Here is a 130,345-nt window from a genome sequence, read left to right on the forward strand (position 1 = left end):
GGTCGGACCTACAAAAGGAGATGGAGAGATGGGGCGGAATGGAACTTTCCTGGCTGGGGAGGGTCGCATCTCTTAAAATGACGATACTACCAAAAATTCTATATTTTTTTAGGACCATCCCTTTGTCCATCCCATTATCATTTTTTAATAAAGTTCATTCGACAATGATGAAGTTCATCTGGGGGAGTAAGCCTGCTCGAGTGAAGCTCACTTCCTTGCAGCACCACAAATCGAATGGCGGTATCGGTGTTCCCGATATCCGCAAATATTATTTCGCCACTAACGCTGCAGTGGCTGTGGGCTTTAATAAACAGGTTGATAAACCCAGATGGATGGAAATAGAAGAATCAAAAATTTTACCGGTTAGATTGTCAGAATTACCCTGGTTAAATTCTAAGAAAAGACCTGGAATTACAAAGTTATTTTTATCTACCAAGACTACACTTAAGGCCTGGGATATTGTTTTTAAAAATGATCATTCTCCCAGCCTATATAGAGCAATGCCTATTGAGTTATTGAAAGATTATATTCCATCCTTAAAAATAGAACTGTTGAAGGAATGCTCTATAACTAATCTTGACAATTTTTTTCACGGCAATGCTATTCTTTCTTTGGAAAAATGTAAACTTAAGTATGGATTAACGAATGTATGTGAGTTGGATTGTAAGGTAATCATTGACAAATTGAAAGAACTATATAAGGTACCTGAAACGGATAAAAACTATAAAACGCTTGAGATGTCTCCATTAGAGAAAGCTTTTTTATGCAGCCCCACTAGTAAAGGCATGATATCCTTATGCTACTCGTTTTATAACGCCAAGCCCCTAGTTAAATTAAAACACATGTTGTCATGGGAGACGGAGTTGGGTGCCCAGTACGATCTAGAAGAATGGTTCGGTTTTTTTAAAGCTTTAAAAGGTATTTCGTATTGCACCGACCACTTTGAAAATCATTATAAAATGTTATATCGTTGGTACCTGGCCCCGTCTAGATTGCACAACATGAACAATATGTATTCTGACCGGTGTTGGAGGGATTGTGGGGGTGTGGGCAATATGGCCCATATTTGGTGGTTCTGTCCTAAATTAACTAAATATTGGAAATTGATTCACGACCTAATTATTAAAGTGGACAGGACCATTAGCATTTTAACCTCGGAACTAGCCTTATTTAAAAAACTCCCGGAGTCCATTAATAGATCAGACAAAATAATCATAGGTCACATTTTGATTGCTGCTACATCCTGTTTACCTAGACATTGGAAGTCCCAAGATGTGCCATCTCTCAGGGAAGTTTTTAATTTGATTCTAGAAAACAAGGCACACGAATTATCACATAGAGCTAATATGCGTGGTTTCCCAATATTAAAATATAACTGGGATAAGTGGGAAGAAAAAATCAAAACAGCATATGGTCTTTGACATATTTGTTATTAAAGTGCATTGATGTAAAAACATATTATTTTTTTTATTTATTTTTTTTGCCATATACACTGTTATGCCTATTTTAATACTGGATGGTTATTCTCTTCCATTTCCAAGTTCCCCTTCCCTTCCTACCCCCAATACAATGTTTATATTCTTGTTGTTATACAAATATGTAAAACTTTAATACAAATTATTTGAAAAGATTGTACTGTTTTCTTTCCTGTAGCCCAGCTGTATTATACATTAAATGTTCACTGCAGAACTTACTGAACTTTTAAAAATTTAAAGCGGCAAATACTTTTCATGGCTTTTAAAGGAACACTCCAAGCACCATTACTCCTACAGCAACATTTTCATCATATAAAATAAGTATATTTGGCAGACTGGACAGTAGGTGGGGCTGTAACAAGTCTATATATAATTCTACAAGAAAGTACTCTACATGGAGGGGAGTGGGACACATGGAGAGGAGTGGAACACATGGAGGGGCTAGAGGGGAAGGAAGGAGTGGGAGACCTGGAGAGATGAGGGGGGAGGGAGTGGGACACATGGAGGGTCTGGGGGGAAGGAAGGAGTGGGACACTTGGAGAGAGGGGGGAAGAGGGAGTGGGACACCTGGAGAGATGGGGGTGAGGGAGTGGGACACATGGAGGGTCTGGGGGGGAAGGAAGGAGTGGGACACTTGGAGAGAGGGGGAAGAGGGAGTGGGACACCTGGAGAGATGGGGGGGAGAGGGAGTGGGACACATGGAGGATCTGGGGGGAAGGAAGGAGTGGGACACTTGGAGAGGGGGGGAGAGGGAGTGGGACACCTGGAGAGATGGGGGGAGAGGGAGTGGGACACATGGAGGGGCTAGAGGGGAGTGGGACACATGGGGTGGCTGGGGGAAGGAAGGAGTGGGACACTTGGAGAGATGGGGGAGAGAGAGTGGGACACATGGAGGGGCTGGAGGGAAGTGGGACACATGGAGGGGAGTGGGAAACATGGAGGGGAGTGGGAAACATGGAGGGGCTGGGGGAAGGAAGGACTGGGACACTTGCATGGGGGGAGAGGGAGTGGGACACATGGAGGGGCTGGAGGGGAGTGGGACACATGGAGGGGAGTGGGACACATGGAGGGGCTGGGGGACACTTGGAGAGGGGGGGAGGGAGTGGGACACATGGAGGGGCTGGAAGGGAGTGGGACACATATAGGGGCTGAGGGGAAGGAAGGAGTGGGACACTTGGAGAGAGTGGGGGAAGAGGGAGTGGGACACATGGAGAGGGTAGGGGAGGGCAAAGGTTGTCTACCCCTGCTCCTGTATATACACCCACTATTAAGAGTTGGATAACAAGATATACTGCAATGAAGGCGGACATTTTTTGTACTCCTGCAGTTCAGGCCTTTCTCATAATAAATGCTTGTAAGGTAAAACAACAGAAGGATAGGTACAAGCAGAGAATTATCACTTAACTGATGATCCTTTTATACCTAGGTATCCAACCAAGGGGTTAATAACCTTTGACCTCCAGAAATCACTACCTTGTTATAGATAACCCTTTATTGCTCAATCGCGTTGTTTCTTTGTGTTGGTGACAGTATCTCTGTCCTTGCATTTCCCATGCGCATATCTCCAAATCTGTCTGTCTAAACATTGCCAGGAGTATTGATTCAAAGCTGGGTGCTAAAACAACCCTAGTGGTGTTAGTATAGTGGATTAAACTGTCTGAATGCCGTGTAAGTATCGCACCGGGTATTATCAGACAGCACACATATTTAACCCCATCACTAACAGACTCATGCCAACAAGAATCCTACTGGCTAGAAACCAAACCTAGTTTTCATTAAAAACACATTTTGTTGAAACAGAATGTGCCCAGGAGAATTGAATGTATTCATTCATTTACACACTGTATGGCGTGCTGTTCTATGCTCATTCCCAACCGAAACCCTTGCTTCGCTCATAGCCTTTCAGGTGCCATCTTAAAGGACCGCCAAAGACAGTAAAGGTCTGGGTGCAGAGGTACTTTAATATTAACCATGTAATGTGAATATTTAGATACGTCAATACTTAAATTGCAGGGTTAAATACGTTTCTAGTGGCTGTCTACCGTGGAATTGCAGGAGGCAGATCGAGCGGCTGCATGGACTCAATCTCAACGCTGGGGGAAAAAAGTGAAACTTTAGAGAATGTTCCGATTGGAAGGCCTGCAAAACAATAAATATTAATTCATTGACCCACTTTGAAAGTACAAAAACTGGTGAAAAATTATTTAACAAAATTAAATGTTCTGTAGATTGCCACACGGATTTCGTGGTATATTTACTGTGATGTCCGTGCGGTAAACAATACGTTGGTAGAACAAAAAATAATTGTAAAAGTTAGGATATTGGTGCACATCAACAATATCAGGAAGGGAATTTTAACCCACCCGGTTCCGGCCCACTGCAGCTTACGCCCCTCCTTCAGCTGGAAAGAATTTACATGTATAGGTATAGTAATTATAACTAGAGCCTTTTAAAGTATTCTTTTAGCGAAATTGATCCGTTATTCCGATATGACGTTGGAACGCGGAAATTAAAGACAACCCGGAAGTATGTAGTGACACGCAACAAAATGGCGCTGAAACGCAAGCCGACACCGAATACTCAAGAGAAACTTGAAGCAGCTGAGAACCCAGGAAAGAGCGTGATTCACGAAGATTATCCAATCTTAACAAGAGAAAGAGCCAGCGCCCACTGAACCACCAATGACCGTAAGGGTAGCCTCAGGGCCGGACTGGGAAAAAAATTAGGCCCGGGCATTTTTCAATCAGAGCGGCCCCCTAAGAAGGGGGCGGGGCCAGAGAGGGTGTGTTTTGTCATCACTAATGACAAGCACGCCCCCTCGCAAAGTGAGCATGTTGGTTCAATGCGCAGAGCCCCACTGAAGAGCTCTAGCATTAGAAAAAGGCCCTGAATTTGTTCTGCACAGCGCAAGCAAATTTAATAACATGCTTGCGCTGTGTTTGCTTTGAAATTGTCTCTGGTGTCTCCACAAGTGGGATACCAGAGGACAAAAGGGCCAGGAAAGTGCATGGTGCATATGTTTGGAGCCTGCTTGTGGGATTGCGTGTGTGTAGAGTGTGGTGTGGTATTGTGTAAATAGGTCAATTTCATTTGTGTTTGTGGTGTAATGTGTGGCTAGGGGCTGTAGAGTGTGTGTATAGGGGGCATAGTATTATAGGGGATGTAGCGAGTGTGTGCATACGGGCTGTAGTGTGTGTGTGTGTGTGTGTGTGTATAGGTGACGTAGTGTGTGTAGGGGTTGTAGAGAGGGTGTGTTTAGAGAATGTTGTATGTGTTTGCTGATAAGGAATGTAGTGTGTGTGTCAGGGGTGGACTGAGCACTCGGGCAAATCGGTCATGGACCGAGGGCCCGAGGCTCTAGGGGGCCCGCCCGCCTGCCTGCCATGCACTAAAATAATAGCTGGGCTGGGGAGTTAAACAATCTCCCCAGCCTGCAGTTAGTCAGTCAGGGGCCCCGCCCGGCACTCCGCGGGCCCCTGTTACCAAATACATATCCCCCATGTTCGGGCAGGCACAGTAAGAGACAGCTAAAGGGCCCTCCTAAAGACCCACTATGCTGTCTATCACTGTGCCTGACTGGTGAGCAGAGCAGGAGAACTGTCTGTAGTGCTGATCAGGCAGTTCCGTGCGGCTCCTCATAGAGGAAATGACATCATGTGTCAAAAGGTCAGGGAGCCGTGCGGAGCTGCCTGATCTGTGTTAGAGGCAGCACTTCAGGGAGAGACAGCATGCTCCAGTGCTGCTGGGAGAAGGATTAACCCCTCTGGCCAAAGGTAAGGCTCCTCTTCATCCAGCAGCTCCTCTTCCTTCTACCCCCTACAGCCCCTCTACCCTCTGCTGCCCCTTTGCCCCCTACTCCCTGCTGCCCCTCTACCCCTAGTAGACCCTCTGCTGCTTCTCACCCCATACTGCTCCTCTACCCTCTGCTGTCTCCCACCCCTCTGCCTCCCTACTGCCCCTCTACCCCCAGTAGACCCTATGCTGTCCCCCTGCTGCTCCTCACCCCATACTGCCCCTCTACCCCCTGCTGTCTCCCACCCCTCTGCCTCCCTACTGCCCCTCTACCCCCAGTAGACCCTATGCTGTCCCCCTGCTACTCCTCTACCCCCAGCAGCCCACTACAACCCCTATACCTACCACAGCCCCTACCCCTACAGCCCCTATACCCTCTACTGCCCCTTTGCCCCATACTCCCTGCTGTCCCTCTAGCTCCTGCTGCCCCCCCCTATCCCCTGCTGCCCCTCTACCCTCTGCTACTCATCTACCCCAGCAGCCCCTTTGCCCCCTGCTGCCCCTCCACTTCATGCTGGCCCTGCTGCCCCTCTACCTTATACTGGCACCCCTACTCCCTGCTACCCCTCTACCCCCTGCTGCCCCTTTGCCTACTACTCCCTGCTGGCCCCCTTACCTCCTGCTGGCCCCTTTGCTCCCTCCTGGCTGCCCCCTACTCCCTGCTGCCCCTTACCCCCTGCTGGCACCCCCCTGCTGGCACCCCCTACCCCCTGCTGTCCCATCTACCTCCTTCTGCCCCTCTTCCCACTTACTCCCTGCTGCCCCTCTACTCCCCCGCTGCCCCTCAACCCCCTGCTGCTCCTCTACCCCCAGCAGCTCTTCTACCTACTACAGCCCCTACCCCTTACAGCCCTTCTACCCTCTGCTGCCCCAGCAGACACCCTGTCGACCCTCTAGCCCCAGAAGACCCCCCACTGTCCCTCTACCCCCTGCTGCCCCTCTAGCCCCAGCACACCCCCTACTCCCTGCTACCCCTTCTGCCCCTTTGCTCCCTATTCCCTGCTGGCCCCCTTACCTGGTGCTGCCCACCCTACCTCCTGCTTGTCCCCCTACCTCCTGCTGGCCCCTCTACGCACTTACTCTCTGCTGGCCCCCTACTCCCTGCTGCCCCCCATACTCCCTGGTACTCCTCTACCCCCAGCAGCCTTTCTACCTACTACAACCCTATACCCACCACAGCCCCTATCCCTTACAGCCCCTCTACCACCCCAGCAGACCCCCTGCTGACCCTCTAGCCCCAGCAGACCCCCGCTGTCCCCCTACCCCCTGCTGCCCCTCTAGCCCCAGCAAACCCCCTGAGACCCCCTACCTCCTGCTGGCCCCTTTGCCCCCTACTCCCTTCTGGCCCCTCTGCCCCTTTGCCCCCTACCTCCTGCTGGCCCCCCTACCCCCTTCTGCCCCTCTACCCACCTACTCCCTGCTGGCCCCCTACTCCCTGCTGCCCCCCTACACCCTGCTTCTCCTCTACCCCCAGCAGCCCTTACCCCTGCGGCCCTTCTACCTACTACAACCCCTATACCCACCACGCCCCTCTACTCTCTGCTGCACCAGCAGACCCCCTGCTGACCCTCTAGCCCCAGCAGACCCCCTGCTGCCCCCCTACCCCCTGCTGCCCCTCTAGCCCCAGCAAACCCCCTGCTGCTCTCCTACACCATGCTGCCCCTCTACTGCCCTGCTGCCCCCCTACTCCCTTTTTCCCCCTACTCCCTACTCCCTGCAAACTCTACAGACCCTGTACCCCATGCAGTCCCTATACCCACTACAGCCCCTTTACCGCATGCACAAACCGCATGCCTATATATTCCTTACAGCCCTTATCCATTATTATATTATTTATATAGCGCCATCAGATTCCGTAGCGCTGTACAATACCCCACTACACCTCCTATAGTCCCTATACCCACTACATTCTCTATATACCATGCACCCACTACAGCCCCTATATCCCATAAAACCACTAGAACCCCTGCAGCCTCTACACCCACTACAGCTGATATACCAACTACAGACCCTAAACACCTGCATCCACTACAACCCTATATCAATGAAAGCTCCCATGCCCACTACTGCCCTTTTTCCCTGCACCCACTACTGCCTTTATTGCTGTCTGCACTTACTACAGCTCCTATCCCCCTGAAACAACCACAGTCCCTATGCCTCCCCTGCAACTACCACAGTCCCTATCACTCCCCTGCACCCACTGTAGCTTATATTACCCCTTGTCTCCACTGTAGCTTCTATTACCTCTATTACCCCCTGCCCCTCTATAGTCACTATTTCGCCTTACCCCCACTATAGCCCCTATTATTCGCTGCCCCCACTATAGCCTCTATACCCAATACAGCCTCTGCCCCCACTACAGCCCCTATAACCACTACAGTTTCTATGCCCCAGCACCCACTTCAGCCTTTATTCCCCTGCCCCCACGGCAGCCCCATGTCCCCTACACCGACTACAACACCCCACAGTTTTTATCTACTTAAAGGGAAACTATAGTGCCAGGAAACATGTTTTATTTTTCCCTAGCACTATAGCTTCCTAATGTGCCCCCCTCCTTTACAGGGTTAAGGGACCTGGGACACTGTACCTACACCACTTCAATGAGCGGGAAAGGTCTGGGTGCCTATAGTGTCCCTTCATAGATACTCTGTATTTCGTGTTAGGATATGAGGATTCAAAGGCCTTCATATATCCACTTACAGTAAATATACACAGAAACATACATTCACTTCACATGCACATACAATCAAATATATTTTGAATCCTAATATCCCAACACGACTTACAGTAAGTATACACAGAAACATACATTCACTTTACATGCACATACAATCAAATATATTTTGAATCCTAATATCCCAACACGACTTACAGAGGGTATACACAGAAACATACATTCACTTTACATGCACATACAATCAAATATATTTTGAATCCTAATATCCCAACACGACTTACAGTAAGTATACACAGAAACATACATTCACTTTACATGCACATACAATCAAATATATTGTGAATCCTAATACCTCACACAAAGACATACATATATTCACTTACAGTGAATATACACAGAAACATACATTCACTTTACATGCAAATACAAGGTACATCTACAACAGTGTGTATATATATATATATATATATATCTCTGGAGGGGGCCCAGGTCCTAATTTTGCCCGAGGGCCCAGGACTCTCTCAGTCCGCCCCTGGTGTGTGTAGGTGGTGCAGTGTGTGTGTGTGTGTGTGTAGGAGATCTACTGCGTAAAGGACCTAGAGTGTGTATAGGAGATTGTGTGTGTGTGTGTGTGTGTATGTGTAGGGGATTAAGAGTGCATATAGGGTAAGGGATCTAGCGTGTATCTGGAGCGTAATGTGTGTAGTGGTGCAGTGTGAGGGGTGCTGTAATGTGTATATTATATTTGGACGTATTGTATGTTTGAGGGGCACAGTGTGTGTGTCTGTAAGAGGGGTGCTGTGTGTGAGGGTGTTTTTATCTGCCGTCACATTCTAGGTTTCTAATTTTCTTTGTCTGTTAACTCACTGAGGGTTATTTGGGTGCTGTGTGTGTTTGGGTGCCGCGCTGTGTGTCTGGGGGTGCGCTGTGTGTCTGGGGGTGCGCTGTGTGTCTTGGTGCGCTGTGTGTCTTGGTGCGCTGTGTGTCTGGGTGCGCTGTGTGTCTGGGTGCGCTGTGTGTGTTTGGGGTGCGCTGTGTGTGTTTGGGGTGCGCTGTGTGTCTGGGGGTGCGCTGTGTGTCTGAGGATGCGCTGTGTGTCTGGATGCGCTGTGTGTCTGGATGCGCTGTGTGTGTCTGGGGTTGCTGTGTGTGTCTGGGTGCTGTGTGTGTGTCTGGGTGCTGTGTGTGTTTGGGGGTGCTGTGTGTGTGTCTGGGGGTGCTGTGTGTGTGTCTGGGGGTGCTGTGTGTGTGTGTCTGGGGGTGCTGTGTGTGTGTCTGAGGGTGCTGTGTGTGTCTGGGTGCTGTGTGTGTCTGAGGGTGCTGTGTGTGTCTGAGGGTGCTGTGTGTGTGTCTGGGGGTGCTGTGTGTGTCTGGGGGTGCTGTGTGTGTGTCTGGGGGTGCTGTGTGTGTGTCTGAGGGTGCTGTGTGTGTCTGGGTGCTGTGTGTGTCTGAGGGTGCTGTGTGTGTCTGAGGGTGCTGTGTGTGTGTCTGGGGGTGCTGTGTGTGTGTGTCTGGGGGTGCTGTGTGTGTGTCTGGGGGTGCTGTGTGTGTGTCTGGGGGTGCTGTGTGTGTGTCTGAGGGTGCTGTGTGTGTCTGGGTGCTGTGTGTGTCTGAGGGTGCTGTGTGTGTCTGAGGGTGCTGTGTGTGTCTGAGGGTGCTGTGTGTGTGTCTGGGGGTGCTGTGTGTGTGTCTGGGGGTGCTGTTTGTGTGTCTGGGGGTGCTGTGTGTGTGTCTGGGGGTGCTGTTTGTGTGTCTGGGGGTGCTGTTTGTGTGAGTGTATTTTTTTATTTAAATTAAAATATATTTTTTTATTAATAAAATAAAATGTTAAATGACTCCCCCCTCCCCCTTCCCCCTTCTTACCTTTATCCTGGGAGGGGGGAGTCCGTTCAACCATGAGGAGGGGCGTGCTGCCATGGAGGGTGCTTCCTTCCCTGGTGGTCCAGTGGTGAGAGTGAACTCTAGCCTGCAGGCTAGAGTTCACTCTCGCGAGATTTGACCGTTGCCGCGGTAACCGCGGCAACGCTCAGAATCCCATGAGAGGACCCGGCGGAGCTGCTGGATAGAGCTCGCCGGGTCTTCTCCTCCCTCCCTCCCTCCCCCCCTCACCAAGCGGCCGCATCTGAGTGCCTGTGGGCCGGTGAGGGAGATCTTTGATCTCCCCACCGGCCCATGGAGGCAGACAGCAGGGCTGGCGCTCGGGTAGCGCTGGCCCTGCAGGGGCTGGCAGGGGAGATCTTGTGATCTCCCCTGCCGCCCTCGGCCCCACGGCCATCGCGGGCCACCGGGCATTTGCCCGGTGTGCCCGATGGCCAGTCCGGGCCTGGGTAGCCTTATTTAACCCCTTAAGGACCAAACTTCTGGAATAAAAGGGAATCATGACATGTCACACATGTAATGTGTCCTTAAGGGGTTAAAGTACTTAGGGTTTATGGGGGATAGGCAGCTTGACACCTAAGGGTGTATTGATGCATTTTTATACTTTTGTATAATTGAATTATTAATTTTGTCCCTGACGAAGTCCACTTAAAGTGGAAGAATCACGTTGGACAGCTATTTTATATTGTTTTTATCATTATTTTTGTACCAAATAAATTTTTCACGGAGCTGAATTTCCTGACTCTCTGAAATTTATTGTGGACCAGTCCTGCACCTGGCTGAACATAAAGAAGGTAATAGCCCCCCAGCCTATATCAGGGGAGGCACCCCAAGGCGCATTTTCCTCAACACGTGAATGCATTTTTAAAAAGTGCAGATATATTGTATCCAACTGTATTACACTATGTTTGGTTTATTCATTCTTTTTTAGATGTTTAGCTTAATCCAGCCTCTTGTGGCTGTCTCCCTGACAGCCACTAGAGGCTGCTTCCACGATTTACACGGAGTAAATCGCACTTATCTGAAGCTGGGCGTCCTCATAAAGTCCAGAGTCAAAAAAGATCCCCATAGGAAAGCATTCAATGATGCTTTCCTATGGGCGGGTTTGAATATAGTGTTCCTTTAATTATACAATGTATCTCTTGTGAATTAAGTGTACTGACCTGACTAGTTACTGTTTATTCTTGATTTCTGGCACTCTAACCTTGGCTTGTTTCCCGACTCCATAAAGTCTGTTATCCTTGTCCTTGATTTGTTTCTGATCTCTCTCCTTGTTAGCAGACTAGCATTTTGCCTAATTATAAGTGCATTAAGCTGGGCCACCTGTATGGATTCTATCAAATATTGAATGTTTCATTATATAGGATAGGATGTTTGGTTTACGTTCTCTGTTTCTCCATCGTCAGTAGTGGAACAATCCCTGGTGTACTCCAGGTAAAATGTCAAGTTGCTCTAAAATGGTTTAACTACTTAAAATGGGCTGGTGCCGGGCTATTCTGGCACCATAACCACTACAGTAAGCGGTAATAGATAAAATGTTCTGGTAACTTGTCGTCTCTGTACTTTTTCCAGTTCCATAATTTTCGTCTTTGGAACAGGTGCACAAAATTGGACTAGTAGCTTAGCGTTGATATATAAAGAGGTGAAAATGATATTTTCATCATTCAAATGGAAACCCCTTTTTATGCATTGCAGTACATTGTTGCTCTTTTCAATTTCTGCTCGGTCTGTTCTCTTTAAATTTTTCTAAGCCCTTCTAATTTACCGAAATATCAGATAACTGGCATCCATGGGGTATCAACCTGAAAACAATAGTGGTTATGGGCAATGGTGGCTGGTGAAGTTTCTGATTAATGGAGTGATAGACTTTAATCCTAAAATTTGATGTGGCCTACTCAACATCATGTACTCAACCCTTGACCCAATGGAATCGCATCTACTGTTCAAACCCATAAGGCTGTAGATACATGCATTTGGAGAAGAACAAGACACTTTAGTCACCATAACCACTTCATCTCATCAATGTTGCTAAAGAGTCCGCAGTCCCGTGCGCCATCCGACCATGTAGTGAAAATAGATTTTCTATTAACTCTGAATGAGGACCCTCAGGCACCAGCAGCGTGGCCCCTCTCAGTTGCTTGGGCTGGTGCTTCTGCATGAATTATACCAGCACTTGGAGACAGTGATATGTTGAGTGCATCAGATCATCGCTCTGTAGCGTTACTTACCTTATCCGGGGGCCGGCCGCGGTCCTCTCCTCAAGCCGCGCGCGGTCCTGCGGCTGCACGAGCCGCGCGCGGCTCATCCGACTCTCCTAACAGGGAGACGGGCAGTGACCGCGAGATGCGGTCACGTGTCCCGCCTGCAGCTAAGAGCGCGCCGCGAGTCTCGGGCGCGCTCTTAAAGAGACAGTGGGAGCCTAAATTGCAAAAAGGCTCCCATTGGCTCCTGTCATGCCAATCACCCCATACACTTACCTGTTGGGGGTGTGGAAGTGACAGGAGCCAATCACATTAGTTTGAAGGCTACTTATACTTACCCTTTTCCCTTAGTTCCTTGCCCTATCGTGGTTTCTGCTACAGTTCCCTTTAGTGCTTGTCGTGTTCAGTTGTGTTTCTCCGTATTTGACCTTGGCTTTGTATTCTGACTTCGTTTTCGCTTTATCCTTGTCTGTTCTGTTTGCCGGCTTGCTGATTCCTGTGTACCAGACCCCGGCTAGTTCTCGTTTACGCTGTCTCTTTGTGCCCTTGACCTCGGATCGTTCCTGACTCTGTACTTCTCCTATTACGTCGAGTCCGGCCACTCTAAGGTCCGGTAGACGTATCTCTCCTCTGTGCTGTCTTCTGTTTGGCTGGATCCTGCGTGTAGGGGTATATTCTCGTTACACGCTCTAAATCAATTACTTCTGCCTCGCTGGTATGAGTAGGTATGGCTAAGGCAGAGTGACCAGCCTGCAAATGCCCAGTGATCCTCATTCAGGTTAAACTATTGAAAATCAGTTTAACACTGAGCAGTGGGACAGTGCCAGAGGTCTCCATGCATCATAACTACTTCAATGAGATGAAGTTGTTATGGTGCCTAGAGTGTCTCTTTAAATAACCTATTTCCAAGGGCCATCCTTCACTAGGCTCTTCCACAACCACAAGGGAAAGAAATCACACCGCTATACTATATAGCTGATGGTTCTCCATACAGGTGATACTCGAAAAATTAAAATATCATGCAAAAGTTCATTTATTTCAGTAATGCAACGTAAAAGGGGAAACTAATATATGAGATAGACGCATTACATGCAAAGCAAAATAGTTCAAGCCGTGATTTGTCAGAAGTCCCAAATCAACAATCTCAGTAATTTGAATATTGTGAAAAGGTGCAATATTCTAGAGTGTCCAACTCTAACCAGCTTAAGCCATAACACCTGCAAAGGGTTTCTGAGCTTTTAAATGGTCTCTCAGTCTGGTTCAGTAGGAATCACAATCATGGGGAAGACCATGACACCCTCCATAAGGAGGGAAAGCCTCAAAAGGTAATTGCGAAGGATGTTGGATGTTCCCAAAGTTCTGTATCAAAGCACATTAATAGAAAGCTATGCGGAAGGGAAAAGTGTGGAAGGAAAAAGGTGCACAAGCAACAGGGATGACCGCAGCCTGGAGAGGATTGCCAGAAAAAGGCCATTCAAATGTATTGGGGACTTTCACAAGGAGAGGACTGAGGCTGGAGTCAGTGCATCAAGAGCCACCACACACAGACGTTTCCTGGACATGGGCTTCAGATGTCGTATTCCTCTTGTCAAGCCGTTTCTGAACAACAAACAACGTCCGAAGCGTCTTACCCGGGCTAAAGAAAAACAGACTTGGTCTGTTGCTCAGTGGCCCAAAGTCCTCTTTTCTGATGAGAGCAACTTTTGCATCTCATTTGGAAACCAAGGACTCAGAGTCTGGAGGAAGAATGGAGAGGCACACACTGCAAGATGCTTGAAGTCCAGTGTGAAGTTTCCACAGTCTGTGTTGATTTGGGGAGACATGTCATCTGCTGGTGTTGGTCCACTGTGCTTCATTAAGTCCAGGGTCAACGCAGCCGTCTACCAGGAGATTTTGGAGCACTTCATGCTTCCTTCCGCAGACGAGCTTTATGGGGATGCTGACTTCATTTTCCAGCAGGACATGGCACCTGCCCACACTGCCAAAATCACCAAAGCCTGGTTCAATGACCGTGGGATTACTGTGCTTGATTGGCCAGAATCTATGGGGCATTGCCAAGAGAAAGATGAGAGACATGAGACCGAACAATGCAGAAGAGCTGAAGGCCGATATTGAAGCATCTTGGTCTTCCATAACACATCAGCAGTGCCACAGGCTGATAGCTTCCATGCCACGCCGCATTGAGGCAGTAAATGCTACAAAAGGGGCCCAAACCAAGTACTGAGTCCATATGCATGCTTATACTTTTCAGAGGTCTGATATTGTTCTATTGTCAGGATCGGGACAGGGATCCAACACGCAGGGTACAAAGAGTGGAAAGGTACGTATACCGGGCCTTAGAATGGCCGGACTAACGTACCGAGAGTAATAGAGAATAGTCAGAGACAAGCCGAGGTCGAGGGAACGAGAAGACAGATAAGCGAGAGACAAGCCGGGTCAAGGGATAACAGAGATAAGCAGGGTAGTACAACAAGCCGAGTCAAAACCAATAGAGCAAACTAGAATACCAGAGCACTGAGTGACTAGACAAGCTAGAACCACGACAGGGCAACGAGCTGAAGTGAGAAGTAAGCTTAAATACCCTGGCTCCGGATGGTAGACACGCCTCTGACAAGTACCGATTGGATATCGGACACTTGAGTGGCAGGTCGCTCGTGATAGCGTCATGACGTCACGTATTGAGCGTCCCGCTAGAAAAGGACATGGATTCCTCGCGGTCGGTGTTTAAGTGACTGGATGAACCGCGAGGAACGAAGGAAACAGCTCGTTTGGACGGATAAACTACTAAGTCTCTACCTCTTTTAGAGATAGAGACCTCAGGTACCCTGACAGTACCCCCCCTCTCAGATACGCCCACCGGGCGGAAGGAACCGGGACGAGATGGGAAGCGGAGGTGAAATGCTCTGCGAAGGCGAGAAGCATGAACGTCCTCCTGAGGTACCCAACTCCTCTCCTCAGGACCATATCCCCTCCAGTTGACCAGATATTGCAATTTTCCCCTTGAAATTCTGGAATCAATGATGGAGCTGACCTCGTACTCCTCCCGACCCTCCACCTGAACAGGACGAGGTGAGGAAACCTTAGAGGAGAATTTGTTGCAAATAAGAGGTTTCAACAAGGAGACATGAAAAGAGTTAGGAATGCGTAAGGCAGGTGGCAGAGCAAGGCGATACGCAACCGGGTTGATACGAGTGAGAACCCTGTAAGGACCTATGTAGCGAGGAGCAAATTTCATAGATGGAACTTTTAGGCGAATATTCTTAGTACTCAACCACACCCTATCCCCAGGAACAAAGACAGGAGCCGCTCTTCTATGCTTGTCAGCGTGTTTCTTGAATAACGAGGAATTATGTAACAGAATTTGCCGAGTCTGATCCCATAATTTCTTCAGGTTGGCGACATGATCATCAACCGACGGTATCCCCTGAGAAGAGGAGACCGAAGGAAAAATTGAAGGATGAAAGCCATAGTTCATGAAGAAAGGGCTAGAACGAGTTGAATCACAAACAAGGTTATTGTGTGCGAACTCCGCCCAAGGGATCAAACCGACCCAATCGTCCTGGTGTTCGGAAACAAAGCAACGTAGATACTGCTCGATCTTTTGATTGGTACGTTCAGCAGCTCCGTTAGACTGAGGGTGATAGGCAGAGGAGAAGTTCAATTTGATTCCCATTTGAGAACAAAAGGATCTCCAGAAACGTGAGACAAATTGAGAACCTCTATCAGAAACAATCTCCGAAGGAATCCCATGTAGGCGAAAAACCTCTCTCGCAAAAATCTCTGCCAATTCAGGAGAAGTCGGAAGTTTAGGTAATGGCACGAAATGGGCCATCTTAGTAAATCTATCCACCACCGTGAGAATAACAGTCTGTCTCTTGGAAGCAGGCAAATCTACGATAAAGTCTATGGACAAACAGGACCAAGGTTTCTCAGGAATGTCCAAGGGGTGTAACAGACCACAAGGAGATGCATGAGGTTGTTTAGTCTTGGCACAAGTCTCACAAGCTGCGACGAACTCCTCAATATCTTTTCGTAGTGAAGACCACCAGAAATCCTTGGATATCAGAGAGTATGTCTTGCGAATACCAGGATGGCCAGCTACTTTACTTTCGTGAAAACATTGTAAGAGCTCCAGTTGGAGTTCAGGAGGGACAAAGTTTCTTCCCTCAGGAGTGTTTCCGGGTGCCAGATGTTGTGACTTCAAGATCTGGTCAAGTAGCGGAGAATGGATTTTGAGACTGGTATTAGCAATAATATTGCATTTGGGTACAATGGAGGACAAAAGTGGTTCAACTGTAGCAGAAGGCTCATATTGGCGAGATAGCGCATCGGCTTTAGAATTTTTTGACCCAGGTCTGTAAGTCAGAACGTAATTGAAATGGGTAAGAAATAACGACCAACGAGCCTGCCTGGAGGACAAACGCTTGGCCTCTCCGATATAAGACAAATTTTTGTGGTCCGTTAGAATGGTAACAGGATGTAATGTACCTTCCAATAAATGTCTCCACTCTTTCAAAGCCTTGATAACCGCTAGTAATTCTCTGTCACCAATGTCATATCTGCTCTCTGTACCAGACAATTTTTTAGAGAAAAATCCACATGGATGTAATGGTTTATCAACACCCAACCTTTGAGATAGGACAGCACCTAAACCAGTCTCTGATGCGTCTACCTCAAGTAGGAAAGGCAGGGAAGTGTCGGGGTGAACTAAAATTGGAGCGGAAGCGAAAAGCTCCTTGAGAGTTTTGAACGCAAGAAGAGCTTCAGTAGTCCAATTCTTAGTATCAGCCCCCTGTTTGGTCATATTGGTGATAGGCGCGATAATTGAAGAATAACCCTTAATAAAGCGCCTATAATAATTAGAAAAACCAATAAATCTCTGTACGGCTTTAAGACCTTTGGGTAAAGGCCACTCTAGAATGGACTGGAGCTTATCCGGATCCATCTTAAATCCCTCCCCAGAGATCACATAGCCGAGAAAGGTTACCTGGGTTTGATCAAAGCTACATTTCTCCAACTTGCAGTACAAGCCATGCTGGAGAAGCTTGTGCAAAACCCTCCTGACTTGCTTGTGATGAGTCTCAATCTCACTAGAATGTATGAGTATATCATCTAGGTATACAATGACGCAATCTTGCTGAAATTCCCTAAGAACCTCGTTTATCAGATCCTGGAATACAGCTGGTGCATTGCATAACCCAAAAGGCATAACTGTATATTCATAGTGGCCATATCGAGTATTGAATGCCGTCATCCACTCATGTCCCTGCTGGATTCTCACCAAGTTATATGCCCCTCTGAGATCTAACTTGGTGAAAATTGTAGAGCCCTTCAAACGATCGAAGAGTTCGGTGATCAAGGGAATCGGGTAGGCATTTTTAATGGTTATCTTATTTAGGCCTCGATAATCAATACAAGGTCTTAAAGAACCATCCTTCTTTTTAACAAAAAAAATCCAGCCCCGGCAGGAGAGGAGGACCTCCTAATGAATCCCTTGTCTAAATTTTCGTGAATATACTCCTCTAGAACTGAGTTCTCTTTCGTAGATAACGGGTATACATGACCTCTGGGCGGCATGGTACCAGGGAGTAGGTTAATTTTGCAATCAAAGGACCTGTGTGGGGGTAAGGTATCGGCTTTCTTTTTGTCAAATACTGCCTTTAAATCTAGATACTGAGGCGGAATTTGTGTCTCTGTAGGATTGTCAGAGTGAGCCGAGGTGTTGGTTAAGCAGAGAGGTGAGACCTTCCGCAAGCATTTCTCTTGACAATTCTGTCCCCATGAAACTATCTCCCCTGACTCCCAATTAATAATAGGGTTATGTCTCCTCAACCAGGAGTACCCCAGGACTATGGGAATAGACGGAGAAGAAATGAGCAGTAAGGATATGTCCTCTCTATGTAGGATGCCAACAGTTAAGTTAATCGGTATGGTCTCACGGAAAATAACAGGCTCAAGTAACGGTCTACCATCGATGGCCTCAACAGCCAGTGGTGTCTCTTTTAACTGGGATGGAATAGCATGCTTGGCAGCAAAACCCTGATCTATAAAGCTCTCAGCAGCTCCAGAATCGATTAGTGCCATAGTCTTTACTACTCCCTTTTCCCACTTTAAAGAAACGGGTAACAGAAGCCTGAGCTCTTTGTAGTTGTGAATAGAGGACAAAGTAGAAACACCCAAGGCCTGTCCTCTAGAGAAACTTAGGTGCGAGCGTTTCCCGAACGATTAGGACAATTTAGGCGTAAATGACCTCTGACTCCACAATACATACATAAACCCTCCCTTCTCCTGTACTGTCTCTCCCTCTCTGTGAGATGAGTACTGCCTATCTGCATAGGTTCAGAAATACGTAAGTCCTCGAACTCAGAATTTTGAAAGGTAGGCGCTAGTTTAAAGGAGGGTCTACGGGTCCTATCTCGAGTGTTCTGCCTCTCTCTTAGGCGTTCATCAATACGAGATATAAAAGAAATTAAATCCTCCAAATTCTCAGGGAGTTCTCTAGTAGCGACCTCGTCAAGAATTACATCTGATAACCCATTCAGAAACACATCTATATAAGCCTGTTCGTTCCACTTAACTTCTGCCGCCAAGGACCTGAACTCTAGTGCATAATCCACAAGTGTTCGATTGTCCTGTCTAAGGCGCAACAGTAATCTAGCTGCATTGACCTTCCTACCAGGAGGGTCAAAAGTTCTTCTAAACGCAGCTACAAAGGCATTATAATTATAGACTAGTGGATTATCATTCTCCCATAAAGGATTGGCCCATCTCAGAGCTTTCTCAATGAGTAAAGTAATAACAAATCCAACCTTCGCTCTATCTGTAGGATAAGAGCGGGGTTGTAATTCGAAATGGATGCTAATCTGGTTCAGAAAGCCACGACACTTCTCCGGTGACCCGCCATAACGTACTGGTGGGGTAATACGAGAAGAAGCACCTACAGTGGCTACCTCTAGACCTGAGACTGCAGGAGAAATAGAAGGAGTACGTGTCTCCTCAGGTGGGTTACTAGCACGAGACAAAAGTGCCTGTAGTGCTAGAGCCATCTGATCCATCCTATGCTCCATGGCGTCAAACCTGGGATCAGAAGAACCAAGCTGACTGTTTGTACCTGCAGGATCCATTGGCCCTGTCGTAATGTCAGGATCGGGACAGGGATCCAACACGCAGGGTACAAAGAGTGGAAAGGTACGTATACCGGGCCTTAGAATGGCCGGACTAACGTACCGAGAGTAATAGAGAATAGTCAGAGACAAGCCGAGGTCGAGGGAACGAGAAGACAGATAAGCGAGAGACAAGCCGGGTCAAGGGATAACAGAGATAAGCAGGGTAGTACAACAAGCCGAGTCAAAACCAATAGAGCAAACTAGAATACCAGAGCACTGAGTGACTAGACAAGCTAGAACCACGACAGGGCAACGAGCTGAAGTGAGAAGTAAGCTTAAATACCCTGGCTCCGGATGGTAGACACGCCTCTGACAAGTACCAATTGGATATCGGACACTTGAGTGGCAGGTCGCTCGTGATAGCGTCATGACGTCACGTATTGAGCGTCCCGCTAGAAAAGGACGTGGATTCCTCGCGGTCGGTGTTTAAGTGACTGGATGAACCGCGAGGAACGAAGGAAACAGCTCGTTTGGACGGATAAACTACTAAGTCTCTACCTCTTTTAGAGATAGAGACCTCAGGTACCCTGACATCTATGTACACTCCTTGTTTTATTGATTGCATGTTATATGCTAATTTACTGAGATTGTGGATTTGGGGTTTTCATGAGCTGTAAGCCATAATCATCGCACTTATGACAAATCACGGCTTGAGCTATCTTGCTTTGCATGTAATGAGTCTATCTCATATATTAGTTTCCCCTTTTACGTTGCATTACTGAAATAAATTAATTTTGCACGATATTCTAATTTTTCGAGTATCACCTGTATGTTTCAGTTTGAAGCTAAATAAATTTCCAATTAACAATTACAGCCCCCCCCCCCCCCCCCACCTTCTGCCCAGGTATGACTAGGGGTGGGAGTGGAACACATGCATCGAAACCCGAATAATGGTTTTGTTACAAACCTGCTCTTAGACACATTGTGATGCATTGAAATTTCCCTGGACAATTCTGTATCTGCACTGGCAAGTTTGACGTCTTGTTTCAATAATGGGCGCATTTAAATTTCATCTTAATGAATTACTCACTGCAGCTCCATTTGGGATCTCTGCCACGATTAATTATTTAATTCCCTTATTTCCAGGCACTCTCGAGAGCTAAGCTACATTTTGTTAGGAGGAAATTGGTCTAGAAACAGCATTCATCGGCATTCTTCTGTTAATTACCGAAAGGCCAGCCCTGTGATTCAGATACATGCAAACAGAATTCCTTAAAAACATTGTGTTTAGTAGAAAGTGCGTTATCTTAATTTTCCTTATAAGTCTGATGTAGAATTATTAAAACCTTTTATTGATCATGTATTGAATTTTTATACTAACTCCATTTTGTCTACATTACATGACAGATTTTCCTAACAGCATTTAGAATGATGAACAGAGACTGTAGTTTCTAGAAGGACATGACTAACACCGGAATTATCGAGTTCCTGTAACATGCAACAAAGTATATTATAGCTAGGCCATGAGAAACTGCCTGTATGAAATGTTCTTTCATAAAAAAGACCCTGAACCTGACCTAGAGTCTGACGTCACTAACTACCCAAAATGACGCCCAAGCCCCCCTTCCCACCGAGTAAGCCTCGTGTTGGGAAAGATGGCGCTTGAGCCATCTGTCCACACCCGTGTCCAGAATAACGCCACCTCCCGGTGGGAGGACACTTAGCTAACCACTTAGTGTTGGAGCCAATTAATAATATTGATGGGTGGACATTGACATAACCACTTAACACTTAATCCAATTAATGATGTTTATTTGTTGTTATCTTGATATTCAATGATGATGCAATTTCGCTCTTAAAAGGGTCTGCGAGCCCGCTTTTTAATCAGATGCCAATAAATTTCCTCAAAGTTATTTTAACCTGAACTCCGTGTGTCAGTGTGAACTTACTTCTGCGTATACGCAATTTATTCATCTCAGATTTGGACAGGAACAGATAGACATTTAAACATATTTGTTTATTTAAAATAATCTAGAACAATTTTGCGCCCATACGTGGGGCATCGGGCTATGGCCTCTGGCCGGTAAGCCGTCCTAAGGAAGACGCTGTTGGACGGAGGAATCCGGGGGGAAGGATAAGAGACTGATCACCTCTGAATACACGGTAGAGACTACTGCAGAGCCTAGCCGGTATGTTCCAGCCCCTTTGATTGACCCGTCCAAGTGTCTGTGACTGCTTCCCGGGAGGACATCAAAGACAGGTAATATCTTGCCCGGTGCCTTATTGTTGTTACCCACTGTTTACCTGCATTTAGTCTATCTGTTGCCTGGGTGTGTTTGTATTGGCCTGTTTTTAGCTTAAGTGCCCGGGTAGAGTGTTTATCTGTGTACCCCTTTTTTGGGATAAGAGGGGGGTGGACCTGGAGTAGTCTGCCTGGGGGTCCTCTGTTTGTCTGTTTACCCCCTTTTGGGATAAAGGGGGGTGGACCTGCGGGTGTGTGCCTGGGGTCCTCTGTTGCCTGTTTACTCCTTTTAGGAGCCACGTGGCTGTGGCTGTAGGGAAAAAGGGGGGTGGACCTGTGGAAGTTTTCCTGGGGGTCTTCTTTGCCTGTTTACCTCTTTTAGGTGCTGGGTAGCGCTGCAGCAGTAAGGAAAAAGAGGGTGGGGAATCTGTGGAGGGGTGTAGACTCATTGCTTCCTGGGGATTCCCCTGGTGTCACTTTGATAGCCTAGCTAGCCTCATTGTGCACATAGCTCTGCTTGCAGAGAGGCGGTACCCTCCAGTTTCGAGCGCTGAGGCTGGTGGCATTCCAATTTTATTTGTGGTGCGATGATTCGGGCAGGCATTGCTGTCTCCATCACCACGGGGTAGTGAGACTTATGGGTGGGTCCATAGGGGCGCTACGAGGGTGAGGATAGTGGTGGCCACACTTAGTGGACTGCTGTAACGGGGGAGGCATATGGATTTCGGGCCGGTGTTAGCTGTTATCCTTGGCCGCTGGTAGTGAGACTTACGAAAGTTGTTCTCCGAGCGGGGACACTACGAGGTTGAGGGAGGTGACTCTGGTCACATGAGTAAAGGAAAGGGATTACTGTTGAATTTATTTGAACTGTGATGCATGCACTGTATTTCAATTGAATTGTTGTTTTAATTGGGAGTCATTCAAACTCCTGTGTCTGTCTCTACTTTCACTTTACTTTTACTTTTACTCTACTTCCTGTGTTATTTACACTATCCACTCCTATTCCTCTTGTGAGAGAAGTGATTGGTCATACACTTCTCACCTCGCTCCAATCCGTGGCTACCTCGGGTAGGCGGAATTAGTGACTAGTCTACGTTTTGGGTAGACGCACTTGGGGGGGACCCACCCTTCTGAGTGGCAGTCGAGCATTGTAGACACTCTGTTTCATCTTCTTTCCCCTATATCTGGGACGCCTTTTATAGGGGGTATGGGACAGGGATTGGGAAAGCCCGGTAAGGGCTGGCTAGCGTGTGATCTAGTTGAAGACAGAGAGGGTGCAGAGATGGTTAAGGGAGTTGAAAAGATTGCTAAAGTGTGTAAAATTGCTGTGCCTACATGTGGTAGATTGCAGCCAGAAAGCTGGCGTAGATTACTGACAGAGAAGAAAGGCAAGCTTACAGATAATGATTTATTACGTACTGCTGAAGCATGGTACAGAGTACCAAAGGCTATTCAGCAGGAAGGTTGGGTTGAGGAAGAAATAGATCACAAAGGTGTAAAATTGTATGTATATCATAATAACTATGTTGCTGGGGCATACCCTCAGCCAGCGCCCCAAAATGGCGCCCAGGGGATGTCCATCCCCAAGGTTCAGTCAGCAATAAGTGACAACCAGCTGACCATGTTCCCCACTCCCAATCCTCCCAGCACCCATCCCGTCATTTCCCCTGTTTGCCCGGTCCTGAATTCTGATGGATCTTTATTTTCCCCCTCATCATCCCTAACATTCCCATCATCCTCATCCATCCCTGCACTACCTTCTCTGTCTAATCCAAACATTTCATCCGCCATTCCTTCTCTACGCTCTCTCTCCGTCAATAACCCAACCCTCCAACCTGCATCCACCCAGTTCTCTAACCCCTCCTCACCCGCTACTGTCAATACCACTACACCCACTCTGACTCCTCCTACTACACCTGCCTCTGCTAATCCCTCTCCGTCCTCTCTCCTGCCCTCTCTTCCCACAGCCCAAGTTCCCACCCCTTCAGCTTCATTTCCCTACCCCGGATGTCCCACCTCCGTCCCTAACCCCTGCCCAACTAATCCACCCTCCCCAGGTTCCACCTCAGCCCCTGCCCAGATGGCCTGGCCATACCCCTTCCCTTACCCCCTGGCCCTGCCCTATCCAAACCAAGCCTACTTTCTCTCCCAAGCCACTCCCCAGACCCCGGTCACGCCCAATCCGTCACAGTCTACCCCGGATGTGCCCACATCCAACATGGCCACCCCTTCCTCCCTTGACCCTAACGCAGCTTCCTTTCACGCCTCCAATATGGCGGCCCCCAGTCATCCAGCACCCCTAATGCCGGTGCTTCCCGGTGACTACTCATCCCATGGTTATAATCCACTGTCCACCCCAGCCTCCGGGATCCCTGCCTATCCCCCGGCTCTGACACCCCAAGTGGCCCCGCTGTCCAGAGGGGTCTTGGTCACGGACTAAGATGAGTATGAGGAGACCGGCTCTCGTGGGTACCGGGGTCGCCGGATGCCACAGGGCCTCCGCCTCGCAGTTCCCTTGATGATCCCTTCGGACATACGGGCCGAGGGGATCAGGCCCCTCCTAAATATGTTTCTTTTAATCCTACTCAGGCTAGCTCTCTGATGAAATCACTCCCTGACCCAGAAAAGCAACCTATGCCTTTTTACCGAGGGATAGTTCAAATTCAAAAGACTTATTCCGCTGCATGGCGTGATTTACTGAGCATTTGTGCCATCAAAGCCGGAGATGCATACTGGCCAGGGCCGTCTTTAACACGGGGCAAACGGGGCAGCTGCCCCGGGCCCAGTTACTCCTGGGGGGCCCAAAGCAGCTGCCCCGTGGCCCCGCCGCCCATAGCCTGCATAAGAAAAATTCCCTCCCTACCCATGGACCCGCGGTGCTTGTATTGCGGCTGCACCGGGGCCCATACTCTAAGGGTGCTCACCGGGTGGCCAATACACTTAGGGCCACCCGGTGAGCACTTTTCAGCACGGGCCTGGTCGGATGCTGTGGCCGTTTAACAGCACGACCGGGCCTCCTGCTTTACGGCAGCCTGGGAGGAAGTGACGTCCGGGAGTCACTTCCTCCCTCAGAGATGATGACCCGCGCGGGAGGGAGGCTGAGCCAGGAGGCAGCGAGGAGGGGGACTGAGCAAAGAGAGCCAGTCCCCAACTCCCAACCACCCAAGGCAGCACACTGAACCCCAGGGAAGGTAGGAAACTGGAGGGGGGCTTTACAGTTTGCCCATGTGTATTTACAGTTTGCCCATCAGTATGTGTGTGTTTATGTCTGTCAGTAGGACTGTGTGTGTCAGTGTGTGTGTGTGTCAGTCTGTCTGTGTGTGTGTCAGTCTGTCTGTCACTAGGTCTGTGTTTGTGCTGTCAATAGGTGTGTGTGTGTCAGTCTGTGTGTGTGTGTGTGTCTTGTCTGTCACTAGGTCTGTGTTTCTGTCTGTCACTAGGTCTGTGTTTCTGTCTGTCACTAGGTCTGTGTTTCTGTCTGTCACTAGGTCTGTGTGTGTGTCTGTCACTAGGTCTGTGTGTGTGTCTGTCACTAGGTCTGTGTTTGTGTCTGTCAATAGGTCTGTATGTGTGTCAGTAGGTATGTGTATGTGTGTCAGTCTGTGTGTGTGTGTGTGTCTTGTCTGTCACTAGGTGTGTGTTTTTTATGTCACTAGGTCTGTGTTTCTGTCTGTCACTAGGTCTGTGTTTCTGTCTGTCACTAGGTCTGTGTGTGTGTCTGTCACTAGGTCTGTGTGTGTGTCTGTCACTAGGTCTGTGTGTGTGTCTGTCACTAGGTCTGTGTTTGTGTCTGTCAATAGGTCTGTGTGTGTGTCAGTAGGTATGTGTATCTGTGTCAGTTTGTCTGTGTGCCTGTCAGTAGGTCTGTGTGTGTGTGTCTGTCAGTAGGTCTGTCTGTGTGTGTGTCAGTGTGCCAGTATGTCTGCCTGGGTATTAGTATGTCTGTGTGTGTGTGCCACTATGTCTGTCTGTGTGTATGTCTGTGTGTCTGTCAGTAGGTCTGTGTGTGTGTCTGTGAATGTATGTCAGTATGTCTTAGTATGTGTCTGTGTGTGTGTCAGCATGTCTGTCAGTGTATGTGTCGGTATCCATATGTCAGTATGTATGTGTCAGTTTGTCTGTCTATATGTGTCTGTATATCTGTGTGTCTGTATGTGTATCAGTGTGTATCTGTATGCTGTCTTTGTGTGTTTCGGTGTATCTGTGTGTGTGTCTGTGTATCTGCATGTGTGTATATGTGTCTGTATATCTACATGTGTGCCAGTGTGTATATCGGTGTGTCTGCATGTTTTTCAGTGTGTGTGTGTGTGTGTATAAATATCTATGTGTGTGAGTGTGTGAATGCGGAGATGTATGCACATATACAAACACTACATACAAATACACCCCTGCATTCAAACTCCAACACTATGTACAAACACACACCAAAATTATATGTAAACACACCCCTGCATTCAAAAACCAACACTACACATAAATACATGCATGCAAGTACGCCAACACCACATACATTCCATACAAAAACCTGTTTACATTCAAACACATAAAAACAGCTTAGTGCTAAATACAAACCTTCAAACATGGGTAAATGGTAGAGCCCCAGCTGTCAATGCATTGCTGGAGTTGCACGACAGATGGGGAACTACCTTTTAATCACCCGCGCGATAGGGAGGCTCAAAGAAATTCTTGCACCTCTCTACATTAGGACTGCCACTGCGTTGGGGTGGAGGACGGGATTGCACACCTGGGGAGAGGGTACCAGGGGGCCCAAGCAAATGCTTTGCCCAGGGTCCAATCAATATTAAAGACGGCCCTGATACTGGCCTAGCCCGCCACCTCAGTACAGATGTGCTTGCAAGTGACATTGATTACCCCTCCGGAGTAGCATTCTGCAACCAGCTAAAAGAATGGGCTAAGGACAAACTTGCAGATCAGGCTGCTGGCCTTACTGACATTATACAGGAAAAAGGAGAATCAGTGGAAAGGTTTCATGCAAGACTGTTTCAATTGTTTACAGATTTGGGATTTGATCTCACAGACAAGATCCATTCTCAGATGCTGTCTGGTGCATTTGTCCAAGGTGTTAAAGACTCCATACGCAAGGGAATCATTGCTGCACGCCCTGAATATAAGGTAGTCCCTCTGGATACCTTACTCTTAGCTGCTAGAGGTCTGGAATCTGCCCAGACTCCTAGAAGGCCCACTTCAGCTCCTCTCATGGTGTCCCGCCCCGGACCAGTCCCAAAAGGCACCAAACCTGAGGATGGATATTGCTTTAATTGCAAAGCTAAAGGACACTTCAAAAATGATTGCCCAGAACCAAAGAAGGTGTTCAAGCCTGCTCCTGACCCCAAGGCCACAAAAACAGTCCCAATAGTTGAAGAACCAGAAGATTAGGAAATTGGCAAGCCTGTGTCACCAACCCCTGTCATGGCAGTGTCTTCAGGGGATAAGGGGGGGGCCACTTGCAACTGTGACTCCACCCATTGAAGGACAACCTACTACATTTCTTGTTGACACAGGTGCAGCCCGAAGTGTTCTCCGAGAACAAGACCTGCCGGACCCATCATTCCTATCAAGTATTGATGTCTCTTGTGTAGGAGTGGATGGCCAACCAAGACACAGTCCTTTAACAACTCCATTACGAGTTGGCAACTACCCTAGCTTGCTTGCTCATTTTGTGGTATCCTCCACATGCCCCATTAACCTGTTAGGCGCTGATGTCCTCTCACGCCTGCAGGCATCTATCACTTTCACTCCAGATGGACAAGTAGAGTTGTCCACCCCTCTATCTATGTCAGACACCTCAGCCTTGTGCTCCCTGCCTCTGATGCTCCATTTAGAAGAACCCCATGGGGAAGCAAAGGAACTGAGGTCCAATTTCCCTGATTCCCTGAAGACACAAGTACCTGCAAAACTGTGGTCCTCAGGCCCAGAAGACATAGGCCACCTAAAAGTTCCACCTGTGGTGGTAAAACTCATTCCAGGAGCAAAACTACCAAGGAAAGCACAATATCCTTTAAAACCAGCTCAAGCTGCAGCTAATTCAATTCAAATCAAAGCACTCTTGGAGAAGGGTGCTCTCGTGAAATGTGAATCCAAATGCAACACCCCATTGTTTCCTGTGAAGAAGAAGACACCAAAAGGTGAACCAGATAAATACAGAATAGTCCAGGATCTTCGTGCAGTGAATGAAGCAACTGTCCTGGACACCCCTATTGTACCAAACCCACACACTCTGCTCTCTGGGGTCCCACCTTCTGCAAAATACTTCACAGTAATTGATCTGGCCAATGCCTTCTTCAGTGTACCACTGGATCCAATTTGCCAATACCTGTTTGCCTTCACTCATGAAATGCAACAGTATACATGGACTGTCATGCCCCAAGGGGCACAAAACTCTCCAAGTCAATTTGCAAAGGCCATGTGCTCTATCCTTGATCCATGGCAATCAGACCACCCACAAGTTGTCCTGCTCCAGTATGTGGATGATTTGCTGCTCTGTGGAGATGACATACCTACAACTGAAGAATGTTCAATTAGTCTCCTTTGCTATTTAGCAGAACAAGGATGCAAAGCTTCACTCCTCAAGCTTCAATTCTGTCAGCCTACTGTAATCTTCCTTGGACATTGCCTTTCTCAGGGTACCAGACATCTCACTTGTGACCGAGTCAAAGCAGTACTGGATATTCCACCTCCAAGGACTTCAAAATCTCTACATGCCTTCTTAGGCCTCATTTCCTACTGCAGAGCATGGATCCCAGAAGCCTCTCTGCTCATGCAACCACTCTATGATGCACTCAAGTCAGATCCATTCTGCCTGACCAATGAAGCACAAGACAACTTCTGCACACTAAAACGTGCTCCTGCTCTAGGCCTACCAGACTATACCAAACCTTTCAAGCTGTTTGTCTCTGAAAGACAAGGCCACGCCACAGGAGTCCTTACTCAAACAAATGACTTAAGAGGCCGTCAAAGGCCTATTGGATTTTTCTCCTGCCAGCTGGATATAGTGGCCAGAGGGACCCCTTCTTGCCTTCGGGCCGTTTTTGCAGCAAGAGAACTTATTGAAAGAACTGCAGACCTGGTCCTTGGCCACCCTCTAGTTGTCTTGGCCCCTCATGACATTTCTGCCATCATCAACCAAGTACAACTCAAGCATGTGTCTCCTGCAAGACACCTACGCCTTCAATGTCACCTCTTGTTACCTGACAACATCACCATTCAAAGATGTCAGGTTCTCAACCCGTCCACTCTTCTTCCACTCCCTGAGGGGGGTATCCACTATGGGTTTATCATGGATGAAACCTACATCTACCTTCTCACTGGTACCATCAAGAGAATGCATCCTGATTCAACCTTTCATGATGGACAAACACCTCTCTGTGAGGGAGCAGGATATGCCTTCTGTACCATGTGGTACAAACCAAACATCACTCCTGAACCTTGCTATGAAGATGAGCTCTATCATCGGGTGGAGGTGAAACTCACTGCACAAGACTTCTACTGTGACTCTGAAGGCAACAGCATGGTCCTGATTCAACTACCTTCAGAACTCAAATACCTGTACCGTCATTGGGACACTGCCATTCCACATGTCCCTGTCACCAAGTTGAAAACAAAATCATGGAATGATCTTGGGCCCATGGCAAAATTATGGGCCACCATGGATGAACTACGGCTGCAGGAAAATGGCATTGCCAAATACCCAACAACTGACCATCTTGAAGCATGGCCACGCCACTTCCTGGAAAATGAATTTCAAGATCTAGTCATAGTGAATAATTATGACCCAGAAACACCTCATGATTGTTTTGAACAGATGAAAATGGAGACAATACATCTACCAACTGTACATGAGAATCCATTAACAGTTCCTGATTTCACTCTGTTTGTGGACGGTTCAAGGTATGCTGATGAAGAAGGAAAATACCACACAGGATATGCCGTAACCACAACAGATGAAGTTATCAAATCATCATCTTTACCACCAGCAATGTCTGCACAAGAAGCTGAATTACAAGCCCTGACTTCAGCATGCAAGATCTCCGAAGGGAAACGTGCCAACATCTACACAGATTCACGGTATGCCCTGGGTGTGGCACATGACTTCGGACTAATTTGGAAAACAAAAGGATTTCTTACCACTGCCGGTACACCAGTCAAGCACAGCTCTGCAATCAAGGAACTAATGGATGCCCTCCTACTCCCTGAAGAAGTGGCCATTTTGAAAGTAAAGGCACATGGGAAACTGGATACAGATGAAGCAAAGGGCAACCATTTGGCTGATCAAGCTGCTAAGCAAGCGGCAAGAAAATTGCAGGAAGTAGATGAAGAAGTGTCCGGACACGAAGAAATTCCTATTTTTACCTTGCAGACTCTTCCTACTGACCTAAGAATCTTACGGGAACAGCAAGCTACAACTGCCCCCGAAGAAATACAGAAATGGAAGAAGAAAGGAGCAGTCCTAAAGGATGGAGTATACTACAACAACTTTAGATTCTGCCTTCCTAAGAACTTGTAACCAGCAGTTGTCCAATGGGCACATGGACCTGCACATCTGTCAAAAGACTTAATGGCTGCCCTCATACAAAAGTATTACGAAGCACCTGGAATCACAACATTGATTAACAGCTTCTGTAGGGCCTGTGTCATTTGCGCAAAATGCAACCCAGGAAAGCCAACCAAAGTGCCTTTGAAACACCTGGCCAAGCCTATGTACCCATTTCAAAGAATCCAGATTGACCACATACAAATGCCCAAGAGTGGGCCTCATGAATATGCGCTAGTAATAGTGGACATGTTTTCAGGCTGGCCAGAAGCCTACCCAGTGGCCAATATCACCGCCAAGACAACAGCAAAACATCTACTTGCAGATATTGTATGTAGATTTGGACTTCCAGAAGTCATTGAAAGTGACCAGGGCCCAGCCTTTACAGCAACAGTGACTAAAGAAATCTGGACTGCTCTGGGAGTGACCCTAGCCTTTCACACCCCTTACCACCCACAAAGTAGTGGTAAAATGGAACGCATGAATGGTACCCCAAAAGCCAGAATGCTAAAAATGTCACAAGAAACAAAGATGCCCTGGCCAGAAAGCCTGTCAATAGCTTTATTCAGCGTTAGGCACACACCTAGAGGGAAGCACTCACTATCCCCATATGAGATTCTATTTGGGACTGCACCCAGACTAGGTTGTTATTACCCGCAACAGTTGCAGCTTCAAACTGATGTTTTGGTAGACTATGTAACTGAACTTGCAAGTGCCTTGAACAAAATACATGCCCAAGTTTTCTCTTCAATTCCAGATCCCGATTTTGATACGGGTACCCACAACCTGCTTCCCGGAGATTGAGTTCTGGTCAAGAGATTTGTGCGGAAACACACCCTGGAACCAAGATTTGACGGACCATTCCAAGTTCTCCTGATCACTTCAACCTCCGTCAAGTTGGCCGGCAGGCCACATTGGATCCACGCTTCCCATTGCAAGAAGACTCCTGCCCCAGAGGAAGCAGATACCGCACAACCATGTGCCTCTGGTACATCATCTCCTTAATTAGTCTAATTAAGGCCCAGCAAGTAGCCATTACTAAAGATGCCAGTGGGTATACTTTCTGGTACAACTCTTCATGTACCCGTGTGGCTACATACACTTTTGATTACTGTGACATTGTAGACTGCCCATTCCCTACGTCACAAATTCAAAGTATCTATAGAGATATCCCTCATGTAAAGGATCCCTATGTTTGTGTAGTTGATAAACAATGGGGGCATAACTGTAACCATTGGGGGGCGGCGGGATGGAATGCCGGGCCTGCCTGGGGTTACAAACCAAAAAGTGCCTTATCCAAAGTAGATGATCACGGTAGATCCCTTCTCCAAAGAATGACTCTAAGGAAGCCTGGAGGGGGTATACCCATGAAATTAATCCTAAATATTGAGCATCCCAGTCCAACAGATGCAGACCAGTATGTAATGGGAATGTACTGGAAGAAAGGTTCCTATAACAAGCTAGGGCACTTCTACCTAAAAGATATGTGCCACTCTCCAGAGTGGCAAGGGGCCACCCATATGGTCTCAAATCCATTAAAACCTCACATCCAATCCTTTAAAGACATGATGGCCATTGCTAACCCCACCTTTGAAGATACCATGGCCGCTGAAACAGGTTTTAATGATGTTAACTTGTGGTTGGAATGGATGAAATATAATGCCAACAAACATAACAGAACTGCATGCTATGTGTGTGGTGGTGCCCGGCCTCACCTCGGCACTGTACCTTTAACCTTGCCAATAGATGTAGAAGAATGTGTTTTGAGTCTTTTTGCCTACCACTACAATTTCAATAGGTCCCTCTGCAAAGCATGGACAGTAGAATATCCTCTCCTAGCCAAGGATGTCAAACCCCCAGACGGTGTTACAGTTTATAAAGGTAATTACACCTGTTATGCTAATTATGATGGAATTGGTAAATTCTTGGGTAACTTCTCCAAAGGGTATTGTGCCACCTACAGAACTGTTCCTATGTACCTGTTACAATTTCATACTAGGTCATTGGGGGATATTTACTGGTTGTGTGGGGATTTACAGCTAAGATCCAGGATGGACAAAGAATGGTGGGGGGAGTGTACTCTGGCTAAAGCCATCATGCCTATACACATTATCTCTGACACACACCCTGACACACATGAGTCCAAACACCCACCAGCCAAGGTTAAACGTGAAGCCCCAGTAAAAGGCAGTTTTGACCCTCACATTTATATTGATGCCATTGGGGTACCTAGGGGGGTGCCTAATGAATTTAAAGCAAGAGATGAAGTTGCTGCAGGGTTTGAATCACTCTTCACCATAGTTACTGCAAACAAGAATTTAAATTGGATAAATTACATTTATTACAACCAACAACGCTTTGTTAACTACACCAGGGATGCCCTCCAGGGTTTAGCCGAACAGCTGCAGGCTACATCTCAAATGTCCTTCCAGAATAGAATGGCCTTAGATATGATCCTAGCAGAAAAAGGGGGCGTATGTAAAATATTGCCCGACACCATGACCTGTTGTACCTACATCCCAGAAAACACAGGTCCTAATGGTAAAGTCACCTTGGCCATAGAGAAATTAAATGAGCTCTCTGAAGAGTTAAAAAGGAATTCTGGGATAAAAGATCCCTGGGAAAGATGGTTTGGTTGGATGACAGGATGGCAAAAAGCTTTAATGCATATTGGTATGGCAATACTAATTTCTCTTTTTATCTTTGCTCTTCTCGTTTGTTGTGTCCTCCCCTGTCTGAGAAAATTCCTACAGAAGACTGTAGACCAAGCGGCACCAACTTTCACACATCTAACAGTTGATGACCAAGATTTCCAAGATCTCAACTCACCCTGTCTGCCGCTGCAAACTATCCCTTTTACTGATAAAGTGCAAGAGTTCTAGGTAGGGAACCAGCTTAGGGACAGCGTCCGTCTCTATGGAATTGACTGCCGTGCGGAGAAGTGGTGGACAAGCCACCGCGGGCCACCAGCGGAGTGAAGAGATTTCCTGCCCGTATTGACGGATGTGCTGCAGCCTGTTAGGGACAGAATTGCCCTTTGCAATAACACCTAGCTAGCGGCCACTGGGTTTCTGTGCCTTTGGGCTAACACGTCTTCTGGTATGAACACAATAAAGTTTATCTTTTTTAGAATCTAACATTTCATAGGGGGGACTGATGTAGAATTATTAAAACCTTTTATTGATCATGTATTGAATTTTTATACTAACTCCATTTTGTCTACATTACATGACAGATTTTCCTAACAGCATTTAGAATGATGAACAGAGACTGTAGTTTCTAGAAGGACATGACTAACACCGGAATTATCGAGTTCCTGTAACATGCAACAAAGTATATTATAGCTAGGCCATGAGAAACTGCCTGTATGAAATGTTCTTTCATAAAAAAGACCCTGAACCTGACCTAGAGTCTGACGTCACTAACTACCCAAAATGACGCCCAAGCCCCCCTTCCCACCGAGTAAGCCTCGTGTTGGGAAAGATGGCGCTTGAGCCATCTGTCCACACCCGTGTCCAGAATAACGCCACCTCCCGGTGGGAGGACACTTAGCTAACCACTTAGTGTTGGAGCCAATTAATAATATTGATGGGTGGACATTGACATAACCACTTAACACTTAATCCAATTAATGATGTTTATTTGTTGTTATCTTGATATTCAATGATGATGCAATTTCGCTCTTAAAAGGGTCTGCGAGCCCACTTTTTAATCAGATGCCAATAAATTTCCTCGAAGTTATTTTAACCTGAACTCCGTGTGTCAGTGTGAACTTACGTCTGCGTATACGCAATTTATTCATCTCAGATTTGGACAGGAACAGATAGACATTTAAACATATTTGTTTATTTAAAATAATCTAGAACAAGTCCATAAGTCCTAATAAGACCTCTTATTAAAGGAACACTATAGCGTTAGATATACAAATCTGTTTTTAGTATATATAGTATACAGCACCCCCTTTTTTCCAGAAAAATTAAAGTTTTTTTTTTCCTATTTCCAACACTGACATTAACTCAGCATCGCCCACCTCTCTGCCTCCCGTGACGCCATTGGAGCCTTGGGGACTTGACGTGCATGTGCAGGGAATGCCGTGTGCATCATCAAAAGGCATTTTTCATCAACCAAAAAATTTAAATTATTGGAGAAACCCTGTAAAGTGGCACTGTCCCCCGATGGTGACAATGCCGTTGGTGGTCTGGTGGCTGGAGGGGGGTGGGCAGATAAAGTTGGGTTTACTTACCCGAACCTGTCCCTCACGGGCCGCACCATCTTGATCTGACGGGGTTCTCATAGGTGCCAACGCATGTGCACAGCATTGAGGTCTATGGGGGATTCTGCGAGACACATCCTCCATAGACACAGCCAATTCCCTACAGCCGTCACTTGTGTCAAATTTCTGTGAAATTCCAACACAGTCATAATGAGAATTTCATAAACATCCAATCTCTATAATATAGTCATTTTTCAGTGGGGGAAGGGGGAGGTGACAGTACCACTTTAAATTGACACTTTATCAGAATTTTTTACTAAAGAAAAAATTCCAAGTGAATTTCAATTCAAGGCCAGAGTAGCCAAACTGACAAACAATAGCTGACTTGACTGTCTTGACCTTAAATTAGAAATCAGTTTTAATTCTCGCTTTAATAAATAACCCTGTATATCTCATAACCCCTGCGGCCGAGATAATAATGAGGGATTTTACTACTTTCTCATAATCTGTGCAAATTTCTAATGTTAAAATAGACTACGTCTCTCCCATTGCACACAGCCTTTTATCTTTGGTTAGATGTGTATAAATATTGAGGAAGCGAGAGTTCTCATAATGTGGTGGAATCTCGGTAAAAATAAATTTAGTAGGCCGAGATTACCACGTGGCATGTGTACGTGCATATGCTGACGTATCGATCAGTTGGTTGCACGAGGCAAGATACGATCAGTAGTGTACGGAGCATGTGCAAGAATACAGGATATAGTATTCCCCCTCCTCCATTGTGCTGGACAAGCCATGCGGTCAAACAGGAAGTTAATTCTTATTTGTGTTGATTGGTTAAGAGAATGTGCGGGTGGAGCTTAATATGGGAGGAGTTATATGCCTATATAAGGAGCCTGCACTATTGTCCGGGGCTCAGACTTTGCTGTATTTTGGTGACGCTAGTCCCTCTGAGTCCCGATCGGTGATCCAATAAAGAATCTCTTCCTTCCTGAAGAAACCTGTGTCCATCTCTCTGTGCTTGGCTTCCGTCAGTTTCTCCGGTATCATTTGGTGCATTGGCCGGGAAGCTCATCGTTCAACGGTAGCTGAGAGGCAGAGGCGTGAGACGGTCTATCTTTGCCCACGTTCTCTACGGCTGCACCCCTGAACTTCTGCGTGGACCTCCCTTCGTCTCGGCGCCACTGGTCTGTTGTCCAGGAGATCATCGGCCTCTACGTGAGAAGTGCTGGGGTGTCCCCGTCGATGAGTGTGAACTCAGGTTCAGGAACGAGGAGGTAAGACAACTGCTGTTTTAGACGGCAGGACCCACTAGGGGTATACCGATTGTGCGGTAGGCCCAAAGGGGTTTTGAATCTGTGTATCTGCCCCCTCTGTCGGAGGGAAGGAGCGAAGGCGCACCGCTCGATCGAACGCTCTTTAGTCAGACCGTTTGATTTGGTTAGTCAGGCGGGGCGCTCTGGTGTAAAATAAGCCCTAGCCGGACACCGGTGTCTTGTCTAGACTAGCGTTCTAGGGTGTATATTTTGTTCGCTAGGTCGGAGGGACCGGGAGACTAAGCGGCGTCTGTGTAAATCCGGTTCGCTAGTTCTCATCCTATCTGGGCTAAGTGGGAAGGCGTGTAAATTTGGAACCCACTAGACTTTTGATAGTACGACTAAGAGGCGTCTGTGTAAATTCGGTCCTCTAGCTCGTTGTATAGTGCGACTAAGAGGCGTCTGTGTAAATTCGGTTCTCTAGCTCGCTATATATGTGGTGATTGGGCAGTGTGGCTAACCAAAACGTATGTAGATTGTTTTTAGGTAGTCCATTCAAGGTACTGGCCAATAGTTTAGTTGGGAATTGTAAATGTGTTAGCGATTGTTTAGTAAAGTGTATATCTTGTTAGATAGCGCGAGCTCAGCCGTCTAGCGAGAGTGTTAATAGTGTGTTGCTGTATTATAGTGCACGGTACCATAACCCTGTATATTTACTGACATTGTATAATAAGTACTAATCATTGTCGTCCATTGCATGTTTAACACCATAATCACTAATAATTGTATTGTGACCTTAACTTGTGCTTTGACCTATGCTAACCGTACTGTAACCGCTATTTGTAAAAGACGATGTTACTGGGGTGTGTTATAGACGGGTAATTCGTATATAGAGAATTATAGCGTGGGTGACTGTATAGTTTCGCCAAAGGGCATAATATTGATTATATAGTGACTGGTGTAACAGCTGTGTGTGTACGGGAATTCCCTGAGTGTTTATTGTTATTGTGTACGTTTCACTTGGTAACCGTACCACGTGGTGCTGTTGCCAGAGGAAACGGGTGTGACTGTTGAATAGTACGCGTGTATAGTATTCGTTGTCGACGACGTTCCATTGTTAAGTATGGGTGCGTCGCAGTCAACGATTCCGGATCCCTTAGGTTGTATGGTGAAGAATTTTAAAAAGGGATTCAAAACTTGTGATTTTGGGGTTAAGATGTCTCCTGTACGTTTGGTTACTTTGTGCACTAGGGAGTGGCCTACTTTGGTTGCGGCATGGCCGCCACGTGGCAGTTTGGATCTAACTCTGGTACAGCGCTTACACGTGGCTGTATCAGGTAGGCCTGAACTTTACGGCCAGTTTCCTTATATTGACTGTTGGAGACAGGCCGTAAATGACTCGCCAAAATGGCTCCAGACATGCCACGAGGAGCAGTGTCGCCTCATGGTAGCTAGGACTTGTTCGTCCACTAGGACTGGTGTTAGGCCCATTTTGGACACGCCCCCTGAGTCCGAGATCCCTTTGCCGCCCCCTTACTTTCCGTTAAGAAGAAGTGACGCAAACGCAGGAAGTCCTGCACCCCTCCCCTCATTACCCTCATCCACTTCCGCTTCCTCCTCCAGTACAGGATCCACCCCCCCTCGTACTAAATCTCCCCTTCCGGAACCAGAACCCACCCCCATTAAAAACGAATATCCTGATTTGGCGCCACTTCAGACTTCCGGTCAAGCTTCATCTAGCTCGGCTCGAAGTGTTTTATTTACGACCTTTTCACAAAACCAACCTCCCACATCCCCATACCCTATCTCTCCCCGACCGGAACCCATGACTGACGCCTCTCTACGTAGCCCTATCCAAACCCGACAGTTGACTGGTGCCCAACAATTAAAGCACTATCAGATGCCTCTTCGCCTAAATCCCGGGTCAGCTTATATCGATGCCGCAGGTCAAATGGCACACGCTGACCCAGTCTTCGTATATGTCCCATTTACCACTACCGACCTTTTAAACTGGAAGACCCATAATTCCTCGTATACTGAGAAACCACAAGCCATGACTGATCTGTTCACCTCAATAGTACAGACGCATAATCCGACATGGGCTGATTGCCAGCAGTTACTAATGACTTTATTTAACAATGAGGAAAGGACAAGAATAAATCAAGCAGCCATTAAAGCATTAGAAGATAGAGCCCGTGCTTTGAACCAAGCTAATCCAGCAGCATGGGCCGCAACACATTATCCCAACACTGATCCCGATTGGAACGTAAATGGTGCTGATATGGTTCAACTCAGAGCCTATAGAGACGCTATAATTGCTGGCATGAAAGCCGGAGGAAAGAAAGCCATTAACATGTCGAAGACAGTTGAGGTGATTCAGAAAAGCGATGAAGCGCCCAGTGTCTTTTATGACCGATTATTGGAGGCATACCGCTTGTATACCCCCTTTAATCCGGAAGACGCAGACAATTCCCGAATGGTTAACTCCGCCTTTGTCAGCCAAGCATACGGAGATATTAAGCGCAAGCTACAAAAGTTAGAAGGGTTTGCAGGTATGTCCATCACCCAACTAATGGAGGTAGCTAATAAGGTTTATATGAACAGGGATACAGAAAATAAGAAAGAGGAAGAGCGCAAGATGCGTAAAAAGGCTGATATGCTAGCGGTAGCGATCGCAGGCGTAGATAGACGGGGCCCAGATAGGAGCGATAGTAGATGGAATGAGGAACCTCTAAGTAAAAATCAGTGCGCTTACTGTAGGGAAGAAGGGCATTGGAGAAATGAGTGCCCGCGAAGGGAACAGTCTGAGAGAGACAGACCTAGGACAGGTTATGGAAACTTTAGAGGCAGAGCGAGAGGTAGAGGAGGCCCCGGAGGGAGTAATGGTTATAGAGGGAGTAATGGGAACAGAGGAAGTGTTAGGGAAGACAGGTATATTCCAGCAGCGCAAAGGTCCCGCGATAGAGAAGGTAGGGACTTCGTAGGATTGGCTGACACGGTCATGGAGGACTATTGATACCGACCGGGCTCCATCCCCCTTGGTCGAGCGGAGCCTATGGTCGATGTATCAATAGGGGGGAAAAGGAGTGCGTTCATGATCGACACTGGTGCTGAACATTCAGTGGTGACTAATCTAGTTGCTCCTCCATCTGGAAGGACTATTACTGTGATAGGAGCAACTGGAAGAAGTGCTGAAAGACCGGTTCTTAAAAGTCGACTCTGTACATTGGGAGGCCACGTAGTAAAACACCAATTCCTTTATATGCCTGAATGTCCAGTCCAATTGCTGGGACGTGATATGCTATCAAAATTACAAGCGCAGATTACGTTCCTACCAAATGGAACAACATCTTTAAAGTTTAATGGACCCTCAGGTATTATGACTTTATCCGTACCAAAGGAAGAAGAGTGGCGACTTTATACAGCGTTGACTAGCCAAAACCCTAGGAGTGATGAAACATTGTTTAACATACCAGGAGTTTGGGCAGAGAACAACCCACCAGGACTGGCCCGCAATATTCCACCTATAAAAATTGAACTGAAACTTGGGGTTTATCCAGTGAGCCTAAGACAATACCACATCCCACAGAAGGCTAAGAAGAACATCCAATCCTATCTGGATAAATTCATACGGTATGGTATCCTAAAATTCTGTACTTCCCCCTGGAACACCCCATTGCTGCCTGTTCAAAAGCCCGGTACAGATGAGTATCGACCTGTGCAGGACTTAAGAGCAGTCAATGATGCGGTTGTTAGTATACATCCAGTTGTACCCAATCCATATAACCTGCTTGCTTTAATTCCGGGCGGGGCTACTTACTTCACAGTCTTAGATCTCAAAGATGCCTTCTTTTGCCTCCGAATTGCCGCAGAAAGTCAATGTATTTTCGCTTTCCAATGGGAGAACGCTGTAACGGGCTCAAAACGCCAAATGACTTGGACAAGACTGCCCCAAGGGTTTAAGAATTCACCTACCCTATTTGGTTCAGCCCTAAGTCAAGATCTATTGGATTTCGAGTCCATCCCAGGAGAGTGTGTCTTGTTACAATATGTAGATGACTTGTTGATAGCAGCAGTTACAAAAGAAATCTGTCAGCAAGCAACGCACGATCTACTACACATTCTCTGGAAGGCAGGATACAAGGTGTCTAGAAAGAAGGCTCAGTTGTGTTTGCCAACTGTCAAGTATCTGGGATTCCATATCTCTGAAGGTCAAAGGATTATGGGGCCAGAGAGAAAAGAAGCTGTCTGCCAAATACCAATACCCAAGAATAGAAGACAAGTGCGAGAATTCTTGGGGGCAGCAGGCTTCTGTAGGATATGGATTCCCAGCTATGCGATACTAGCAAAACCTCTGTACGCAGCCATCAAAGGTTCAGAGCACGACCCCTTCTTATGGACCCAAGAACAGCAAACGGCATTTGAAGATGTGAAGAAGGCTTTGATGAATGCCCCAGCATTAGGTCTACCTGATCACACACGACCATTCTACTTATATGTACACGAGCAAAGAAGAATGGCTGTGGGAGTATTGACACAGTACTTGGGATCATGGCAAAGACCTGTTGCCTACATGTCTAAGCAACTGGATGCAGTGGCCAGCGGACTTCCACCTTGTCTAAGAGCCGTAGCTGCAGCCGCCCTGCTAGTAGCTGAAGCCGATAAACTCACTCTGGGTCAAGAACTTTATGTACGAGTCCCACATGCAGTACAGACGTTGTTGGATTACAAAGGAAATCATTGGTTTAGTAATAGCCGTATGACCAAGTATCAAGCAATGTTGTGTGAAAATCCAAGAGTGCATTTAGAGACTGTAAATACCTTAAATCCAGCTACCCTTTTGCCACAACCTACTGAAAGTCAACATGATTGTTTGGAAGTAATGGATGAAGTATTTTCAAGTAGACCAGATCTTCGTGATTTTCCCATCCAGAACCCCGATGTTCAATATTATACCGACGGCAGTAGTTATGTGAAAGAAGGGATCCGCTATGCAGGATATGCAGTGACAACAATAGACAAGGTGATAGAAGCTCGGCCACTGGCAAAAGGAACATCAGCACAAAAGGCAGAATTAATAGCACTAACACGAGCGTTACAATTGGCTGAAGGTTTAAGAGTGAATATCTATACGGACTCTAAGTATGCGTTCTTAACCACTCATGCCCACGGAGCTTTGTATAAAGAAAGAGGACTACTGAATTCAGAAGGCAAAGAAATCAAATACGCAGCCGAAATCCTACAACTATTGGAAGCAGTGTGGGAGCCGAAAGAAGTCGGTATCATACATTGTCGAGCGCATCTGAGAGGAGATGGTGATGTAACCAAGGGAAATCGGATGGCAGATAGTGCAGCTAAGCGTGCTGCTGAATCAGGAAGACAGGAGTATGTGGGGCATATAGCTGCTCTTATACCAACTCCACTGTCCCAATGGACTCCAGTTTATACAGCTCAAGAAGAGGAGTGGTTAAAGACTGAACCGGGAAAGTATTTGGAGAACAAGTGGTATCAGCTAGAAGATGGAAGAATAGTCATACCAGCATCACTAGCGGTAGAAATTGTCCAAAATTATCACAACGGGACACATTCTGGGAGAGATAGTACTGAAGAATCTCTCAGGAAACATTTCTACATACCAAGATTGTCCAACTTGACTCAGGCCATTGTACGCAGATGTGTAACGTGTGCTAAGAATAATGCAAGACAAGGACCAGTAAAGCCACCAGGAGTCCAGTTTATGGGGGGACTCCCCATGTCCGATCTACAAATAGACTTTACAGTGATGCCTAAATCGGGTGGACATCGTTACCTGCTGGTAATTGTGTGCACCTATTCAGGCTGGGTAGAAGCATGTCCTACTCGTACAGAAAAAGCAGGAGAAGTTGTGAGATTCCTGCTACGAGAAATAATACCTCGATATGGACTACCCTGTTCTATAGGATCGGACAATGGTCCAGCTTTTGTTCACCAGTGCCTACAACAACTGACTCATATGCTTGGTATAAAGTGGAGGCTTCATACTGCATATAGACCCCAGAGTTCTGGTAAGGTAGAGAGAATGAATAGAACTATAAAGAACCAGTTGGCTAAAATGTGTCAGGAAACCCAACTTAAGTGGAACGTTCTCTTACCTATAGCTCTATTGCGAATCCGCAGTACCCCTACCAGAAGGATGGGCCTCTCTCCTTTTGATATTATGTATGGGCGACCACCTCCCGTACTTGGTAACTTAAGGGGGGATTTGAGTCAGTTGGGAGAAGGAATTACCCGGCAGCAGGTTGTAGAGTTGGGTAAGACTATGGAGGAGGTACAGAAATGGGTACAAGATAGATTACCTGTGAATATTTATCCCCCTGTTCATAGTTATCATCCAGGAGACCAAGTGTGGATTAAAGAGTGGAATAATGTACCGTTAGGGCCCAAGTGGAGAGGTCCTTATGTTGTTCTTTTGTCTACCCCTACAGCGATAAAAGTAGCCGAAGTGACTCCGTGGATACATCACTCCAGGGTTAAGCCAGCAGCAGTCGATTCTTGGCAAGTTACAGCAGATCCAGAGAATCCCTGCAAGATCCGGTTGAAACGCACTACACAGTCGGAGTAACGAGGAATTATTGTGGATTACAAATTTTATTGTTACAGGTGTGAGTGAGAAGGCCATAATAAAGCCTGTCCGCTTACCATCACATAGTGTATAAGCCAGGAAAGTCTCGAAGGGACACCTGTGAAGACGAGCAGAACTCCATTCCCTGCAGCCCTCACATCCTGGAAGCTGAGGTTCCATCGCACGGACGAAGACTGAGGATGACGGCGAAAGATGTGCTTTTTATTGTGTTTATTTACATGTGTTTTTATATTCAGGAAGGTAGAGGTACCGACACTCCTAGCTGTGAGGTATGCATTAAGACTACGAGAACAGGTAACCATATTTCCCAAACCCTAATTTGGCATTCACAATACGAGTGTAAAGGAGATGTATCGAGATGTAGATACTTAAATATAGATTATAGTGTGTGCCATTTAGGAGTAGGAGAACCTAAGTGCTTCAGTCCAGAGTATCAACCTCGTACAATTTGGTTGACTCTCAGGAATGGAGATCCTCAGGGGACCCTAATTAATAAGACGGTGTTAGAATCCGTACATTCTTCGGGTGTTCTGCTATTTGATGCGTGTAAAGCGATATCGAGTGGTAGAAAGCCGTGGAATGTATGTGGGGATCTTAGATGGGAGAGGACGTATGGGTCTAATGATAAATACATTTGTCCCAGTAGCAAAAATAAATATGTGAGTCCTAGATGCCCAAATAAAGACTATAACTTTTGTCCATATTGGTCTTGTGTGGGGTGGGCGACTTGGGGACAGACAGTAGACAAAGACATGATAGTGACTAAGTTGCCGACTAGCCCATATTGTAAGTCTATGGAATGCAACCCAGTCCATATACTTATTAATAACCCCGACAAGTTCTTAGATAAGTATGGAAATTTATTTGGGTTTCAGATATACGGGACGGGTTTAGATCCTGGGACATTATTGTTTATAGGAATAGAGACTGATACGGTATCCTCCCAGACTCATCAAGTATACCATTCCTTTTACGAAGAGATGAGTATAGATAATAAGATCCCCCATAATGCTAAAAACCTGTTCATCGATCTAGCTGAAAGTATTGCCGGTAGTCTTAATGTTACCAACTGCTATGTGTGTGGAGGTACTAACATGGGAGACCAATGGCCTTGGGAAGCAAAGGAGGTAATGTCCGGTTCTGAGGCAGTTGACCAATTAATATCTACACAAGCCGATTATCATATGAGTGTTAGAGGTAAATCTGAGTGGAGATTAAAGACCTCCATCATAGGTTATGTTTGCATAGCAAGGAAAGGAATAATGTATAACACTTCTGTAGGAGAATTAACTTGTCTAGGGCAAAAAGCTTATGATGATGATACAAAGAATACAACTTGGTGGTCGGCTTCAAATGTCTCAGAACCATCTAACCCGTTTGCTAGATACGCCAATTTAAAGGACGTGTGGTTTGATCTATCCATCACATCAACCTGGAGAGCCCCAGCAAATTTGTACTGGATCTGTGGTAAGAAAGCCTATTCGGAGTTGCCACAGGACTGGGAAGGGGCATGTGTGTTGGGTATGCTCAAACCATCCTTCTTCTTGTTACCAATTGAAACAGGTGAGACTTTAGGTGTTAAAGTGTATGATGTGAATCATAGGAAGAAAAGGGGACCCATAGAGATAGGCACCTGGGAAGATAATGAATGGCCTCCCCAGCGTATCATAGACTATTATGGGCCAGCCACGTGGGCTGAGGATGGTACTTTTGGTTATAGAACCCCTATTTATATGCTCAACCGTATTATAAGATTACAGGCGGTGGTTGAGATTATCACAAATGAGACATCACAAGCGCTCAATCTTCTAGCGAAGCATAACACCAGGATGAGGACAGCAGTCTACCAAAATAGATTAGCCTTGGATTACCTTTTGGCAGTAGAGGGAGGTGTATGTGGGAAGTTTAACCTAAGCAATTGCTGTCTTCAAATAGACGACGAAGGGCAAGCAATAGCTGAGCTTACTAGCCATATGGTTAAACTAGCGCATGTGCCTACTCAGGTATGGAAAGGGTACAATCCAAGTAGTTGGTTTGGTAGCTGGTATGAGTGGTTTGGAGGGCTTAAGGCAGTGGTAGGTGGAGTCCTACTGATTTTACTGTTGTGTCTACTCCTACCGTGTCTTATACCCTTAGTAGTTAGGTCTGTGCAAAGCCTGATAGGAAGTATAGCAGAGAGGAAGGCTGCTGCACAGATAATGGCGATATATAAGTATAAGGCTCTAGATCAAGGAGAACCAATGCAGGAAGATGAGTGTTAAAAGATTCACATCATAAGATAAGTCTGGTCTGGTTCAAGGTAACTTGCGGTGTAAGCAAAACTAAGGTTATGTGATGCCTCAAGTAATTGTAAAATATCAAGAGGCATCAAAGGGGGGAATGTGGTGGAATCTCGGTAAAAATAAATTTAGTAGGCCGAGATTACCACGTGGCATGTGTACGTGCATATGCTGACGTATCGATCAGTTGGTTGCACGAGGCAAGATACGATCAGTAGTGTACGGAGCATGTGCAAGAATACAGGATATAGTATTCCCCCTCCTCCATTGTGCTGGACAAGCCATGCGGTCAAACAGGAAGTTAATTCTTATTTGTGTTGATTGGTTAAGAGAATGTGCGGGTGGAGCTTAATATGGGAGGAGTTATATGCCTATATAAGGAGCCTGCACTATTGTCCGGGGCTCAGACTTTGCTGTATTTTGGTGACGCTAGTCCCTCTGAGTCCCGATCGGTGATCCAATAAAGAATCTCTTCCTTCCTGAAGAAACCTGTGTCCATCTCTCTGTGCTTGGCTTCCGTCAGTTTCTCCGGTATCAATAACTTGCTGGTAGTACAAAAGTGTTTTGTTTTTTTTCACAAAAAAGCAGAGTGACTCCATTCAAGGTCTCGTTGACCCATAACCACACCGATCAGCTGTGGTTATATGGTGCTTAGAAAGTCTATTTAATATATTAGTAAAATGAATATATTTGTACGCACAATACATACATTTACACGCTTCATAAACTCACATATATATATATATATATAGATAGATAGATAGATAGATAGATAGATACACACAATAGCCACAAACGACAGTCATTCTTTCACGCACAAACACGTGTGAGAATGTAGATCAGAACATGCCATTTATTTCCTTCATGAAAATACATGAATGAAATCACTGTGCAATCTATTGGAAACATTATTTTTTTTATCCTAAACTAAACTGTTCATGGTTGTACCTTAGGACATACAACATACAAACACTGTGCGGTAAAGATGATTAGAATTGTAAAAATGGAAGGCTAAACAATGTTATTCGTTTTCGATTTTTTTTTGTGTGAGAACCTGAGAATGATTTGCCTACAGCTGTCTGAGGTTTGAATACATTACTAAACACCTGCTAGGTGTAGTTCATAATGCACTGTATGAGGTGATTTTGATCATGCGTGTGATAACTGCTTAGGAACATTTGAGATGTGAGATATTATCTGCATTGTAGATAGAACTCTGAAGAATAAAAAGATCTCCCAGTAGAATACTGAGTGTTCCATTCTACCCTGCTTCAAATATTATAAAATAGATCAATAAACAGTAGTAGATGCTGTGTGTTTTGTAGCAGCCATCTTGTGAGCTGTAAAAAAGTTTAGGGATTAAAGAGGGAAAGTTGTGGAGAGAGGGGCCATGTTCAGCATTCACACAACCCCCCCTCTCTGTCCTGCTTGTTGATAGGCCAGGCAGGTGCAGCAGGAGGCGGCCCCTTTAAGAACCTGCCAGGGATCTGTACCGGGTGTAAAGGGAGAGGTTCACCGGAAGAAAAGCCAGAGGGGGAATAGGGAGGGAAGGTGAACTGGCTGCAGACTGGCAGAGAGTTACAGACTCTGAATGGGGGAGAGGAAGTAAAAAGGAGGAGGGGTGCACAGTGCTGAGAGTGTGAGGGACAGCGAGAGTGCAGAGACCTAGGAGAGACAGAGAGAGCGCAGGGACCTAGGAGAGACAGAGAGAGTGCAGGGACCTAGGAGAGACAGACAGTGCAGGAGAGTGCAGGGACCTAGGAGAGACAGACAGAGTGCAGGGACCTAAGAGAGGCAGACATTGCAGAAGAGACAGAGATAGTGCAGGGACCTAGGAGAGACAGTCAGTAGAGTACAGGAGAGACAGAGTTCAGGGACCTAGGAGAGACAGAGAGAGTGCAAGGACCTAGGATAGACAGAGTGCAGGGACCTATGAGAGACAGAGAGAGTGCAGGGACCTAAGAGAGACAGACATTGCAGAAGATACAGAGAGAGTGCAGGGACCTAGGAGAGACAGACAGTACAGTACAGGAGAGACAGAGTTCAGGGACCTAGGAGAGACAGGCAGTGCAGGAGAGACAGAGAGAGTGTAGGGACCTAGGAGAGATAGGCAGTGCAGGAGAGACAGAGAGAGTGCAAGGACCTAGGATAGACAGAGTGCAGGGACCTATGATAGACAGAGAGTACAGTACAGGAGAGACAGACAGAGTGCAGGGACCTAGGAGAGGCAGACAGTGTATGAGAGACAGTGCAGAGTGCAGGGGAGAGAGACTGCTTTGACCTAGGACAGAGACAGACAGTTCGGGATCTAGGAAAGACAACGTGCATAGACAGGCAGACAGCATGAGAGAGGCAGGCTGGGCAGAGTGAGACATGGGAATAATAATAGGAAGACAGTGCTGATGGTGGGATGGGCAGAGTGGAGGGGGCCTGGAAGAGACACACAGAGTGTAAAAACCAATAACAGAAAGTTCAGGGATCTTGATCAGGTTGGCTGAGAGTGTAGGGATCTTGGGGAAATAGAGTGCATGAATCAAGGGGACAGAGTGTAGAGATCTGGGAGAGAGTGAGTGGGATAAGAAAGAGACAGGTTGAAATTAGTACAGGGATCTGGAAGAGACAGGCTGAACAGAGTGCAGGGGTTTGTGAGAGACAGGAAGAGTAGAGTGCATGGACCCAGGAAAAAGACAGATAGTGCAGGGGTCTGAGAGAAGTTGAGAGGTAATGCAGGCATCTAGAGAGACATGGAAATAGTGCTGTTATCAGGGAGAGACTGATGAGAACTGGAAGTGACAGAGTGCATGGGTCAGAGACAGACAGAGTGCAGTCATCTGGGAATGAGACAGTGCAGGTACTCTGAGGGATTGGCAGGTCTCGTAGAGAGTGCAGATATCAGAGTGCAGGGTTGTGATACAGGGAGTGACAGTGGGAGGTCTCTCAGAGAGTGCAGGTATCAGACAGTCAGAGTGCAGTTCTCTGATAGAGGGAGTGACAGTGAGAGGTCTCTCAGAGAGTGCAGGTATCAGAGTGCAGTGCTCTGATAGAGGGAGTGACAGTGGGAGGTCTCTCAGAGAGTGCAGGTACCAGACAGTAAGAGTGCAGTGCTCTGATAGAGGGAGTGACAGTGGGAGGTCTCTCAGAGAGTGCAGGTATCAGACAGTCAGAGTGCAGTGCTCTGATAGAGGGAGTGACAGTGGGAGGTCTCTCAGAGAGTGCAGGTATCAGACAGTCAGAGTGCAGTGCTCTGATAGAGGGAGTGACAGTGGGAGGTCTCTCAGAGAGTGCAGGTATCAGACAGTCAGAGTGCAGTGCTCTGATAGAGGGAGTGACAGTGGGAGGTCTCTCAGAGAGTGCAGGTATCAGACAGTCAGAGTGCAGTGCTCTGATAGAGGGAGTGACAGTGCGAGTCTCTCAGAGAGTGCAGGTATCAGACAGTCAGAGTGCAGTGCTCTGATAGAGGGAGTGACAGTGGGAGGTCTCTCAGAGAGTGCAGGTATCAGACAGTCAGAGTGCAGTGCTCTGATAGAGGGAGTGACAGTGCGAGTCTCTCAGAGAGTGCAGGTATCAGACAGTCAGAGTGCAGTGCTCTGATAGAGGGAGTGACAGTGGGAGGTCTCTCAGAGAGTGCTCGGGGCGGGCAGTCTCTCAGGAGGTGGGCATTGTTGGACTCCCAGCCCGGACCAGGCAGATCAGCACCAGGGACAGGACCGGGGCCGAGCCGTGTTAGAGCCGGGCCGAGGATGAGGGCGCTGCCGGTGCTCCTGCTGCTCGGGACGGTCCGCTCCGGACTGGGCTTTAACGTGGACACCCGCTTCCCGCTGGTAAAACAGGCTGGCATCTCCGGGGGCATGTTCGGCTTCTCAGTGTCCCTGCACCAGCAGACCGAGGGAGAGAGACGGTACCTGTGAGTACTCTGGGGGGACTGGGAGTAATGGGAGGGGGCATCGAGTACCTGGGAGTAATGTGAGGGACTGGGAGTAATGTGAGTGGACATGGAGTATCTGGGAGTAATGTGAGGGACTGGGAGTAATGTGAGAAACTAGGAGTAATGGGAGGGGGCATCGAGTACCTGGGAGTAATGTGAGAAACTGGGAGTAATGTGAGTGGACATAGAGTACCTGGGAGTAATGTGAGGGACTGGGAGTAATGTGAGTGGACATGGAGTATCTGGGAGTAATGTGAGAAACTGGGAGTAATGTGAGTGGACATAGAGTACCTGGGAGTAATGTGAGGGACTGGGAGTAATGTGAGGGACTGGGAGTAATGTGAGTGGACATGGAGTATCTGGGAGTAATGTGAGAAACTGGGAGTAATGTGAGGGGGCATCGAGTACCTGTGAGTAATGTGAGGGACTGGGAGTAATGGGAGGGGGCATCGAGTACCTGGGAGTAATGTGAGGGGGCATCGAGTACCTGGGAGTAATGTGAGGGGGCATCGAGTACCTGGGAGTAATGTGAGGGACAGGGAGTATCTGGGAGTAATGTGAGGGACTGGGAGTAATGTGAGGGACTGGGAGTAATGTGGGAAACTGGGAGTAATGTGAGTGGACATAGAGTACCTGGGAGTAATGTGAGGGGGCATCGAGTACCTGGGAGTAATGTGAGGGACAGGGAGTATCTGGGAGTAATGTGAGGGACTGGGAGTAATGTGTGGGACAGGGAGTACCTGGGAGTAATGTGAGCAACATGGAGTACCTGGGAGTAATGTGAGGGGACATGGATTAATGTGAGGGGACATGGAGTAATGTTAGGGGACATGGTGTACCTGGGAGTAATGTGAGGGGACATGGAGTACCTGGGTGTAATATGAGGGGACATGGTGTACCTGGGAGTAATGTGAGAGCTCAAAGAGTATCTGGGAGTAATGTGAGGGGACATGGAGTAATGTTAGGGAACAAGGCTTACCTGGGAGTAATATGATGGGACATGGAGTAACTGGGAGTAATGTGAGGGGACATGGAGTACCTGGGAGTAATGTGAGGGACTGGGAGTAATGTGAGGGACAGGGAGTACCTGGGAGTAATGTGAGCAACATGGAGTACCTGGGAGTAATGTGAGGGGACATGGATTAATGTGAGGGGACATGGAGTAATGTTAGGGGACATGGTGTACCTGGGAGTAATGTGAGGGGACATGGAGTACCTGGGTGTAATATGAGGGGACATGGTGTACCTGGGAGTAATGTGAGAGCTCATAGAGTATCTGGGAGTAATGTGAGGGGACATGGAGTAATGTTAGGGAACAAGGCTTACCTGGGAGTAATATGATGGGACATGGAGTAACTGGGAGTAATGTGAGGGGACATGGAGTACCTGGGAGTAATGTGAGAGCTCATAGAGTACCTGGGAGTAATGTCAGGGGACATGGAGTAATGTGAGGGGACATGGTGTACCTGGGAGTAATGTTAGGGGACATGGTGTACCTGGGAGTAATATGAGGGGACATTGTGTACCTGGGTGTAATATGAGGGGACATGGTGTACCTGGGAGTAATATGAGGGGACATGGTGTACCTGGGTGTAATATGAGGGGACATGGTGTACCTGGGAGTAATATGAGGCGACATGGTGTACCTGGGAGTAATATGAGGGGACATGGAGTTCTTGGGACTTGGGAGTGATGTCAAGGGACGTGGTATACCTGGGAGCATTGTAAGGGTACATGGAGTAGTACTTAAGAGTACTGTGCGTGGACTGGGGGTACATGAAAGTAATGTGAGTGGCACTAGGAGTACAGTGGAGCAATGAATGGGTTACTAGTTGGTAACTGGGAGTAATCTGAGTGAACATGGGTAGCTAGGAGTAATGTGACATGTGAGTGGCACTAGGGGATACCTGGGAATAATGTGAGGACACGAGGTATCTGGCTGTAATTTGTGTTGCACCAAATGTGTCAGGAAGTAATCAGAGAGGACAAGGGGTACCTGGAAGTAATGTGAGAGGACAGGGAGCTCCTAGGCGTAATCTGAGGGGGACATGGGTTAGTAGGAAGTAGTATGTGAGTGGGGACCTGTGAGTAATGGTAGTGGGATCCATGGTACCTGGGAGTAATATGAGTGACACTGAGGCTTACCTTGAAGTAATGTGAGTGGTTCAAGGGGTACCTGTGAATAATGATCGTGGGATTCTGTGTACTTGTGCAGAGGTCTGGGACAAGTACCTGGGAGCAATGTGAGTGAAAAAGGTGGCGGTGGGGGTAACGTTGAATAAATTGAAGGAAGCATGGCTACTTTAAAGCATTATTTTATTTCGGAGTGTATTAGGTAAGTGCGGGTACCTAAAAGTGATACGAGTACACAGAATAGTGTGGGTAATGGGGACAAATGAGGGTAAAGTGTTTAAGAATGGTACATATGCCTACTATGATTAATGTGGCTCTAATATTATTATAGGAAAATTACTGAATGGGCTGGTGAGCAGAATTACCTCTTCTAGTGGTCATATTAACTCAAAGTAATGTGAGGATTCTATCAGTGGGTAAAATGAAGGGGCAGAAAATAATGGACAGGAAATGAAGAAAAAATTCATGAAAACTATTGGAAAGGACTAGAGAGGGGTTAAGTGGTGATACATGTACATACTGAGTAACAGGTGCTATATAGAAGCTTGAGAATTCAGAGAGAGTGTGTGTGTTTTTAAAGATTCCATTAAGAACATGTGGTAACTATAATGGGTAGCAACGGGTGCCTTGCAAATCTTTGCTAGGGATGTGTGATGTGATACTTAATATGAATGTATAGAGGCTGTTCTGGTTTGAGGTAAAGCAGATGCGATTTTAAAAGGACTTTGGAAACAGCTGAGAAGTGATAATGAATGCTTGTCGGTTAAGAAGTTTCTAATTGATAACTTACGGTAGTAAAGAATTGAAAAATAAATTATAATTTGCTGGTTACTTCTATATAGGATGTGCTACATTAGGTACACTCCCAGGGCAGGTATTATTGACTAAATATTACTGCGTATTATATGTGAACAAATGTTGGGAAGTGATGGGAAGATAACTGGACAATTCAACCCAAAATTTGACATTGGTTCCAAGAAAACAGCCAGAAATTCATAAAAATTATAGTGGTAAAACCCTCGCAGAGCATTATACTTTATTATTATTACTATTATTTTATTATTTATATAGCGCCATCAAATTCCGTAGCGCTGTACAATGGGATTCTATAACACAGTAACGTTGCTTCTAAATATAAACATGATTGCAAACAAAGCTAATTGATATTCTGAATGTATTCTCTTGACTGATGTTTCTCTGGTTTATTTATGGATCCGTGTTATTCAAGCCTCTCCCTTTGGAGACTTTAGTAAATGAATTTGATATAATGGATCAACACTTTGATTTCTTGTAGAGTACAGATCTGTGATGTCCTGCAGATTTCTTTATTTTTTTATTAAAACATTTTTGCCAATCTTAGAAGTGAACGCTCTGCTTGGTAAGGCCCGAAAAAATGGTGTATTGTTTATATGCACCTTTTATTTAAGAAGGACTTTCAAGGTCTTTCTTGCTGCGTTCTAGCAGGAGAAGGGTTAACTGAGTCATTTCTCTTTGGTATGTGACTGAGGATTTTTTTTTCTGAGAAGGCATCTTGCCGCAGAGAGGTTAATGCACTGATGTCTGCTTTTCCCTTGGCAAGAGAAAAGTTGATTAAGTGATGGTGGGTAGACCTCTGATTCAGGCCTAATGGAGCTACAGTGTCCCAGCCTCTGGCATAAGTGGAGTTAATCAGTAAGGTTCTGTAGTTCTTGGCCCTGAGAGAGGCCAGTGTTCTGCAGAGCTATCGGTCTCTCCTCCCGCCCCTCTCCATTCATCTCACCTGCAGATAAGTTGGAGGGAATTTTTTTATACCTTTGCAGGGCGGGGTGTGCAAACAGGTATGCATGTACTCTGCCCATTCACACACGCACTGATACACAGCTGAGTACATGTAGAGTTGTAAACGTGAGACCAGGCCTAGCTCTAGCTGGCATATGTCTGGGTCAAAACTGAACCTGGCACCCTTCCAAGTGTAAAATCACCAATATCATATGAGTCTCTACAGTATATGTGCAAGATTCATTCACTTAATCAGGAATCATGTAGAAATGACAAGGGGTATACACATTTTAGGCCAATTTTGATTTATTTTCCAACCCCGTTACATTCAAGCTAGCTCAACTATTTTGGCAAAACATTAGCAATTCCTTGGTCAGTGCTTCACAATTCAAACTTTGTCAAATAGACACTAACTGCATACTTTTAAATTAGCCTACTTATGGCTAAATGATGGAGCTTAAATTGCTACTGCTGCTACTAGGTTATATATAAGGTCATAGTAAAGCAAAGTATAATCATAATTCTATGTGTTCTCACTATATAATATGTTAATTAACTTAGAACCGACTCATCGTTCCCCATTTAACATGACATTTATGGGCTACAATCATATATAACTCATCTGTGCTTAATATTTAACTAATCTGTCCAGATTAGAGTATGATAGCTCGTAGGAATTTATTTGTATCCTTGGGCAAAGAGATTTATCAAAAATTAGCTTTTTTTCCCACTTAATAGCATAATGATTAGTGTACAGTATGTTTAATGTATACCTGCCTGTATTGGTGGGCTTAGGATGAGTGTAGTGGATGTAGGTGTGTGTGAGCTTAACTTCCATTTCCTGTAACACATTCCAGAAATTCCTAGGTGTACATACACGACTCCTCCCTACCTCACCTCTCAGTATAGTCATACCTTGGGGGAACAAAATTCCTTGATACTGTCTTACAGCTATATAGAATTTCTACGGTAAACGCTGCATGTACAGAGAACTGGCTTCATTCTGTGAATAGGAGATTATGGTGACATTTATTAATTTCTAAACACTTAGTGAGATTCCTCTCCAGCTAAAACTCTAATGTTACTCTATGGAGATAGCTGACAATGAATTGCAGTGGAATTTTCTCATTCAGTGCAGTCTTTATAAACGTAACATTCTAATTCTCGGTCCATTAAAATGAATGAAAGCAATGCTTAATTTAATCCCTATTGACTTCAGTGCTGACTAGACAATAAATTTCACAGCACAGCCAGGAGTGGGTGCATAGTTTCCTCTGTCCAGTGATCCCACTACTGGTCGTTAAGCATGGCAGACCACACAGACGGCTGTCCTTCTGCAATTATCCTTCTCATTCATTCTTTTTATTCAGGTTCTCTGCATCATATTCAGGGGGATTTTTTCAACCTGTATAATTTCATGAGTTGTAGAAGTTGTGCTTCTAGAATTTTTTTTTTTTTTTTTTTTAATTCTTTATTTTGGTTGTGCATATAAGTAACAAGCATAAACAATGTGCCACAATAGCACGCAGTCAGGTCACATCAGTGGATCATATTGGGCATTGAGTGAAGTGCACATTATTTAATTATTTACAGAGACTTGAAGGCTATAGTAACAACTGTCAGACTGATATTTATGTCTAGACTTCCACTTAGCGTTAACTAGCAGTAGAAACACGTTATGATTTTGTGTGGGGAGGAAAGGTATTGGCAAACAGTGTTACTGGTATATCTCGCTTTGTGGGTGTGTGGAGAAAGCAGTGTGTACTGTGGTTTGATATCACAGATTAAGTGATCTGGGTGTACTCGTGGGTTGCCATTACCTGACGCCCAGTGGGGGTGTAAAACGGCTAACGGTCCGCCTGCGCGTATCGGGGTGTCTTACTGAGTGTGGGGGGGGGGGGGTCGTCTTCAGTCCATGTAAAGTTGGGGCACTGGGCGTGCGCTGTACCTACGAGGGGTTAGCCTGTGAATAGGGGTATGTGCCTTGCATATGAGAGTAGGGCTACTACGGAGGTTCTTGTCAGGGCACGCAGCCGTGGGGGTTAAGTGGTGTCGGTCAGTGTTGTTGGCCTCTAGGGGGTGATGTTCCAGTCAGCTCCCCAAGCTCCCGAGGGGAGAGCGGTACCTCCGGGCCCCACCTGTACCAGAACGTTGTGCCTTATTAATGTGTCCCTTGTCTATGTGTGGGAAACCAGGAGACTATCTGAAGGTTACTCGGGGGAGAAGGGGGGGGGGGGTAGGTCATTGGTCGTGGTTCCTCTCTCCTGTCCCCTGTTCACGTGAACGCTATTCCTATGCCTGTCCGATGAAGGAGGCCTTGTATAACATCTAAAATAACAATAGAGTAGAGAGGCGAAAATAGATAAAAACAAAACTGAACATAAAAATGTAAAATAACATATGAAAGGATAATTATAGCCTTAAGGCTTCCGCTGTTGGAGTGGCCACCAGTCCTAGTGGGTTGGCATCAGCCGGGTGTCCGTGGCTAATCAGGTGGTCACCGCAACATAGGCATCTGGCCTTGTTTCCCGGGGCACAAATGGGAGTACTGTGTCCAGATTTCAGGTGTGGGCTGCCGGGGCCGCGGTGTGCGGTGTGGCTGATTTCAGAGCGTCCCTAGACAGTCCCAAAGCTGGCAACAGATTTTTCGCTTCCTTCAAGTCCCGGATAGGGTGTGTAGCGGTGCCGTGTTGGACCTCCAAAGTGTGTTGCATTCTCCACCGGTACAGGATGCCTTTGTCTCGGAGCAGGGTCGTGAAGGCCTGCAGCGATCTTCTCCAAGCCATGGTGTATCCTGAAAGGTCTGTGTAGAATGAGAGCTGCATACCTTCAAAGGCGTAGGGCGTGTGGTTCCGGACGGCTCCCATAACTGCCGATCTGTCTTTGCTGCTCTGGAATTTCACCAGGAGGTCTCGTGGTGCTGAGCTCGGTGCTTTCGTCGATTTTTGCAGGCGGAAGATCCCCTCCAGGCCCACCTGTTTTGCCTGCCTGGGTGGTAGTAGTGCTGTGAGGAGGCGCCGCAGCAGGTGAGGTGTCTCCGTCTCCGGAATCTCTTCTGGTATACCTCTTATCTTGAGGTTGAGGCTGCACCTTTGGTCCTCTGCCACCGCCATCTTTTGGTCTGTTTTTGCCTGGTGTGCCTGCAGATCCAGTACAGCCCTCTGAAGTTGGGTTGTTTGTTGGGTGTTTTTGCAGGCATCGCTTTCTAGAACCTCCATACGGTCCGTTAGGCCTCGAATCTCTTGTCGGATTTGGACCATATCGGTCTGTATATTCCGTCTGAGTTCTGCCAGGAGCCCTCTCATTATAGCCGTCGTTACCGGGGCAGAGTCTGGCGGAGAGCTGGAGGGTGCGGTGGTTTGTGGTTCCACTGTTTTTCCCTCTGTTAGTCTTAGGCAGTAGTCCTCCGCTATATCTGTGTCTGCGTCTGAGCAGTCGGCCATCTTGGGCCCCGCTCCACTTCGGGCCTGGCGCCACAGATCGCCGATATTCATGCCCATGTGCGGTTTATCTGATTTTTGTTTTTTAGTTTTCTTCCCCATGGCTTGTGGGTCAGGGCTTGGGGTGATTCTCCGGCGGTTTGGGGTGGTGGAAACCCAATTTCGCGGCTATTAGGGTGTTTGTCTGCTCGGAGCTTCAGGAACATGCGGCCGCTCGGTTCAGTGGCTTGGCTCCGCCCCTCTGCTTCTAGAATTTTTAACTCCGCTTGTCATATCGCAGAAGCTCTGAAGTTCTGCCAATCTCTGAACCCTTCTCCAGGAAGCCAGCCATAAGTAAATGGAATGGCTGAAGAAGGAGCCACCGAACCACCAAATTAAATGAACACTATAGCATTAGGAATACAAGACTGCATTCCTAACACTATAGAGCCCCTGTGCCTTGATATATCCACCCCATCAAAGGTGCAATAATAATTAAGACAGTGACGCTTTTACCTACATTTTTCCATGGCCAAAGCTCCCTCTGTGCTGATCATCTCTCTGCCTCCCGTGACACCATCGAGTAGGCATGGCCTACGGAGTATATTCGTATATTCTAGTATATTCCCAACGGAGTATATTCAAAGCAAGGTCTAGTTACCAGTGGGGTACCTCAGGGATCTGTACTCGTTAATATTTTTATTAGTGATATTGCAGAAGGTCTTGATGGTAAGGTATGTCTTTTTGCTGATGGTACCAAAATTTGCAACAGGGTTGATGTTCCAGGAGGGATAAGCCAAATGGCAAATGATGTAGAAAAATCAGGAAAATGGTCAGATACACCACTGCGCATGACATAGTAGTAAGGACAGATTGGTGTAAAAATTAAAATGAAATAAAATTGATGCCTTTACAAGTCAGCTATGCCATGAATGCTAAATTTGTAGCTGGTTCCTCTATAGTGATGGCAAAGAACTTAAGTAAATCCATTAATGAATTAATAAATGATAAATTAACGAATTTGCCAGAACAATGTATATAGATGAATGTTTATTCTTTTGCAGGACTCAAAAAACTACTACCCAGGTCTGAAGGTTAATTGCCCCTGGAATCCTAGAGAGTCTATGTCATATTTACCAGGGATTAAGTTTCACTCTCCAATGTCTAGTGGGCGATTTTGTACAGCCCCACTCTGTAACTATATATATATATATATATATTTTTTTTATGTCTGGTGCTGTTTTTTTTAGCCTTTTTCCGGGTTATTCACTAAAGTGCGACAGTGTCGGAAATTCAAAGTGAATTTCAGAGTCTAGGCCACAATAGCTGATTGGACAAAAAAAAAAAAATCACTTTGAATTCCCGACCATTCAGACATTAGACAATTACTCTGACAGTTTATAAGTGGGTTACTAATCCTTGTTAAAGTGCTTTTACATTAGTCAATAAAAAACACCAGACCGGCTTCCAGACCGATATTCTGCAACATGATTTAGTACCTTTTAAGATATTTGTGCATACATTATTTGCCTTTTGTGCTTTTCCCAGCATGCGTCTGGTCTCCTGTTTCTGATTGGTTGTACATTTGACATGTTTTGGAGTCTTTATTCCTCTTTGTTATAGCTGGAGAGAGTTTATGTGTACACGATTCAACAGACAGTGATCTTATGAGCCAGGCTGAAATCTTATAACATGTTTGTTAAAAAATCTACTTTCACAGTATGTGGTCGAAAGACGCTCAGCTTAGTGACTTTATTAAATGTCAAACCAACATATAACTTGATTTGTATATATTTTATTGACAAGTGACAGGCTGTGTAGGGTGGAAGAGCCTATGTTAAGATTCCTCGAAACATACGCTGCAGTGTTCATTTGACTGTATGGTGTAGATGTAAATTTCCGTGATATAAACCCTACAATATATGCAATATTTTTCACGAGATTGTACTGTGATGAGTAGAGATTCCAGCAGACAAGCTAAAACTTGCTCCCTACTGGCTATCTAAGGTTGAATGAAACAGTTACGCTCCCCCTACTCCCCTCACTCCCCTGCTGTTTGACTGGTTATCATTTGTGATATGTTGGCATTCCTCAATAATACTTAAAGGGACACTATAGTCACCAGAACAACCACAGCTTAAGCACTGTCTTTTCGGTGATATCTTACTGCATTCTGTATACAGAATTCTGCTCCTTTGCTCAGAATAATGTGATAACAATGTTATATACAATGCATTAACATTTAGCATCATTTAAAAAGGTTGTTGCACCACATAGACACTATGAGGTATAATGATAGTATACTTTAAATCTGTTGTTGTAATGGGGAAGAGTCTTAAGAAAACCCATCCCCCATTTTTATTTAAAAATCTGAAAGTTTTGCGCTTGGAATGTTTGAGTTGGGAACATTAAATAGTGTAGGACGAGCCCAACTCATTTCTGTTGACAGAGATGCTCTGCTAGCTGTATAGCAAGAGAGCACACACAGCTGTTTAGACACTAATTTTGAGGCCTCAGTACAATTCCCACCTCTGGAATTTGCTTTGATCTACATAACTAAGAAAATAATTAGATATTGAACTAATTACCTAGTGGAATATGTAATGAGCAAACCATGATTTTTTATTTATTTTTTTAGCACTTGCAGGTGTGTTTTTTCATTTGGGCAATTTTATATATTATTTGCAGTCGGGGGAACAATAAGCCAAGCTATACTAGTGGTGGTATAAGTTGGTTATGGTGTGCCGAAACCGATGTTCGGGTAGACCTGTGAAAGCGGACCCATTAAGTGGAATGCTTAATAAAGGGAGCGGTGGTTGGATTAAACCAGGAGGTCTCGGCCCAGCGCAAGGGGTGGCTTGTGAATTTATAGGCCTGGTAAACCCTCACACATATTCTGCCAGTCTGCTTAATGTGCACAGAAGACTCTTGGAAATCTCTGTCCAAATTCATGTTAAATTCAGACTATTGTGAAGGCTATTTAACAGTTGGATGGATTGACTAGGTAGGCAGACGAATGTCTCTAAATTTTTATTTTTTTTATTTTGCAATGTTGTAGCTTGTTCAGTGGAAACTTGTCTAACCATTCCACATCCCAAGTAGCATTACACTACTATAAATTCAGTTTTTGAACGAAAGCAAATAATAGCCCCAGGCCTGAATTTACATGACTTTTATTTCAAAAGGTATGTAACAGAAGCTCACTGCCATGTGAGAGGTAATGGGATTTGTGATGTAATTCGGCACATGTTTGCACAGTAGTATACGACCTGGGCAAAGCAGGGAGTGGAGACAGGATATGAGTGGCAAACCGCTGACATCCTAAATTTATTTATTAATGTTTTAGGATATTTCCTGTTCATATACCATTCTCTGATAAATAAATTTAAGCCAAATATTTACATTTATAGCTTAAAGATAGTGGAGGCATGATTTAATGTTACAATATTTCAACAGATATAAAAAAGAACCAACAAGGGTAACTATTGAGTTGTTATTTTGTTTGGTTAATATATTTTATATAAAAGGCGATGCATGAAATAAGCAAAGCAAGTAAAAAGATACATCGACACAGAGCCAGTCAAACAAGGGCCAGACCACTTGTTCAGTTGTAGTTGAAAACCATTCCATTAGCATATCACACTGGACCAACTCAAGAGACGTGCCAGGGTTGAAATCTCATATTGGTTACCTATGCATATGAGTTACGGCAGCTTTAGACATAGTTTCAAGTCCTAAGCTGCTAGCCCTAAGCTGCTAGCTGCTAGCCAAGCTTAAATATTGAATTTTTATTCAATAATGGTTAGTGGGCAAGAGGAGATTTTAAACTTTGTACAAGACAATTTTATTGACATAAGTCTAAAATGTAAATCAGATGTGGGGCCACTTCATCATTGTTTCGAGAGGAGTACCTGCCAAACTTTGGTTATTATGCCTACTGGAGGCTGAAAAAAATCTCTTATTCCAGGGATGCGTAGCCTCAGCTCTAGGACGAATCTGATATGGTAAAGGCACAAGTAACCTAATGCTTGTTTGGGACATCCTTTCCCATAAGGCAGGCTATTAAGCATTGGTCTATCTGTTTATAATACATTTTCATTTTGGCTTATATACTTTGAACGACTTTCTAGTAGAGATGGTAAAGACTCCATGACTAGACGTGATTTTTGAGTGGGCATGCATTTTTAAGCAGTGATTCGGCCTATATAGGACTTTTTCCAGGAGCATTCAGCATCTTCTTTAATTGAATTCAAATCCTATTTCTCTGTGTTTAACTATTTTCAAAATTAGAGAGGCACGTAATGGAGTGCTCACTCATTTGGCTCTCACTGGGTAAAAATGCCCTGTGTACGCTGAAGATGCTTTTTTTTACTGTTCTTTGGACGGACAATCTTGCTTGGGACTGAGCCATTTTATCTTCTTAAAATCATCTTTGAAAAAACTTCTGGTTTCATTTATCTGTGTATTTTAATCTCATTTACCTGTGGTATCCTCTTTTATAACTTCTCCTATGCGGTGCTGTCACACTGTATGCCGTCCAAAGCCTCTATAAAAAATATCAGAGCAGGAATGAGACACAGGCAATCTGATACATCACTTAAAGGAACATTCTAAGCACCATAACAAACGATGGTAAAAGAGTTATACTGTCACAATCTCCCTGCACATAGTTGCTTGTGATTATAGTAATATGAAATTATTACTGTCGGCTAAAAGTCTGTCCCTTCTACCTTTGATCTCAACTGAAAACGTTTTAGTTCTGTCTCTGATACCCAAATCTGTACACTTTCTCAGTATAGCATATACACATGGTGGTACACAACCATGCAAGTCCCAACCTTCCTTGAACAATAACTCTCTGTGTACAGTTCTGTTGATATAGTTCAGGTAACTGCAATATGGTGGTTGGAACTTTGTATAAGAACCAGGAGATGCAATGAAAGGCTTCTGATTGGTGGAGCCACTTCCTGGTTTGGCTTTTTGTTGCTACAGATTGCCTGTGCAAGTGCAGAATCTTTAGGAATGTTAAAGGTAAATATAATATATTTTTTTCTATTATTATTATTTAAATCAATTTGTGTGTCCCTTTAACACAGCGATCTGCCAAAAAGCTTGTTTAATCTTTATATAAAATTATATATTTCCTGGAATATAGGTGGACTGTGCACAATCCAGCCCTGGCAAAACGTTTTTTTCTGTCTTAGTCGTGACATCACAATTAAAATTATTTGTATAGCACCAACATATTCCGCAGCGCTGTATAATAGGTAAACAAGACATACGTTTCTTTCTAACAAACCACATTTGACATATAGGGATAGGAGGTGACAAGGGCCCTGCCCCAATAAGCTTACAATCTAAAGACAAGTTTACAGTGTCAAGATTAGGGTATTACCGCATTGCAATGTGTCAGGAGACAGGATGCTGTTAACCTGGGGCTTCTAAATGAGGTAAGACCCATAGAAGTTGTTTAAATAGACAGCAGGACTATTTCACTAAATGCTTGTGGTTTAACAGTAAGAAGAGACATTTCTCTGTTGATATACATGTGCCCAGATGTACAGTTTAGCTCTGTCATGGACCCATCCTCCCTTTTCCATCCCCCTGGTGTTTCTGTAGCCTGGGGCTCCTGTCTGTGTTATCAAGCCTGAACTTGCTAAAGGTAGAGGGATGATGAAGCTGTCACCAAACTCATTGTTACACAGCATTCAGCCACAGCCTGCACTTTCCCTGTGCTGTGTGTACAGAGCTCTGTAGAGTAAAAGGAGTCTTTCACTTTCCCCGTGAGGTGTGTACAGAACTTTCAGTGTTTTTTTAATCTACCAGTGTCTGAGCTTTGTCCATCTTGTGTATGCAGTAGACATGTGCAATTTGTTTCGTTCCGAATGTTAATTTGGACGTATTTCGGGCAATTCGGACATTTGGATGCTTCGGGAATTCGGCACTTCCGAAATTCTGAAGTGCTGAATTTTGGAAGTGCCGAAGTGCTTCGGATTTCTGAAAAGTGGCAAAACAAGAGAGGGAATGAAAATTAAGTGAATGATGACAGGAATTTTGATCAATAAGCTAATTCCTTGCACTGGAGCCCTATAGATGTGTAAGTGGTTTTGGTGATTAGGGGTAGGGCTAGGGCTAGGGTTAGGGAGCCCTACAGATGTTCCGAATTCCGAAGTTCTGAATTGCCAAAGTCCCGAATTGTCGAAGTTCTGAATTTCAGAAATGCCGAACCGAATTGCCGAAGTACTGAATTTTTTTGTACTGCATTTCCGAACCGAACCAAATTTTTTGCCCATGCACATTCCTGTGTCACTGCCTTTGCAGCGTTCTGTGTCACTGTCTATGCAGAGCTTGGTGTCACTGCCTATTTAGAGCTCCTGTGTCATCATATATATAAAGCTCTGTGTTACTGCAGAACTCAGTGCCACTGCCTATATAGAGCTGGGTGTCACTGTCTATGCTCTTCCTGTGCTGTGTACAAAGCTCTATGCCCAGCGCTAGTAGTGAGCACACTGTCTGCACACCTATTAATAATCATGGGCGAGCTAGGGTGGTGGAATAAATGGCTCGGGCCAATTCCTGCTCTGTTCTACAAATGCATTTTGTAGCTGCTATCATTGCTGGCATTTCCCTTACAGGGCTGGAGTACTAATGTAATAACCTTAATGCCTGCTATTACTCGCCAGAAAAGCTGGCACGGCTAATCTTGGCATCGTAGTTGTCGACGGAAGCGGTTTCTTTCTCCTGCCAGTGCTGTACCTGTGCTGTGTAAACACGTTAAGCCCCGCGTTTGTTGTGTGTACATGTCATAGTGTATTAGTGGATTGCCGTATATTGACATTGATTCACCTTGCCCATCTCTGTACGCATGCCGTGTCCTATGTATAGGGGTGGGCAAGTTCTCTTCTTAGGGATTTACTGCCCAAACTCTAAAATTATACTGAAATATGAATTCACAATTCAGGCCTAAATAGTTATGGCTAAAATAGCTGATAGGGATTAATTCTCCAATGTATCTATAGACACAGGCAAAGCATGGCTGTATTTAATAGAATCAGAGTCTGATAAATTCAATTTTAGTTGGAAGAGATAAAAACCTGAAACAAAAAGAGAAACTCTTTAATATTAATTATACAGCACACTCTGAAGAGGTAAAGTGTTAAGACTTTAATCAATACTAAAGTGTTAATAATACAAACCTGTATTGCCTGAAATTTAAACATAAATTTACATTTTTAGACTGCATAGCAATCATTTTCCGTGTTTTCATGTCAGCTATTTCGGCCTAACACTTTAAAAAGATGTTTTTATCTAAACACTACAGGCACCATAACCACTGTAGCTCGCCATGATTCTTCCTGAATCAAACAAGGTTGACAAGAATGGTTTAACATTAAAGGGACACTATAGTCCCCAGAACAACCACAGATTAATGTAGTTGTTCTAGTGAGTTTAATCATTGCCTGCAGGCATATTAATGCAAACACTACATTTTCAGAGACACCTCCAAGTGTCCACTCCTCAGATGGCCACTGGAGGGGCTTCCTGGGGCAGTGCTGCACAGTAGGCAGCACTGACGTTCAGTGTCTCCACGCTCTGCTGATTAACTAAAACCGCAATTGGCCCCGCACCCATCCCGCCGCCTTGCTCATTTCAGCCAATCCAATGCTTTCCCTATGGGAAAAATCAGCAATTCTGGTGATGTCAAAGAGGGGTAATGGGGGCAGGGCTAGGGTCGGCAGACCCATGCAGCCCTGGAAATAAGGTGAGTTGTCACCTTTTCTAAGGGGGGGCAAGCCACCTAAATGGTGGATTAAACACTATAGGGTCAGGAATAGATGTTTGTATTCCTGATATTCTTTTTCAAATTTGTCAGCCTTAATTTTGCCATTTAGATTTTTCTTTGTTGCAGTTTAGAGATATCCACTGAAGTGCGACTTGTCTGAAACTTAAAGTAAATTTAGACCAAGGATACTGAACTGATACCTTATCTGGCTTGGTGAATGTTCCCAATTTTACTGTTTTGGCTCCAAGTAAGAAATTCACTTTGATTTCACGCTTTAGTTAACAAGTCTGGTAGAATGTTAACCCTTTGGCTAAGCTGTTGAAACAGTTGCATCGTGTTGTGAACATTGATTCCAAACACTTTCACATTTCAAAGCAAATAAAAAAGTTTTTTTTTTTTTTAAATGATACGTCAAACCCACTCTGCTCTGATTATTGTATCTGTTTGTAACAGGTTTGCAGAGCATTGTGGGTAATTGTAGAAGTGTGATATTTGCCTATCTGCGGTTGTGGTAAATGATACAAGCCAGCACTTCTCCTAACCAGTTTGTGGTGGGTAGAGTGATGGATGTGTGAGTGGAGCCTGGCACGGCCACTGCCCGGACTATGCCAATCAGGGTGCGGTATTATGACTATTATTCCCAGCTTCCTCTGAATCATCTTCCTTTGTCTCAGCCATTCCAGGCTTGCAGGTAACATGCTTCTCTGAGTCACTGCTAACCTCCTGCAGAGCCATTTACAGTTAGCTGCTGCTGCAGATCATTGCAGCATTAACCCCTGCAGAGTCACTTACAATGACCCCACTGCAGATCATTACAACATTAACCCCATGCGATGCTTCACACAATTAATTAACTGCAGAACATCGGCACCCTTAACCCCTTAAGAACACATGACATGTGTGACATGTCATGATTGCCTTTTATTCCAGAAGTTTGGTCCTTAAGGTGTTAAAGGGACAATATAGGCACCCAGACCACTTCAGCTCATTGAAGTGGTCTGGGTGCAGTGTCCCAGGTCCCTTAACCCTGCAATTATAATTTTTTAAATTTTCGATAAACTGCAATAATTACCTTGCCGGGTTAACTCCACCTCTAGTGGCTGTCAATCAGACAGCCACCAGAGGAACTTCTGGGCCGTTAAGCGGCTTTTGGAATAAGGTACCGGTAAGTAACAAAATCCCTTCTGCACCATAAGGGTCTGAAGGCGGGAAGGAGGCAGGCACTACAGTGAGCTATAATGCTAGGAAAACAACTTTAATTTATAAGCCAAAATTCCATTACTGAGCCTTAAAGTGGCAGTATTTCCTCTATTCCTGTATTATGCTTATAGAGCTAATCTACAATTGATTAAATATTTCCCCTTTTTAATTGCCAGTTTTGACACTGCTATTCCCATCACTCTTATCCACTGGTTGTCTGTGTATTTTCACAATTATTTAAATGTGTATATTATTAACATCGTATTATTTATATATATATATATATATATATATATATATATATATATATATATATATATATATACACACATATATATATATATATATATTTATTATTTTATTTTTATTTTTTCCAATATTTAAATAAAAGGAAATTTTACCCCTATCTAATTTTGATAGGCAAAAATTGATAGGTATGTTTTTATATTATTACATATTTTTGTTTAATTCATTTTAAGATTTGACCCCTTGGGAATATTGCCTGATGTGCATATAGGTTCTAGAATTTTTTAACCAACCCTTTCTCTTTTCCTAATATATTGATGTAGCCCTTATATATTTGGATTAAAGAATTGCTTTTCTGACATCTCACAAGTTACTTCTGAAAAGACAGTCAGGGCATTTAGTGAAGGCTAACTTAGGGTTCCCATGTTTCCTCTGGTATGATGATGTTATGTGAGCATCCATTAAAGGGGCATTCAACGATAACAACCTAAGCTGTGTGCACAGGTTAGGGTGTGAGGAGAACTCTAGTCATTGTGTCCAATTGTAAAATCGAGGAAAAAATTGTTAATTTCCAAAAACTTCTCTTCTTCCACTATGTTAAAGGAACACTGTAGTCACCTAAATTACTTTAGCTAAATAAAGCAGTTTTAGTGTATAGATCATTCCCCTGCTATTTCACTGCTCAATTCACTGTCATTTAGGAGTTAAATCACTTTGTTTCTGTTTATGCAGCCCTAGCCACACCTCCCCTGGCTATGATTGACAGAGCCTGCATGAAAAAAACAAAACTGGTTTCACTTTCAAACAGATGTAATTTACCTTAAATAATTGTATCTCAATCTCTAAATTGAACTTTAATCACATACAGGAGGCTCTTGCAGGGTCTAGCAAGCTATTAACACAGCAGGGGATAAGAAAATCTTAATTAAACAGAACTTGCAATACAGAAAGCCTAAATAGGGCTCTCTTTACAGGAAGTGTTTATGGAAGGCTGTGCAAGTCACATGCAGGGAGGTATGACTAGGGTTCATAAACAAAGGGATTTAACTCCTAAATGGTAGAGGATTGAGCAGTGAGGCTGCAGGGGCATGTTCTATACACCAACACTGCTTCATTAAGCTAAAGTTGCTCAGGTGACTATAGTGTCCCTTTAAAAACAATTGGTCATCCACACTGGTGTAACACAATCACCAACGTGGTAATTAGCAAATAAAGCCTATAGATACACACTCACAAACAAAATGTATTGTTCTTTCATGAATAAACATGAAATGGTTATAGTACCACCCCAAACATTAAGGCTCTGGTGGGATCAACCCCATGTGTGCATAGCATCCAAATCAGTCACCACCAACCGATAACTAAGTTTCCAAAACTTTATTCAAACTTGAAACCCACTCTGAGTTGCCCATGGGAAAGCAGTTCTGTATATGCAGCTCAGTCCTCTGTCCTCTCAGGGGGCCTTGGGTTTCCACTGATATCAAACAGTTCTTATTTCACACCGATAGCTGTAGTGCACTCTGACACTCTCCCTGGCAGTCTGTTTCCGGGTTTGGCAAGCTTAATAGCCAAATAGTGACACTATCTAACTGTTTCTTTATGAGCACTTGTACTTTGAATTAGACTATAGTGCCCTCTTGTTCTATTTCTGCTGATTTGACTATGAAATTAGTTAAGGTAAAGCTGACGTTGCACACTGTGCCCATGCCCTTGCTGCTTCAGTCTCTCTAACACTGTGGTATGCCCCCTTTCTTCTACACTCACTACATACACCTTTTCTTTGCCCTAGACTGCCTACTGGAAGCTTCTGACTACTACTAAGAAGGGAGGGAGATAAGTGGACAAGTCAGTGCTAGGGCACAGTCCTCAGACAGAAAGCGTACCGCAAGCTCATCATTAGATGCGTTTGCGCCAAGCTCAGGGTGCTGAAACAGCGCTGTCTGCCTTATCCGCCCTCAGTTAGCCGGGCTGCATGATTGGCAGGCAGTCTGGTATTCATTTATAGCCGGCTGACCTTCCATTTATTCGGACTGACCTGCCTCCTGGTGGGTCCACCTTTTTGGGCAGTGCAGGTTTGCGTCACTGGCCCACCTCCATTTACCCTGCCCACTGACATCCTACTACACAGGACGCTTATGCTGGGTATATGGATTTGGTTGAGAGATGAAAGCGAGAGATTAACATAGAGCAGTGATGGCGAACCTTTTTGAGCCTGAGTGCCCAAACCGCAATACATGCCAACTTTTTTTTCCTCAAAGTGCCAACACGGCAATTAAACCTGAATACTAAGATTTAAGTACATACAATACATACACACAGACTGCTGAATACATTTACAGACTGCTGAACACATTCACACATCGACTCCTGAATACATACACACACCGACACACACACAGACTGCTGAATACACACACAGACTGCTAAATACACACACACAGTCAGACTGCTGAATTCATACACACAGTCCACTGAATACATACACACAGTCCGCTGAATACATGCACACAGTCTGCTGAATACACACACAAGCATACACACAGACTGCTGAATACGTACACACAGTCCACTGAATACATACACAGACTGCTAAATACACACAGAATACAGAGTACACACAGACAGACTGCTATACATACACACAGTCTGCTGAATACATACACACAAACAAAGGCAGGTGCCTACTCTGCATTGCTGCCAACCAGCGCCCCCCATGGCGACCTATGGCCACGTGCCCATAGAGAGAGCTTGGCAGGCCACCTGTGGCACGCGTGCCATAGGTTCGCCATCACTGGCATAGAGTATGCGTTTTCTTATAGCTGCATCCTCTGAGTTTACCTCCGGAACCACCTCCACCAGATACATGACGCTTGGAGGGGGTTTGACTGTTTTAGCGTTTTCTGTCAATAGGATTCTGTAATTAGGACAATCATAATTGTCAGCATCAGGACCAATGGGCCCAATCCAGCCCTATGTGCACTATCTTTATTAGCCCACAGTCACTTGTGGCACCACTTAAGCATAAAATATTATCTAATTTTTTACAATGGCCACAAGCATTAATATCCCGCCCCCCGCGACCTCCTTGGTTAGGTGTCACAGACCACACACACACTGCAAAAGTACCTACGAGGCATACAGGGGACAAAGATAGCTGCGTCCACACAAAACACACCCGAACACCATGCCCTAACCTGCGCCACAACGGCAGGAAGTGTGGTACACTCTTTAGTCGCCATGACCCCCACTAGGGCCCACCAACACAATATAAGCATCAGCTGTTCATCACCCAAGCTTAAGATTGGAAGCAAAAAGACTACCAAACTACACATAACTCCTCATTTGGGACCATGGCGACATAGCGATAGACCTAGCCAGAATGTTGGAACGTATAAACTTAATTTGTATAAACTGTGCAATGTTTTCCAATGCCACATGTATGTTGATGCCTAATGTATGGAAGCTTGAGATAGCTGTCGTGGCTTCTCAAGCATGTATGTCAAGAGCACAACAAAAATAAAGAATTTAAAAAAAAAAAATATTATCTAATTTTATTTTATTAAAGGCATACACAGCACTACGGAATTTGCTGACGCTATATAAATAATATAATAATAATAATACTTCAGGCACACGCTGGGCACCAACACAACTTAAATGCATTAGGTCTCCTTTAGTTTAGTACATTTTTAGTTTGCTAAAAAAGATATTGCAGCTTTCAACAGCATAAATGTCAACTGCGCATAATCTTTCCCAATGGAATCTTCCTGATAAAAAGTATGTACGCAACGGAGTATTCCAAATCAGTGATGCTTTCTGTTAGAATACTTTGGTCTTAACTTTGAAATTCATTTTCAATTCTCACTTTAGTAAATAGTCCTGTAACTCTCTCTCTGCTGCACAACATTGATAGAAATAAAAAGTCTGTTGATAGGAGGGGGTTACATTTTGTAATATTCGTCAGGTATGTGCAAAAGATCCCGATGCACCTTACTGATTTAAACCAGAAGGTCTCAGTATAAACACTGTCAGGGTGATGCAGACAGCCAGGCATTTGAGGAGGAAGATGTGAATTTAGTGAAGGAACGAGCACTAGATAGTAGAAGATAGAATATATGGTTTAGTTAGATAAAGAGTCTGTAAACGACTAAAATAGTTGAGTCTGGAAAAACGCTCCCATGGTTATTCACGTAAATGTAAATCGGAAAAGGTTTGTACTGAATTTAACATACATTTAGAATTCTAGACCGAATAGATAACAACTGCAGGGATATTCACTAAAGGGAGAATTTTAAATGTAAAGGGACACTATAGGCACCCAGACAACTTCATCTCATTGAAGTGCTCTGGGTGCAGTGTCCCTGTCCCTTTAACCCTGTGCATGAGGACGTCCAGCGTCCCTCAACATGAGTGTGCATTAGTTTCCCCCAAAACCCTGACATCAGAGGAGGGGGAGAAGTAATTTGTTAAAAAAAAAAAAAAAAAGGTTTTTTTTTTAACTCTTTAATAATTCGGTGTGGGAACCAAACCCTTAGCTAATGGCAAAAGGACATAACGTGTTAGGAATACAGTTCTGTATTCCTAACGCTATAGTGTTCCTTTAAGACCAGATAAGCTGACTTGGAGGCACAGCAGACTTAGCGAAGTTTTCCAGTTTGGTTAATTTTACTTTAAATTTGAAATTCACTTTGAATTTACCTTCAATTCTCACTTTGAATTATTGAAAATTCTTTACTATTATGTTCTAATAATTTAGTAGTCTAAGACCTCACTGTTTACTTAATACACATTAGTTTGACGTCCCCATTTTTACTTAGCATACATTTTGTCATATGTATTGCATACATATCATATTATCATGCCGTTAGCACAACAAAAATCACACACAACCCCCCCAAAAAAACATGTCCGGATTAACTGTCACTACTAATTGTCAGTATGCACTACATCATGTCTTTGTATCCTGCCCATTGCTAAGTTAGGATTTTCTAGACAACATATATAATTTTAAAAATATATATTTTTTCCTGAACACTGTGCAGTGGTGTAAGAATAGGGGTTATATGGGGTGCAGCCATCATTTGGCCCTTATTGTCAATGATCTTAGGGAGGTGGCAGCTTGTATGTCTTCATTCTCGGGAAGTCTAGTTCAGCGGCAAGTAGCCTACCGCACCCTAGATGTTGTGGACTGCATGTCTCATAATGCTGACAAAGCACCAGGATAGGTGTAGTCCCCAATTTGTGGTGTGCCGAAGGTTGCCTACCTCTGGTTTAATAATCCCTCCCAACATTGGCAGGTATTAAACCTGAACAGGGGGCAGTGCGACTGTGTCAAATGATGCTTTCACACTGTGCTTGTGGCAGACAGCATCTTGGTGTCTTGGGGTGTGGACCAACCTGGAGACCCTAAAATGGGTATGCCCCACCTGACCTGGCACTGTTGGGAAGTATGGCTCTGAGAGAGTAGTGATATCTATTTCTGCCATCTTCTTCGCCTTACACAGCACCCTGTACCCTATTATAATACAAGTCGGCATTATTTATCCTAACTTTATTATCATGCTACAGCTGTATTCCTTATTATACCTTACTACGTATTATTACATTTTTTAAATATTATTATAAATGTTGTTCCGTAATTCTACTAATCCTGCATGTTATTTTCAAGTACAGACCTCTCCTGTTGAGTAATAAAACATCATTGGAATCTTTACTAGTAAGTCACTAAACTGTGATTTGTCTGGGATTGACAAGTGAATGTCAAATTGTAGGAAATTACAATCTGAATGGCAAAATTGAGGCTAAACGCTGTGACTATAGCGGATGTGGGTATCGTTTCCAGATCTGCTGTTTTTGTATTTCAATTTTCTACAACAAATGTGAATTTGATGAACAGTTAATATTCAGATCTGGGTAACTTCTACCATGTGCTCGTACCAGACACACCCTCAGGTGGGGCGTCTGGCGGAGTACAGCAAACAGTGTCGGCACGTCAGCTTTGAGAATTCTATCAGAAACGTTGCACTTTGCTCTTTTCCAAGTGTTTATTACAGTCTCAGTAAATTATATACATTGTATTAAATACATGAATTTGAATGTAAAACTTTGTGGTTGCAGAATGCCCAATAAGGATATCAATGGCAAATTACCAATAGGGTTATTTGGAAAAACAAACCTGCTTATTTTACCCCTATAGTTCCTGGCACTTTCTCTGCTATAATATATTGATTATTCATATACCCACCTTGTCTTACAAATGTCCTTCATTTGAGCTAAAATGTCTCTTGAGATTTTTTCACCCCTCAAAATTGTATTAAATTTTATGCTAAATGCTGGCTATCTTCATATGGGAAGCTGTCAATATACCTGAGATGTAGATATAGCTATGATATAGTGGAAATCACTGGTATCACATGATGCTATGTGTGTAGTACGTTGACATGTATGTGTGCACGTCTCATCTTTTGAGCAATGCCCAATTTGCATACGTGTGCACAGCATTATGGGAAAAGAGTGTCCAAGAGCGAAAGCATGCATGAGTGGTCTTATCACGCGAAGATGTTGGGATTGGTGAATTCCAGGAATTTCGAGGAGTAAGGTAAGTATTTAGAGGAGGTATTCTATACTAACCTTCGCTGTGCAGCTCAACAAGAGGGTTTCTCTGAAATCCCTGATCAGGATAATAGCTGTATAAATTCATTACATTTTCTGCTAATTTAATAAAAAGAGACATTCCAGTTGCACAAAGTCTAACAATACGTCAAAATGGGCACCATACCAAAGACTCCCAGATTTGCTTTCCATGATGCCAGGTACCTGTTTATTTTTTGTTTAATTTTCTATAAAGAATGTAAGGGTTTTAACTGAGCTGGATTCATCTGAATCTACAGCTCACACCTCCGGTCTGTAGCAGAATTTGTTTTAACACTTTACAAAAGATCACCAGTGGGGTACCTCAGGGATCTGTACTTGGACCCATTCTCTTTAATATTTTTATTAGTGATATTGCGGAAGGTCTTGATGGTAAGGTGTGTCTTTTTTGCTGATGATACTAAGATATGTAACAGGGTGGATGTTCCAGGAGGGATAAGCCAAATGGCTAATGATTTAGGTAAACTAGAAAAATGGTCAGAGTTGTGGCAGCTGACATTTAATGTGGATAAGTGCAAGATAATGCATCTTGGACGTAAAAACCCAAGGGCAGAGTACAGAATATTTGATAGAGTCCTAACCTCAACATCTGAGGAAAGGGATTTAGGGGTGATTATTTCTGATGACTTAAATGTAGGCAGACGATGTAATAGAGCAGCAGGAAATGCCAGCAGAATGCTTGGTTGTATAGGGAGAGGTATTAGCAGTAGAAAGAGGGAAGTGCTCATGCCATTGTACAGAACACTGGGGAGACCTTACTTGGAGTACTGTACGCAGTACTGGAGACCATATCTTCAGAAGGATATTGATACCTTAGAGAGAGTTCAAAGAAGTGCTACTAAACTGGTTCATGGATTGCAGGATAAAACTTACCAGGAAAGGTTAAAGGATCTTAACATGTATAGCTTGGAGGAAAGACGAGACAGGGGGGATATGATAGAAACATGCAAATACATTAAGGGAATCATCACAGTAAAGAAGAAAAACTACCACAACAAGAGGAAATAGTCTTAAATTAGAGGGGCAAAGGTTTAAAAATATCAGGAAGTATTACTTTACTGAGAGAGTAGTGGATGCATGGAATAGCCTTCCAGCTGAAGTGGTAGAGGTTAACACAGTAAAGGAGTTTAAGCATGCGTGGGATAGGCATAAGGCTATCCTAACTATAAGATAAGGCCGGGGACTAATGAAAGTATTTAGAAAATTGGGCAGACAAGATGGGCCGAATGGTTCTTATCTGCCGTCACATTCTATGTTTCTATCTACCGAGGACAGAGGTGACTCCATTTTATTTGGAATGCATTCCCTAAAGATAATCACCTAGGAACATGGCTCGAAATGCCTCCTCTCAATCAATAGTAAAAGGGAAGTAGCTGGAGTTATTCAGCCAGTCTCTGCTCCAAGGTTATCTTATTGTAGGAAAAAAAGCTCCTGTGGGACAGTTGCCCAGGAGCCTGTTATTAACATTAAATGTTAGCTAATCATTTCTTACATCCCATGCTATCTGCTTAAACTTAAAGTTGCAAGAGCGTAGGACTCCAATTCTGTTTGAGAAACACAATAATTACATTGCAGGACTAAGACTGCCCAATCAGACAGCCACTAGAGGCACTTCCTGGTGGCTAACCAACTTTTGATCGCATAACTAATGCTGGACACTCTCACGCTCTGCATGAGGCCGTCCAGCATCAGCTAAATCCCCATAGGAAAACAATGAACCAATGCCTTCCTATAGGGATGGCCTACTGCGTTTGCAATGTTCGCCGCATATGCCCATTAGCCCACCCCTCGTCAGAGATGGCAAAACGCCCACCCAGCGCTGAGGGAGATCTGCAATGGAATCGGGTCAGTGTTAAAAGTTTTAGTTTTTGTTAAACCCTTTCTTTGCTTGTGTGGGGAGAGGGGTTAAGGTGGGGAGGGGGCAGCAGAGGGAACTGTAGTGTAAGGAATGCAACTTTAGAATCCCTTTGAAAAAACAAATCTTTTCAAAAAAATTAAATATCAACTTTGATGATATCACAGCAAATGTGGTTTTCTCTTATAAATATTGCACAGTCATAATATAGAATTTCAAAATAATTCCATTATACTTTTGGCTGAAGGCCACAGGAGCCAGACATCAATGAACTGTAAAATGTATCAGTGGAAAGAAGCCCTTTTGGCATATTTGAGATAGAAATCTTAGGAATTACCTGTTGCCTTGTTCATTCAAAAAGTTGACTTCTAAATGCACCAAATAGAGTTTATAAAAAAGGCTTCCAGGAGGACAAATCTCAGGGGGGAGATTTTTATAAACACACTCATACATTTTGCATACATAGCAGCACTTCAGGGGACACTGTAAGATCATCATCTCATTGAAGAGGTTATAATGTCTGGAGTCTCCTGGCACTGTCCTTCCATTTAGAATGAAATCATTTTTAATATTTTAATGCAAAACAAGAGTCCCTAGCAGGCAACCCAAGCCCAAAACCACTGACTAAAATGTATTGTGTGTGTTTCACTTATCACGCACTTAAAAAAGCTGTGTTATTTTGCTTTTTTGGTTAATTTTTGTGTGTTGAAAGGTAGCAGATTACAGTGCGGTAGCAGCTATTATAATTATAATAACACGTGTGGAACACATATCCACGTTTGTATTTTTATGACTATATCATTATTTGTTTAATATAGAGCTGGTACTATCTATTATTATTTTTTTTTTTTTTTTTTTTGTAAATCTTTATTTTTGTGGGTAATCAGAAACATATCATGTTACAGTGTGTGCCATAAATGCTTTCAAGATAGGTTACAGTTTGCAGTAAAAACAGCGTCACTTGCGTATAACATACCCAAATTTTATAATAAGAATTTGCAGATAGGAATTCCTCTCAACATTACAGCCGGGTAGGTCAGTCAGTGACTGGAGGTTGCCGGTATTTAGCGTGTACACCCTCTGTGTAGTCGGAGAAGGCTTTGTCGGGGGTTATTGTTGTCTAGGGCGTGTGGGTGTGGGGGAATGCAATTTGTCAACTGGTAGGTAAGGTCTTAGTCTACCGTGGAGGTTAGTCTATGGGAAGTCGTGTCGGCTGGGTTGGCTGTTGTACGTGTCCTGGATCCTCTCGCCTGCATACTAAGGGATGGGCACGTGTTCTAGGGGAGGGGGGGAGGGTAGGAGTAAGTAGCTGGTCATGGTGGCTGGCTTGCTGCTTGCAGAGCCAGGAGTAAGGAGCAGTATTCTAGAGGTCATTATAGTCAAACCGCATGAAGATTTAAGTGAACTTCTAAACAAAACAAGTTACAAAATATAATAAATTAGAACCAAATAAAATAAAATAAAATAAAACCAGACCCCGAATGGCAATGTAAACAACAGTAATTACACAGTTCATGTAGGAGATCCCGGCGCGTCCTGTCTCGACCCCCTAGGCACAAATGGGTTAATGTTTGCGACAGTCCATGAAGGGCGGGTGTGCACCGGGGCCGCCTCCGCTGGTAAGCCTAGTGCTCGAAGGAACACTGGCGCCTCCGACTTGTGGGTTAGGATGTGCATCCTGCCGTCTTTCTCCGCCATCAGTCGGTGTTGCCCCCATCTGTATGGGATGGTTTTCTCCCGCAGCTGCTGAGTGATCTGTCCAAGGGATCTCCTCCATGCCAGAGTGTGCCTGGAAATGTCCCTGTAAAAGGTCAGCTGTGCTCCTTCAAAGGGGACCGTGGGAGAGTCCTTGGTAGCGCCCATGAGGGCCCCCCGGTCAGAGTCCCGGTTAAATTTAACAAGTACATCCCTTGGGGCTTCTAGAGGTGCTTTAATGGCTTTGGGGAGCCTAAAGACAGAGTCCACTCCCATCTGCTTCACTTGTTTAGGTATTAGTATTGTTGCTAGCATCCGTCGGCAGTAATGAGGCAACTCAGAGTTGGGAACTGATTCAGGGACCCCCCGGATCCGCACATTCCGCGCCTTCGCCCTGTCTTCCATATGAGCTAGCTGTGTAGTCAGGGCTTTGCATTGTTTTTGCAGCGACCCCAGGGATGCGTCTGTGGCAGTTTGAGCCACCCCGGCTCCCCAGAGGGTCTCTTCCACTGTTGCCACGCGGCTTGTGAGTGTCGAGACTTCCTCTCTGACAAGCGCCATATCGGCGTGGAACATCGCCTGTATTTCTATAATCAGCGCCTTTATATCTGCTTTCGTGGCTGGGGCAGAGTCCCCGAGTTCCAAGGGCAACGGGGGCTTGGCTGGTACCTTCGGTGGAGGTAGGTAGGCTGCTGTCTGGCTCTCATCATCCGATGATGGCGAGGTGGAGGCCTCTGCCGGCGCCATCTTGCTTAGGCCGGGCCGCGGCCGCGAGGTCGGGCAGAGAAACGACCCTATGTCTCTGGTACCGGAGCTGGGGTCGGCTTTATATTTCTTGGCCTTTTTGCCCATGATGTTAGGCACACCGAGGGCGTTGTTTAGCTTGTTATTTATGGCGTTTTTATCATAAATTCTGCGGTATGCGGATTTTCGTAGCGGAGCTACTGCAAGGTGCGTCCTGCTTGCTCGGGTGCTGGCTCCGCCCCCCGGTACTATCTATTATTATTTTGAACCCATCCCCACTGTGCTGCTTGCATTGGCGTAACTAGGATTTAAATATCAAAGAAAGGCCCCACTTATCGCCCCATGCAGACGAATGAACAAATTGCAGAAAATTCGGGCGAAAACATGTTCCTCCGGAAACAAATGCCCAAGTCTAATAATGGAAGCATACAATTAATATATAGCTGTGTACGTCTTCTCTCTTACTTTTATTTCGAAACAGAAATATCTTGAATGTAAATAAAATGTTGTTATATAAGAAACTAACATAATTTTGCATCATGCTTATCTGAGACGGAAGATCTCTCGCTCTGTGAACAAAAAAATAATGATTTATGCAAGCTATCTGCAACAATATCTTCAAACCAAATCATGACTCTAATGAAAACTCTGCTCAGCGATTTCTCCTTTGGCGTACATTGCAGGTCACTAACACTGCCATCTGTTGGTGAAATAGAGTGAATAAGCTACCCTTAAATCCTGCAATTTATCGAATTGATGTTGTCATCTGTTCTATTTTCTTTCTGTGTTCAAATGGAATTTTAAATTTAAGGACAAAATAGCTGAATTGGACACATTTTTCAAGTCAACAATGCTCCCAGTTTGTGTATTTTGGCCCTAAGTTTTAAATTAACTTAAAGGACCACTCTAGGCACCCAGACCACTTCAGCTTAATGAAGTGGTCTGGGTGCCTGGTCCCTCTAGGATTAACCCTTTTTTTTTTATAAACTGAAACTGCTATGTTTATACTGAGGGTTAATCCAGCCTCCAGACTCATTGACAGCCGCTAGAGGCGCTTGCGTGCTTCTCACTGTGAAAATGACAGTGAGAAGACGCCAGCGTCCATAGGAAAGCATTGATAATGCTTTCCTATGTGACCGGCTGAATGCGCGCGCGAGGAAGGAGGAGAGAAGGAGGAAAGCTCCCCGCCCGGTGCTGGAGAAAGGTAAGTGTTTAACCCCTTCCTCTCTCCAGAGTCCGGCGGGAGGGGGTCCCTGAGGGTGGGGGCACCCTCAGGGCACTATAGAGAGAAATGAATGGGGGTCGTGCTGCAAAGGGATGTTTGCTTTTAACCAGACGGCTACAGTTTTGGTCTCCGGACCAGTTTTAGTCTCTGTACTTTGGGCATGATGACCCAAAGATGTATTCATTTTGGGAGATCTACTGGAGCAAGCATATACACTATAGATAGATATTTAGATAGAAACTACAAGCATGTAATTCACATTTTCATCCCAGAATGCCTTGCACACAATAGAAGTTAAATATGGCTGTTTTTAACAATCATTGTTTCTGCCTTTACAGGCTTCTCTCAGGAGCTCCACAAGACAGTGCACCTGTAGGTGTGAAAGCTAACAGGACAGGCGCTCTCTATGCTTGTCCCATTACGGACAGCGCCACAGACTGTTTCAGGATCTCCATCGATCCAGAAAGTGAGTATGAGAATCACGCCTAATAGAGCTGGTTTCACTTTTAACAGTACAGTTAGAATGCACTGCCTGACACTATATATCCGTCCATCTGTCTGCCTGCCTACCCACTTACTGTTCAGTATATCCGATTTAGAACTTACAATATTTTTTTTTCACTGCTTAATGGATTCTTTACTTTAGTGATGGTCCAGGATTCCATTATCCTCATTCACATTCCACCTGCCTTCTGAAGTGGTTCCGGAACAGCAGTCAGCCAATCAGAATTCAGCTTTGATTTCATATGCTTCCGTTTCCTTTTTAATCCTATCACTCCTTGCAGTTTTAACCTACTTTCTCTAAAGTGCATGCCTCCTTGCGGCAGTCTCATAGTTGACATTTTGATTAATTTCTAAAAAAGCCCTTTCATTACTTTCCCATCAGGCGATCCTAGCAAAAATATTATTGAGAATATGTGGTTGGGCGTCACAGTTGAGTCACAAAGAGATGGAGGTCGGGTGTTGGTAAGTGGACAATGTCATGTATTCTATAAGTATCAAAGTAAAAATTATAGCAGAACTTAAAGGAACACTATAGGGTCAGGAACACAAACATGTATTCCTGAGCCTATAGTGCTAAACCCACCATTTGGGTGGCTTGCCCCCCACTTAGCCCCCTTAAAAGCAATTAACCTTTTTTCCAGTGCCGCGCAGGTCCGGTGGAACTGGCCCGCCCCCTTGGTGACATCAGAATTGCCGATTTTTAGCCAATCCAATGCTTTCCCATAAGAGGTGTCCCTAATGGCAATGTGGCAATGATTATACTCACCAGAACAAATACATTAAGCTATAGTTGTTCTGGTGACTATAGTATCCCGTTAAGGATCCATTGGAGTATTGTGGGATATCAGCTGACTTGACGGCATACTGTAACAAATGCAACTCTTTGAACTTGTCGTACTGGACCACCTCTTATGAAGCAGGAGATTCTGGGTAATAAGCTGACCAGGTAGAATTCAGGGTATCGGTTTACTAAGGAAGGCAAAATGTAACAAAGTCAACACTTAGCGACGACTAGCGATGGCAAAGTCAAATGTATGTTATGCAACAAAAACAATTGTGTGATAATAAATTAACATCTGCTTAGCAGAAGAATAACCTTTAAATTATAATCACCCTTGATGTGTGTGTGTTGTTTTTTGTAGTATAGCCAGGGCTTCCCCTCTGGAAAAGGATGCTTACAGCAAATGCTTATTGGATTACCAAACTCAAATTACTAAATTGAATGCAGCGCGGACGTGCGGCACACCTAGAATTTTCACCCTCTTTATAAATTGCACTCTAGCAATCATACGCTGGATCCTACATTAATTTATTAAATATATTTTATTCTAGTATTATTCCACGGAATATATTCGTTATCTTTCCTAGTTAGTTTCCTAGTTCTGAACACGTCCTACGTATCCCAGTTGTGTCATTTTCCTAAATACTCTTCCCTCATTACATTATGTATATTCTTGTCTTTTTCGCCCTGCTGTGAAAGCTTACTGGAAGCAGCCCGTCATCTGCTTTGCTTCACGATAATCAATGATGCCGAATTCTTTGATTTAGCACTAAAGGATTATTGGACATTAACTCTCTGTGTGAACAGACGTAAAAAAGCATATAAGGTTCTAGAATATTACTCCAGTGTTTAGAAATATGTGTGTTACTGTTCTATTAAATATATATTTTTTTAAAGGTACATGGTAAATATTAATGCCATTTACATACGTGGAATATTGTAATCAATTAAAATATTTTAGTGCAATATTAAAGTGAGAGACTCAAATTGTCATGTATTATGGCGGTACCTTTTTTTTAAAAAGAGTCGGCATTAAAACTGGGACTGTACGTCCGTTCCTCATGTTATTGCCAGACATGCTCAACAAGCAGAAGCAAGCTGGATCAGGAACAATGGTTGTGCATGTGAGCAGAGAATCCTGTTAGACTGGCACGCTACCAGAGTCTAATAATTTTGGGACGTAGCCATTGCCTATGAGCAAATAATTATGTGATGTTAACACTGTGTGGGTATGTCACTATGCATGAGGATTGTGGGAAGACCTTACTACATGTGAAGTGAAGGATTATGGGACACTGCTACTTTGAGATGAGTTGTACTATATTAAGTAACAGGGATGCCCATGGCAAAGCTTTATGGGAGTTGTAGTCCAAGAACTATTAGGGGTTATTTTAGCATGCTACCATTTTGTATAAGAGACAAGGCACTTTGCACAAATAGATGTTAATTTGAGTTCTTATGCATTAATTGTAGACTCTGTGCCTATGACAGGTATGTGCCCACAGATATACTGCAGTGCAGTGGTCTGGCAATGAGGATCAACGCAGAATGATTGGAAGATGTTACGTTCGGGGGAATGACTTAGAATTCAATGACGAGGATGATTGGCAGTCATACCACAATGAGTTGTGTAACTCTAACAAAGACCATGAACTCACAGGAATGTGCCAGCTAGGCATGAGTGGAGGCTTCACAAAAAATATGGTGTACTTTGGGGCTCCAGGGGCCTACAACTGGCAGGGTAAGGCACACTGATTGGAGTTCTGGAAAATGCTAGCAATTAGGATTGCTAAAAATAAAATGTCAGCATTTTAAAGGGACATTGTAGGCACTAAAACCATTTCATCTCATTGAGTCTTCGAAGCACATTGCCTCCGGACACTATAATCACTTCAATGAGATGAAGCCGTTACAGCGGCTATAGTGCCCTTTAAGCTGTGAGTCATTAAATTTTAAAATATCTAGTAAAGTTAAAATTCCAGTTTTATTGGGTCATTGAATCTTCCTACACCCAGGAGGGTATCAAAACCGCTTTCTGAGCATGTACCTCCTTCCTCTGAATATATACCTCCTGTTTCTGAGCATGTGCCTCCTTTTTTGAGCATATACCTCCTTTATTTGAGACTGTACCTCTGGTTTCTAAACATGCACTCCCTGTCTCAGAGAATGAAGCTCCTGTTTCTCCTGAGTATACTTATCTCTGCATCTCTATCTTATGCATATCTCTGTCTCAGAACATATACTCCCTACCTCTGAACCTTTACCCCCTATTTCGTGTACCTCCTGTCACCCTGTTTATGAGCATGTACTGCTTGTCTCTGAAACTGTACTCTCTCTCTCTCTCTCTCTGTCTGTGCCTGTGCCCCCTGGTACTGAACATGTACTCCTTTCCTCTGAGCATGTACGATCTGTCTCCGCAAATGTACCCCCTCTCTCTGTGCATGTACCTCTTGTCTGTGGGCACGTAACTCCCCTCTCTGCGCATGTATTTTTTGTCTGTGGTCATGTGCCCTCTGATCAGTTGTATTTTCATTATTATTTTTCAGGTACTGATTCCATTCTACAGAGAGACACAAACTGGGACATGAAGGAGTTTTCTTATCCTAGCAACAAACAGTACAATACATATATGGGTAAAAGCTTCCTTATAAACTGTCTTATGTTTCTCTCTCAATCGTCCTACATTGGAGAAACCTCTTATTGGTTAGTTCAGAAGATGCAGTCCTCCTAGCACCTACTCATGGTGTATTCAGAAAAGGGTATAAGAGTGTGTAGTGCCTTTAATTTATCCAGGGCAAAAAGGAAAAAAATAAGAATACCATTGATTTAGGTAATAATATGTATACCACAGAATATATTTGAAAACTAGAGAAATATAAACATATGTTTCTTGGTAAAGCCACAGTTATTATTATTTGTCTTCTTTAGTTCCTTTTATTTCCCCTATTCTGTTTGTTTTTCGTTATTTTAATCATATGTTTATTAAAGTGATCTAAAAAGTGACAGATTCCACCAGTTTTCGGTGAAATCTCTATTTAAAAAGACCATCACGTTTAGAGAGGTGGGAAGAAAAAGTTGTGGAATAGAATACATTTCTGTCTGAAAAAAAGTGGTAGAAAGATTGGTAGATCTTTTGCGTCGCTGAAAAAAGTGCATATATGTGAAAATAAAAGCTAGGATGCAAAAGAAGCAACAGATAATAAATATAAACCAGACAGACTTAATACATTGTTCCAAGATTTGTTAAATCTCACCCATTGTATTGCTTCCTTCTTGAAGCCTTGATTGGTTCTTGCCATAATCTCCCACCCTGCTCTGCCTATAGGATACTCCGTTCAGATTAGCACGGGTGTGCTGCACCAGGACCAGGTGACAGTGGTGTCTGGAGCCCCTCGCTTTGATCATAGGGGTGCCGTGTTTCTACTTGAAATCCAGGGGGACGCTTTGGAGGTCAGAACTTTCCTAACTTCAGAGCAAGTGGGCTCTTATTTTGGAAGTGCTATCGCTCTTGTGGATGTTAACAATGATGGGTGAGTACAGACCATATATTATTTTATTGTCCCTGTGTGTGGTCTGTTCTACTAGTCTATTCTGTCTGTCTATCCTGCATAACGTTAATTAGTCTTTTCTGTGTATGGTCTCTCTCCATTTATTTTCACCTGTGTGTGGTCAGTATTTGTCAATCTTGTTTGTGGTTTGTATTGGTCCATATAATGTATCATCTGTATTGGTGTGTCTAATGTATTGGGCTGTTCTGTGTGTGGTCTATGTTGGTCCATCTTGCTTGTAGTCTGTATTGCTTATTAGGCATAATCAGGATTGGCTCGTCCTGTATATGGACTGTATTGCTTTGTCTTGTATTTGCTCGGTATTAGGCCATCCTGTGTGCGCACTGTGTTGCTGTATCCTGTGTTTGATCAGTATAAGACTATCCTGTGCATAGTCTGTATTGCTGTATTGCTTTATCCTGTATTGTTTGTTCTGTTTTTTTTCGTGTGGTCTGTATTAGCCCATCTTTTTGTGTGGTCTGTATTTTTTTGTGGTCTGTAGAGGCGGACCCTGTGTACAATCCATGCTAATTATCTTGTATATGATTTATATTGGTGGATTAGATGTGCAAGGCATGTATTGGTGTATGCTGTATGCGGTCTGTGTTGGAATTTCCTGTGTTTGATCTTTGGTCTAGCTTGAATTTGGTCTGTATCTGTCTCTCCTGTGTTTGGTCTGTGATGTTTTCTCGTCCATCCGGTTTGCAGTCTGTATTAGATCCTGTGTGTGATCTGTATTGGCCTTTCCTGTGTGTGGCATGTATCGATTTATTCTGTATGTTACATGTATCGATCTATTCTGTGTGTGGCATGTATCGATTTATTCTGTATGTTACATTTATCGATCTATTCTGTGTGTGGCATGTATCGATTTATTCTGTATGTTACATGTATCGATCTATTCTGTGTGTGGCATGTATCGACCTATTCTGTATGGTACATGCATCGATCTATTCTGTGTGTGGCATGTATCGATTTATTCTGTATGTCACATGTATCGATCTACTCTGTGTGTGGCATGTATCGATCTATTCTGTATGGTACATGTATCGATTTATTCTGTGTGTGGCAAGTATCGATTTATTCTGTGTGTGGCAAGTATCGATCTATTCTGTGTGTGGCATGTATCGATTTACTCTGTATGTTACATGTATCGATCTATTCTGTGTGTGGCATGTATCGATCAATTCTGTGTGTGGCATGTATCGATTTATTCTGTATGGTACATGTATCGATCTATTCTGTGTGTGGCATGTATCGATTTATTCTGTATGGTACATGTATCGATCTAATCTGTGTGTGACATGTATTGATTTATTCTGTGTGTGGCATGTATTGATTTATTTTGTATGTTACATGTATCGATTTATTCTGTATGTTGCATGTATCGATATATTGTGTGTGTGGCATGTATCGATTTACTCTGTATGTTACATGTATCGATCTATTCTGTGTGTGGCATGTATCGATCTATTCTGTGTGTTGGCTCTGGCCTATCTTGTTTGTGGTCGATATTACCGGTAGATCTTGTGTGCAACCTGTTTTAGGTGATGCCTTGTTTTGGTCGCTATTCTGTATACTTTCTGTTGGCCTATTATTATTATGTGTTTGTCTGTAGTGTATTGTAATATCTCTTGTTGCAGAAACCCTTGTTTTTTTTTCTTGTTTTTCATTGGGATTATTTGACCACCCAGTCATGCTATCCCCTCTTATTCACAGCCTGCAGGACATTGCGGTAGGGGCTCCTTATTACTTTGACCGGAAGGAGGAAGTGGGTGGATCAGTCTACATTTATAACAACGAGGCAGGGTATTTCAAAAATGAGTCATCTCTGGTGCTGCGCGGTCCTAGTGCCTCTGGGTTTGGATTTGCTCTAGCAAACATTGGAGACATTAATCAGGATGGATTCACTGGTAAAGTCCTTCTCCTACTGTGTCCATTTAATCTCCACTTGTAACCAATGTCTATCATTCTGCATGCATTCCCACTCTACCTGTACACATTCATCTGTACCCACTCTATGTACTCCAAAAAGAGGGGTTATATTGAAAGTTTCTATGTGGCACTGGAGAGGTTATATGGAGTAATAGGAGGAGTTATAGAGAGAGGTTATATGGAGTAATAGGAGGAGTTAGAGAGAGGTTATATGGAGTAATTGGAGGAGTTATAGAGAGAGGTTATATGGAGTAATAGGAGGAGTTATAGGGAGAGGTTATATGGAGTAATAGGAGGAGTTATAGGGAGAGGTTATATGGAGTAATTGGAGGAGTTATAGGGAGAGGTTATATGGAGTAATAGGAGGAGTTATAGGGAGAGGTTATATGGAGTAATTGGAGGAGTTATAGGGAGAGGTTATATGGAGTAATAGGAGGGGTTAAAGGGAGAGGGAATATGGAGTAATAGGAGGAGTTATAGGGAGAGGTTATATGGAATAATAGGAGGAGTTATAGGGAGAGGTTATATGGAGTAATAGGAGGAGTTATAGAGAGAGGTTATATGTAGTAATATGAGGAGTTATGGCGAGAGGTTATATGGAGTAATAGGAGGAGTTATAGAGAGAGCAGGGACGGATTAACATAGGGGCTGATGGAGCTGCAGCTCTGGGCCCATGGAATAGGCCCATTAATTTAAAAAAAAAAAAAAAAAATTTTTTTTTTTTTCCACATTTCTTTTTTCCACACACTACTCTTAGGGATTCCACCTGGCTTTTATTTTATTGGCACAGCCAGTATTTGAGGCTGCCTGGCTGGTGCCAATATTGCAGTGTTACTGGCAATACAAATGTTGGTATTTTTCTCAGTATAAACAAGAGATTACTATGCAATACCAGCACTGGCCAATAGGGGTCGCTGTATGTGGAGACAGGCAGGTATAGGAAGTTCCAGCATATCCCTCCCTGCCTATCTATACTCACTGATCTGCAGGGGTGCAGCTACAGAGAGTCCAGACTGCAACTGCCACCCTATAGAGACAGCCTACAGCTCAGGGAAGTAAGGGATGGGGGGAAAGGCTGCAAGGAGACATACACTGAGACACTAAGGGACATTGGAAGACATTATGACACAGACACATGGGGACACAGTGTCCCCATGTCTCCCAGCCAGTGTCCCTGGTGTCTCAGTGCCCCCTAGTCTCCCAGAGACCTGGAGTAATTGACACATGGGGGAACTGAGTCATGGAGGGCACTGGGAGACATGCCGGCACTGGGACGAATCCATCTATACAGCAGAATCAAACTAAGTGGTTTTTTTTGGTGATTTTACAGCGTTTTCGCTTATGTCACTCCTTGTGATTTACATCATGTGATGTCAGTCATACATATTTAATTATGCAAATTAGTAAGGCCGGTATGTTTTTCCAAGAAAGGTGGCAACCCTAACTACTTTTCACATACTCTTACTTAAGTATGGAAACTTAGGAGGGATGTATGGGAACAAAACTTGTGGACTGTCTGACAATGAATATAGCCAAAGGGACACTACATAACAACTACAGCTTATTGAATTTGTTCTGGTGAGTAGAATCATTACCGTCAGGCTTTTTGCTGTAAACACTGTCTTTTCAGAGAAAATGCAGTGTTTACATTACAGCCTAGTGATAACTTCACTGGCCACTCCTTAGATGGCTGTTAGAGATCCTTCCTGGGTCATGGCTGCCTAAAATGCATCCAAACATTCAGTGTCTCCTCCCTCTGCATGCAGACACTGAACTTTCCTCATAGAGATTCATTCATTCAATTCATCTCTATAAGGAGATGCTGATTGGCCAGGGTTGTGTTTGAATCATGCTGGCTCTGACCCTGATCTGCCTCTTTGTCAGTCTCAGCCAATCCTATGGGGAAGCACTGTGATTAGATCAGGCCACCACTTCTAATGATGTCAGCAGACTGCTTGTTTTTATGAGTCTAACAGTATGCAGAATTACAGTTTCAGGCTTGAATACAGTAAGATTTTGCTATATTTATGGAGGCATGAGGGGCCCAGGGGGGCTAGATGGTGGTGTTAACACTATAGGGTCATGAATTCATGTTTGTGTTCCTGACCCCATAGTGCTCCTTTAAGGTAATGCTGACTTTAGTCTCTCTAACACTGTGGCATGTTCCCTATCTTCTACACTCATTACATACAGCTTTTCTCTGTCCCTGACTATATACCAGGAGCTTAAGAAGGAAAGGAGACAAGTGGACCAGCGAGTGCTAGGGGTCAGTCCATAGAAAGCGTTGAGCGAGCGCATCATTAGATGCATTTATGCCAAGCTCAGGGTGCTGTCTGCATAGTATGCCCTTAGTTGGCCAGCTGCATGATTGGCAGGCAGCCTTACATGCATTCATGCCAGGCTGGCCTTCTAATTCTTTGGGCAGACATGTCCTCTTTTTGGGCATGTTCGCCCCTTTTGGCAGGTTACATGATTTGTGTCAGTGGCACACCCTTCTCCGTACCCATTGACTTCCTGCTTGACTGGACACTGCTGTTAGGGGTTATGGATTTACTTGAAAGATGAAAACATAAATTAGAGAGAGATTAGCTTAGGGTATGTGTTTTCTTATAGCTGTTGTTTTCTTTCTCTCCAGCACCATCTCCATCAGATACATGACGCTTGAGAGTGTTTTACTGTTTTTGGTCGATATGATTCTGTAATTAGGCCCGTCATAATTGTCAGCAATTTTAATCTGGCCCTGAGAGAGAGGTTATATGGAGTAATAGGAGGAGTCATAGTGAGAGGTTATATGGAGTAACAGGAGGGGTTAAAGGGAGAGGGAATATTGAGTAATAGGAGGAGTTATAGAGAGAGGTTATATGGAGTAATAGGAGGAGTTATAGGGAGAAGTTATATGGAGTAATAGGAGGAGTTATAGGTAGAGGTTATATGGAGTAATAGGAGGAGGTATAGGGAGAGGTTATATAGAGTAATAGGAGGAGTTAGAGAGAGGTTATATGGAGTAATAGGAGGAGTTATAGGGAGAGGTTATATGGAGTAATAGGAAGAGCATTTGAATGAATCTTCCCTAAATCTGTTTCTTTATTGTTTGCAGACCTTGCAGTCGGGGCTCCCTTCGAAGATTCTGGTAAAGTGTATATCTACCTCAGCAAGGCTAATGGCCTACAAAATAAGCCCTACCAGGTAAAGTTGCCTGCTTTACAATTCCTCTTTCATCCTTCACGTATTTCACATAATTGTTATTGTCCCTTGCCAGTACTTTCTTGGAGGTAAAAACATGGTATAAAGTTGTGCTGCCTCCTGACAGGTGATTGATGGTGCCCAGGCGGGCAGTGTATCTACTTTTGGCTACTCTCTAAGTGGAGGACTTGATGTGGATGAAAATTCCTACCCAGACATTCTCGTGGGCAGTCTGACTGATCGCATCGTCCTACTGAGGTAGAGGGAGATTTCAGGGAAATTGTGGGCTGTGGGAAATGCAGTTCTATACTGATTCCTGTATTTTTAAGTAACCCTTACTGTAATATTTTTATTTTTTTTCGTCTTTCGTGCAGATCTCGTCCAGTTATTAATATTTTAAAGAGTTTCAAGGTGACGCCATCACTAGTCGATCCCAGTAAATGTTCTTCTACACAGTGGTGAGATGTCTGTTGTCCCCTCTGTCAGTAGCCCCCCTAACCATTTTCGTTATTCCAGCATTTGCTTCTTCTGCATTCTCTATCCCGGATCCCACCGCTAATGTCATCCTTATAGCCATTAGTTTGTGATATAATTATTATTTATGTGTCGCCAATCTGTGCTCCTTTTTGTATTTGACCCTGAAGCAGGTCCCGAGCGGGGACCGAAACGTTGGTTGTCATTTTTAATCCATTATAATAAATTGAAGTTTTAAGTCCAGAGAGTAGCCTCCCTCATTGGATTGTTTATATATATATATATTACACAAGATCCAGTGCACTCGCTCATCCACTAAACAGCACCTTTCAAAGCTCACATATTTTATGAGTTTTTTTTTAGTTAAAAAAAAAAAATCTAATCTAGGCAAAAATATAAGGCACAGGGAGGGGTGCAAATCCAAGGAGTTGACCTATATTCCCAAATACATATATATATATATATATATATATATATATATATATATATATATGAAACTAGAGGGCTGCACTCACCTGAACACGCATAAATGGGGTGCTGCTAGGGCCAATTCATACAATACACAAGATCCAACACTCTCGCTCATCCACTAAATTGCAACTTCAAAGCTCACAGATTTTATTAGTTTATTTAGTTGTTGTTTTTTTTTAAAAACAACTAATCTAGGCAAAAATAATGGGGGTTTAGTTACAGTATATGATCATACATTGCATAAGCCTGTCACAACATCAAATGTACCCCATATATATATTTTATGGGGAATAGTTTTAATTGGTGCCATATTTACTCATCGCACCTTGAAGCACTACATATACCGACCACACTTGTTAAAATGTTTTATTTCTTACCCCAGTCCAACTGTCAGCTAGTTAAAACACTCGGCAAACATGTGCACTCACAGGATTTGCTGTAGAAAAATCTTCAATGTTTTATTTCATGAAAAAGCAGGCTATAGCATACATTTCAACATTTCAGTCTCACACACGAGACTAGCGTCCTGATGAACAGAACTTGTAATAGGTCCTTGACCTACCCGAAACAATATTCTATTTTTGTTTTCTAATGCCATAATTATTTCTATGCCCTTATTTCTTGCGTAGCCTTTGCTCTGTTCGTCAGCCAACGTCTGTCCCTTTCTGCATCACTACATGTTTATAGCTAAGAATTCTCATTGTGTCTTTTTGTACAGTATGACTGTCGAAATCTGCTTTTCATACTTGCTGAGCACTGGAAACCGCAATGTTCAAAGACAAATCAGTGAGTATCTTCAACAATTATGCTGACCATTGGGGTTATAGAACCCAAAAGACACTGATAGCCACCATTTGGCTGATTGCCAGTTGGACGCGCAGGGTAAAAGACATCATGCTAAAACATATATGTTAGAACTTATGTTGTTAATGCTTAGTAAGTTATTGTTCTTTGCATGTTTTTGACCTGTAATATGCTTTTTTATCTGTTGCATATTTATGGTAGCGTTCCTTTAAATGATCATTCTAGGGCAAGGGTAGGCAACCATGTTAATCCAAATGCAGTAGGCTGCATCTCCCATATACTCTTACAGCCATAATGCTGTCAAACTATCAGGGGTGATGTAGTCCTCAACATCTCTAGAGCCGAAAGTCGAGGGTGTATTTACGATCCATTTAAGAAAGTTTATAGCAATTCACAAGAAATAAATGTAATCCTTTTTCCTATGGTGTTGATGTGTAAAATATTGTTGTTCTGTAATATGATTATAAGTGATATGATATTACATCACTTCTAACCCCTTCTTTTTAGTGTTAGAATACACCCTAGAGGCAGATTATGACAGAAGACCTTACCGTGCAAAGTTCTTCAATTCTTCAAATGTACACAAGGACACCTTCTTAATGCCAGACATAAAATGTAAAACCATCAAGCTCCTCTTACTGGTAAGAATATAATCTTCAGAAAACTTAAATAATGACTTTCACCATTTGACACAGCTGCTTCCATGTCTTCTGGTGGCCTTCAGACTACTTAACTTCCGTCTTGGTGACGACTTGTGTGATAGTTTTCCTGTTTTCCCAATTCTCTATGTTTTCATTCTGTTCCTCTTATTTCTTCTATCTCCTTCTCCTCTTCTCAGGTTTATACTATGTGTCCATTCAATATCATTCCTGTGTGCATTCCTTCTTGCCATATTTGATACTCCTAACAGTACGGAATCTGCCATATTCTTTTCTATAATATTCATCTTTGATCTCATGCAGTAGAAGCTGCGCCCCTGTGACAATGTTCCCAACCTCGTCTTCTGTGCTCTGTTTCTAACTTCTGCATCATACCATTTCCATGCTTTAATCACCATCTGCTAACTTCCAATCTTAATGCGCCTATCTCCAAGCTTTTTACATCCAATCAACCTTGGTCTGGCAGGTTCATCAACTCTCTTGGTTTGCACAATTCCGAACAATCTTCAGTTTCTCCTTCCGGCCACGTTGACCTTCCCCTGTACTAATCAGCTGCTGAAGGAGATTACATAGCACACTGTCTCAAGCTTCACCTTCCATCATACCAATCCCATCTCCTTTTTAACGTTGTAAATCTCTCTCTCTCTGTCTCTCTCTTTCTCTCTCTTCTGATATCTTCAAAACCTCCTTCATATCCTATATATACTATAATCACTTCCTTACTAAAATTAACATATTTCAACCACACAATTGTCCTGTCTCGGTATATTTATTACATACGTTTTGTGTGTACTTGTCTTAATAACGTTCTCAGTTCCAGTTCTATCTGACCATTTTAAGTGTAAGCTCTCCCCATCGCAGTATACTCACTCTGTATTAACCAAAAGTGAACAGTGATAAAATCTGTACTAAATCTAAAAGTCACTGCTCACTAATTGTTTATTAGTATTAAAGGTTAATTCATGACTATAACTCAATATGCCTAGTAGATATCTCATCCCCTGGCTTAGGTACATACAGACGATTTTTCTCAGATTGTCTGGATTAATTTCAACGTTTCTTTTCTGTGTTTTTATTTCACATTATAATTATAGCCCTTGTCAATTGAATATACATCTGAATCTTTGTGAAGGTAGGCATTGGAATGAAAAAACACGGAGAGTTACCATATTATACAATAGATAGCCAGACAACTAATTTACAGTCAGGAAGTGGTCATTTAACTACGGTACACATTGAGTTCCTTATAACATCAGTGAGAATGAGGATGTGGCTTAAGTATATACAGACTATTCATCTCAGGGTCTATCTTCTGGATTGATTTCACTTTACCTTTTCTGTGTCTCTAATTCACATTATAGATAGAGCCTCTGTCAACAATGTAAATGCCCACTGTAGACTTTAACCCCTTAAAGACACATGACATGTGTGCCATGTCATTATTCCCTTTTATTCCAGAAGTTTGGTCCTTAAGGGGTTAAAGTGAATTTCACATTTTATGCCAGAATTATCAAACTGGAAAAATTCTCCAAGTCGGCTATGCTGACAGTTTGACTACTTTGGCTTTTAATTTGAAATCTCTATGAATTCCCAATACTGCTCACTTTAATGTTACTCCATTATATAACAGACAGCCAGACAATTAATTTACTTATTTGGACTACGACACACATCAAGTTCCTTATGATATCAGGGAGAATGAGGATGTGGTCAATTACAGCAAAGACGAAGGATGATAGTATGTAAAAGTAGCTAATTTAGCAACTCTGTTACCTATAAATAGACATTTAAGTGTGAGAAGTAATGGTATGAATTAATGGAGAAAGCCATAACTGAATGTAGAGTCTTTTCCTTACTCCCTCTTCCAGTCACTAAAGCAGGTTTACCAAGAATCTATCACTTTAGAATGAAATGTATTCTTGCATCAGGAACATCCTGTACTGTTAATTTTAGTCTTCTGGAATTTCTCTCTCCAGAATTCAGAACAGTTTTTGTCATGAGATCTTTATCCTGATTTATACTGTCTTACCCTAATGGTAGATCCACCATTAAGAACTTGGTTGCTAGCAAGGCATGGACTCCTGTAAATATGCATCACCGTAACTTTGTCCGGAGCAGAAGCACTGACGCAGTGGGCCCATAACCCTCTCCCGCCTGTAGAGTTCTGGAAGAAAATCCTATGGACAGATGAGAAGGCAATTAACCCTTAGTGAAGTAATAAGGATTTCCACGTGCACTAAAGCAAGTGGGGTCTTTGGAGCCTGATAGTTATATTTAACCTTTATCTGTCACTCATAGGGGATCGCAGGGCTTCTTCTTGGCTATTAGGGAGTCCAGCTAACCTTTGCTGCAATAAATAATTAATAATTGTGAATGCTATGGCTATGGCTGTCTGAGTGTCGTGGGAGTCATTGTTCCACCGTTTTTGGATTGTTGGTCAAATGCGCATGTATACAAAATAGACAAAGCTATGGAGGAACAAGAGCTTTTAAGAGCACGTGTAGGGATTTGTGACTTGCGTGTTGAATTTCAAAACCATGTAGTGACCTCCCACCCCATATTGAAGATTACAAACTCTACATTGTTGGAAGTTGTAACGCTTAAAGCTAATATATGAAGATACTACTTTACACAAAGTCTACCCGGTTTCTAGTTTAGCCTTCATTTTGGACTTTGCAGTGCAAACAAATAAATTGGCAGAATTTATTGTTTTATTACTCAATTTAACTTCAAAGGGTTACTCCAACAAACATGATCACTTCAGTGTTTCAGCTTGAGTTATTCTCAATAATGTGCCATGTGCAAGTTGTACCCCCAGGACACGTAACCCATGCAGTCCAGAACTCTGTTCCGGGCTGCCTAGTGTGAATTCTGTGCATAAATTACATATTTTGCCAGTGTACACTGCAAGCTGACAACAGACATTAAAATCTTCCCCTTTCATATTCCCTCCCGACTCCCTCTTTCTGTGCGCCCTCATGCCTCCCTCTGTGCTCATTCGTGTTTTAAAAAAAAGACCAAGACCTCCCTCCTACCGACTCCCTCCATCGCCAGTGCTTCCACTCGCCAGCAGGAACGCACACATGCAATCGGAGCCGGCAACTGGTCTAGTCACAAGCTTCTCTATGAGAAGCCTGTGCTTGGACTGCATGCGGCTCCAGGGACTTCAGAGATGGAAGATCAGTGCCGGATGCTTTGCCCGGCGCTGGGTTTCAGGGAAGTAAAACCTTTTTACTTCACGTTTTACTGCAAATTGAGTGGGGTACCTGCCCCAGTAGGGCGTATTATTCTTAAAAGGTCCCATCTCTCAATAAGGTTATACTAACACTTTAAACTTTAATCCTCGTGTCAATATTGAGCTCCATTTCCACAATACTGTAACTTCTTGATTGTTGTGTTTTTACAAAATCAGCAAATACTTAGTGTTTAGATCATGTTATCTCTGTCAAACTACTAACAACACTGAGTAAAATCTTTTGTCAACAGCAACACTCCAGTAAATAATACAAACTTAAGTGTAACTGAAGACAGCTTCATAGAACATATTGCATTTTAAAACCCCTTCCTCTGCAGTAATGACCTGCAAGAAGTCAAACATACGATGGAATTGGTGTAATAGCCAAGTGTTTTGAGTGAATGCAAAGTACCAAATCACAGTGTAATATAAATAAAATGACGCACAATCTGTTCTATAACAATACACTAATACTCTATGATACAATGTCTTCCTAAAGATTTTGCCAATATTTAAGGATACATAAAGCTAACATGCAAAAATGTGTAAGATCTTCAGCCAAGACCTTGTGAAGTGTAACAGCTTGACCTCTGGATAGTGTCAGTGTGTCCAGAGAGTTTTAAAGAGGTTTTAGCAAAAAAAACTTTTTATTGAAGGAATTACTTGCCCAAACATATCAAACCAGCCCCGCTCATGAATACAGCCCCGCTCCACATTGCCAGGCAAGTTGAAAGAGTCAGAGCATCCCTAGACAATCTTGAAGATTATCACCAGTGAAAGGTAGCTGGTATTTTAGACCAGTGGATCCTACTGTCATTTTAACCGGTTTTCAGGCACAAACTATTAGAACCAGCTAACTGTTTAATTAATCTTGTTACTCTGAGAGTGCTGCCCTCCCCAGTGCAGTGCAACGTAGATCCATCTAATTCTGAGAAGACTCTAATTAAAGGTGTTTTAATTAAGTTACTTTTGGTATATATGGTATTATGATTGACGAATAGAGTCACTGAGCTTAATTTATAACTAAAGATGGGTTTGCTAAGCTAATATGGGTACCTGTCAAAAATAATTAGGAACACTAGTTACAGTGAGCATGTAGTTCATTGGGGATGTGTAGAGCAGTGAATGAGCAAAACACCCCAAAAGCTGCTTTGGAATACAATTCAGTTATGGTAGAACCTGGACACTTTAGTCTTCCATCCTCTTACGATCATCCCTTTCTCACCTTTTGTGTCTTAATTTTTATATTCCTTGGCTACTGCCTTGTGTCACACTACTAATACAATTAATATCCCTCTTCTTTAACTTTAAACCAGGACAATATACGGGACAAGCTGCATCCAATCCATCTCTCCCTAAACTACTCCATCGTAGAGAAGATGCAGACATCACCTTCAGCGGTCCAGTCTCTAGATAACTATCCCATTCTTAACCCAGAGCAGAGCACCACTGAAGTGCTGGAGGTGAGTTTAACTTGTTAACCCGGGTTCTCGTAAATTTAATAACAGATATTTATATCATGATACGTCTACAGTATCTACAAATAATCAGCTCTACGTTTGACTATCTGCAGAACAAACAAGACACATGCATGTGGACCATAAATCTCACCAGACAGGTCATGAGTGTAGTTGTTCTGCAAAAAGTCAGTTATAGAGCTGATCAATATAGGCGCTGTATCAGTTAAGGGATGTGCACTTGTCCCTATCATTCCTGGATTTAGCGTACTAAGTACCGGGCCATGCACATCTTCCAGAGTGCTGGGTAGTGTCTACATTTTTTAAATACAGTGCGGTATAAGTGACAGAGACCTACACCTATAAGTGGAGGGTATAGAATACTCCACTGATAGGTGTAGGTCTCTGTCACTTATACCGCACTGTATTTCATATTATTGTTTATTTCCACATAAGTGTATAGAGCTGCTTTTTAACTGTTTTTATTCACGTTTAAGCACTTTTTGTTACCCCCTTTCACGGAGGGATGTGTGTAACTTTGGATTGGCATTCAGTGCCTACATTTTTATTATGACTAATTGGAATGTAATGGCTCTCTGCATTCTAGAAGTCCTTTCTCATCCAACCCACAATGCCATGGTTGAGATCCCATAATGCAATGTGAGCACCTGAAGATATTCTGTTGCAGGACTTCCCCCTGCTTAGCATGTTGTCAGCATAAAATGTTTGCACAGCCCCAATTTATGATCTATGCATTTAGTGCAAATTGGCTAACGCAATAAATTCACCAAATTACAAGATTTAAAAAAAAAAATTTCTTCATGACAGGTGCATTATAAATTGGTATATGTTTTCTCTTTTACAAATCTTTTAATTATTTCTTAAAAAAATTCTCCCCAGCTACTGACCAAGAGGTGGCTGCTCTTCTTTGCTCCTCTCGCCCCACCACTTGCACGCTCGATCCTGTCCCATCTCACCTTATTAGATCTCTCTCCACTTGTCTTGTGCCTTCTCTAACACACATCTTCAACTGCTCGCTCTCTTCTGGCATCGTCCCTGCTGACCTTAAACATGCCACTGAAGTACCTATACTAAAAAAACCATCCCTCGACCCGTCCCCCCCCCTCTAACTACCGTCCCATATCCCTGCTCCCTTTTTCCTCAAAGCTTCTGGAAAGACTTGTCTTTACCCGTGTGTCTCATTTCCTCAATTCCAACTCTCTCCTTGACCCCCTTCAATCTGGCTTCCGCCCTCTCCACTCTACAGAGACTGCCCTTATCAAAGTTACTAACGACCTAATCACAGCTAAATCCAAAGGCCACTACTCCATACTAATTCTTCTTGACCTCTCAGCGGCCTTTGACACCGTTGATCATGCTCTCCTTCTTCAAACTCTTCAATCACTTGGTCTCTGTGACTCTGTCCTCTCATGGTTTTCCTCTTATCTCTCCCAACACTCATTCAGTGTCTCCTTTTCTAATGATACCTCCTCCCCTTGCCCTGTCTCAGTTGGCGTTCCCCAAGGCTCCGTCCTTGGTCCCCTTCTATTTTCTCTTTATACTGCCTCTCTTGGCAAACTTATTACCTCTTTTGGATTTCACTACCACCTGTACGCTGATGACACCCAGCTATATCTCTCCTCCCCGGACCTCTCCCCTGCCGTCCTGCAACGTGTCACTGCTTGCCTTTCTTCCATCTCTGACTGGATGTCCTCCCGCTTTCTGAAACTCAATCTCTCAAAAACTGAGCTCCTTGTCTTTCCTCCTCCTAATACTGATCCTCATCTTTCGCTCTCCCTCCAAGTTTGTGGTACCAACATTAGTCCATCCTTGCAAGCGCGCTGTCTTGGCGTCATACTTGACTCTGGTCTCACCTTTGAGCCTCACATCCAGCATGTTGCCAAATCCTGTAGATTCCATCTTAAAAACATAGCCCGCATCCGCCCCTTTCTTGCACCAGATACTACCAAGGAGCTTGTCCATGCTCTAGTAATTTCCCGCATGGATTATTGTAACCCTCTCCTGATTGGTCTTCCCAATAGCCGTACTGCACCCTTACAGTCCGTAATGAATGCTGCTGCTAGATTGATTTTCCTCTCTAGTCGTTTCTCTCACACCTCACCCCTCTGCCAGTCCTTACATTGGCTTCCTGTATGCTATAGGAGTCAATTCAAGGTACTAACTCACACCTATAAAGCACTGAACAACTCTAGCCCCTCTTATATCTCCTCACAGATCCATAGGTATGTCCCTTCTCGGTCTCTCCGTTCTGCCCGTGACCACCTCCTGTCCGTTGTCCGCACTCGTACGGCCAACTCGCGCTTGCAGGACTTCTCGCGGGCGGCTCCCTTCCTATGGAATAGCCTGCCTACCGCCATCAGACTCTCCCCTAGTCTTGCATCTTTTAAGAAGTGCCTTAAAACCCATCTCTTTAGGAAAGCTTATGGCCTCCAAGACTAACAAGGGCAAGAGACCTCACATACCTGTCTCTTGCCCTCTCCTAAGGGCAGCCCACCTTATTTGAGTGTAAATTCCTGTCCTAATGTGTTTTACACCCCACCTCCTATAGAATGTAAGCTCGTTTGAGCAGGGTCCTCTTCAACCTATTGTTCCTGTAAGTTTATTTGTAATTGTCCTATTTATAGTTAAATCCCCCTCTCATAATATTGTAAAGCGCTACGGAATCTGTTGGCGCTATATAAATGGCAATAATAAATAAATAAATAAATAAGAGGCTGTGTAACCTGAAAATTCCTTAAAGGAACACTCCAGACGCCATAGCGTCATTATGACGTCATTATGGTGCCTGCAGTGTCATTTTCTCAATAGATTAACAGTGCGTTCATCTTTTCAAGGTTTAGTAAATTTAGTGATAATTGTCAAGCCTTTTTTTTTTTTATAAAAGAAAAAATGAGCAGAGAATTCAGAATACCATCAGAAGCCAGAGTCTTCACAGTCAGAGTCTTCACAGTAAAGAATTTGCAAAGTTATAGATTGAAAACCTAGTGTGCCAAAGGCATAAAGAAACTGCTAAACAGATTATGCAAAATTATAGTATTTAAAATTATGTGAAAGCATTTCCTGATAACAAAACAGCTTTAATTGCAACACTTTGACATTTGAAATTATTGTTGTATATATTCTCCTCATTGTAGCAGACTGTGGCATAATATGAATGTTGCCCACAAAAAGTTTTTATTCTACTTTGTGTCCGTCCAAACACCAGATGCATCTATCCCTCCTGTCTTCTCAGCCACTGTTAACTAGAGAAAGAGCCCTGGGTTCCCTCCTGCCTCCTCATCCATTGTACAGCAGTGAGCGTTAAATGTAGGAGACTCTTACATGCCCCGGCTACCTCCGGTATCTCTGGCCATTGTGTGCAATATAAAACAGCCATGTCCCTGTAGATCCCCAGAAACACACAGTGGGCTCCTTCCTTTCATCTCACCCTACTGTGTGCTACAGATAAGGGGTTAAATGCAAACGGTGGTGGTTCCACGGATCCATTAGTAACCCAGAGGAAAAGGGCTACCTCCTATTACCTCTCCGAATGTGCAACACCTATTATAACCCATGTAATAGTTTCCCTGTTCCCTCATGTTCTGTACGATATGTATAGTAGAACAGGCAAGCTTGCACTCTACTACTAATACTATGTGCAAGTCACCACTATATTTAAGTATGTTGGAAGGTAAACATAAAAAATTAATGCAAGAACCCACACGTATAGTGCCCAGAGGGTGCTGAACACTTTGTTACACAAGACATGCACTAAATCTGTTTTTTGCTTTCCTGGTGCACTGGTACCACCTAGTGGTTACTTTCAAGCAGTGCATTAGTGATAATATGTATACTGTATTTAAATGAACACTCACACCCCATAATAACTTCACACATGTCGTGTGTCCTTAAGGGGTTAAACCCCAAACTAAGGTCTCCAGTGCCTGACACAACTTCTCCAAGCTTCTGTTCTCTCTGCACGCAGTATGAGGAAGGTTTATCTGAATGGCAGGTGATGCTCTCAGTCTCAGCTTATCACTGGCTGTCCGATTGAGACAAATATTACTTACTGTTTTGTAGGTTTTGTAACTAGAACCATTATTGACTGCTTAATACTTTACACTTGTAATGCATACATTTCCAGCATATTGACTTTATAATTCCCAGTTCTACAATCTAATCCCATTCTTATGTTTTAGATACACATTAAGAAAGAGTGCGGGTCGGATAATGTATGTAGGAGCAATCTGCAACTGCAGTATGAATATCTGGGACCAAATCAGGAGGTGCTTCCAAGGTCAGGGCTTGTAATATGGTTTATCCTACAATTAGTATAACTAATAACTTTTTTTCCTATATGATATTTCATTATAGAGAGAGAGGTTATATGGAGTAATAGAAGCCGTTATAACTCCTCCTATTACTCCATATACTCTCTCTCTATAACTCCTCCTATTACTCCATATAACCTCTCCCTATAACTCATCCTATTACTCCATATAACCTCTCTCTATAACTCCTCCTATTACTCCATATAACCTCTCCCTATAACTCCTCCTATTACTCCAGATAACCTCTCCCTATAACTCCTCCTATTACTCCATATAACCTCTCACTATAACTTCTCCTATTACTCCATATAACCTCTCTCTATAACTCCTCCTATTACTCCATATAACCTCTCCTTATAACTCATCCTATTACTCCATATAACCTCTCTCTATAACTCCTCCTATTACTCCATATAACCTCCCCCTATAACTCCTCCTATAACTCCATATAACCTCTCTCTATAACTCTTCCTATTACTCCATATAACCTCTCTCTATAACTCCTCCTATTACTCCATATAACCTCCCCCTATAACTCCTCCTATAACTCCATATTACCTCTGTCTATAACTCCTCCTATTACTCCATATAATCTCTCTCTATAACTCCTCCTATTACTCCATATAACCTCTCTCTATAACTCCTCCTATTACTCCATATAACCTCTCCCTATATCTCCTCCTATTACTCCATATAACCTCCCTCTGTAACTCCTCCTATTACTCCATATAACCTCTCTATAACTCCTCCTATTACTCCATATAACCTCCCCTATAACTCCTCCTATAACTCCATATAACCTCTTTCTATAACTCCTCCTATTACTCCATATAACCTCCCCCTATAACTCCTCCTATAACTCCATATTACCTCTGTCTATAACTCCTCCTATTACTCCATATAACCTCTCTCTATAACTCCTCCTATTACTCCATATAACCTCTCTCTAGAACTCCTCCTATTACTCCATATAACCTCTCCCTAAAGCTCCTCCTATTACTCCATATAAACTCTCTCTATAACTCTTCCTATTACTCTATACAACTTCTCTCTATAACTCCTCCTATTACTCCATATAACCTCTCTCTATAACTCCTCCTATTACTCCATATAACCTCTCTCTATAACTCCTCCTATTACTCCATATAACCTCTCTCTATAACTCCTCCTATTACTCCATATAACCTCTCCCTATAACTCCTCCTATTACTCCATATAACTTCTCCCTCTAACTCCTCCTAATACTCCATATAACCTCTCTCTATAACTCATCCTACTACTCTATATAACCTCTCTCTAGAACTCCTCCTATTACTCCATATAACCTCTCCCTATAACTCCTCCTATTACTCCATATAACTTCTCCCTATAACTCCTCCTATTACTCCATATAACCTCTCTCTATAACTCCTCCTATTACTCCATATAACCTCTCCCTATAACTCCTCCTATTACTCCATATAACCTCTCTCTATAACTCCTCCTATTACTCCATATAACCTCTCTCTATAACTCCTCCTATTACTCCATATAACCTCTCGCTATAACTCCTCTTATTATTTCATATAACCTCTCTCTATAACTCCTCCTATTACTCCATATAACCTCTAACTATAACTCTTATCATTTGTTATATAGTTTTATTTTTATATATCTTTTGATACTACAGGGTGAACGGAACGCAAGTTCTATATTATGACTCGGATTTGAAGTTTTTGAATCTAAAAGTGACAGTAACAAACTATCCAAGTCCCACTTCGGCTGCTGATGACGCCCATGAAGCGTCACTGAATGTTTCTATTCCCACAGGATTCCTGATCTACTCTGTGAAACCAGTGAGTAGCTAACATTCATCTTCTCCCTGTGCCATACCGATCACTTCTGTCCAAGTGAAAGACGTAATTTGTCTCTCACTTCCACAAGGGTCCAATCCTTTTTACTGCAAATTGCTCCCATTTGCCAGGTCCTGACTTTTAACTCTGCTTTCTTAACCAGGTGTGCGATCTGTTCGATACCGTCTCATGCGATATTGGAAATCCTTTTAAAAGAGGACAAATGGTAAGAATATCTTCGATACAAGGTCATATTGCATCCTTTACTGTTGATTCTGTAGTAGAAAGCAAACATTATTATGGTTTATTTTTTGTATTCATATGTTATTTCTTATTCCCGACATAACCATGAGCTTTTATTTTCTTTTAACAGATGGAGATTAACATCAAATTTGAAGTACAAAGTATTTCTTTAAAGACAAGAGAAGTGGTTGCAAGTCTACAGCTCTCCACGTGAGCAAAGAAGTCCTGGGGCATTTAGAGAGCGACTAAAAGGGGGCGCGGGTGAATGCAATGGAATAAGGAAAGATGGGTATTTAGCTAAGGGGTTAAGAGAATCGGAGAAGTAAGAGGTGCCTTAGAAATAAAAATATAATTTAGCCGAGTGAAGATAAAAAGAAGGATGGTCAGAGTTATTGTTTGGATCCTGGTGCCATATAGTACCCAAGATCACAAGTTACCTTCGCTGTTGGAGGCCACAAGTATGTTGGCTGATATTACATGTGCTGCTTTGCATGTCAAGTCCCAGGTAGAATTTCTGCACTTAACGACCATTTGTACAAGGATGGTTACATTCCAGAACACTGGCCGTGCTGTAAAAAGCCCTTCTGTAGCTCATCTGGTGCCTACGTATTCTGAAGCAGTGGTGCTGGCTCTATGTCAGTGCTACGGAATACGTTGGCACTTTATAAATACCTGTAATAAATAATTTTCAGCCATTTTATCCATTTCCCTTCATCCTTGTATTCCATCTGCATACTGACTTTTCCAGTTCTGAGTTGTCTAACGGACTTTGTCCTCTGCTTCTCTTGTTTGCCTGTCTTCATAATCAAAATTAAACCTTTGCAACCCGCCCTAATCATTGAAAGGATTTGTTTAAATATCATGCCGTATTAGGCCTTAATTCCTGAACTTGGATCATGAATGGCATACCATATCACATGTTAGAATGCATACCGCATTAACATCATAATATCAACTAAGTTACGGCAGACTGGTTCCGGTCCGATAGTGAGAAATGATGGGAGAGACATAAGAAAGGGACATAGAGTACAGAAAGAATATTGTAGTTCATTCTTACCAGGTTTATTTTAATCTACTTCACTTTCCCTGTTTGAAATTCTACTTTTTTTTCACAATACTTCCCTTTCAATACTTTAATTTTTTATTTATCTCTCATCAGAACTCTCTTCTCTGTCTTCCAGGCTAAGTAAACAAACAGATCTGGAACCAAAGTATGCATACCTCTTGATAGATTACACATTGAAGACTGCTTTCTCAGTGTAAGTACCCTGAATACATACCTCCTTAGTCTGCAACCCATCAAACAACAATGTATTAAAATACCTGTCTACTCACTTATACTGTGGATTAGCATGTGCGCAATGCATCAGTATCTGAATAATGAACACTTTTAGCCTAACGTTCTTACCTTGTCTTTGAACATATTTATGGCTTTTTAATCCAATACGTTGTCTTCTAGGTCTCCTCCCAATGTACAGACCTACTTTAGTGGTGAGGTCATGGGAGAGTCTGCTATGAAGACTGTTGAAGACGTAGGAAATCCTGTAGAGTTCTCATTTTTGGTAATATATATATATTGGCGGCGTGGAGAAGTTATAAATATAGATATGCAGAAAAAGTCAGATTGTCTAAGTGTATACTCCTTTCTTTTATGATGTTTTTTTAAGGTACTAAATGCTGGAGAACCTTTGGAGTCATTGGGAACGTTGCTCGTAGTGGTGACATGGCCATATGAAGTTAGCAATGGGAAGTGGCTTATTTACCCAACTGAAGCTTTAGTAATCAGCGACGACGATAAAAAACAGTGTAATCCTCCCGGTGATATAATTGACCCTTTAAATCTCATGGTAAGTGTATACGAAAATTTAAGCAACTCATTTCCATGGCTTCATAAACATCTCACACTCCACTTTCTGCCAATGCTTTGGGGGGAAAAAAACAAAACAAAGAAACACAAACATATTGGAAATTCTGGGTGAAATGTCTGCCCAGTAGATGTCATCTAAACTTGTAATAATACTGAAGTGGAGTTCTTTCCAATGGATTTGAATGTATTCCAGAGTCCAAGTTGATTATCTTTTGTTATTTTCTAATAGTAACTGAATGAGAGCGAGCAAGAGAATCAGCTCTTTTAAAGGGCCTATTCTTAAATAGTCTACATTTTAGTTTATTTCTGAGGTCAGCTGTTTAGAAAGAGGAAAACAAACAAACAAACAAAAAAAAACTTACAGATCCAAGCACACAACAGCAAACTTTTTGTGCAGCTGCATGCATATCCATAAAGAACATTTTCAGCTACTGTCATGATCTTTTGCAGGTCAGATAAGAGACTTATGCCAGGGTTGACTTGAGGTTCTTTATTTTGAATCTTTGGCATGTTTAGACAAGGTAACAGGATAAAAAGGGAAAAGGAACAATAAGGAATACGGGAGAAAGCAGAACCTATAAATGAGATTACAGGTATCAAAGTTAGAGGAAAATCTATAAGAGAAATTATAGGCTAGGAGGAAGAAGGAGAACCTATAAATGGAATTACAGGTAAGTATGAAACCGTATTTATAGAAATAGAAGTTTAGGCAATATGCCTCAAAGCATGTTTACAGGAAACCTATAAGAGAAATTATAGGCAACAGGCAAACAATATAACAGGACAGAAATAAACAGAATATAATAAAGGCTTATGGAATTTAGGTTAGTCTAAGTTGAGGTGATCCGTTTTTTTTTTTGTCTGGAGGTTGTAGAGCAGTTACCAGATAGGTGGAACACGGTTATCCAGGAGAGTTGCAATTAGACGGGAAGCTTGTAAAGTTCAGGCAGGTTAGATCCAAAGCAACAAGGAATAATTAGGAAACAAAGTCCAGTCTGAAATAAAGCAGGTTGTTTGGATGAATAAGGATGGATCAAAGGTAATCCGATTTGAACAGGTTCTCCGGTATCAGCATGAGCCAGGAACAGATGTCTTGTCTGTATTAGACCATAAACAACTATCAATGTAAAGGCCCTTAGGTTAGTATGGTGTGGCCTCTTATAGCTCAATTCAGAATTCAGATGATCATTTTAGGTAGGTGTGAGAGACTGAGCTTAGACTAGGGGTTAGGGAGGCCGCTTGTGGTGGAAAACAGGTATTGGAGTAAATAAAACAGCCTAAGAGAAATATATTTGGTTGTCAGGATAGGATCCTGAGTTAGGATTCCTGACAGCTACATTAAAAATTGTTTTCTAAAATGTTTTTGAAAAAGACATCGCCTTGTTTGGTATTCGTTGGATAATTTGTTTCTCCATCTTGATTCATGTACTGTGTATTGCCCCCTAGCATTCAGATAAATCGGAATCCGGAGGAAGGAGACGAAGAGAGATAGAAGAAATCCCGGATGTTAAGACTCTGGCATCCATCAAAACAGAGAGATCCATGTTGACACTTGTAAGGGTTTTTCAAAGACAGTTGTGGTTGAACCAGGCTTGTGTAGCGGAATATGGTTTCACTATGGCTCCTCATTTGTGTTCCCTGTATGAATATGTTTTAGTACCTGCAGAGGACTATTGCTTCATTGAGTCACGGAGAAAAATACACGCTCATTTTACTTTCATTTATTTTAATAGGTATACTTTCTTTTTATAACCCATATTTAGTATCCCAATCCATTAAAAGGAAAACACATGATATACAGGGGCGATAACAGGGTAAAAAAAATCACCTTGGGCTTGAGCTTAAGACAAACAAGCCTCATCAAACTCCACAACTGGTTTACACCTGCAATAAATGCTTCTTGACACACTTAGATACATACATAAAGACGCATACAACAGACACACAGATACACACATTAAAATACACACATGTTCACAGACGCATACGTAAACACAGAGATCAACAGGCATATAAAGACAAGCACATATAGACAGGGTAGACAAAAAAGGAGAGGAAAGGAAGCCTTAGACAGGCACTCAATAGGTAGGGGATAACCCTCAAGAACTACCAGGGTAGTAACAAACAAAACAGAAACAAGAAGAGTGCCCTGCGTTATTAATACGTAACCTTTAATAAATATATTGATAAAAATAGGTGAAATACCACCAAAAAATGTGAACCAATAAAAAACTGTTATAATTCCAATAGAATGAAATATCGAAAATAGGTTATGAGTGCCAAAGTATTGACAGATTATAACAGATGTTCCAGCATGTGAGGGGTTAAAAACCCAATTCCGTGAACCCCCACCATGTTGGAAGTATAAACTGCTTCAAAAAATGAATAAAAAGAGAGGACATGTACTGAGGTGATCGTTATCCCCACGGATATACCACTGGACGCTAGAGCGAAGATGGTATCACAGTACTAAACTGAGGGTAATCTGCCCCATGTTTATAGGTATACCCATGTGAACGGAGACCTCATTCTATAGATCCCTGAGTCCATACGTGAGACTTCAGTAATGAACTGTTATCAACAATTGTAAGTCTATACAGTGATACGTAGAAGCCTGAATCTAGAGAGAGGTCCTGTTCAAAAGTTTTCAGTGTCCTCTCCTAAATAGCTATGTGCAAAAGAGCAGTAATTTCGCACATGAAAATATATGAAAAACTGAGATCTCCAGGGTATGAGGTTTCAGATAGATCACATAGACATATAATGTAGGCACACTGGGTAACAAGCTGTATACATTGGTAACATATGTGAGATGTTAGATCGACCATGGGAGTAAAACACTCCTAAATGCAGATCGCTAACACAGCCATTGTAACTGGTACAGCCTTAATGCATGGTATAGTACCAATGCTAGTCAGGTATACCCCCCTGTGTCTCCTAGGTACCCCTATATGGCCTAACACATATATGCATGGGTACCACAATCAATAATGTACCCTCAGTCCGTATTCCATGATAAGTCAGAGAGAGACTTCAAAATGAACCCGGGGGAAACAGGATAAAAGACACGGCCAATGCAATAGTGATGATGAGAAGGTTTTAAACTGCTGCAACATAGCAGTAAAACTGTGGCCACTTAACCGGGTTTCTCCTAGTAGGAGTTTGAAATCAGCTCAGGACCCATAATATCACGAATGCCATGATGAACAAAAACTGGTGATATGGCTGGATCGTCAGCCCCTGACGTGCACGTTTCGCCCGCAGCTCATCAGAGGGGACACCTGCAATAAATGCTTCTTGACACACTTAGATACATACATAAAGACGCATACAACAGACAAACAGATACACACATTAAAATACACACATGTTCACAGACGCATACGTAAACACAGAGATCAACAGGCATATAAAGACAAGCACATATAGACAGGGTGACACAAACACAGGCACATAGGGGCATACACACAGGCACACAATTACACAGGTATACAAAGACACACTCAGACAGGATACAGTGACATAAGCAGAAGCACAGACATACAGGTAAGTATATACAGGCTACACATGCATTCAGAAACAGACAAAAAGCACACTTAGGATACACAGACACAAGGAAAATACACACTATGAAAATATTTTTTCCACCATCTTTACCTGTACTCTGTGCAGGGGGGTGGTGATCTGCGGCCAGTAAACATTTGCTACAAGCCTCTCCCTCTATATCGTGTAAACAGTAATGGAGAAGAGACAGAACGCTGTCCTCCATGCGCTTAGAACCCTCAAAACTCTCACTATTTCTCTCAAGCTGCTCTCCCTCCCAGTTTCCTTGTTGAGCCCTGGATCCGAGGAGAAGCAGCACAGTGATACATATGGGAAGGAGCATGGCAATAGTGTCATATTCCCACGTTTATATGTTCTGCTCAAGACTGGGGCTCAACAAGGACACCTGGAGGGAGAGCAGTATGGAATAATAGATCCAGGGATCCACTTGCACTCCCCCCAGATAAATGGTTTAGGTTACAGAGCTCTACATTTGAGGCTACAGTCTAACCCCCTACCCGAGCAACCTCCGTGGTCATAGGCCATTCTACATCCTTTCATCGTGACTCTGTTTTCCGCTGGTGTCAAGCACATTGTCTGTATCATTCTTTATGTAGTTGGGCAGATTCGTAGAACTTGTTTTTGTTTATGATATTGTTACATTTCCAATTTATCTTTGCATCCCCAGAGATGTGCAGGAGGTGGTGCAAATTGTGTGCAATTTACTTGTCCGATCACAAACTTGACAAAGACAGCCACAGTGACTGTGCGAGGGAGAGTGTGGAATAGCACGTTCCTGGAGGTGAGATTTAAATATTAAAAAGGGACCATTAGGGAACCAATTAGCCATGCCCAAGAGGCTCCAAGTGGGCGTAACCCATAACAATTAATTAGATTAATTGTTGGAAAATTAATTATTGGAAAATAGGTCCAAAAAAGGGCATGTGAGTCCAAAAATGGAGATCCCTTCAACTGATAAAAAAAATGGTAGAACAACGTTATTAAAATATACAAAAATTAGGGTAAATGACAATATTTTTGCACATTAAAAAGCCATGAGGTTGTGGTGCATGATGGAGGTTAAACACTTTGGGTTTAGATTTAAAGGGACACTATAGTCACCTGAACAACTTCAGCTTAATGAGGTTGTTTAGGTGAGTGCTACAGCTACCCGGAGCCTTTTTCTTGTAAGCACTGTATTTTCTGAGAAAATGCAGTGTTTACATTGGAAGCTTGGAACACCTCTTGTTGCAGTCAATCAGACGGCCACCAGAGGGACTTCCGAGTTCAGAGGCCCTAAAAAGGCCTCTCGTCCGATGCATTCTGGGTGAATGCATCAGACGGGCTATCAGCACACAAAGCACTGTGAACGCGCTTTGTGTGCTGACAGCCTGTCAGCACTGCTGTGGGCGTGGCTTCAGCTGACAGCTGAAGCCCGAACCCACAGGGATGCTGTCTGGCCACAATAGTGGTTGAGGGGGGGGGGGGGGGGGGGACGGACCTACTCTCCTCCCCCCCCCCCCCCGGCCCCCACCCCTGAGCGGTGAGTGGGGGCCCTAAAAATAAGGGTGGCACATACTGCCCCCCCGGCCCCCACCCCTGTGCGGCGGGTGGGGGCACTAAAATTATCAATAAGGGGGGACCTATTGTCCCCCCCCGGCCCCCACCCCTGTGCGGTGGGTGGGGGCCTTAAAATAAAAAATAAGGGGGGGACATACTGCCCCCCCCCCGGCCCCCACCCCTGTGCGGCGGGTGGGGGCCCTAAAATTCACAATAAGGGGGGGGGGCCTACTGCCCCCCCCCCCCCCGGCCCCCACCCCTGAGCGGTGGGTGGGGGCCCTAAAATTCACAATAGGGGGGGGACCTACTGTCCCCCCCCCGGCCCCCACCCCTGTGCGGCGGGTGGGGGCCCTAAAATTCACAATAAGGGGGGGGACCTACTGCCCCCCCCGGCCCCCACCCCTGAGCGGTGGGTGGGGGCCCTAAAATTCACAATAGGGGGGGGACCTACTGTCCCCCCCCCGGCCCCCACCCCTGTGCGGCGGGTGGGGGCCCTAAAATTCACAATAAGGGGGGGGACCTACTGCCCCCCCCCCGGCCCCCACCCCTGAGCGGTGGGTGGGGGCCCTAAAATTATCAATAGGGGGGGACCTATTGTCCCCCCCCGGCCCCCACCCCTGAGCGGTGGGTGGGGGCCCTAAATACAAAGGGGGTGGGGACCCTAGTTAACCCTCTCCCCCCCCCCCCCCCAAAAAAAAAAAACTTATCTCCCTACCTACCCCCCTCACCCTAAAAATAATGAGGGGGGACCCTTTAACTAAAAACCTGTAAAGAAAAAAAAAATGAGATAAAATCAACTTACCATTCGATGTTTTCTTTCTTCTAAAATCTTCTTTCTTCAGCCCCAAAAAAGGCCAAATAAAAATCCATAATAACCGACGCAATAAAAAAAAAAAAAAAAAAACCCGAGCGCAAAAAAAATAATCCATCTTCACCCATGGAGGGCTCCGCGCAGACTGAGCTCCGCAGGGCGGGGGAAGGCTTATAAAGCCTTGCCCCGCCCTGCAATTAGGCTAAGAACACTCTGATTGGTGGGTTTAAGCCAATCAGAGTGCTCTTTGTCATTTTACAAGCGTGGGAAAGTTCTTTGGAATTTTCCCACGCTTGTAAAATGACACAGAGCAATGTGATTGGATGGCTTGAAATCCATCCAATCACAGTGCTCTTTGTCATTTTACAAGCGTGGGAAAGTTCTTTGGAATTTTCCCACGCTTGTAAAATGACACAGAGCACTGTGATTGGATGGATTTCAAGCCATCCAATCACATTGCTCTGTGTCATTTTACAAGCGTGGGAAAATTCCAAAGAACTTTCCCACGCTTGTAAAATGACAAAGAGCACTGTGATTGGATGGCTTGAAATCCATCCAATCACAGTGCTCTTTGTCATTTTACAAGCGTGGGAAAATTCCAAAGAACTTTCCCACGCTTGTAAAATGACACAGAGCACTGTGATTGGATGGCTTGAAATCCATCCAATCACAGTGCTCTTTGTCATTTTACAAGCGTGGGAAAATTCCAAAGAACTTTCCCACGCTTGTAAAATGACACAGAGCACTGTGATTGGATGGCTTGAAATCCATCCAATCACAGTGCTCTGTGTCATTTTACAAGCGTGGGAAAATTCCAAAGAACTTTCCCACGCTTGTAAAATGACACAGAGCACTGTGATTGGATGGCTTGAAATCCATCCAATCACAGTGCTCTTTGTCATTTTACAAGCGTGGGAAAATTCCAAAGAACTTTCCCACGCTTGTAAAATGACAAAGAGCACTCTGATTGGCTTAAACCCACCAATCAGAGTGTTCTTAGCCTAATTGCAGGGCGGGGCAAGGCTTTATAAGCCTTCCCCCGCCCTGCGGAGCTCAGTCTGCGCGGAGCCCTCCATGGGTGAAGATGGATTATTTTTTTTTGCGCTCGTTTTTTTTTTTTTTTTTTTTTAATTGCGTCGGTTATTATGGATTTTTATTTGGCCTTTTTTGGGGCTGAAGAAAGAAGATTTTAGAAGAAAGAAAACATCGAATGGTAAGTTGATTTTATCTCATTTTTTTACAGGTTTTTAGTTAATGGTCCCCCCTCATTATTTTTAGGGTGAGGGGGGTAGGTAGGGAGATATTTTTTTTTGGGGGGGGGAGGGTTAACTAGGGTCCCCCCCCCCTTTGTATTTAGGGCCCCCACCCACCGCTCAGGGGTGGGGGCCGGGGGGGGACAATAGGTCCCCCCCCTTATTGATCATTTTAGGGCCCCCACCCGCCGCTCAGGGGTGGGGGCCGGGGGGGGGGACAGTAGGTCCCCCCCCTTATTGATCATTTTAGGGCCCCCACCCGCCGCACAGGGGTGGGGGCCGGGGGGGGGACAGTAGGTCCCCCCCCCTTACTGATCATTTTAGGGCCCCCACCCGCCGCTCAGGGGTGGGGGCCGGGGGGGGGCAGTAGGTCCCCCCCCTCATTGATAATTTTAGGGCCCCCACCCGCCGCACAGGGGTGGGGGCCGGAGGGGGGACAGTAGGTCCCCCCCCTCATTGATAATTTTAGGGCCCCCACCCGCCGCACAGGGGTGGGGGCCGGGGGGGGACAGTAGGTCCCCCCCCTTATTGATAATTGTAGGGCCCCCACCCGCCGCTCAGGGGTGGGGGCCGGGGGGGGGACAGTAGGTCCCCCCCCTCATTGATAATTTTAGGGCCCCCACCCGCCGCACAGGGGTGGGGGCCGGGGGGGGGACAGTAGGTCCCCCCCCTCATTGATAATTTTAGGGCCCCCACCCGCCGCACAGGGGTGGGGGCCGGGGGGGGGACAGTAGGTCCCCCCCCTCATTGATAATTTTAGGGCCCCCACCCGCCGCACAGGGCGGGTGGGGGCCCTAAATTATTATTGATAATTTTAGAAAGCGAGCTGAGCTGTCAGTCAGACAGCTCAGCTCGCGAACGCGCATTCCGCGCACATGCGCGGTAAAGCGCTCAGGTTCTTCATAGGGCGGCATTCAATGCCGCTCTATGAAGAACGCGATTGGTCCAGCGCGAAGCCGTCCCATTGGGCCCCGCGATTTCGTCATTTTGACGAAAAGGGGGCGCGGCCTAGCGGGGAGCTCGGCGCTGGAACGGAGGTAAGTTTTTAATATAAAACCACCGATTTTTTTTTTTTTAATGAATGAAAGTTCATATAAAAGCAAGAAGGAAGGCTGGGGGACCTGTCTTTCTTGCTTTTATATGGTGACTATAGAGTCCCTTTAAGAAGGTACATATGAACCACCCATTTCACAGAAGGAGCAATTCACCAGGGTCTTAGACAGGGATAACCCTTGATGCCGCAAAGTGCCAGACAAAAGGACTCAAAAAAATATTTAAACTTATTTGAAAAAAAACTACCACTAGAGTGTTTTACCAGGTGGAAATGGTGGAGTGAAAAAATATAAAATAGCAATCCACTTGTGTACAATATATAACCACAATAATATTAGAATAGCAGATTCTCCATTAGAGAAACAGGTCCCAATAGACGTATTTAGATAAAATGCCCCCAAAGTTATTTGAAGTAAATCTTACCTGATATAAGACTAGATTTTTAGGTGTAATATTAAAAGACCCCTTTAAGAATCTGCCACAACAATATTTGATTAACAAATACTCCAAATGTAAAGATAAGTAAGAGGGACTAAACGTTGCTTAGTTGGTCAGGCCCAAGTTCCATCCACCCTTTCTTTCAGTAACGGGGTGATTATTAATAGGAGTGACCCTCCAACCTCCCTCAATTTATACCAAGGAGTTATCCCCACCAGTGACCAAACTAGTGAATCAAAAAGTGCTCAAATCATAAGTGAAATAAATGTGAAACAAATAAGCCCGACGAGCGTTTCGGCACCGAAATTGCACCTTCGTCATGGCTTTTTAATGTGCATAAGTACTGTTTCTTACTCTAATTTTTCTAATTGTTGTATATTCTAATAAAGTTCTACTGTTTTTTTTCTTTCTTTATCAGTTGGAAGGATCTCCATTTTCTGACTCATGCCATTTTTGGGGCCTGTTTGTATATTTTGTAATCGAGATTTAAATATTGCCCCATGATCTGATATTATCACTTGATTATCTCAATCGATCTTTTTTATGGTAAACTAGTTTGCATAATAAACTGATTCGTTGGTAAAATCAGACCATAGATATCATTTAGGTTTTTTTTTCCTGGCTCATTCATTAAGATTTATTGACAGTGATGTCACCCCTGGTTTCTGAAGATGTGACCTCATTCTGGGATGTTTATCATCCCGTTTGCCTCTTCCTTCTGTCTTCACAAGTATTTATTTTCCCTACTTATTCTAACTTCATCTTCATGCCTCGTTTTTTCATCTCTAGTCTCGTAATTAATTTTTTTTTCTCTTTTTCTCCTTCTGTTCCTCCACCTCTTGTACTTCTTTTGCTCTCCCTTCGGTTTTATGTCCTTTGGTCCAAATATCTTCTCTAATTTTCTTCTGTTGTCCTTGTTGTCCCCCTGTTATAGGATTACCGAAATGTAGATCGAGTGCGAGTTGAAGGGGCAGCTGAACTTCATCTCCAAACTGATATTCCCACCATAAGGATGGAGAGTCGCTCTGTAATGGTAAGTAATGGTAAATCGACAATAAAATATCGCTTGCATTCACTGAATGTGTAAACGTCTAGAGTGTGAAAAGTCTGCTGAGAGTATCACAGTAGTATTTACTTAAAGAGACACTCTAGGCACTATAACTTTTTCAGTTCATTAAGCTGGTTATAGTGTCTTGGCACTGTCTCTTACCTACCACTGCAAGCCATAACATAGCCACCAGGGGTAAATGTCTGCTTGCTTGAGCTAAATTTTCACAAGTGGCATTTACTTAAAGGGACACTCCAGACCCGTAAAGTACAATAGCTTGCTGAAAAGCTTTATGTGTGAAGAGTGTGTCCTCTTTATTTCATTATTGTCATTAGCTACAAATATATTGCTACACCAAGTCTCCCCTTGAACCATCTTTTTTTCTATTCTATCTCTGCCTCCCTCATTCACTTCCACCTGCCTTTTCACACTACTTTACCTATCATTTCCCTTTCTTTCTATTTTCATTTTGTTTTTCTCTCCTTCCACATTTTTATCATATCTCTCATTGCTCTCTCTCTACCCATCACCATTCTCTTCCATTCTCTTCCATTCCATTCCAATCCTTTCTTTTTTTTGTCTCTCTACTCTCCCTTAATCCCACCATATATATATATATGTTTTGCCATATACCACAATTCAACTGTTTCATTCTGTTTCATGTTTTAGTTCTCGGTATCTATTGACTCATTATTGGTAGAACCTCCGCAAGCAGAGATCCCTCTTTGGCTGATCATCGTCTCCGTGGGATCCGGCATTCTCCTCCTGGGAATTATCATCCTTCTTCTTTGGAAGGTGAGAGTCAACACGTTGTGTGTACAGATCCTCGCTAGTCACCCTGAAACCCTTTCAATTTACCTCCTATCCTTTAGTACTTTCCGTTACCTCTCACCACTTCAGATGTTGCTTCTAATTATACCTTTCTTATATTTATTTCCTGCAAAGGTTCTTATATTTGAATTTTTTTATTTCTTACTAAATGCAATTGAGTAGCTTAGAGAGAAGATAAAGAAACTTTAATCATTTCTAGACAAGGAATTCTGTTATTCGCAAATGCTGTCAGGGAGTGAAACATTGCTCACACCACGGTGAATGGAAGATTGATGTCGCCATGACTATTAGTGTGTACAGCATCTTCATCTTAATATTTTGCTAAATTTATTCCAGAGTAGACCCTGTTAGCTTTTACCACATACAAGTAACCCATACAAGTGCATGCAAAACAATTTCATTTAAGTTTGAGTTCGAAAAATGTGCAGTTTGCTTCCACGCTTTTTAGAAGATCACTATAGTGCCAGGAAAACAAAGCGGTTTTCCTGACACTATAGTGCCCTGAGGGTGCCCCCACCCTCAGGGTCCCCCTCCCATGGCGCTGAAGGGGTGAAAACCCCTAAAACCCCTTCAGCAGCTTACCTTATTCCAGGGCTCCCTCGGCGCTGGTGACCTCTCCTCCCCCGTCGACGTCCGCTCCCTCTGCCGACGTCAGCGGAGCCGAATGTGCATGCGCGCAAGTTCAAGTGCCGCGCGCGCATTCAAGCTGTCAATAGGAAAGCATTTTTTAATACTTTCCTATGGACGTTTTGCGCGATGGAGGCATAATATGCTTCCAGCGTCGCAGATGCGCCTCTAGTGGCTGTCCGGAAGACAGCCACTAGAGGTTGGCTTAACCCCAAATGTAAACATAGCAGTTTCTCTGAAAGTTCTATGTTTGCATCTGAAGGGTTAAAACCTGAGGGACATTGCACCCAGACCACTTCATTGAGCTGAAGTGGTCTGGGTGACTATAGTGTCCCTTTAATGCACAACTCCATGTATATTATGACAACAAGATCAAAACCAAAAAATACACAAAGTAACCACACACAGTAAGACTAAAATAGAACAGCCATGTGACAGATAATCTTGCCACGGTAGGCATAATAGTTATCCCTTTTACATTTTTGATAATTGACGCATGCAAAATATCTTCACTTACACTTTAATTAGGCAAGAGAATAAGTAAAAAAAAAAATAAAAATACTCAGAATACAGTCATAGTAAGGAGGGCCTTCAACAGTCCAAATATGAAGTAAGGCAGGCACAATAATATATGTCAGGGCATAAATCTATGTATTGCCATTGGGAAATCTAAGTTTATTGCAGTGAATGATAGGTCATATGCTTCTTATAATTTTTGAGGATAAAATAAGGTTTGAGGTTGTTCAGCAACACCACCCTGAGCTAGCATCTCCTGCAGTTAGAAGCAGTCTGCCTAAGAGATCCCACAAACTATAGATGTTTGAATGTTACTTAAAGGGATTCTCTAGTGCCAGGAAAACAAACCCGTTTTCCTGGCCCTAAGGGCTCCTGGAGTGCCCCCCTCCCTCCTGCCCCCCCACCCCTCGGTGCTGGGTCAGGCTCCGTCCATGCTCCTCCGTCGGGGGACCTAATGCGCATCCCCAACTGTCAAGGACAGGACTCTTAGCCTGCAACATCTGGTTTGCCCATGTTTTGATCCGTCCAGACAGCAGGTTGATAGCCGCTCGGACCATGATGAAGTCGGTGGCATATGTCCGAGGCTTTAAGGCAAACAACAATTTGCAATCCACCTTAAAGTACTGGAAGGATGTACAGCTACCGTCAAATCTCTCACACATAACAACATATGGCTCAGAATAAGCAGGTTCCGGGGCTGGGCGTACTGTGCCTTTAAGAAATTGAACTTCTCGCTGCAGCTCCGAAACAATCTGGGCCAGGCTGGACACTTGCTGGGTAAGCAGTTTGCACATCTCTCCGGACTCCATGATGGTCACTTGGTTATGTCACGGCTTACCTTGGATGGAGTCCTAAGTGCAGAGATGTTTGCTCACCCTTGCAGATGAACACAGCCCACGGTAATCAGATAAGACGCTACCTGGGCTGTCAATCTGTGTACTGGCGCTTAAGCAGGAACAGTAACCAGGTACGAGGAAACAGACAAGGGCAAATCCAGAAGAGTAGTCAGGCACGGTATCAAAAACGTCAGGGCAGGCGGCAAACAGGCAATAACGTAGATTCCGCAAGCAGGGGTCACAAACAAAGTCAGTCTTAGGCAACAGGAAACATTAGACCTCCCCATTGGAAAGCATTATTCAGTGCTTTCCTATGGGGATTCCGGCAACGCTGGAGGTCCTCATGCACAGCGTCATTTAGACTACCAAAAGTCATCTAGGAACCCGGAAGTCCCTCTAGTGGCTGTCTAGTAGACAGCCACAGCCACTAGAGAAGGACTTAACCCAGCTAGGCAATTATTGCAGTATATAAAAATTGCAATAATTACACTTGCAGGGTTAAGGATGATGGGAGTTGGCACCCAGACCACTTCAATGGGATACAGTGGTCTTGGTCCCTACAGTGTCCCTTTAATTTATTGTGCCAGTCCGAAAGAGTTACCTTGGCTTGCAACTGTAGGCCCTGATTTGACACTTCAAGGATTCCTGAGTTTTTTTCTTCACATATTTTAATGAACATTTACAGCTTTTTTAAGTTTGAGTCCTCCTGGCTCCTTCCTCCCAGCATTTGGGTGCTTCCATCTTAAAAAGCATACAGAGAAGGGGAGAAAATAAAAAAAAGGTTTCTCTTTCTTATTTGCATTGCGTGCCCTGGCACCTGGGCTGAACTGGATTGTGATGTAATTTGCTAAATTTTTCTTTTTAGTTTAAAAACTAAACCGAGAATCACATGGGAAAAAAAAGGTTAGTTCGGTTTATAGCTGATTTCCAAGGTTTTATTCAATAGCACATTTTGACACAATAAAGTAGCTATCGTGGCTATGTTAAGAAAACCAAAACCTTTTTTTTCCCGCAGAGATGTCCTTATAAAAATAAAATACACCATTGATACCATTGCAATCTCTTCTTCAATCTCTTGCTGAGCTCTGTCACTCAGTTCAGTCACTTACTATTAGGCTTTTGACCTATATACTTCCTTTCTGTCAACATCCTGAGTCCTAAAGTTGAGTTCTGTCAACTCTTGTACTTCCCTGTAACTATTCAAGTCTTTCATCTCTAAGTTTCTAATACTGATTCCTTCGTATGGCTTGGGCCCTGATCACTTTCCTGCATTATAGTGTGGATTCTTCCGGAGGGCCAACACCCGCGCCATGTATGAGGTCAGAGGTCAGAAGGCCGAGATGAAGATGCAACCATCGGAGGCGGAACGTTTAACCAGGGAGCTTGACCTCTGACCCCAAACCCCAGTTCCCACTCGGGTAACCAGAAAATCAGTTCCGGACAGCTTTTTCCCGGAACTCTCCGAGCTCTTCTCACTGCCTCTGTATACGCACATACATATATCTGTTTTCTTATATCTGTATGTTGGTCTGGGTATATAGAGAGCACAGTCTATGACACATTCTTTGCTTACACTCTCTAAGCAAACTCATTTATAATGTGTCTCTCATATTGTTTTCATACAATTCTTAATTATCCGTATCTGCTTTCTCTTCTTAGTTAATTTATCCATCTAGTCTTTCTAACTTGTATCTCTTGTTTTGTTTTTTTATGTTTGCCATAAACTTTTTTTCCTGCTAATATTGCTAAATTTAGAATCTGATATTATTGTCCAGTTTGTGATATTATCTTCCTGTCTTTCATGTTATCCCTTCACCCTCCTCTAAAACATTAATTTTCGCCTTCTTTATCATCTTCATACAACCTCCGCACGCTATTATTAATCCTTCCTCATCTTTTCTTCTCTGTCTGATCATTTTATCTTTGCTTTCTTTTTCCATCTTTGCTTCCCCATCCCATTTCTCCCTCTCTTGGCCATTCTCTTTCCCTGTACCCTACCTCACTCCGTTACCAGGTTGGATTCTTCCACCGGGTCGGATATTACCGGCTGGCTCAGACTCACAATGCCGTGTGTGTCCGGCTGGAAGAGAGACAGAAGCTCTGCTCCCAAATTCCTAACAACCAAAGGCATTGGGTCACCAGCTGGCGGGAGACAGCCAGATACTACTGAGAAGGCTCTCTACATTCCATGACCAACACAATACACCTCGCACTGTTTCTCTGTAGAAAAAAGTAATCACTGGAATTTAAAGGAAATGGAAAATATTAAAGTGACAGAACTGAGTGGGATACAATTAACCTGACATTCTGGAAATGGGTGGGGCAAAATATCCTAGGGGAGGAGCATCTTATACTTCGGTACTGGATTTTGCGGTACAGGCTACTTATTGACTTTGGGGGGGAGAGGGGGTGGGACGTTATTCAGTGACATTATGTGAAAAGATTATTTTGTTGACACTGAAAGAGATATATTATCCTGGAACACTGGATCAATGCATATTTTTATTTAACCCTGGATTGGGATTCAACCAAGGACACTGAACGAAGTAAAATTATTTCGATAACACTGGAGAGGATTGAAAAAAGTCCGATAACACTGGAAAAAGCTGACCATATCAATATGTAAAATTTAGCAAGTGCATTTTGCCAAAATAAGAAATATACTTTTAAAGGGTTTATATTTTTCTGGAACTTTTAAAAGAATCATGTCAACCTTTTACACTTGAGGGGACAATCATACCTGCGTAATCGCAGAGAGCACAGTCCGTGCTGCTAGAGAGGCCATCATGGCGAAATAACTTTGTTAGTCGGTGTCACTGGCAGGGGACAATTAACCCTATGACACTGGAAGAGAATCATCAGTCTTCAACACTGGAGGGGATATATTCTCCTGTTGCCGTAGAAGAGATCAGGTAGTTGTTGTTTTTGTTAACACAATGGACAGAATACCCAAGTAATCATATAGATAATTAATGTCCTACTGTGTTCTGAAAAGCTCCATAGATATATTTACTGAATATGACACTCCCAGTCTATATTTCATGTTTATATTACCAGATGTGTCTGTAAATAAAACAGAATACCATAATAAAAATTAATGAGTTTATATGTCCGTGTTACTGAGTTACTGGGAAACATCAGAGAACACAAGATGAGTAGGTCACCAATAGAGCGGTAAGTTTGGACTTCGAAAGAAAGTAAAAATAAAAATACAGAGGGAGAAGGTTGGTTGGGGATGATCCCATTGTACATCACTGTGGAATATGTTGTTGCTTTATAAATATGAAAGGGTTACTCTAATCCAAAAACAGTGTTTTGGGTTAGAGTAACCCTTGCTGATATGCCCCAAAAAGTAAAAAAAGAAAGGTCTCACTGCTGCCCAATTCTCCTCCGGTGATGTCACTTCTCTTCACTGCGGGGATCGGAGTAAGATCCCATAGGATGGGATGAGGGGAGGATTTGGGTGGCATGGAGGGGATACCATATCCCCATTGGTCGTCTGTTACTAGCATGCTTTATGTGCTGAGTTACACCTTTGGCTGCAAGTTTTATCTATGTTTCAATCTGAAATACTGCACATACAGACTCCAAGCACCACAACCACTTCAAATCACCGAAGTGGGCAGGTTAATGAGATGTGGGGAGGGGAGAAGTAAAAATACAGGAAGGAGCAAGAAGGGAGCATTGGAGAAAGTTGCATAGTGTCGAGTTTGAAGTAATTTCACGTTATATTTTGTCACAAGTATTTTGTAATACAACAAATAAATATATAATTTACTTGTGTTATTAATTATTTTACCTGTGGTACTGTTATACGAGACAAAATATACTGGTACAGGCTCTGCCTCTGCTCCTGATGCGCATGCGCAGCAATGACCGCGCTTGCATTAGTATTTCCCCCATAGGAAAGCATGTATAATGCTTTTCTATGGGGTTTTACATGACACTGGATGTCCCTATGCATTTATTAAAAACTGCAATAATTACTTTAGCAGGGTTAAGGCACCTGGGACTATGCACCCAGACCACTTCAGTGAGCTGAAGTGTTCTTGGTGCCTATAGTGGCCCTTTAAGTGTGAATCGGGTTGAAATTTAAAATTTGCGAAATGTGTAAATCCGATATTTTATGAAGAATTCTTGATTTTAATCCAGCCACTGTATAGTACAGGATGTGATGTGCTATTTTGATTGAAATAAACAAATTACAACAAGATTGACCTTAAGTAAATATGAGAATTGTAAGCTCCGTTGAAATGCAGTGAATTTAACTGAATTTTGTAACCGCACTTTTACTTTAATGAATTACTCTATAAGAATTATAGATAATTAACACTTTAATTAATAATCCCACATTTAATTGTGTTAGAAAAACTATGCGCGTCATTATGTGAGAAAAAAACTTTCCCTTTACAAGGTACTTATAAAAGCTTCCTAATTACCTACATGAGGGTCTATAGTAGAATTATAGAGTATAGTAGTTCTGTGGGGTGCATCAACAAGGACTCCAAAACGGTGCATATCTAGATGTTGTAGAACTTCAAATCCCACTATAGTCATCTAAACAGCTTTAGTTTAATGAAGCAGTTTTAGTGTATAGATCATGCCTCTCAGGTTTTACTGCTCAATTCACTGCCATTTAGGAGTTAAATCACTTTGTTTCTGTTTATGAAGCCCTAGCCACATCTCCCCTGGCTATGATTGACAGAGCCTGCATGAAAAAAAATAACTGGTTTCACTTTCAAACAGATGTAATTTACCTTAAATAATTATATCTCAATCTCTAAATTGAACTTTAATCACATATAGGAGGCTCTTGCAGGGTCTAGCAAGCTATTAACATAGCAGGGGATACGAAAATCTTAATTAAACAGAACTTGCAATAAGGAAGGGATAAACTTTAGATGACTCTTTACAGGAAGTGTTTAGGAAGGCTGTGCAGGGAGGTGTGACGGGTTCATAAACAAAGGGATTTAACTCCTAAATGGCAGAGAATTGAGCAGGGAGGCTGCAGGGGCATGTTCTATACACCAAAACTGCTTCATTAAGCTAAAGTTGTTTTGGTGACTATAGTGTCCCTTTAAACTTCAGGGGTTCTACGGTTAGGACATCCTTAAGCCAAGATATACACACAGGCAAAGTTTTGTTCTCAAAAAATAAACATAAATGAGACAGAAGAAGAAAGTGTCTGAAATGCCCTAATAAAAGTGTCATATAGATATGTTGTGGTGGAATCTCGGTAAAAATAAATTTAGTAGGCCGAGATTACCACGTGGCATGTGTACGTGCATATGCTGACGTATCGATCAGTTGGTTGCACGAGGCAAGATACGATCAGTAGTGTACGGAGCATGTGCAAGAATACAGGATATAGTATTCCCCCTCCTCCATTGTGCTGGACAAGCCATGCGGTCAAACAGGAAGTTAATTCTTATTTGTGTTGATTGGTTAAGAGAATGTGCGGGTGGAGCTTAATATGGGAGGAGTTATATGCCTATATAAGGAGCCTGCACTATTGTCCGGGGCTCAGAATTTGCTGTATTTTGGTGACATTAGTCCCTCTGAGTCCCGATCGGTGATCCAATAAAGAATCTCTTCCTTCCTGAAGAAACCTGTGTCCATCTCTCTGTGCTTGGCTTCCGTCAGTTTCTCCGGTATCATTTGGTGCATTGGCCGGGAAACTCATCGTTCAACGGTAGCTGAGAGGCAGAGGCGTGAGACGGTCTATCTTTGCCCACGTTCTCTACGGCTGCACCCCTGAACTTCTGCGTGGACCTCCCTTCGTCTCGGCGCCACTGGGCCGTTGTCCAGGAGATCATCGGCCTCTACGTGAGAAGTGCTGGGGTGTCCCCGTCGATGAGTGTGAACTCAGGTTCAGGAACGAGGAGGTAAGACAACTGCTGTTTTAGACGGCAGGACCCACTAGGGGTATACCGATTGTGCGGTAGGCCCAAAGGGGTTTTGAATCTGTGTATCTGCCCCCTCTGTCGGAGGGAAGGAGCGAAGGCGCACCGCTCGATCGAACGCTCTTTAGTCAGACCGTTTGATTTGGTTAGTCAGGCGGGGTTCTGGTGTAAATAGCCCTAGCCGGACACCGGTGTCTTGTCTAGACTAGCGTTCTAGGGTGTATATTACGTTCGCTAGGTCGGAGGGACCGGGAGACTAAGCGGCGCCTGTGTAAATTCGGTTCGCTAGTTCTCATCCTATCTGGGCTAAGTGGGAAGGCGTGTAAATTTGGAACCCACTAGACTTTTGATAGTGCGACTAAGAGGCGCCTGTGTAAATTCGGTTCTCTAGCTCGCTATATATGTGGTGATTGGGCAGTGTGGCTAACCAAAACGGGTGTATATAGTTTTAGGTAGTCCATTCAAGGTACTGGCCAATAGTTTAGTTGGGAATTGTAAATGTGTTAACGATTGTTTTAGTAAAGTGTATATCTTGTTAGATAGCGCGAGCTCAGCCGTCTAGCGAGAGTGTTAATAGTGTGTTGCTGTATTATAGTGCACGGTACCATAACCCTGTATATTTACTGACATTGTATATAAGTACTAATCATTGTCGTCTAATGCATGTTTAACACCATAACCACTAATAATTGTATTGTGACCTTAACTTGTGCTTTGACCTATGCTAACCGTACTGTAACCGCTATTTGTAAAAGACGATGTTACTGGGGTGTGTTATAGACGGGTAATTCGTATATAGAGAATTATAGCGTGGGTGACTGTATAGTTACGCCAAAGGGCATAATATTGATTATATAGTGACTGGTGTAACAGCTGTGTGTGTACGGGAATTCCCTGAGTGTTTATTGTGTTATTGTGTACGTTTCACTTGGTAACCGTACCACGTGGTGCTGTTGCCAGAGGAAACGGGTGTGATTGTTGAATAGTACGCGTGTATAGTATTCGTTGTCGACGACGTTCCATTGTTAAGTATGGGTGCGTCGCAGTCAACGATTCCGGATCCCTTAGGTTGTATGGTGAAGAATTTTAAAAAGGGATTCAAAACTTGTGATTTTGGGGTTAAGATGTCTCCTGTGCGTTTAGTTACTTTGTGCACTAGGGAGTGGCCTACTTTGGTTGCGGCATGGCCGCCACGTGGCAGTTTGGATCTAACTCTGGTACAGCGCTTACACGTGGCTGTATCAGGTAGGCCTGAACTTTACGGCCAGTTTCCTTATATTGACTGTTGGAGACAGGCCGTAAATGACTCGCCAAAATGGCTCCAGACATGCCACGAGGAGCAGTGTCGCCTCATGGTAGCTAGGACTTGTTCGTCCACTAGGACTGGTGTTAGGCCCATTTTGGACACGCCCCCTGAGTCCGAGATCCCTTTGCCGCCCCCTTACTTTCCGTTAAGAAGAAGTGACGCAAACGCAGGAAGTCCTGCACCCCTCCCCTCATTACCCTCATCCACTTCCGCTTCCTCCTCCAGTACAGGATCCACCCCCCCTCGTACTAAATCTCCCCTTCCGGAACCAGAACCCACCCCCATTAGAAACGAATATCCTGATTTGGCGCCACTTCAGACTTCCGGTCAAGCTTCATCTAGCTCGGCTCGAAGTGTTTTATTTACAACCTTTTCCCAAAACCAACCTCCCACATCCCCATACCCTATCTCTCCCCGACCGGAACCCATGACTGACGCCTCTCTACGTAGCCCCATCCAAACCCGACAGTTGACTGGTGCCCAACAATTAAAGCACTATCAGATGCCTCTTCGCCTAAATCCTGGGTCAGCTTATATCGATGCCGCAGGTCAAATGGCACACGCTGACCCAGTCTTCGTATATGTCCCATTTACCACTACCGACCTTTTAAACTGGAAGACCCATAATTCCTCGTATACTGAGAAACCACAAGCCATGACTGATCTGTTCACCTCAATAGTACAGACGCATAATCCGACATGGGCTGATTGCCAGCAGTTACTAATGACTTTATTTAACAATGAGGAAAGGACAAGAATAAATCAAGCAGCCATTAAAGCACTAGAGGATAGAGCCCGTGCTTTGAACCAAGCTAATCCAGCAGCATGGGCCGCAACACATTATCCCAACACTGATCCCGATTGGAACGTAAATGGTGCTGATATGGTTCAACTCAGAGCCTATAGAGACGCTATAATTGCTGGCATGAAAGCAGGAGGAAAGAAAGCCATTAACATGTCGAAGACAGTTGAGGTGATTCAGAAAAGCGATGAAGCGCCCAGTGTCTTTTATGACCGATTATTGGAGGCATACCGCTTGTATACCCCCTTTAATCCGGAAGACGCAGACAATTCCCGAATGGTTAACTCCGCCTTTGTCAGCCAAGCATACGGAGATATTAAGCGCAAGCTACAAAAGTTAGAAGGGTTTGCAGGTATGTCCATCACCCAACTAATGGAGGTAGCAAATAAGGTCTATATGAACAGGGATACAGAAAGTAAGAAAGAGGAAGAGCGCAAGATGCGTAAAAAGGCTGATATGCTAGCGGTAGCGATCGCAGGCGTAGATAAACGGGGCCCAGATAGAGGCAATAATAGATGGAGTAGGGAGCCTTTGAGTAGGGATCAGTGCGCGTATTGCAGGGAAGAAGGGCATTGGAGGAACGAATGTCCGCAAAGAGAGCAGTACGAGAGAGACCAACCCAGGGCAGGCTACGGAAACTTTAGAGGCAGAGCGAGAGGTAGAGGAGGCCCCGGAGGGAGTAATGGTTATAGAGGGAGTAATGGGAACAGAGGAAGTGTTAGGGAAGACAGGTATATTCCAGCAGCGCAAAGGTCCCGCGATAGAGAAGGTAGGGACTTCGTAGGATTGGCTGACACGGTCATGGAGGACTATTGATACCGACCGGGCTCCATCCCCCTTGGTCGAGCGGAGCCTATGGTCGATGTATCAATAGGGGGAAAAAGGAGTGCGTTCATGATCGACACTGGTGCTGAACATTCAGTGGTGACTAATCTAGTTGCTCCTCCATCTGGAAGGACTATTACTGTGATAGGAGCAACTGGAAGAAGTGCTGAAAGACCGGTTCTTAAAAGTCGACTCTGTACATTGGGAGGCCACGTAGTAAAACACCAATTCCTTTATATGCCTGAATGTCCAGTCCAATTGCTGGGACGTGATATGCTATCAAAATTACAAGCGCAGATTACGTTCCTACCAAATGGAACAACATCTTTAAAGTTTAATGGACCTTCAGGTATTATGACTTTATCCGTACCAAAGGAAGAAGAGTGGCGACTTTATACAGTGTTGACTAGCCAAAACCCTAGGAGTGATGAGACATTATTTAACATACCAGGAGTTTGGGCAGAGAACAACCCACCAGGACTGGCCCGCAATATTCCACCTATAAAAATTGAACTGAAACTTGGGGTTTATCCAGTGAGCCTAAGACAAAACCACATCCCACAGAAGGCTAAGAAGAACATCCAATCCTATCTGGATAAGTTCATACGGTATGGTATCCTAAAATTCTGTACTTCCCCCTGGAACACCCCATTGCTGCCTGTTCAAAAGCCCGGTACAGATGAGTATCGACCTGTGCAGGACTTGAGAGCAGTCAATGATGCGGTTGTTAGTATACATCCAGTTGTACCCAATCCATATAACCTGCTTGCTTTAATTCCGGGCGGGGCTACTTACTTCACAGTCTTAGATCTCAAAGATGCCTTCTTTTGCCTCCGAATTGCCGCAGAAAGTCAATGTATTTTCGCTTTCCAATGGGAGAACGCTGTAACGGGCTCAAAACGCCAGATGACTTGGACAAGACTGCCCCAAGGGTTTAAAAATTCACCTACCCTATTTGGTTCAGCCCTAAGTCAAGATTTATTGGATTTCGAGTCTATCCCAGGAGAATGTGTATTGTTACAATATGTAGATGACTTGTTGATAGCAGCAGTTACAAAAGAAAAATGTCAGCAAGCAACGCACAATCTACTACATATTCTCTGGAAGGCAGGATACAAGGTGTCTAGAAAGAAGGCTCAGTTGTGTTTGCCAACTGTCAAGTATCTGGGATTCCATATCTCTGAAGGTCAAAGGATTATGGGGCCAGAGAGAAAAGAAGCTGTCTGCCAAATACCAATACCCAAGAATAGAAGACAAGTGCGAGAATTCTTGGGGGCAGCGGGCTTCTGTAGGATATGGATTCCCAGCTATGCGATACTAGCAAAACCTCTGTACGCAGCCATCAAAGGTACAGAGCACGATCCCTTCTTATGGACCCAAGAACAGCAAACGGCATTTGAAGATGTGAAGAAGGCTTTGATGAGTGCCCCAGCATTAGGTCTACCTGATCACACACGACCATTCTACTTATATGTACACGAGCAAAGAAGAATGGCTGTGGGAGTATTGACACAGTACTTGGGATCATGGCAAAGACCTGTTGCCTACATGTCTAAGCAACTGGATGCAGTGGCCAGCGGACTTCCACCTTGTCTAAGAGCCGTAGCTGCAGCCGCCCTGTTAGTAGCTGAAGCCGATAAACTCACTCTGGGTCAAGAACTTTATGTACGAGTCCCACATGCAGTACAGACGTTGTTGGATTACAAAGGAAATCATTGGTTTAGTAACAGCCGTATGACCAAGTATCAAGCAATGTTGTGTGAAAACCCAAGAGTGCATTTAGAGACTGTAAACACCTTAAATCCAGCTACCCTTTTGCCACAACCTACTGAAAGTCAACATGATTGTTTGGAAGTAATGGATGAAGTATTCTCAAGTAGACCAGATCTTCGTGATTTTCCCATCCAGAACCCCGATGTTCAATATTATACCGACGGCAGTAGTTATGTGAAAGAAGGGATCCGCTATGCAGGATATGCAGTAACAACAATAGACAAGGTGATAGAAGCTCGGCCACTGGCGAAAGGAACATCAGCACAAAAGGCAGAATTGATAGCACTAACACGAGCGTTACAATTGGCTGAAGGTTTAAGAGTAAATATCTATACGGACTCTAAGTATGCGTTTTTAACCACTCATGCCCACGGAGCTTTGTATAAAGAAAGAGGACTACTGAATTCAGAAGGCAAAGAAATCAAGTACGCAGCTGAAATCCTACAACTATTGGAAGCAGTGTGGGAGCCGAAAGAAGTCGGTATTATACATTGTCGAGCGCATCTGAGAGGAGATGGTGATGTAACCAAGGGAAATCGGATGGCAGATAGTGCAGCTAAGCGTGCTGCTGAATCAGGAAGACAGGAGTATGTGGGGCATATAGCTGCTCTAATACCAACCCCACTGTCTCAATGGACTCCAGTTTATACAACTCAAGAAGAGGAGTGGTTAAAGACTGAACCGGGAAAGTATTTGGAGAACAAGTGGTATCAGCTAGAAGATGGAAGAATAGTCATACCAGCATCACTAGCAGTAGAAATTGTCCAAAATTATCATAACGGGACACATTCTGGGAGAGACAGTACTGAAGAATCTCTCAGGAAACATTTCTACATACCAAGATTGTCCAACTTGACTCAGGCCATTGTACGCAGATGTGTAACGTGTGCTAAGAATAATGCAAGACAAGGACCAGTAAAGCCACCAGGAGTCCAGTTTATGGGGGGACTCCCCATGTCCGATCTACAAATAGACTTTACAGTGATGCCTAAATCGGGTGGACATCGTTACCTGCTGGTAATTGTGTGCACCTATTCAGGCTGGGTAGAAGCATGTCCTACTCGTACAGAGAAAGCAGGAGAAGTTGTGAGATTCCTGCTACGAGAAATAATACCCCGATATGGACTACCCTGTTCTATAGGATCGGACAATGGTCCAGCTTTTGTTCACCAGTGCCTACAACAACTGACTCATATGCTTGGTATAAAGTGGAGGCTTCATACTGCATATAGACCCCAGAGTTCTGGTAAGGTAGAGAGAATGAATAGAACTATTAAGAACCAGTTGGCTAAAATGTGTCAGGAAACCCAACTTAAGTGGAACGTTCTCTTACCTATAGCTCTATTGCGAATCCGCAGTACCCCTACCAGAAGGATGGGCCTCTCTCCTTTTGAAATCATGTATGGGCGACCACCTCCCGTACTTGGTAACTTAAGGGGGGATTTGAGTCAGTTGGGAGAAGGAATTACTCGGCAGCAGGTTGTAGAGTTGGGTAAGACTATGGAGGAGGTACAGAAATGGGTACAAGATAGATTACCTGTGAATATTTATCCCCCTGTTCATAGTTATCATCCAGGAGACCAAGTGTGGATTAAAGAGTGGAATAATGTACCGTTAGGGCCCAAGTGGAGAGGTCCTTATGTTGTTCTTTTGTCTACCCCTACAGCGATAAAAGTAGCAGAAGTGACTCCGTGGATACATCACTCCAGGGTTAAGCCAGCAGCAGTTGATTCTTGGCAAGTTACAGCAGATCCAGAGAATCCCTGCAAGATCCGGTTGAAACGCACTACTCAGTCGGAGTAACGAGGAATTATTGTGGATTACAAATTTTATTGTTACAGGTGTGAGTGAGAAGGCCATAATAAAGCCTGTCCGCTTACCAACACATAGTGTATAAGCCAGGAAAGTCTCGAAGGGACACCTGTGAAGACGAGCAGAACTCCATTCCCTGCAGCCCTCACATCCTGGAAGCTGAGGTTCCATCGCACGGACGAAGACTGAGGATGACGGCGAAAGATGTGCTTTTGATTGTGTTTATTTACATGTGTTTTTATATTCAGGAAGGTAGAGGTACCGACACTCCTAGCTGTGAGGTATGCATTAAGACTACGAGAACAGGTAACCATATTTCCCAAACCCTAATTTGGCATTCACAATACGAGTGTAAAGGAGATGTATCGAGATGTAGATACTTAAATATAGACTATAGTGTGTGCCATTTAGGAGTAGGAGAACCTAAGTGCTTCAGTCCAGAGTATCAACCTCGTACAATTTGGTTGACTCTCAGGAATGGAGATCCTCAGGGGACCCTAATTAATAAGACGGTGTTAGAATCCGTACATTCTTCGGGTGTTCTGCTATTTGATGCGTGTAAAGCGATATCGAGTGGTAGAAAGCCGTGGAATGTATGTGGGGATCTTAGATGGGAGAGGACGTATGGGTCTAATGATAAATATATTTGTCCCAGTAGTAAAAATAAATATGTAAGTCCTAGATGCCCAAATAAAGACTATAACTTTTGCCCATATTGGTCTTGTGTGGGGTGGGCGACTTGGGGACAGACAGTAGATAAAGACATGATAGTGACTAAGTTGCCGACTAGCCCTTATTGTAAGTCTATGGAATGCAACCCAGTCCATATACTTATTAATAACCCCGACAAGTTCCTAGATAAGTATGGCAATTTATTTGGGTTTCAGATATACGGGACGGGTTTAGATCCTGGGACATTATTGTTTATAGGGATAGAGACTGATACGGTATCCTCCCAGACTCATCAAGTATATCATTCCTTTTATGAAGAGATGAGTATAGATAATAAGATCCCCCATAACGCTAAAAACCTGTTCATTGACCTAGCTGAAAGTATTGCCGGTAGTCTTAATGTTACCAACTGCTATGTGTGTGGAGGTACTAACATGGGAGACCAATGGCCTTGGGAAGCAAAGGAGGTAATGTCCGGTTCTGAGGCAGTTGACCAACTAATATCTACACAAGCCGATTATCATATGAGTGTTAGAGGTAAATCTGAGTGGAGATTAAAGACCTCCATCATAGGTTATGTTTGCATAGCAAGGAAAGGAATAATGTATAACACTTCTGTAGGAGAATTAACTTGTCTAGGGCAAAAAGCTTATGATGATGATACAAAGAATACAACTTGGTGGTCGGCTTCAAATGTCTCAGAACCATCTAACCCGTTTGCTAGATACGCCAATTTAAAGGATGTGTGGTTTGATCTATCTATCACATCTACCTGGAGAGCCCCAGCCAATTTGTACTGGATCTGTGGTAAGAAAGCCTATTCGGAGCTGCCACAGGACTGGGAAGGGGCATGTGTGTTGGGTATGCTCAAACCATCCTTCTTCTTGTTACCAATTGAAACAGGTGAGACTTTAGGTGTTAAAGTGTATGATGTGAATCATAGGAAGAAAAGGGGACCCATAGAGATAGGCACCTGGGAAGATAATGAATGGCCTCCCCAGCGTATTATAGACTATTATGGGCCAGCCACGTGGGCTGAGGATGGTACCTTTGGTTATAGAACCCCTATTTATATGCTCAACCGTATTATAAGATTACAGGCGGTGGTTGAGATTATCACAAATGAGACATCACAAGCGCTCAATCTTCTAGCGAAGCATAACACCAGGATGAGGACAGCAGTCTACCAAAATAGATTAGCCTTGGATTACCTATTGGCAGTAGAGGGAGGTGTATGTGGGAAGTTTAACCTAAGCAATTGCTGTCTTCAAATAGACGACGAAGGGCAAGCAATAGCTGAGCTTACTAGCCATATGGTTAAACTAGCGCATGTGCCTACTCAGGTATGGAAAGGGTACAATCCAAGTAGTTGGTTTGGTAGCTGGTATGAGTGGTTTGGAGGGCTTAAGGCAGTGGTAGGTGGAGTCCTACTGATTTTACTGTTGTGTCTACTCCTGCCGTGTCTTATACCCCTAGTAGTTAGGTCTGTGCAAAGCCTGATAGGAAGTATAGCAGAGAGGAAGGCTGCTGCACAGATAATGGCGATATATAAATATAAGGCTCTAGATCAGGGAGAACCAATGCAAGAAGATGAATGTTGAAGATTCACATCATAAGATAAGTCTGGTCTGGTTCAAGGTAACTTGCGGTGTAAGCAAAACTAAGGTTATGTGATGCCTCAAGTAATTGTAAAATATCAAGAGGCATCAAAGGGGGGAATGTGGTGGAATCTCGGTAAAAATAAATTTAGTAGGCCGAGATTACCACGTGGCATGTGTACGTGCATATGCTGACGTATCGATCAGTTGGTTGCACGAGGCAAGATACGATCAGTAGTGTACGGAGCATGTGCAAGAATACAGGATATAGTATTCCCCCTCCTCCATTGTGCTGGACAAGCCATGCGGTCAAACAGGAAGTTAATTCTTATTTGTGTTGATTGGTTAAGAGAATGTGCGGGTGGAGCTTAATATGGGAGGAGTTATATGCCTATATAAGGAGCCTGCACTATTGTCCGGGGCTCAGAATTTGCTGTATTTTGGTGACATTAGTCCCTCTGAGTCCCGATCGGTGATCCAATAAAGAATCTCTTCCTTCCTGAAGAAACCTGTGTCCATCTCTCTGTGCTTGGCTTCCGTCAGTTTCTCCGGTATCAATGTCATTTTCTATTTCACATATATTTAATGTGAAAAATCAGAAACAACTAACACCCCTCTTAACTTAAGTAAATTCCTTAATTAATTAAAACTGACTGCTAAACTTTAAATAATATCAAACTTGTTGGGTTGACTGATTGCTAGAATCAGACCACAGCTGCAACACAGTGAATATCAAAATATCAATGTGCAGGCCTGCCCCTTGCTATACAATCATATAAAATATTGGGTGACATGTTGCTAAAGTAGGAAAGTATTGATAAGAGGATTTGGTTCCAATTTACTAAGCTCAGAATTTCTGGAACAACTTAAAGTGTGACATTCAGAAAC

The 130,345-nt window shown here is 43.8% G+C and overlaps 1 protein-coding gene across 2 annotated transcripts; it reads left to right on the top strand.

Moving 5' to 3' along the window:
- Positions 1-45,852: 45,852 nt before the first annotated feature.
- Positions 45,853-117,174, top strand: ITGA3 (integrin subunit alpha 3). 2 transcript variants are annotated; one of them, XM_063459273.1, is made up of 26 exons: positions 45,853-47,263; positions 47,307-48,196; positions 77,265-77,392; positions 77,813-77,892; positions 79,703-79,952; positions 80,758-80,844; positions 81,537-81,741; positions 83,479-83,672; positions 86,792-86,880; positions 87,005-87,135; positions 87,252-87,335; positions 88,541-88,608; positions 89,134-89,267; positions 93,837-93,983; positions 98,177-98,274; positions 99,978-100,143; positions 100,304-100,366; positions 100,514-100,593; positions 101,565-101,642; positions 101,843-101,945; positions 102,051-102,230; positions 103,697-103,804; positions 106,482-106,595; positions 111,843-111,941; positions 112,626-112,751; positions 116,781-117,174. In XM_063459273.1, the coding sequence occupies exons 2-26, from the start codon at positions 48,033-48,035 to the stop codon at positions 116,934-116,936; spliced, it is 3,132 nt and encodes a 1,043-aa protein (XP_063315343.1). In that variant the 5' UTR covers positions 45,853-47,263; positions 47,307-48,032; the 3' UTR covers positions 116,937-117,174. The 2 variants fall into 2 exon arrangements, with proteins under 2 accessions (XP_063315343.1, XP_063315342.1); XM_063459272.1 differs by lacking the exon at positions 45,853-47,263 and adding an exon at positions 116,044-116,184 and having other exon boundaries at positions 47,854-48,196; positions 116,781-116,864.
- Positions 117,175-130,345: the final 13,171 nt, after the last annotated feature.

Source organism: Pelobates fuscus, chromosome 6, assembly GCF_036172605.1.
Source record: "Pelobates fuscus isolate aPelFus1 chromosome 6, aPelFus1.pri, whole genome shotgun sequence".
Taxonomy (NCBI): Eukaryota; Metazoa; Chordata; class Amphibia; order Anura; family Pelobatidae; genus Pelobates; species Pelobates fuscus.

Bases quoted from the DNA above. Each gene is read 5' to 3' on its own strand.
- ITGA3 (XM_063459273.1), top strand. From the start codon at position 48,033: ATGAGGGCGCTGCCGGTGCTCCTGCTGCTCGGGACGGTCCGCTCCGGA. The intron at 77,393-77,812 runs GTGAGTATGAGA...CTTTCCCATCAG, and splicing joins GATCTCCATCGATCCAGAAA to GCGATCCTAGCAAAAATATT. The intron at 111,942-112,625 runs GTAAGTAATGGT...TTCATGTTTTAG, and splicing joins TGGAGAGTCGCTCTGTAATG to TTCTCGGTATCTATTGACTC.